The sequence below is a fragment of the Sorex araneus genome, chromosome 2 (assembly GCF_027595985.1).
Source record: "Sorex araneus isolate mSorAra2 chromosome 2, mSorAra2.pri, whole genome shotgun sequence".
Lineage (NCBI taxonomy): Eukaryota > Metazoa > Chordata > Mammalia > Eulipotyphla > Soricidae > Sorex > Sorex araneus.
In genome coordinates this window covers 297,573,105-297,717,283 of record NC_073303.1, presented here as the reverse complement: position 1 = coordinate 297,717,283, position 144,179 = coordinate 297,573,105, and the positions used below count along the sequence as shown (strand labels likewise).

At 38.7% G+C, this 144,179-nt stretch overlaps 2 protein-coding genes and 1 pseudogene across 3 annotated transcripts; 2 read left to right on the top strand and 1 right to left on the bottom strand.

Moving 5' to 3' along the window:
- The first annotated feature begins 59,188 nt into the window (after positions 1-59,188).
- TTC14 (tetratricopeptide repeat domain 14) lies at positions 59,189-72,617 on the top strand. 2 transcript variants are annotated; one of them, XM_055126470.1, is made up of 12 exons: positions 59,189-59,497; positions 60,189-60,313; positions 60,402-60,601; positions 61,999-62,083; positions 62,226-62,355; positions 62,640-62,795; positions 63,334-63,405; positions 63,740-63,859; positions 63,953-64,075; positions 65,604-65,721; positions 66,695-66,804; positions 67,765-72,617. In XM_055126470.1, the coding sequence occupies exons 1-12, from the start codon at positions 59,331-59,333 to the stop codon at positions 68,675-68,677; spliced, it is 2,319 nt and encodes a 772-aa protein (XP_054982445.1). In that variant the 5' UTR covers positions 59,189-59,330; the 3' UTR covers positions 68,678-72,617. The 2 variants fall into 2 exon arrangements, with proteins under 2 accessions (XP_054982445.1, XP_054982446.1); XM_055126471.1 differs by lacking the exon at positions 59,189-59,497 and adding an exon at positions 59,719-59,848.
- A 115-nt stretch (positions 72,618-72,732) lies between these two features.
- CCDC39 (coiled-coil domain containing 39) lies at positions 72,733-131,474 on the bottom strand. Its single transcript, XM_055126469.1, has 20 exons — positions 131,274-131,474; positions 124,180-124,299; positions 115,220-115,366; positions 111,842-112,000; positions 111,058-111,150; positions 110,838-110,966; positions 106,295-106,486; positions 102,733-102,836; positions 102,424-102,556; positions 98,900-99,094; positions 96,375-96,539; positions 92,196-92,333; positions 88,446-88,654; positions 80,142-80,265; positions 78,665-78,824; positions 78,167-78,273; positions 76,944-77,084; positions 76,650-76,826; positions 76,175-76,260; positions 72,733-73,747 (listed from the first exon to the last, which is right to left on the bottom strand). The coding sequence occupies exons 1-20, from the start codon at positions 131,361-131,363 to the stop codon at positions 73,594-73,596; spliced, it is 2,823 nt and encodes a 940-aa protein (XP_054982444.1). The 5' UTR covers positions 131,364-131,474; the 3' UTR covers positions 72,733-73,593.
- On the top strand, positions 96,763-96,885 carry LOC129402742 (small nucleolar RNA U3; annotated as a pseudogene).
- Positions 131,475-144,179: the final 12,705 nt, after the last annotated feature.

Sequence of the window (144,179 nt, the reverse complement as noted above, 5' to 3'; positions counted from 1 at the left end):
ATTAGTGATGCAGAGCACTTTTTCATGTGCCTTTTGGCCATTCGTATTTCTTCCTTGGTAAAGTTTCTGTTCATTTCTTCGCCCCATTTTTTGATGGGGTTGGATGTTTTCTTCTTGTAGAGTTCAACCAGTGCTTTATATACCATTGATATCAACCCCTTATCTGATGGGTATTGTGTAAATATCCTTTCCCATTCTGTGGATAGTCTTTGGATTCTGGTCACTGTATCTCTTGCGGTGCAGAAGCTTTTTAGTTTAATGTAGTCCCATTTGTTGATCTCTGTTTTTACTAGATTGCTTAGTTCCGTGTCACCTTTGAAGATACCTTTATCTTCAATATCGTGGAGGGTTTCGCCAACCTTGTCTTCAATGTACCTTATGGTTTGTGGTCTAATGTTGAGGTCTTTAATCCATTTTGATCTGACTTTTGTGCATGGTGTCAGGTCAAGGTCTAAACCCATTTTTTTGCATGTGGTTGTCCAGTTGTGCCAGCACCATTTGTTAAAGAGGCTTTCCTTGCTCCACTTCACATCTCTTGCTCCCTTATCAAAGATTAGATGGTCACACATTTGGGGTTGTGTGTAGGGATATTCCACCCTGTTCCATTGGTCTACGGCTCTGCCTTTGTTCCAGTACCATGTTGTTTTAATTGTTACTGCTTTGTAGTAAAGCTTGAGGTTGGGGAGGGTGATGCCTCCCATCATCTTTTTCCCAAGAATTGTTTTAGCTATCCTTGGACGTTTGTTATTCCATATGAATTTTAGGATTGCTTGATCCATTTCTTTGAAGAGTGTCATGGGTATATTTATAGGGATCGCATTGAATCTGTATAATGCTTTAGGGAGTATTGCCATTTTGACAACATTGATTCTCCCTATCCACGAGCAGGGTATATGTTTCCATTTCCTCATGTCCTCTTTGATTTCATGGAGTAGCGTTTTGTAGTTTTCTTTGTAAAGGTCTTTTACTTCCTTGGTTAAGCTGATTCCGAGGTACTTGATTTTCTGGGGCACGATTGTGAATGGGATTGCTTTTTTCATGTCCCTTTCCTCTGCCTCATTGTTTGCATATATGAAGGCCATGGATTTTTGGGTATTGATTTTGTAGCCTGCAACTTTACTGTATAAGTCTATTGTTTCTAAGAGTTTCTTAGTAGAGGTTTTAGGCTTCTCTAGATATAGTATCATGTCGTCTGCAAATAGTGAGAGTTTGATTTCTTCCCTTCCTATCTGGATGCCCTTAATCTCTTTTTCTTGTCTAATAGCTATCTCAAGTACTTCCAGGACTATATTGAAGAGGAGTGGTGAGAGTGGGCATCCTTGTCTTGTGCCTGATCTCAGAGGAAAGGCCCTTAGTTTTTCCCCGTTGAGGATAATGCTTGCTGTAGGCTTGTGATAGATGGCTTCGACTATCTTGAGGAAAGTTCCTCCAAACCCCATTTTGGCGAGGGTTTTCATCATGAAAGGATGTTGGATCTTGTCAAATGCTTTCTCTGCATCTATTGATATGATCATATGGTTTTTATCTTTACTTTTGTTGATATGCTGGATTATGTTGTTTGATTTCCGAATGTTAAACCATCCTTGCATCCCTGGGATGAATCCCACTTGGTCGTGATGTATGATCTTTTTGATGAGTTGTTGGATCCTATTTGCTAGTATTTTGTTGAGGATCTTCACATCGGTGTTCATCAGGGAAATTGGTCTGTAATTTTCTTTCTTAGTGGTGTCTTTGTTTGCTTTTGGTATTAGGGAGATATGTGCTTCATAGAAACTGTTTGGGAGAGTTCCTGTTTTTTCAATTTCCTGGAAAAGTTTGAGGAAAACAGGCAATAGGTCTTCTTTAAATGTTTGGAAGAATTCGCCAGTGAAACCATCTGGGCCTGGGCTTTTGTTTTGGGGGAGGTTTTTGATTACAGTTTCAATTTCCTTAACATTGATGGGTCTATTCAGGTATTCCAGGTCTTCTTTCTTCAGTGTCGGGAGATTGTAGGAATCAAGGAATCCATCCATTTCTTTTAGGTTCTCCTTTTTTGTGGCGTAAAGACCTTCAAAGTAGTCTCTAATGATCTTTTGAATCTCACTGGTTTCGGTTATGATGTCCCCCTTTTCATTTCTGATTCGATTTATTAGAGTTTTCTCTCTTTCTTTCTTTGTGAGTCTTGCTAGCGGTTTATCAATCTTATTTATTTTCTCAAAGAACCAACTCTTTGTTTCATTGATCTTTCGGATTGTTTTTTTGGTTTCGATGTCATTAATTTCTGCTCTAATTTTTATTATTTCTTTCCTTCGGTCTGGTTTGGAGTCCTTTTTCTGGTCGTTTTCTAGGGTCTTGAGTTGTGAAGTCAAGCTATCTATGTGGGTCCTTTCTTCCTTCCTGAGGAATGCTTGGAGAGCTATAAATTTTCCCCTTAACACGGCTTTAGCTGCGTCCCATAGGTTTTGGTAGCTCGTGTCTTCATTCTCATTTGTTTCTAAGTATCTTTTGATTTCTTCCTTGATTTCCTTCTTGACCCACTCATTGTTCAACATGGAATTGTTTAATTTCCAGGTGTTTGATTTGATTTTCCGTATTTGTGGGTGGTTAGCTTCTATCTTCAGCGCATCGTGGTCTGAAAAGATGGTTGATACAATTTCTATTTTTCCGATTCTATTGAGGTATGTTCTGGGGCCCAGTACATGGTCTATTTTTGAAAATGTTCCATGTGCACTGGAAAAGAATGTGTATTCTTTCTTTTTGGGGTGTAAGGCCTTGTATAAGTCTATTAGGCCTCTCTCTTCCATTTCTTCATTCAGAGTCAGTGTTTCCTTGTTGAGTTTTGTTCTTGTGGATCTATCTAGAGGCGATAAGGCCGTATTGAAGTCTCCGACTACAATTGTGCTGTTAGTGATGTCCTCTTTGAAGTCTGTTAGGAGTTGTTTTAAATATTTAGCCGGTTGTTCATTAGGAGCATATACGTTTAAGAGTGTGATTTCTTCCTGTTGTACATATCCCTTGATAAACAGAAAATGACCTTCGCTGTCCCTTTTGATCTTTTTCATCCTGAAATCTATGTTGTCGGATACCAGGATGGCCACTCCAGCTTTTTTAAGGGGGTTGTTTGCTTGGAGGATTGTTTTCCATCCTTTGACTTTGAGTCTATGTTTACTCTGTTTGTTCAGGTGTGTTTCTTGCAGGCAACAGAATGTTGGGTTTAATTTCCGGATCCATTTAGCCACTCTGTGTCTCTTGATAGGTGCATTTAGGCCATTGACATTGAGAGAGATTATTGTGATGTGGTTTTGTGTCATCTTTCTGTGGGATTTGTTGTTCTTATGGGGCTCCTCCTTGTCTTACAGTAGCCCCTTTAGACCTTCTTTCAAGATTGGTTTTGAGTCTATGAACTTCCTGAGCTGTTGTTTATCCGAGAAATAGTGTATGGTTCCTTCGAGTTTGAGTGAGAGTTTAGCTGGATAAAGTATTCTTGGTGAGGCATTCATTTCGTTGAGTTTTTTCACTATGTCCCACCATTGTCTTCGGGCTCGGAGGGTTTCTTCTGACAGATCGGCCGTAAATCTGAGGGGTGCTCCTTTGTATGTGATTTCCTTCCTTGCCCTTGCTGCTTGCAGAATTGTGTCTCTATCCATGGTATCCGTCATTCTGACTATGATATGCCTTGGGGGTCTTTTTATTCGGGTCTCTTTTTGCTGGTACTCTTCGGACTCCTTGTATCTGGATGCCTGCCTTCTCCAGCTCTGGGAATTTCTTAGCAATGATATCTTTGACTGTGTTTTTTTCATTGGGGTTGCTTCCCTGCGGTTCTGGTACTCCAATGATTCTTATGTTGTTCCTCTTGAAGTCATCCCCCAGGGCTCTGATTCGCTCTATAGCCATTTTGAGGTCTTTGGCCATGATTTGTTGCTGTCTATAAGCTTTCTGCAGCTCATCTTCCAGATCACTGATTCTGTCTTCGGCTGTAGTCATTCTACTGTTGAGGGCATCTAGTGAGATTTTTATTTCATCTACCGATTCCTTTATTTGTGAGACTTCCGTTCGAAGGTTTGAAATTTCTGCTCTCATTTCTGCTCTCATTTCTTCCTGTATTTTCTTGGTAGACCGTTCCAGCGCTTCATTCATCTCCTCCCTTAATTTATTGGATGTCTGTTCCATATTTGCTTGGAGTAGGTCGACTCTCCTCCAGATTTCCTCTCTGAATTGTTTATCTGAGAGGTCGTAGATGTGAGAAGCCCCTGTTGAGGTTTCTGGTATCTCTTCTTCCCCCTCTCTTCGCGGGGGGGATTTTCGTTGCTTCTTCATATTGTCACGGAAGTGTAGAGTTGGAACCTTGTAGTTATTTATTCCTCTTCCTTTTTGTGGGAAGAAGGGGCTCCGATTGTGCTAAACTTCCCTTATTCACTGATAGCTTTTATACTGTCAGCCTAAGCTAATGGCTATTTTGTTTACGTGTTTGAGATCGCAAAAGTGAGTTTTCAAAGGAATACACAGTACCGATTGAGCTGAGGTAGCAAAGAATAACTGCGGCCGCGTTAGCGTTGGCCGCTCTGAGAAGAAGCCACGCCCACTTTAGACCACGCCCACTAAGACACAGGCCACGCCCCCAGTGTCTTCCTGTTGATGGGGGGGACCGGAGGGCGTGGCCGAGGGATGGTCCTCGTACCTGATGGATGTGCGCAGTTACAAGCCGGTTCGGGAGATGGGGTGCGCAGGGCGAGCAGGGAGTGATTTCAGAAACTCGGGGGACGCAGACGGCAGCGGGAAGTGGGGGAAAGGGAGGGCGTGGCCGAGGGATGGTCCTCGTACCTGATGGACGTGCGCAGTTACAAGCCGGTTCGGGAGACGGGGTGCGCAGGGCGAGCAGGGAGTGACTTCAGAAACTCGGGGGACGCAGACGGCAGTGGGAAGTGGGGGAAAGAATGCTCATAATTGAGCCCAAGATTTAGGGTTTCTTGTTAAATGTTTTTTCTTTAGTGTCAGAACAGTAAATGACTGATAAATATTAAACCAAATTAATTAACTCCTCAAAGCTTCATTGTGTTATGTTATGATACAAGATCTTCAAAATGCAGTTACATGTTGATTCTGCGGATTCCAAATTGACTGATAATTTTACTACTATTTATATTAGGACAGCCAATCTGATTGGCATCAGTCTTCCAAATAAAAGTAGATGCTTCACTTTTGCTTTTGTTTGGGGGCCACACCAGGCAATGCTCAAAGATTCCTCCTGGTCCTATACTCAGGGATTCACTCCTGGTCCCTCAGCACCATATGTGATGGCAGGGATAGAACCTGGGTGGGCAAAGCAAGAACCTTTCCTGCTAGACTAACTCTTCCATACTGACGGTCCTCCTTTGATGCCATTCCTCTTTTCTGCAGTGATGATCAGAGGTGGATTTTGTTGCATTCTTTTTGTGGGTATGGTCACCCTTCCTCATAGAAAGGTTCATTTCTCTTTTATATGGAATAGATTTTTCTCTTTGAAAAAAACTTTCTGAAGTTTTTAGACTTCTGCTGTGATATTCTTTGATTTTTCCTACCAAAATAAAATCACTATTATTTGCTGGATGAGAGCTAACTCATTAGCATTAAACAGTAAGATAATTGCTGCATTAAAATTCCATGCCATGTGGCGATGTAGAAATGAAAAATACCCCCTGCTTCCTTTACTCATCATAATCTCTGGAAACTTTCTAGGCTTCCCTGGAGTTTTTTTTCTTTTAAAGTGAAAAGAATAACACTCAGTAGCTTTATACTCTAGGTGATGATTATTCATCATTAAAATGGCAAGTTGTTGGATAAGACTAGTATTTGTCAGCTCAGATGAAAACTCTAGAATAATTAATACTATTGCTTAATTTTTAAATATGTGGTAAATTAGGTAGCATGCACAGATATGTGTAAAGGACAGGCTACTGCTTCCTAGAACTTAACTTTCTCATTATGGGAGAGCAAATATGTTGAACTTAGCTGAGTTTCTAAAGTTGAGAAAGAAACTCTTGTTTTCACTGGTTGTTTATGGAAATGTCTAGAAGCTCCCATTTTCATTTTCTATAAGTATTACTTGCTCACCTAAAAAACTGAAATAAATACTATCAGTAACATAAAGATTATAGACTAATATAGTCCATTTTCTCTCATTAAGTATCACACTGCAACATCAATAATTTGACTTTCATATGTAATGGCAACAGAAAAAAATTTCTATTGGATGATTTCTCAGTTCAACCAAAGACATTCAAAATAACTTAGCTTTCAATTTCAAAGATAGCACAGCAGGTAGGGAGTTTGCCTTGCACTTGGCTAACCTGGGTTTGATTCCTCTGTCCCTCTCGGAGAGCCCGGCAAGCTATTGAGAGTATCCCACCCTCAGAACAGAGCCTGCCAAGCTGCTTGTGGGCCCACTTGAGCAAATAGATGAACAACAGAAACGATAGTACAACAGTATTAAGAGCAACCATTTTTATGTGAAAACTAAAATTGTTCATTTATTTCTCTAGAAACAGATTTGAAACTGCCCTATAAATAACCTATTACTGAGATTAGATTTATACATTTCAAGCTCTCGTTATCACTGTATCACTGCCATCCCATTGCTCATCGATTTACTTGAGTGAGCACCAGTAATGTCTCTATTCCTCTCAGCTCTGAGATTTTTAGCAGCCTCTTATTATTCATCTTTCCCAACAATTGAAGGCTCTTTCAGGATCAGGGGAATGATACCTATCATTACTTTTTGGCATATAGAATATGCCATGGGTAGCTTGCCAGGCTCTGCCTGTGTGGGCGGGATACTCTCGATAGCTTGCTGGACTCTGCGAGAGGTATGTATATATCACTGTATCACTGTCATCCCATTGATCAATGATTTGCTTGAGCAGGCCCAGTAACGTCTCCATTCATCCTAGCCCTGAGATTTTAGCAGCCTCTCTTTACTTGTCCTTCCCAATAGTGCCACATTAGAGGTTCTTCAGGGCCAGGGAAATGAGACTCATTGTTACTGCATTTGGCATATGAATATGCCATGGAGAGCTTGCCAGGCTCTCCCGTTCAGGCAGCAAACTCTCGGCAGCCTGTCAGGTTCTCCAAAAGGGAGAACTAGGCTATCAGATGTCTTCTGGGAGCTTGGTTTTATAGTCTCTGGATGTTGGCCTTTGATGAGATTACACAGTACCAGAGACAGTTTCTGGATGTGACTGCCTAGCTACTGGAAAATGGGGAATCTGGGTGGAAGAGGCCCAGACTTGATCTGAGCAGGCTTGGAGCAGCTAAGCAGTCAAGCTCTCATTAGGGGATATAAATAGTTTCTTTGCCTCTGTCATTAAAATAAACAGGCCACCGAGATGTGATCCTGGGGGCCGCATGTATGCAGCCTCTCTGCAGCTGCACAAGCATGACTCCAGAGGCCAGCTAAACTACTTTTAGCATGGGAAGCTCCTTGCAGAATGTTTCCAGACTGAGAACTAAGCCTCAGCCCCATGCCTGCCCAGGAGGGGAAAGGTATTTCTCTCTCTCACCTTTTTCCTTGCCGGGGGTGAAGGGCGTGGCAACCGCCATATTATGAGGACCACAGATGAGAGTTAGAAGCTTGCAATGATCCAATATCTGGAAGAAATTTCCCTGGACTTAGTTGCTAAAATACAGAAATTCAAAACCTCATATCTCTTCACAACAGGTCTGACTCTAGTGGGGAACTCCTAACAATAATAGTGAGGTTTTTGTTGAAATATTGAATGTAACCAAAGTAAAGAGAAAGTAAAGTGAAATTTATCAGTTTGGGATGGGGGGTGGGATGGGAGGTATACTGGGTTTTCGGTGTTTTAATTTTTTTTTTTGATGGTGGAATATGGACACTGGTGAAGGGATGGTTGTTTCAGCATTATATAACTGAGACTTTAACCTGAAAGCATTGTAATTTTCCACATGGTCTTTCAGTAAAATAAAAAAAAAAATTAATTAAATAAATAAAATAAACAATCTTAGGGCCATAGTAGAGTGTGTAAGGAGTTTTCCTTGCCTGCAGAGGACCTGGGTTCAATTCCCAGCCCCTTATATGGTAACCCAAACCTGCCAGGAAGAATCCCTGAACACAGAACCAGGAGAAATCCCTGAACACAGCTAGGTGTGTTCAAAAACAAAAAAGAATTTTTAAAAAATTCTAAAGTAAAATATAATCACAACAAACCAAGGAATTAAAATGAAAGTTTATATAATATATCCAAAGAAGTACATATAGCTTCTGTTACTAGTTTCAAATGTTGCTATAAACTAAAAGCATATTGGAAAGAAAACATTCTAGATTAATTCATGTTTTGTTCTTTTGCATATCGTTCCCAGGAAATAGAAGGCTAAGCTCTGAATATCAAATATGATATTTAAAATATTTTTAATCATGAATGATATTTTAAAATATTTTTACAATCAATATTGTACCAGCATTAGTTTAGTAGAATAGACTCAAGTATTCCAGATATTTGGACTCCTTTGGGGGCAAGAATTTGGGATAAGTATTATGAGTTCCCTAAAAGCAGGTTTAGAATAGCTGAGGCAGTTAAGAGCATAGAGATGCACTGAAAAAATCTAGAGTATAATTTCTCTTTTCTTTTTCACAAAAGGAAAAATAAAGTATTTATAAAACTGCAAATTATTTATTTTAAAACATTCAATGTTCCAACTCCAAATTCACCACCGATGACCCAAAATTCCCTCCTTTTCACCACCTTCACCTCCTTAGCAAACTTTTTTTTTTAATTACTTATATAGGGGCCAGAGTGACACTACGCAGATAGGTCATCTGCCTTTCATGTGGCCAACCCAGGTTTGATCCCCAGCATCCCATATGGTCCCTCAAGAACCACCAATAGTTATTTCTGAGCACAGATCCAGGAGTAACCCCTAAGCATCGTTGCTTGTGACCCCAAAAATTACTTATTATAGCTTGTCTCACATGCTTACACTACCATTGACTTCTACGGTTTTGATGTACATAGCTAGTTATCTTACTTCTGAAATATCCAAGACCCTTAGCCAGTACCATTGTTATCTCTAGTCTGCACCTCTTCTCCCTCCCCTCCTTAGCATTCTCATTTCGGATATTCCAGGGCCAAGGATTTGCAATCATTTGATACTCTCCAGTTCCTTCTTTTGTTACTCTATATACCATACATAAGTGAGACTATCCTTCTTCTTATTTTACTTTACATGATGTCTTCCAGTTCCACTAAGGTTGCAGTAAACTATGTGACTTCATTTTTTTCCTATGGCTGCATAGCATCCCACTATATATGTATTAGAATAGGCACTCAAAACTAACCTTTAGAGAGTAATTAACTTCCTGTAAAAACAATATGATGCATGCAAAATACTACCCTTCGCAGTACTATAAGCTTTGAATAACTGAGAAAAAAAGAAAGGAAGAGAAAGAAAGAAAACAAAGATCTTATTAGTCCCCATAAAATACATTTTTAAAACTTTAATCTGTTCTCTTAGTGAGACTACTTACCCATTAGAAATACTTCAAATGTTACTTATGAGGTCAAATTCCTAACTTTTAGCACAAATCCCCCACCCTCTTCTTTCACTGTAATTATACGTATACTCGTATATGTGAACAAGAACTGTCTGATGCGTCTCAAATTAAACCTTGTCCTTCCCTTTAATCCCAAATTTTATACTATTAATGCATCGTGAATTATAAAGCTATTCATAGTTGGGATTTTGACATACATTGTTACAGTACTTAGCCTGCCACCAGTGTCAACTTCAACTTCCCCCCATCAGTGTTCCCACATTCCCTCTCCTAATCCATCCGCCCCAACCCCAGCCCCATCCTGCAAATCTTGACAAGCACCTGTATAGTTCAGTTATTAAAATTTGGGTCTCCTGATTTCAGTACTGCTGACTCTGTGGTTTGGATAATTAACTTTCTTGTATCTTAACAAGATCTTGTATCTTTCTTGTTTCTTAACACCAGTGATGCACCTGAATCCCCTTGACCCCTGTTCCCATTATTGCTCATCTATCTCTTCTCCTTTTCCCCTTCGCTCTCCTTCTTTCTCTTCGATATACTCCTGGGTTAAAGGTGATCTAGGCATCTCCCCTTTAAACCACTGTATTTCCTTAACCAGTTAGTCTAAATACCACATTTAAGTGGTATCAACCTAGTCTTTTGACTCACCCTTTTTTCTAGCAATTAAAAAAATACTTAATGAACATTAGATATATTTTACATAAATGAATGGAGAAGTTAGATCAATTTTTGTTTGTTTTTTTTTTGGGGGGGGCGGGCACCATACCTGGTAATACTCAGGGATTATTCATAGCTCTTCAACTAGTTGAAGACCTCTGGAACCCAGCCATGCTTAACACATTCAGACAAGCCTCACACATGAAAAAACTGGCATAGGAACTCAGGTGTGTGGGACCTGGGGCCAAGATCCCCAAGGCTGCTCCGATCCGGAATGTGCCTCTTCTACCCAGATTCCCCATTTCCCAGTAGCTAGGCAGTCACACCAAGAAATTGCCCCGGCACCGTGTAATTTCATCAACAGCCAATATCCAGAGACTATAAAACCAAGCTCCCAGAAGACATCTGATAGCCTAGTTCTCCCTCTTGGAGAACCAGCAAGCTACTGAGAGTTTACTACCCGCATAAGAGAGCCTGGCAAGCTCCCTGTAGTGTATTCATGTGCCAAATACAGTAACAATGATGTGTCCCATTCCCCTGACCCTGAAGAGCATCTAATGTGGCACTATTGAGAAGGGCAAGTAAAGAGAGGCTGCTAAAATCTCAGGGCTAGGATGAATGGAGACATTACTAGGCCCACTTGAGCAAATCATTGATCAATGGGATGAGAGTGATACAGTGATATATACATACCTCTCGCAGAGCCCAGCAAGCTATTGAGAGTATCCTGCCCACATGGGCAGAGCCTGGCAAGCTACCCATGGCATATTTGATATGCCAAAAGTAGTAACGATAGGTCTCATTCCTCTGACCCTGAAAGAGCCTCCAATCATTGGGAAAGACAAGTAAGAAGAGGCTGCTAAAATCTCAGGGCTGAGAGGAATAGAGACATTACTGGTGCCCGCTCAAGTAAATTGACGAACAACAGGATGACAGTGATACAGTGATACAGTGATTCCTAGCTTTGTGATTTAGGGGGATAGTTTAATTGTGCTCAAGAGACATGGTTTCAGGAATAAAACCCAGTCTTTTTATAAGCACTTATCCCATTAAATGATCTCTCTGGACCAAGTTCAATTTTTAAATGTTATTAAGTATTTAATGCAGAAAGAAAAAGCAAATAACATAGTCTACTCACAGTAAGGGAAAATGTCATGCAGGTAAAACTGAAAAAAATAGGGGAAAATGCTTTTAAAAATTTAACATTTATTGAATTCTTACTGTGAGATTCCCACGGTGCTGTTTCAAATACAAACTTATTTAATTTAATTTTGCCCAAAGCGTAAGTTCATAGTTTCTCATTGCCCCCATTTTTCAAATGAAGAAGTCAAAGTAAGCACATTTCATTTTGTAGATGAGAGAAAAGGGTGGCTTAGAGAAGAAAAGAAAATTGCTAAAATTCCTGCTCTAGTAATGTGTAGACTAGAGATTTAAAACGAAGCCTGTCAAACATCAGAGGCTGACCTCTTAATCTCCACACATTTTCTTCCCCTTGCTAAATCCATCTTACATATGCTCCCTTCCTTTGGGGTAGACAAGCTAGCTGGCAGATATTTTGTGCTTCTATAGAGGATTGGATTAAGTATGCATAAGAACCAAAGTAATGCTTTGTAAGAGAGAGATAACTTGACAAGTAAACCTACTGCAGACATATTCTAGTATCTATTCGCTGAGCAGATGGTGTGCTTCTGAGAAATATCAGGATATATGAAAGAAAACATTTAGGCAACTGATGTTTATGTGGGTGCAGATTTCTGGCTATAGCAGATGCCTATTGCTTCCTGAAATCTGCCATATTCCATTCTAAGTACTAGGCCAAAAAAAAAAAAAAACCCAACAACAACAACAAAATATACAGCTGACAAAGATGGTGGATTTACATGTGAGTAAGCTGTACTGACAGATCCTGTAAGACATCATCTCACCAGAAACTCAAATGCTGAAGCTGATTCTCAGGTATTATAGCTCAATTTTTTAAATTGGAATCTACAACACTGAGTTCATAATCCTGAAAACTGGGTGATCATGAACATTGGTTTCTTTACAGGTAAAACATAACTTAAGTTTCCTTATCAGTAAAACTATACAATAATAAACTCCTGATTGATGTACAATTCAAATAGGAATAAGATGCCTGACAAAGAATAACTATAAAAAACAAATAATTAAACCAAACCAAATTTTGATACAGTTAGTATCATTTAATGTCATTAATATCAATTTAATGAGTCAATATGGAGAGTGTTTCCAGGTGACATTTAACATTCAAATCAGTTAATTTTGAGTAAACAGATTATTAGGTGGGCAATCAGCTGAAGTCCTGAATAGAAGAAAAAGATCAATCTTCCTGAGCAAAAGGGAAAATTCTCTAGGAGTCAATCTTCAGATTTTGTCTGTCCTGTTGTCTCTCCTGGATGTCTAAGTTTCTAACCTACATTGCAGGTTTTAGACCCAACAACCTCCGCAATTACATAAATTATACACACCCTGAGGACATGTGTGTATATGTGTGTACATGTGCACATATATATACATATATTATTGCAACTGTTTCTCTAGACTCCTGACTAATATACTTAATATTTTAATTGTCTAACGCAATAGAACAATATTAATTTTGGATGTAGGGAACTGAAAGGTAAGATTAGACCTACTGAGTAAACTTGAAACAGAGCTAGTGCTGAAATAGTCATAGACCTAAGATTTAGAGAAATCACTTAGAAGACGACTCAGAGGAAGAGGATAAACATGTAGAAAGAGAAGATGAAACTTAAGTGACTTCAAGCGACAGGTCATGGATCAATCTATTGACTGCTCTTTTCTTACTATAAAATTTCCAATACTTCATGGGAAGAGAGGAAAGTTCAAACTAACAAGATTGAAGGAGAAAAAAAATAATGGGTAATTTCACTCTTACATGGAGACAGAGAAGCCAAACAAGGGAAGAGACAAAACCAAAGAAAACCAATCGCTTGACTCAGACTGCACAACTGAGGTGACCTGAGGTTAATGGACTGTGGTAGAAGGTGAGTGATACATTGTTGCTGGGTTGTTGCACTTATATACTTTGAAGGTGTGTGAATATGGACCCCAAAATATGTACAGTTAGTGTAAACCAAAATGACTTCATAAAGCAAGGTAATTTTTTCACAAAAACAGTTTTTATGTCTTAATTTATATTTGTTAATTACAGCTCAGATGAAAAAGAGAATGCTCTCAGACAACAGGTCACTGAGTGGTAAGATCAAGGGAATAACTTCAGGAAAGTTTATTTTAACTAGAAACTATTGCTCTCCTTCACCACCACCTGTCCCACCCCGATTTTTCTTTTTGTTTGCTTTGGGGTTACATTCAGCTATGTTCAGGCTCTGGACTCACGGCTGAGGGAACCATCAAGGGTGCCGAAGATAAAAACCCAGGTTGGCCATGTGCAAAGCAAGCATCTTACCCACTATGCTAAATCTCCAGCCTCTGGAAGCCCCTTTCAAAGGACATCTCAGAAAAAGTGTAGGACCGCAAAAAGCTGACACCACCACATGTGCAGAGACTCATGCAGCTGATGATCATAGGCTCTGAGGATGCATAGAAGGAGGGAGAAAATTTTCAACTTCAGCTGGATGAACAAAGCCTAAGAGATGGTTCATCATGTCATGAGTTGTTGGATATCATTGGTTTGTCCTTGCCCCCTTGCCACTAGGAGCTTAGGTTTATCAGTCACACCCATCAAAGTGCTCCCGAGTCACTCCCATTCCTTTGTTTATCTGTAACCACTTCTACCAGTTTATCTGCTCTTCCTCTAATCAAACTCTGTTAATTGGTAAGGTGGAGAACTTCCTAGGACACTGAATATTATAACATTGCCTTTCTCTCCTCTTTATGCCTTTTGAATAATTTACTTTAAAGCTATGTCTTTTTTGTATAGACACAAGAAGACAATATTATATTTTTATAACTTAAGACTTAATTGGCCTCGAATATTATTCCCTCCCGGGCATCTGCTTTCTCCACTTAAGCCTCAGTTGCCCTCAGTTCCTAGCACCCCAAAGTAGGGTCCCCGATGTGGGACGGGAAGGATCCAGGGCAAGCGGTGAGTTATGTGCTACCCTGGCATCGAGATGGGCCTGGCCAAAGTGCCTAATTCTTAACTATAAGTTAAGAGCTTGATCATAGACAAATGCTGTCATGATCCAATAGTAATTATGAGACTGGGGCCCTGCCAGGGATAGGAAAGACTGATCTGGCCTGAGCACTGTAGTCTGAGATTGAGATGGCCCCAGGAGAGCAATTCTATAAGCTTTAATGCATCTCTTATTGTGTCCATACAAAATGATTAATATTATGAATTCTTATATGTTTGCTGGCTGAGGAGAAGAGAAACACATTCATGGGACTCTGCCCTTGGGTGGATCCTCCTGTTGAAAGAGAGATTCTGTCCTAGTGAAGGCATTCCCCTAAGGGATAGAACTATATCCCCTATGGATTGTAACCACACCTTTGCATAAGCCCCAGGCTGCTGGGGGACGGGGAGATTTAAGGTAGCTGTATGAGGGGGCAGGGAGAGAGTTCCAGAGGAGAGTGTATAGAGGGAAGATTGGAATAAACTGCAAGTGAGACCAACCATCTTGGCTCCGTTCCTTCCTTCGCCTGCCACATCATCGCCATCAACCTCCCCGGGGTGGGGAAGCAGCCGAAGACAACCGAACTCGGGTGGCGGGAGAGACAGCGCTGCTGCCCTAGGCCCTGTGCCTGGCAAGGTGCGGTGAGGTGTCCCTTCCCTCGCCCGCGCCTCTCTTTTTTTTTTTTTTATTTTTATACAACTGGCGTTCCTGGGTGGGCCCGAACCACCAACCTTTCAGTTAACACCCAGGGACGCCAGTTGTATAAAACACAAAAGTAAAAAGAAAGGTGCGGGCAGCGAGGCAGGCGAAGGAACGGACGGAGGCCAAACTGGTTGCTCGATCCGTTTATTTCATTCTCTCTCCCTGCCTCTCTCCCGCTCTCGGTCTCTCTCTCGATCTGTGGATCTGGCCCCTGTGGATCTGGCCCCCAACCCACTCTTACAGCCTAGTTCAATCTCCACAGCATGAGGGGGTTGGGGCATACACATAGGTGTGGTCAGCAATAGGGTAAGGTTCCTTTCCCTCAAGGGATGCTTCTCCTAGGACTTAATTCTCTTTCAGCAGGAGGATCCACCCAAGGGCAGAGTCCCATGAATGTGTTTCTCTTCTCCTCAGCCAGCAAACATATAAGAATTCATAATATTAATCATTTTGTATGGACACAATAAGAGATGCATTAAAGCTTATAGAATTGCTCTCCTGGGGCCATCTCAATCTCAGACTACAGTGCTCAGGCCAGATCAGTCTTTCCTATCTCTGGCAGGGTTCCAGTCTCATAATTACTATTGGATCATGACAGCATTTGTCTATGATCAAGCTCTTAACTTATAGTTAAGAATTAGGCACTTTGGCCAGGCCCATCTCGATGCCAGGGTAGCACATAACTCACCGCTTGCCCTGGATCCTTCCCGTCCCACATCGGGGACCCTACTTTGGGGTGCTAGGAACTGAGGGCAACTGAGGCTTAAGTGGAGAAAGCAGATGCCCGGGAGGGAATAATATTCGAGGCCAATTAAGTCTTAAGTTATAAAAACATAATATTGTCTTCTTGTGTCTATACAAAAAAGACATAGCTTTAAGGTAAATTATTCAAAAGGCATAAAGAGGAGAGAAAGGCAATGTTATAATATTCAGTGTCCTAGGAAGTTCTGACCTTACCAATTAACAGAGTTTGATTAGAGGAAGAGCAGATAAACTGGTAGAAGTGGTTACAGATAAACAAAGGAATGGGAGTGACTCGGGAGCACTTTGATGGGTGTGACTGATAAACCTAAGCTCCTAGTGGCAAGGGGGAAAGGACAAACCAATGATATCCAACAATGAGTAAAGTCCATTTTCACCTTTTCTCCTGAATTCTAGGGAAAAACTAGACCACTTGGGAATTTGGAATGGAAATTCAGACCAGTGAGATAATGCCTCTGCCAAGGTCTTTGATCAGGAACCAAATGTTTGGTGGCAACTGACTGTATATTTGTAAAGCACACATTTATATTAAATTGTATATATTGGTGCCCAGCTACCAGAACCAGGGAACCTGAAGAGCCCCTTTTCGGCTGAGGTGCCCTCTGAGCACCTAGCCAAAGGGGAACCCCACAAGTATTAGGAGAGTGCCAGATGTGAACTGCTAGCTCTGCACAGGCACCGGAGCGGCCCCTCCCCCACAGCACCTTGGACTCACACCTCCATTACCTAATTCTCATGAGGACAGCCTGGCTATCCCATCCACATTAGGCCGATAATCCACTAGCCTATTCCAATCAAAATACTCCCAAAATTCAGCAAAATAACAGCGAACACAAGAATGTGGACAGGCCTAATGTAAAAGAACACATCCCCTGAAGCTGCACTGGAGGCCTCACATAAGTCACAGAAGAGCACCACAGAGCTCATGTAGAATCTTCCCTCGCAGCGAGAGGGAGTCACTAATAATGAACTGGAGGGTCCCACCTCCATACTACCACAGCAGCACGAAGAAACAGCACAGATCCCCACCACGAGGAGTAGATGAAGAAAAGAGCCCTGAAGCCTCAACAGGGAATACCCACAAATACAATCTTTCCAATAAAGAATTCAGAGATGAAATATTGAGGATGTTCAATGAGTTCAAAGAAATGGTGGAACAGATGTCCAATAAACTAAAGGAGGGCATGAAAGAAACAGCAAAATGGACAGGAAGAAATATAGGAAGAAGTGAGAGCAGAAATAAGAAAGCAACAAATAGAAGCGTCATTAATAAAGGATTCAGTAGATAAAATTAAAAACTCAGTGGGTGCCCTCAAGAGTAGAATGACAACAGCCAAAGACAGAATCAGTGAGTTTGAAGATGAGCTGCAGAAAACATACAGGGAAAAGCATACAATGGAAAAAAGACCTCAAAATAGCACTAGGGTAAATAAGAGACCTAAGGGATGAATTCAAGAAGAACAATATAAGAATAATGAGAGGATCAGAGGAACAAGGAGGCAATGCCAATGAACTCTTTGGTGCTCCTCTGTGACTTACGTAGCAACAGTTAAAGATATCATTGCTGAACCGCTGTTGGAGAGGATGTGGGGAGAAAGGGACCCTTCTTCACTGCTGGTGGGAATGCCGACTGGTTCAGCCCTTCTGGAAAACAATTTGGACGACTCTCAAAAAATTAGATATTGAATTCCCATTTGACCCAGCAATACCACTGCTGGGAATATATCCCAGAGAGGCAAAAAAGTACAATCGAAACAACATCTGCACATGTATGTTCATCGCAGCACTGTTTACAATAGCCAGAATCTGGAAAAAACCCGAATGCCCCAGAACGGAGGACTGGTTGAGGAAACTTTGGTACATCTATACAATGGAATACTATGCAGCTGTTAGAAAAAAGGAGGTCAAGAATTTTGTAGTTAAGTGGATGGGCATGAAAAGTTTCATGCTGAGTGAAATGAGTCAGAAAGAGAGAGACAGACATAGAAAGATTGCACTCATCTATGGTATATAGAATAACAGAGTGGGAGACTAACACCCAAGAACTGTAGAAATAAGTACCAGGAGGTTGACTCCATGGCTTCGAGGCTGGCCTCACGTTCCGGGGAAAGGTCAACTCAGAGAAGCGATCACCAACTACATTGTAGTCGAAGACCATGTGGGGGAAGGGAGTTGCGGGCTGAATGAGGGCTAGAGACTGAGCACAGCGGCCACTCAACACCTTTATTGCAAACCACAACAGCTAATTAGAGAGAGAAAACAGAAGGGAATGCCTTGCCACGGTTGCAGGGTGGGGTGGGGGGGAGATGGGATTGGGGAGGGTGGGAGGGACGCTGGGTTTGCGGGTGGTGGAGAATGGGCACTGGTGAAGGGATGGGTTCCCAAACTTTGTATGAGGGAAGTATAAGCACAAAAGTGTATAAATCTGTAACTGTACCCTCACGGTGATTCTCTAATTAAAAATAAATAAATTAAAATAAAATAAAATAAAATAAAATAAAATAAAATAAAATGTATGATAAAATAAACCAAAAAACTAAAACCAATGAAACATTTGTATGTTGAATTTATACATAAATTAAAAGACCCATGAAAGAAAAAAAAAATGAAAAAAAAAAAAAGATATCATTGCTGAGAAGTTTCCAGAGCTGGAAAATGCAGACATCCAGATCCAAGAAGCCCAAATGATACCAGTTAAAAGAGACCCTAATAAAAAAAATCCAAAAAAATATCATAATCAGAACAATGAACATCACAGATAGAGACACAATACTGTAAGTAGCAAGGTGAAAGAAGGAAATCACATACAAAGGAGCATCTCTTAAGTTTACAGCAGACTTATCAAGGGAAACCGTCCGAGCCCAAAGACCATGGTGGAATATAGCGAAAAAAGTCAATGAAATGAATGCCTCACCAAGAATATTTATCCAGCTAGACTCTCACTCAGACATGAAGGAAAAATTATCCACTATTTGATGGATAAACAACAGCTTAGGCATTTCATAGACTCAAAACCAATTTTAAAAGAAGGACTAAAAGGGCTACTGTAAGACTAGACAAACTCCTACAAGCACAACAAACTTCTAAGCAAAGATGACACAAAACCCCATGACAGCAATCTCTCTCAATGTCAATGGACTAAATGCACCAATTAAGAGATACAGAATGGCAAAATGGGTTAAAAAAAAAAAACACCTGAACCCAACATTCTGCTGCCTACAAGAAACACATCTGAAGAGTCAGAGCAAACAGACTCAAAGTCAAAGGATGGAAAACAATCCTTTAAGCAAACAAATCTCTCAACAAAGCTGGGGTGGCCATATTAGTATCCAATAACATATATTTGTGGCTGAAAAGCATTAGAAGGGACAGTGAATGCCATATTTAATAATCAAAAGGATATGTAAATCAGGAAGAAATTACACTCCTAATCATACACACACCAAATAAGGGGCCAGGAAAATACTTAAAACAACTACTTGGGGCAGGGTTAATTTAAGGTCAGTGGGGAGGGCATTTGTTTTGCACACGGCATACATGGGTTTGATCCCAGGCATCCTATAAGATCCCCTGAGTATCTCCAGGAGTGATTTGTACGAGCATAACCAGGAGTGACTCCTGAGCATTGCCAGGTGTGACCCAAAAAAGCCAAAAAGTAAATAAATAAACATTAAAAAAGCGCTAATAGAATACAAGAAGGACATTGGTAGCAATACAATAGTAGTTGGAGACTTCAATACCACCTTATCACTACTTGATAGATCAACAAAACTAAAACTCAGCAATAAAGTACTGGTTCTGAAGGAAGAAATGGAAAAGAGAGGGCTAATAGATGTATACAGGGATTTTTGTCCCCAAACACTAAATACACATTATTTTCTAGTGCACATGTAACATTTTCCAAAATAGACAATGTGCTGTGAAAAAATATTACCTCAATAGAATCAGGAAGATAGAAATTGTATCAACTATCTTCTCAGACCATGATGCACTGAAGATAGAAGTTAATCACATACAGAAACGGATAATCAAATCAAACACCTGGAAATTAACCAGCTCAATGTTGAACAACAGTGGGTCAGAGGGAAATCAAGGAAGAAATGAAAAAATTCCTAGAAACAAATGAGAATGAAAACATGAGTTACCAGAACTTGTGGGACACAGCTAAAGCAGTGTTACATTACAACCAAAAATTATAGCTCTGCAAGTGTTTCTCAGGAAGGAAAAAAGGGCCCACATAAATAATGACTTCACAGTTTAAGATCTTAGAAAATACCAAAAAAAAGAGCCCAAACCAGGCAGAAGGAAAGAAATAATAAAACTTAGAACAGAAATCAATGAGCTGGATTCTCAAAAATCAATCCAAAAGATCAACAAAACCAAAAGCTGGTTCTTTGAAAAAATAAACAAGATTGATAAACCACAAGACTCACAAAGAAAGAGAGAGAGTAAGAGAGAACCTTAAAAAATCGAATCAGAAATGAAAAGGGAGACATCACAACAGAAACCAAAACAATTCAAAAGATCATCAGAGATTACCTTGAAAGTCTGTATTCCATGAAACAAAAGAACCTGGAAGAAACGGATAAATTCCCAGATTCCTATAACCTCACAAGGCTTAATCAGGAAGATTTGGAATACCTAAATAGACCTATCACTATCAAAGAAATTGAAACAGTAATCAAAAGCTTTCCCAAAATCAAAAGCCGAGGTTCAGATGGATTCACTAGTGAATTCTTCCAAACATTTAAAGAGGATATATTGCCAGTCCTTTTCAAGCTTTTCCAGGAAATTAAAGAAATAGAAACATTCCCAAACAGTTTCTATGATGCACATATCACCCTAATACCAAAAGCAGACAGAGATACCACACAAAAAAAGAAAATTACAGGCCTATATCCTTGATGAATATAGATGCAAAGATTCTCAACAAAATATTAGCAAATAGAATCCAACGACTCATCAAAAATATCATATACCATGATCAAGTGGGATTCATCCCAGAAATACGATGATGATTTAACATTTGCAAGTCAATCAACATAATCCATCATATCAATAAAAGAAAAGATAAAAACCATATGATCATATCAATAGACACCAAGAAAGCATTTGACAAGATCGAGCACCAATTTATGATGAAAACTCTCACCAAAATGGGAATTGAAGGAACTTTCCTCAGTGTAATCAAAGCCATCTAACACAAGCTCACAGCAAGCATTATTCTCAATGGGGAAAAACTGAAAGTGTTCCCTCTAAGATCAGGAACAAAACAAGGATGCCCACTCTCATCACTTCTATTCAATACTGGAAGTACTTGCAATAGCGGTTAGGCAAGAGAAAGATATTAAGGCTATCCAGACAGGAAAGGAAGAAATCAAGCTCTCACTATTTGCAGATGATATACTATATTTAGAGAACCCTAAAGCCTCTACTAACAAGATCCGAGAAACCATAGACTTGTATAGTAAAGTTACAGGTTATAAAATCAATACCCAAAAGTCCATGGCTTTCCTATATGCAAATAATGAGAGAGACGAAAGTATATGAAAAAAAAACAATACTGTTCACAATCATGTCTCAGAAAATCAAGTACCTTGGAATCAGCTTAACTAAGGAGGTAAAGGACCTATTCAAACAAAACTACAAAATGCTGCTTCAATAAATAAAAGAGGACATGAGGAAATGGAAACACACCTCCTGCTCATGGATTGGGTGAATAAGCATTGTCAAAATGGCAATACTCCCCAAAGCACTATACAGATTCAATGTGATCCCTATAAGGATACCCATGACATTCTTCAAAAAAAAAAGATCAAACACTCCTGAAATTCATATGGAACAATAAGTCCCCACAAATAGCTAAGGCAATTCTTGGGGGGAAAAAGATGAGAGGCATCACCTTCCCCAACCTCTAATTGTACTACAAAGTAGTAATAATTAAAATAGCATGGTATTGGAACAAAGACAGATAAGCAGACCAGTGAACTAGGATTGAATATTCTTACACACACTCAAATATATGAACATCTAATCTTTGATAAGGGAGAAAAAATATGAAGTGGAGCAAGGAAAGCCTTTTTAACAAGTGGTGCTGGCAAAACAGGAGAGCTACATGCAAAAAAAATTGGGCTCAGATATCTACATAACACCATGCAAAAAGTCAGATCAAAATGGATTGAAGACCTCAACATCAGACCAGAATCCATAAGGTACATTGAAGAAAAGGTCAGAAAAACCATCCACGACATTGAAGCTAAAGGTATCTTCAAAGATGAAATGTCACTAACCAAGCTACTGGAAGCAGAGATAAGCACATGGAACTGTCTTAAACTTAGAAGCTTCTGCACCACGAAAGAAACAGTGACCAGAACACAAAGACAGTCGACAGAATGGGAAAAGATATTCACCCAGTATCCTTCTGATAAGAGGTTACTATCAAGGATATACAAGGGACTGGTTGAATTCTACAAGAAAAATAACGTCCAATTCCATCAGAAAATGGGGCAATGAAATGAACAGAAACTTTCTCAGAGAAGAAATTTGAATGGCCAAAAGACACATGAAAAAATGCTCTTCATCACTAATAATCAGAGAGATGCAGATCAAAAGGACAATGAGATATCATCTTACACTGCAGAGATGGCACACATCCAAAAGAACAAAAGCAACCAGTGTTGGTGTAGATGTGGGGAAGAGAGGGACTCACTTTGACTGTTGGTGGGAATTCCAACTGGTCCAGCCTTTATGGAAAACAATATGGACGTTTCTCATAAAGCTAGTAATTGAGCTCCTATTTGACCCAGCAATACCACTTCTGGGAATATACCCTGGGTGCCCCAAAACACACAGCAAAAATACCAAATGCACCTCGATGTTCATTGCAGCACTATTCACTGTAGCCAGAATCTGGAAGCAACCTGAGTGCCCCAAAACAGATGAATTTGGATAAAGAAGCTATAGCACATCTACACAGTAGAATACTATGCAGCTATCAGGAAAACTTAAGTCATGAAATTTGTCCATAAATTAATGGATATGGAGAGTCAGAAGGAAAGAGACAGATATAGAATGACTGTATTCATTTGTGGTAAATAAAAAATATAGTTATAGCAGAATAATATCAATGGCTAGAGCAAACAGGGTTCCGGAGGGCTGGTCAATTGCTGGAACTAACCAGTCAATTGCTGGAACTAACCACAAGTGTGTGTTGAGTTGAGGGTGGGTAAGATAGAGAAGAGACCATTATGATAACAATAGCTGGGAATGATCACGCTGGACAAGATCTGAGGTTTAAAAGTAGGTAGGCAATATTCTGGATAACCTTTCAGTATGAATATTACAAACCACAATTCCCAAAAGCAGAGAGAGAGAAAGAGAGAAAGAGAGAGAGAGAGAGAGAGAGAGAGAGAGAGAGAGGAAAAGCACCTTCCAAAGAGGCAGGCAAGGGATGGGGGGTTGGGGGTGATAGGAGAGAACCTGAAGCTACTGGTACTGGGAATTGAACATTGGATGGATGTTGGGATACTGTATGACTAAAATTCAATTGTGAATGGCTTTGTAATACTCTAAAAAATAATAATAATTTTTTTTAAAAAAAGAAAGGATGTTACCTGTTGCTAGCCAATAAAAGCTTCTTGTGAACTGTTTGAAGTTCAGCCCATTTTAGGAGTCACCAGGTGGAGTCTTCATGCATCATTAATGTCAATTCTCCCTCCAAAAAAAATTAAATTAAATTAATTGTACATTTTATATATTTAAATTACAATTAAAATATCATCACTGAATATATAATATTTGATATATAAATACAGAATAGAAACTATAATTTATAATATAATGTTAACACAGATATTAGGTATAGAACTCATATGTATTCTGTCTTTTGCATGTACATATGCAGGGAGAGAAACAGTTACAAAGAGACAGAGGGAAAGGCAATTATAAAGAAAAACAGAAAGAGGGAGACTTATTTACTATGAAGAATTGGCTCATCTGATTAAAGACTGAAAAATTGCACCGTATCCAATACTCAAGTTCAAGGAGAGTTTATGGTATAATTCAGCCCAAGTTCAAAGGCCTAAGAACTAGGAAAGTCAGTGATCTTATTCCAACAGCAACAGACTTAGAGTCTAGTTCTAAGCAGTCAGCACAAAGAGAAAATTCTGTCTTCATTTTGTTCTAGCTAGGTCCTCTCTGTACTGTACGACACTAGAGAGATAATCTGATTGATTAAATCTACCCATTTAAATGCTAATCTAAAGCTCCAAGAAGAGAGCAACACAGATTCCCCAGACTCTGAGCCAGGCTCTTTTCAGTGGGGCAAATTGGAGGGGTTTGGGCGAGTTTCCCTCCCCACCTCAACAGAGCCCTGGAAGCCTAAAACCTCCAGAACTCAATCACGGCCATGCTCGCAGCTGCTCTCCACAGGCTCCAAAAAGCCTCACCCAAGAATGTATATGCAGAAAAACCCAGTTATTCAGAAGCTGTGACTGAAATATACAAGTTCCCTTGGAGCACAAATGGGCCTCCTCCCCCCATATCCCAAGTTTACCAGTAGCTTGGCAGTTACACCCACAAACTGTCCCTGGTGCCATATAATCTCATCAACGGCCATGACTCAGAGACTCAGAAATAAAACTCCTAAAAGAGAATAACATTGACCTCACCAGTGAGTGAATCTGCTGTATAGTTTTCTAAATTTTAGAATTCCTCTCATACTCTACACCACTGATGTACCAAAAGTAGTACACAACATTTGATGGGGTTTAACAAACATGTTAGCAATATCTTATACAAGGGCTTAATGGCTCCAGGATGAAATACAACAATCTTCACACACTTTTCTCTAAGGAAATTTTATTGGACCATTTTTAGTAGATTATTCATAACAAGTCATACAAAATTAATTGTTATGGTTTTGCTTTGTGGGGCATGGTTTGGGATTTGGGATGGAAACATTCAAAATATGGTGGTGGAAAGGTATAATAATGGTAGGATTGGTGTTTGAATATTAAATGTAATGAATTACTGTGAATAACTTTATAAAAATAAAATAAATTTAATGAAAAAAACGCTAATCTATTGCAGAAATATCCTCACAAATATCACTGCATCACTGTCATCCCGTTGCTGATTGATTTGCTCAAGCAGGCACTAGTAATGTCTCCATTGTGAGACTGTTGTTACTGTTTTTGGCATACCGAATATGCCATGGGTAGCTGGCCAGGCTCTGCCATGCGGGCAAGATACTCTCAGTAGCTTGCTGGGCTCTCCAAGAGGGAGGAGGAATCAAACCTGGATTGGCCGTGTGCAAGGCAAATGCCCTACACGCTGTTCTATTGTTCCAGCCTCAGTTTAATCAAATATCTGGACACCATATAACCCAATCAAATTGGCACACAAAATTAACCTTCACAAAGAGATATGGGGTCAAAAAAGTATAGCTGGTAAGGTGCTTACACTGCTAACCTAGTTTCAAACCCTTGAGTACCACCACAAATGACCCCAGAGATCAGATCAGGAGTAAGCCTTGAGCACAATGAGTGACCTCCAAAACTGAAATAAATACATACATAAATAAATAAAAGTTACAGAGAGATACGATCCTTTTTCTGAAGATCTTCTTTTCAAGGATCATTAAGTTGTAAAATTGAGAATTTGTGATGTTACTGAAGGAAGGCATTTAAATGGTTACAGCACGGGTCCTGGTCAGCATAGGGAGGGAATCTGTCTCTGTTATTCAACTCTGTCTTTGAGGCACAAAAAAAAAACAAAACAGGGTGATACGACAGTGGGTAGTGTGCTTGCCATGTATTTAGCAGACCCAGGTTCCATCCCCAGCACCTGATATAGTCCTCCAGGCCTGCCAGAAGTGATCCCTGAGTGCAGAGTCAGGATTCAGGCCAAAGCACTGTAGAGTGTGGCCAAAAGCCAAAAGCAACAAAAAAATTAAAACAGGTCCATTATGAGAATTTTTACCTCTCTCTTAGCCTTTTCAGCTTTAACCGAAGTTACAGGCTAAATCCTGCAAATAACCTCACAGACATCATGTACCATCAAACCCCAAACATACTGAACTTTTATTCCATTCCCTTTTACCACAATTTTAATTAACTAATCTGTTTAACATCTGTTACTCTCACTAGACTATAAAATGGGTGACCACGTCTTATTTTTTTATCAGCCTATAGTATAGTGAGCATTTGTGGTTTTAAGAATAAACAAATAAATGAATTGCTAGTGGTCATTATTAACTGCTTCAACTCTTTATTCTTTTCATTATCAGGAATGCTTCATTTATCTCTAATATTATTTCTCCCATTTGCTGGGAGAAAATAGTAATTACTCTACTTTTGTGATAATATGTTTGTATCAGAGGACTTTAGGTCTGTAATTTTTTACTGGTGGTTATTTAATGTAGGTATGAAATGTGATTCTAACATGAGTCATTCATATGTCTACTGATAAAATCATTATATAAAATCTTGGAGTGTGGTAAGAAGAAGAGAAGAGAAAGGTTAGCAGGAATGCTTTATTATTATCTCCAGGTCTGTATTCTACCGGAAAAAGATTATGTGAGTCATTGTATTTGTGAAAGATGTACTTTATTAAGAGTAAAAAAATCTGTTTAAATTTACACCTTTTGGCTCAGAGATCAGAGACATTAATGTCTAGAAGTTCTTGTCTCTTTTCTAGCAAAAGGCTAGACTTTCCAAATATGTCTTTTCTAGCAAAAGGCTAGACTTTCCAAATATGTCTTCTAAGACTCAGCTCCACTTAAAGTAGGGCAACTTTTACAAACTATGTCTAAGGCAAGATGTGAGAAGGAAGGTGTCTTCCTAAGATAACAGTTTCAACTTACTATTCTTTTGTGTGTTTTGTGTTTACAAATATGCAAGTATAAAATGGAGTTCAAGGGATAATGATGGAGAACTTCATGTCTTAAAACCCAGGCCTCAGTGAGACTTCCATGGAAAATATCAGGACCACTGATCTGTACTCAACAGCTTCAGACGCTGTTTTGGTCTAATTAACCTCACTACTTATAGCACTATATCAAGAAAAATCTAATTCCAATGACTATTTCACTAAGGGCAGCATTAAGGTAATTTAGGTAAAACCAAAATTTAAAACAAAACAAGGAAAAGGAATGCTAATTACTTTAGGGAAATGTGTAAGTTCCCTCTTCATTGAATGCTCAATGGTTATTTGTTCTAATTGCTCTTTAGTGAGTATTTATTGTGCACATTTGCAAGCTGCTACTTAGAATTGCTGATTCATTGATAAGAAGAAGACTACAAATCTATAAGTTTACCAAATTTAGAAAATTCTCAAGATTTGTTCTTTGACAGTCTCTGCACAGTTATCAATGAATCCAAAGATTCAATTCTGCCAACCCCTAACCTATACTCTAACGTGTATTAGAAATTTAGCCTGCAACTTTTACATAGACTGGCCCAATTTACTGAAAGAGGTAGAAAATTGTTCCTGACAAAATATCAAGTCTTGAGAAAAGATCATCTTTTTAAGCTGTAGTGTCTAGTTATCAAAAAAAATTATTTAAGGAAAAGAAGCTTTTCTTAATGTTAAAAGTGATGAACTGTTTATAAAGAGCTGCTTGGAATTAAAGTGTTTTTTTGTCTTAGTTTTGGGTTTTTGTTTGTTTGTTGGATTTTTGTTTTTGTTTCTTTTTTGAGAATGAATATTCTACTAGAAAAAAATGTCTACCCAAAATTTGCCTTTCATCTTTGGTCTAGGTTATATAAATCAAACGTCATTCAGAAAGTCCCCTCTCTTTTCCACTCTCCCAAGTCTTTTCATTGAAAGAATTATAACTGAAATCCTACCCCTCCCGTGTTCTTCCTGAATGAGCTTCTAAATTCATCAGTCTACACTGATTCCCTTTTCTCCAGGGTATCATTGTCTGTACCAATCAGATCTCAATTCGTGGTTGCTTCGCTTTTGTTAAACAATTCCTTTTCTTTATAATTACAGGATAAACCCCAGAGTAGCTGGGAAAGTACATTATTTCCTTTCAAAGTACAAGAATTCAGGTACTTATTACTTGTAAGGTGCAATGAGAATACCAACACAGACAGGGCATTTGGGATTCCTGGAAGAAATAATGCAAAGCTACATTCTTTCATTTCTAGACTTCTACTTAACGTAATAAATATTTAAGACCCTAATTTCCTTTGTACTCTTCTTATCTCTATCTTCTGTTCTGAAAGTACTTATACTCAGTCATTTTTGCTCTTGCATTACCTGACTTCTTTAAATTCTTTTTTGTAAGGGTATAATAACTAAGCAAAGAATAAGTCTGTTACTGGTTTAATGGGTTCTCTACATCTTTTTAATTCTTATTTTTCTGTATTATGTATGCCGTAGTCCTACTGCCTATGGGTTGATTCCAGATCACTGATTGGTAAACCTGTACTCCAGATCTGGAATGTTTTTTCACTTGCAGACTTTACTGTCTGCTGAGCAAGTCACTTATTTGGGGCAGAACAGGAGATAAATAAATAATAAAGCATCTAACCTTCCACCCAGGGATTCTTGTGTTATGCAAGTCGGGGAAAATTATATTCATGGTATGAATAGGTGGCTAAGAAAGGCAAAACTTTGTGCATTAAAAAACACAGAAATTAGCTTCTATTTTTGTTTTTCTAACTAGGAAAATAGCTACTCATTCAACAGATATTTGTATATCCATGATCAGAGACAACTTTTTTTTTGGAATAGACAAATTTATATGCGCATCATTTGTTTGCATATTTGACAGTTCAAATTAAAACTCCACAGAAATATCACCTTCCACGTACTAGTAATAGTCAGATTTTTCTGAGCTAGAAAATTAGGTACAAACACAAATAGGTATACACATAGGTCGGGAATATTTGAAACATTTTAGAATAACAGAACTATGAATTTGTTCATCATTCATCTTGTTACTGTACATTACAAACTGAATTTTATAAAGAGTGTTGTATTCCACAGTTACAGAAGTTTTAGAGAATCAAATATAAATTTAGTCCCAACAGAATGCCGACTGGTTCAGCCCTTCTGGAAAACAATTTGGACGACTCTCAAAAAATTAGATATTGAATTCCCATTTGACCCAGCAATACCACTGCTGGGAATATATCCCAGAGAGGCAAAAAAGTACAATCGAAACAACATCTGCACATGTATGTTCATCGCAGCACTGTTTACAATAGCCAGAATCTGGAAAAAACCCGAATGCCCCAGAACGGATGACTGGTTGAGCAAACTTTGGTACATCTATACAATGGAATACTATGCAGCTGTTAGAAAAAAGGAGGTCAAGAATTTTGTAGTCAAGTGGATGGGCATGAAAAGTTTCATGCTGAGTGAAATGAGTCAGAAAGAGAGAGACAGACATAGAAAGATTGCACTCATCTATGGTATATAGAATAACAGAGTGGGAGACTAACACTCAAGAACTGTAGAAATAAGTACCAGGAGGTTGACTCCATGGCTTCGAGGCTGGCCTCACGTTCCGGGGAAAGGTCAACTCAGAGAAGCGATCACCAACTACATTGTAGTCGAAGGCCATGTGGGGGAAGGGAGTTGCGGGCTGAATGAGGGCTAGAGACTGAGCACAGCGGCCACTCAACACCTTTATTGCAAACCACAACAGCTAATTAGAGAGAGAAAACAGAAGGGAATGCCTTGCCACAGTGGCAGGGTGGGGTGGGGGGGAGATGGGATTGGGGAGGGTGGGAGGGACACTGGGTTTACGGGTGGTGGAGAATGGGCACTGGTGAAGGGATGGGTTCCAAACTTTGTATGAGGGAAGTATAAGCACAAAAGTGTATAAATCTGTAACTGTACCCTCACGGTGATTCTCTAATTAAAAATAAATAAATTTAAAAAAAAAAAATAATAGCTGTAATTTCAAGCAAAGGTTTGGAATTCTGAAATCACTGTGTATCAAATAAAATACACAGTTCCTTAATATTCACTGCAATAATTTATATATATTAAAAATAAGCTATGTGAAAGTAGTATCTGAACTTCCAGTCTCTGTTACATGAGGTTATGTATTTTAAATTACATTAGATTATAAATATGTAGAATATAAAAAAATCTACAAAGTGCAAATTTGTAGTATTGCTTAAAATAAACTATTTTACCCAAAAAAAAAAAAAAAAAAAAATTTAGTCCCAACAGAATTTTTCTGTGAATATGCGACACAGAGATATGCACTTGGATAATATTGGCATACTGCAATTTTAATGAAGTTATTTGGTCTGATGTTGGTCATAGATGGTTGCATTTGCACAAGTACTATGTGTAGGAAGCATAACAAAGTAAGAGATAACAAATCTCAACTTTTTTTTATTTAATTAATTTATTTATTTTTAATTAGTGAATCACCATGAGGGCACATTTACAGATTTATACACTTTTGTGCTTATGCTTCCCTCATACAAAGTTCGGGAACCCATCCCTTCACCAGTGCCCATTCTCCACCACCAGTAAACCCAGCATCACTCCCACCCTCCCCAATCCCATCTCCTCCCACCCCACCCTGCCACTGTGGCAGGGCATTCCCTTCTGTTCTCTCTCTCTAATTAGCTGTTGTGGTTTGCAATAAAGGTGTTGAGTGGCCACTGTGCTCAGCAGAGACAACTTTTAGAAGAGTCAAAAGATGAAAGCCATCCAAATGTTTATCAAAGGATATTTAAAACAAAATCTTTTATGCATAGAATTAAATATTCATTCAATCTTATCAAAGTAAATTCTCACATAAGCTACAACATGGATGAATCTTAAAGATAGTGTGATAAGAGAAGAAAGCCAGCATAAAAGGACAAATATTATATGGTTATATTTATATATGAGGTACCTACTGGAGATAGAAAGTATAATGATTGTTTCCAGGGGTGCTGGAGAAGGAAGAATAGGAGCTTAGTATCTAATGGATATATCATTTCAGTTGGAGAAGACAAACAAGTTCTGTAGATGGGTGGCTATCAATTACACAATATTGTAAAGATATAAAAGTTATAGGACTATATACTTAAAGTTAAGTAGAGTTATAGTTAAGACAATAAGTTCAGGGCCAGAGAGATAGAACCAGAGGTAAGGCATTTCATTTGGGTTGGATATGGTATCCAGCACCACAGATGGTCTCCTGAACACCACTAGGAGTCATCCCTAAGCACAGAGCCAGGACCGGAGTGAGCCTTGTTCACAGCCCGGTGTGGCCAAATCGTAAAAACAAAAAATGGCGGGGAGCGGGGGTGGCAGTAACTGGAGATATAAAACAGTGGGAATGGGATGTGGCTAACCTGGATTTGATCCCTGGCACCCCATATGGTCCCCCAACCCTACCAGGAGTGATCCCTGGGCACAGAGCCAGGAGTAAGCCCTGAGCATCCTGAGCTGGGATTTTTTTGACCCCAAACAAACAAACAAGAACAAAGAAAGATGGTGAATTATATGTTATACATGTTTAACTACAATTAAAAGGGAGATCTTAAACTTAAAAAACGTCTCTTCCTCAGTAATAACAAAAATACCAAAGACTGAAAATGGGATCCCACCAATTTCTTCCCTTGGCTAACTAGAACTCCAGACTGGCTGATCTACTGTTGACTTAAGACAAATGAGACTAAATCATGAGCATTTTCTATCTAAGATATTTTTAAAATAAGCTACCTAGAATACATATTTCAAAAAACATGTAAAACTTTTCTTAAATACTATAATCTCAATATGCCTGTGTATTTTCACTTATTCAGTCCCTAAGTACTTCCCACAATTAACTTGCTTCCCACATTAGAAAAGAAGAATACAGCCATATCTTGGCAAAGAGGACACATTTTCTTAAATTTACTGTCAGGGTTATTCATTCATTGATCTTACAACATCCTGCATCCCAACTAGAAAACTATTAAATTTTTTCTCCTAAATCTACTAAATCAATGTCTTTGAGAGCACGGAATTACAATAGGCATTTTAAATTCACTCTTTAAGTTATATTTAAGAACATTAAAGTTTGAAATTCAGCAAACTAAAATAGAAGTAAATTACATTAATATTATGAGCACGGGCTGGAGCGATAGCATTGCCTTTCACGCAGCAGACCCGTGTTCAATTCTCCACCCCTCTCAGAGAGGCCGGCAAGCTACCGAGAGTATGGAGCCCACACGGCAGAGCCTGGCAAGCTACACGTGGCGTACTTGATATGCCAAAAACAGTAACAATAAGTCTGATATTATGTCAATAACAATGTCAGATAGCAATGACAGATGTTACTGGTGCCTGCTCGAACAAATCGATAAACAATGGAATGACAGTGACAGTGATTATGAGCACTCTCCATAAAAGAGTAGTACTGGGGCCGGAGCTACAGCATAGCGGGTAGGGCGTTTTCCTTGCACGCGGCCAACCCAAGTTCGATCCCCGGCATCCCATATGGTCCCCCAAGCACCACCAGGAGTAATTCCTGAACGCAAAGCTAGGAATAACCCCTGAGCATCGTTGGGTGTGACCCAAAAAGCAAAAAAAAAAAAAAAAGAGTAGTACTATATGGGAATCTGATCATGAGATTGGACACTCAAAATCAAAATGATAAACATGTCTTTGTCAAACCCGGGTCTATATTCACTGACCCTTTAAGGCAGACATCATTGAAATGATGTCACAAATTGAGGTGAAAAACAATAAAGAGCCAAAATCTTTTTTGAGGAGACATGCCAAAGAAAGTAATCCGCCTTAGAAACTTTTTTGTAAACTTAAAGAAAAAGGCATGGTGTATTATCTGTCAGTGGCTGGAACATAGTCCCTTGGGCATATTTCATCTTTGTCCAGATTTTCCAAACTCAGATATAACCTTGTATTATATAATGTTTAGATATTATTTAAACTGCCTTGATGACTTCTACTCAGAGCCACTCAAAGATCTTTATGCTTTCCTTCCTTGCAGTTTTCTCTCTCACATTTTGAAATATGCGTAGTATATTTCTATGCTTTAAAAAATAGCATATAGAAGGTGTCAAAACAATAATAAGAATGCATAAAATGTTTTGTCTTTCTAAAACTGGCTTTTCTATTTTAAAAATAGGAAAATGTTTAAAACCCAAAGCAGAAAAAAATATTAGTTAAAAACATTGCCAATGATGCAAAGGCCTTGGTAATTAGCCTTTTTCACAGTACCTGTATGATAAAAAAAAAGAAAAAGATTTCAGAACATAGAACTGCAATATATTTTATACTCAATGTGAGAAGTTTCATTGTCTGTTCTGTTCTTTAGCTCTTCTAATGTACATATTGTCCTTTTATTCTGTCTTTTCTATCTATAGGTCTACATTTGATTATTTAACTCCAATTAACAACAGCTGCTTCTAGCTGTAACTTAATGAAAATAGTTTCATTTTTAATCCTACTTTTAGTCACAAGATAAAATGTTATAGCTTAGCAATAAAAAGCATATTGAATAAATAACTTGAAAGAATTAGCAAACAAATAGTGGCCATCACTTCTCATCCTATCTCTTGAAGTTTTATATCCTTGTCATACTTCTAGATTCTGTGAGTTCAGATATAAGCAATTAGGCAAGCAGTGTGTGAGAGTGTGTTCCATTTGGGACACAAGAAAGAAGATGAATGGATAAGAGGAACATTAGAAAGGAAGAACCTTCAGATCTTCATGACATAATCGATTGGAAAGGAGAGCCCAGCTTAAAGCAGAAGTTTCAAACTGGCTGGCAGAATTATGTTGCCAGAGGCAGGAACCGAAAAGAACTGGCTTTGAGAAGAAGAATGATGCATCTCAGAGACAAGGAAGGGGGGTGAGGAATGATTCATCTCATTAGAGACAGATATTGGACAGAAACAACAGAAGTAGACAGTAGCTTGAAAAGAAATGAATGGCACACCAGAGACCTACTGGATGAGTTCAAGAAGAACAATATAGAATCATTGGAGTCCTTGAAAAAACAGGATGGAAAATTTGAAGAAACAATAGTTAAAGAAATCATCGATAAGAATTTCCCAGAGTTGGATAATATAGACCCTGAGATCCAAGAAGTCCAAAGGGTCCCAGTGAAAACAGACACAACTAGGAACAAATCTAAAGAGACAGACAGAATAGAGAAAGAATCAAGGTAAAACAAGGAACTCAAATAAAATGGAAAGTCTATTATAAGATTCATAGCAGATTTATCAAATGGACTCTTTGAACCAGAAAAGAATGGAGAGATACAGTACAAAAACTCAATGAAATGAATGCCTCATCAAAATACGCTATCAGCTAGATTATCAGTTATACTTGAAGACTGGAGTAATAGCACAGTGCGTAGGGCATTTGCCTTGTATGTGGCCAACCTGGGCTTGATTCCTCTGTCCCTCTCGGAGAGTCCAGCAAGCTACCTAGAGTATCCCACCTGCACGGCAGAGCCTGGCAAGCTACCCGTGGTGTATTCGATATTCCAAAAATAGTAACAACAAGTCTCACAATGGAGAAGTTACTGGTGCCCGCTCGAGCAAATCAATGAACAACAGGATGACAGTGCCACAGTGCTACTGTATTGAAGAAACAATACAGAGCACTCAGGAACAGGCAATAGATTGAGAATTCAAGGCCTTAAAACCAATTTTTTTTAAAGCATTAAAAGAGCTTCTAGGACTGCACTCATTTGTGGAGAATAAAATAACATAACACAAGACAGACACCCAAAGACAGTAGATATATAAGGGTCAGGAAGATTGCTCCATATTTGGAAGCCTGCCTCATGAGCGGGTGGGGAGAGGACAGATGGAATAGAGAAGGGATCACTAAGAAAATGATGGTTGGAGGAATCGGTCGGGTGGGAGATGTGTGCCAAAAGTAGACAAAAGACCAAACATGATAACCTCTCAGTATATGCATTGCAAACCATAATGCCCAAAAGTAGAGAGTATGGGAATATTGTCTGCCATGGAGGCAGTGGGAGGGTAGGAAAAGTGGGGGTATACTGAAAAAAGTGAGAGATATTGGTGGTGGGGAATGTGCACTGGTGGAGGGATGGGTGTTTGATCATTATGTGATTGTGACTCAAACATGAAAGCTTGTAACTATATCTCATGGTGAATCAATAAAATTTAAAAATATAATTTAAAAATATTAAAGTTTCTATAAAAATTGCTCTGTACCATTACTGTTCAGGAAAAATGCAAATCAGAACAATGATGAAATATAATCCCACACCACAGAGACTAACACACATCAAAAAGAACAGGAACAACCAGTCTTGTTATGGATGCAAGGTAAAAAGGGACTTTCATTCACTGCTGGCCAGAATGTCACTGGACCAGCCTTTCTGGAAAACAATATGGACATTCTTCAAAAAACTAGGAAATAAGATGCCATTTGACCCAGCAATTCCACTTATTGGTATATGCCCCACAAGCACCCAAAAACAAATGAAAAAAAAAAAAAGACATTTGCAACCTTTGCAACCTTATGTTCCTTGCAGCACTCTTCACAATAGCCAAAATCTGGAAACAACCCAATCCGAGTGTCCAAGAACAGATGACAGGATTATGGGAACTGGTCCTCAGTAGGAAACATATCTCTTGGGGGAGAGGGGTCTAGGATAGGGACGAGACTACAAAAGCAGTAGAGGGAAGTGTTCAGGCAGAAGGAGGAAGGGGAGTGAAATGTAATGTTATTCATAAAACCCTACATAGCAACAGGACTGCAAACCACAGTGCCAAAAGTTATTTTAAAAATTTTCATTTTTATTTTTATTTTTAAATATTGTTTGTTTTTGTTTTTATAAGTGTTAAGATTTTTTTTATTAGTGAATCACCGTGAAGGTGCAGTTACAGATTATGTATTTTTGTGCTTGTGTTTCAGTCATACAATGCTCAAGAACCCATCCCTCCACCAGTGCCCATTCTCCACCACCCATGATCCCAGTATCCCTCCCACCCCCCCCCAGTCCCTTTCCCCCCCACCCCACCCCACTTCTGTGGCAGGGCATTCCCTCTTGTTCTCTCTCTCCTTTTGGGTGCTGTGGTTTGCAATATAGGACACTGTTGAAGTGATTGATGTTGAAACATTGTATGCCTGAAACACAATCATGAATAACTAATTCATAGTCACTAAAGTAATTTTTTAAAAAATAAAGACAAATTTCTCAGCACTCACTCACAGTGAATCTGGTTACCCTTCATTAGATTAAAAGGTATATTTACTTCTAACTTGCTAAGGGATTTTATACACTGTAAACAATGAATTAGTGTCTCATTTATATTGAATGTTGTATGTCTTATCAGTGTTTTTTATATCCACAGAGATTTTTATTGGAATATTTTACCTATAAATGTAGTGTCTAAAGCAGCATCTGAAATATAATATTTTCTAATATAATAACAATATTTTCTTTCTTAGGATAAAACACTGTACTTTTTATTGGCATATTCAAATTTTGCTCTTTAAATTTTTTAATTCTCTTCGCTCCTACTAAATGTTACATTTGTATGCTTTACCTAATCCATGTAAACTCCAAAATATATTAGCAAAGAAGTTTATTTTGTTTTATTAATGACAGGGAAGATATAATGAGATTTGAGTATAAAATAAAATTTAATATAATATATTGTAGATGCCATAGTTGAAAACATGTTTATGTAAATGAGAATAAGTATTGTATTGTATCCAATGATTTATATTTTTTTATTTGCAGAAGTTTAAATCATATAGCAATTAATAATCATAAATTGACGGTTATTACTTAGTTTTTTATAATTCCATGGGGAAGAAAAACCTTACCAAATAAATGTAAGAACAAATTCTTTCAGATTACACTGAAAAGGTAGATGGGGTTATTTTTTTAAGTTACAGCTGCATATTTGCTGAGAATACAAAGTGAAGAATGCAAGTACTTAATCATAACATCTCCAAAATGATACAGAAGATCATCTATTTTTAGATGTCTTCTGTGCCTTTTACCTTTCTTCTCAATAGTGACATACATATTGGTTTTTCAAATGCTTACATACACAAAGTGTGTTAGTTCCTCACGGGTTTGCGGGCTGCCTTCACGTTCATTCCTCAACCAAAAATGGGGATATCTCTAAAATTACATGCCATGAATCTAAAACTAGATGCTTTAAAAAAAGCAAACTGGGGAGCAGAAAATCATTTTCTTTTATAAGAAACAAACTGAGCCATACCGAAATGAAAACTTGGTACTATTTAAAATTATTTTCCCTTTGTCCTTTTCCTACTCCCTGGGGATAGTTAAAGTGAGGGGTTCATATAAATAGAAATACAACATCCAGGTAGAGAAGTTGTGCATTTTGGACTTTAATTAGTCTCACTTTCGGAAGTTGACATCCTTAGAGATGGTCTCCTCTCTCTGTTGATATTCCATGGAGATGTGGCAGTATCTGTTTCTGTTATTTCCCCCTTTTCCCTTGGGGATCAATCACCCAAACTAAGACTTATAAATCTCCTGCAAATCTACTGACTCTTTCATACTTATATTTTGGGACCTTCATTGCGGACACACAGAAATGTTCACATCTTTTGTGATACACTTGGTGGATCACAAAAGATGCGAACATTCTCAGTCGGCACTCATTTTGTTGTTCCATTGCTTTTCAGGTGTGGTAGCATAGTGAATTTTAGCAAGCCTATCAGAGTCCCAGAGAGAAAAAATGATTCACAGAGAATAAATCCCTAAGAGAAAGAAAGGGAAAAGGGATATACTATTCTCTCCTTTCCCTATACTTGCCCCAGAATTCATTCTAAGGAAGACATCCACCTTTAAAACCCTTGTAATTGTTTCTTGCCTTTATCACCATATCCATTACAAATGTTTACACATATATACAGTAGAAGCTTATAATAGTAGTTAATTCCATTATCTGTCATTTTCCTTTTTGTTTTTGTTTGGGGGCCACACCCAGTGTTGCTCAGGGCTTAACTCTGGCTCTGCTCTCGGGCATCTCTCCCACTCTGGCTCCAGGGACGTATGGGGTGCTAGGGATGAAATCCAGGTTGACTGCGTGCAAGGCAAGAGCCCTACTCTCTGTCACTCCAGTCTCCATCACCTGTTATCTCTTTGTCTATGTCTTTTCATGGAATTTTCACCTGGGGATGACTCACCTTTTCCTGTTCAAAAGAATTCTTTCACTGTCCTTTGGTTCTCTAGCCTGTAAGTTAAGCACTCTTACACTTCTTTGGACACTGATTAACTGTCCACTCTGCTCAGTGAAGTTGCCATACCCTGACCAAGTTACACCTCTATGTATCACTGTCTGGGAAGTATCTCCAGCCAGAAAATTCAGCAATTGCAGGGATACCTAGTATGATTTCCACCTTTGATAGTACAGTCCTGTATTGCCTGTTTCACAATCTCTATAAACAATTATTTAATATATTTTCAACTCTTTAATATATTTTATCCAGTTATTTTCATTGTTTATTGTACTAGGGCTAGTCTAGCACCTTTTAAACAATTATAAATACAAGTAAAAGTTGAATTTTTATTTTGTCCATTAATGCCACTATTAGCAACCCCTAAAACAATGAAAATCCTATGGTAGGTGCCCAACTGAGAAAATAACATTATACATTTGTGCGAGAAAAAAAAGCAATTAAAAATTCACAAATAGCACTGTGTCACTTTCCCTAATACTAATGTAAACTAGATTGTATGGTCAATTTTTATCACTATGATAATGACTATATATGATATAGAGGACTAGATTAATTAACAAAATAGTACAAAAGGGAACTTACTAGATGAGGAAAAGATAGGTGTTACATATGATTTCTTGAAGAACAAAAGGAGTCACTGACCTAAACAAATGTCTTCATTTTTATTAGTAAAAACTTTGGGAGAGAAATAAAATGTGACCATAGAAATTGATGTGAGTTGGTTAACAGTAAAACACTGAGCAGCTATAATTAGGAATGATGTTTTATAGCTTAATATGGTAGTCACTTGGAGTAAATATTTCAAGCAAAATATAACTAAGACTTTTATTCAGAGTTTCAACAGGAAAGTCATTTTTCAGAAATCACCATGGTGAATAAAGAAACTCTTTAAGTTCTAAATCTTGTAAATAGCAAATAAAGGCATTATAAGATTTTACTAAAGGTCCTTAACTAGAATTAATGCAATTTTAAACCAAAAGATAGTGAAATACACACAATTAATATACAACTCTGATAATAAATAAGATGTAATCATTCAATTCAGACACCAAGTATAAAAAACTGTAAAAACCGGAAGATTGAATGGTGTAGAATTTCTAGACATTCCCATTCCCTTCAACTATTTTTTTTTTTTTTGCTTTTTGGGTCACTCCCAGCAATGCACAGGGGTCACTCCTGGCTCATGCACTCAGGAATCACCCCTGGCGGTGCTCAGGGGACCATATGGGATGCTGGGATTTGAACCCGGGTCGGCCGCGTGCAAGGCAAATGCCCTACCCGCAGTGCTATCACTGCAGCCCCTCCCTTCAACTAATTTTAATTAAATGCATTTCCAACTGCTTCATACTGCCAATGCCTTGTACTAATTGAGAATGGCTTTGTTGTTTTAAAATATGGTATTTAAGTAAAACATAACTGCCATGGTTAATTTTATGTATCAACTTAGCTTCCCCACAGAGCCTAGGTATGTGGTGAAACATTATTCTAAGGGTTGGAGAGATAGTACAATGCTCGCCTTTTATGAGGCTGACATACGTTTGATCCCTGGCAGCATATATGGTGCCCTAAGCACTGCTGGGAATGACCCCTGAGCATAGACCCAGGAGTAAGCCAGGAACGACTCCGAAGCACCTTGAGTGTGGCCCCTGGCAGCCCCCAAACAAATATTCTAAATATTTTTGAGAGGGAATGTTGGGAAAACATTAACATTAAAATCTACAGACCAAATAAAGCAGAATACCCTCCATAATGTGGTTAGACCTTGTCCAATCAGTTGAAGGTCTCAATAGAAAAAAAAGACTAACCTCTGCCGAGAAAAGGAAAATTCTGCTAGTGTACGGTCTTCATATTTGACTGTAAGATCACTTTTCCCTGGGTCTCCAGCTTAATGACTTTCGACTTGAATTGCAATTTCTCTCTTATATCTTTATAAATATACTTATATATACACAAATACACACATACACACACACCTATCCTACTGGTGCTGTGACTGAATCATAGACTTTCAAACTTATTTGACCAACCATGTCCCTTTCAGAAAAAAATGTACTTAGTGCCTCCTGGAATGTACCTTCTTTAAACTTACAAATAACTTCACCTGAGGCTAACTGTCCCCCTGAATCATTCCAGCTTTCCTGACCACCACGGAAAATCACCCACTTTGGTAAACCATGCTCTGGAGAAGCTTTACCAATATAACAAATACACAAATATGTTTCCTATATGCACAGAATTCTGTCTCTAAGTCACACACCAGAGAAAACAACCTTATTCAGAGGTAAAATGAAGGGAACAATAATTAGTACAAAATAAAAATAAAAACCAAATATAAGCAAAGAGAAATAAAAATGATAGAGAAAATTGCATTCTTTTTTTTAACTATACCACTTTTATTTGAGTTTAAAAAGGGGCGTAAAATGCACTCTGAATTAAAAACAAACAAACAAACAAAGAAACCTTCCAGATAATGCAATTATCCTTAAGGTAAAATTCCTTAAAGAAACACACACACACACACACACACACAAGCACACACAAGCACACAGACAAATAAACACACACATACACACACACACTAAGCACTCAGGTCACACATACACATTTTTATTACAAGTTGAAACTATGGTTATTCTTTTTGGTCCCACACTCTTTTGTGGGGCCAGAGGAATAGCAGGGAGCTTCCTTGTATGCGGCCAACGCAAATTTTAGCGCCAGCACTCTACACAGTGCCCCGAAACCTGCCAGGAGTGATCCCTGCAGAGGCACTTAAGCATTGCTGGATGTGGCCCCAATTTTTTTTTTAAATCAGCCTTTTGTCTGCAGATATAATTTTTAAAACACTTGTTTTGTTTGCCTTAATTACTGTCCATGCCAAAAGATAACCCCAAAGTCCAGAACCAGAATCTGGACTTTTACCAGATTTTGGTACAATTTGAGTACCAACACTCAAATATTCTGGTACTAAAAGGGTACTATTACCAGGTGCCATTCCACCCAACTTGCTTAATTAAGTCTTGCTCAGTCATCTCTTTGACATTTGTGGCATTTTATGTCCCATCCCTTACTGAGTGTGATATCAAAAGCTAAACATTTGTACACTGTCATTCATCCATAGTTATATAGTAATTGTAAGGTGTCAAACACTGAGTTAACTGTTGAGCAAAGATTCATTAAAAATTACATATGATCCTGCTGTTATAAATGTATTTCAGTGGAAAAGACAGAAAATCAGTAAAAAGTATATTGTAACTGCTATTATGTGAATAAATGGAGTGTTATGAAAGGGTAAAGGTAACATTTAAATTGGAACATAAAAGTCAAGTGAGAGAATAATTCACGAAATAAAAAAATGTGGAGTACAAATATAAGGGAAACTAAGAAGTTTTTAGAAGATACCAGAAAAACCATGTGGTTGAAGCCTGATGATGGAATGGTTCAAAATGAGGTAGGAAAGATATGCAGACATCCTAAGAATTTTATAGAGAAGTTATTAAGATAAAGAATGTAGTACTCCTGAACTTGGAAATACAATTTCCTTCTGAGAAAGTGAAACCAAGAAAGTGTAATGAACAAGAATTATTATCTGTGAAAATGTCGATAAGTAGAAAATGTGTGTATGTAGCCAGAGAGTTTAAGAAATAGACAATTCCAGAGTGACTACAGTACAGCCATAGAGAAGAATGATTAGAGCATACTTATAAATTTAGCTGAAACATTATCAATGATATGGAACCCTGCCCAAAGAGTAATCGATTAACAAAGTCGAGAAATTCTTTAAAAATACTGCTCCATGTGGCTCACCTTGGTTCTATCCCCAGCACCCCTTATGTAATCTCTACCAGGAGTCATCTCAGATCAAAGAGTCAGGAATAAGCTCTGAGCACCAATGGGTGTTCCCCACCTCAAACAAAAAATAGCAAAACAAAAACTATTTCACAGTGATTCAATAGTAAATAACTAAACAAAATAAAACAAAAACTGCTCCAGAGCAGAGCAATAGTCAGCTAATAGGGCACTTGACTTACACGTGGCCAACACAAGTTCAATAGAGGGCATACCATATAATCCTCAAACCCCACCAGGAATGATTCCTGAGCACAAAGCTAGGAGTAAGCCCTGGACACTGCCAAGTGTAGCCCCAAAACAAAAATAAATAAATAAAATAAATAAATAAATAAAAAGAAACAATATTACTCCAGGCATCATTTAGTATTTATGTGAAGGACAAAAAAAAAGTCATACTGTTGTTTTGTTTAATTAGGCTTCCAAGAATCTGGAAATAACCCAAGTGCCTGAGTACAGATGAGTATATAAAGAAACTATGGTACATCTACACAATGGAATACTATGCAGACATTAGGAAAAATGAAGTCATGAAATTTGCTTATCATGGATGGGCATGGAGAGTACCATGCTGAGTGAAATGAGTCAGAGTGAGAGGGACAGACATAGAAAGATTGCACTCATATATATTACATATATATATATATATACACACATACATATATAAAAGTATGAGAATTACACCCAGAGACAGTTAAAAATTGGTTCACGGTTATGGAGAGTATCATACTGACTGAAATGAGTCAGGAGAAGGACAGGTACAGAATGAATGTATTCATTTGTGGTATATAAAACATGTATAGTAGAAGACTAGACTAATATCCAAGGCCAGGGAAAACAGGGGCTAGGAGGACGGGTCGGTGGTTGGAATCTACCACAAGTATGTGTGAGGCGGAGGGTAGGTAAAATAGAGAAGGGACCAGTATTACAATACAATTACAATTCAATTACACACAGTTTTGTAACAGTGTGTCTCATGGTGATTCAACTAAAAAAATTAGTAATTAGGCTTTCATTTTACAAAAGATTTTTTAGACTCTAAAAATGTACTTAAAAATAGCATTATCATCCCACGTGTATATAGTATGTAAAAGAGATGGTGATTTATATACACAACAGAATACTATTCACTCCTAACAAGATTAAGGGGTCAGTAAAGGGTCAGAGATATGACTCAAAAGTCAGGGCCACATGCTTTGCACATGTGTACCTCCCCTCCCCTTCCATCTGGCCCTTCATGGCCACTGTGTATAGCTCTGGAGGCCTTCTGAACACTTTCCTGGTGTTCCCCAGCACCCTAGAGCCTTAGTATCTCTGAATCCTTGGGGCTCTAGCACTGAACCACAGAGCTGGCTAGCCAACAATTGTAGGAGTGGCTCCAGATCTCTTGAGCACTGCATGGGAGCTCCCCCTCCTCAAAAAAAAAAATGAAATCCTGCATTTTATCGCAATTTGAATGGGACTATAAAGTATCATGTTAAGCAAAATAAAGTCCGCAGGAGAAAAACAAACACTAGATTTCACCTCTGTATGAAATATACAGAAACAAAGTCAAGAACACACAGTGTCTATGAAAACACTTAAGACTCTGCCCGCAGCATACAGTTTACCAAGGTGGGAGAGGGCGTAGGTAAGAAGAAATCTGGGAATAGTGGTGGTAAGGATATTGTAATTTTGCTTTTTAATTTTTGAGTTTGGGGACCACATCCAGCAGTGAGGCTTACTAGTCTCCATTCTGGAGAAGACCCTGTTCTCTCTTGAGCACATTTTTCTCTCTTTCTGCCCCCTTTCCTCCAAATTCCCAAATACAATCTGTTTTAACTTCAAAAATATAAAACAAGCTTTATTTATAATGGAAGATACATCAATATTCAATATGGGTTTCTAGTTCACTGGTACTAAAACTTCACCATTAATATATTTTTCAAGGTAGTTACTATGTTAGTGTCTAGCTAGTTTGGATAGCATTATCAATCTGCCAACCCTATACTGAATTTCTGCTTTTGAAAAACTAAGAATCCCAACTGCAATGACCATGTTATGGAACTGCCACACTGAGACTTTCTGAGAAGTAACCAACCAATTTTCTCTCTATGACTTCTGTGACACATCTCATTTCTAATCAAAACCAACTAGAAGAACTGGAAATAGAGTTGCATTCAAAGGAACTCATAGCAAAAACTTGAGTTTTTGTAGTGCAGAAACATAGGAAAATAATTTTACAATGATTTCATAAAGAAGTAGCGTAGTGCTTACAGAGATACATGTATTTACATCTGAACTGGTTTATCATAGAACAGAGAATCTAGGTGTTAGATCTCAAAGTTGATTCTATCCAATCCTTATTTTTAATATTTTGTTTTTACTACTATTTTATTTTTACTAATATTATTATATTTTATTTTTACTATATAAAAATGTTTTTGAGCCACACTCTAGGGTGCTCTAGGCTTTCTTGGCTTTGCACTGAGGCAGCATTCCTGGCTGGCTCTGGGCTCCAGATAGCGTGCAGGAGATCAAATCTGAGTCAGCCCCTTGCAAGGCAAACATCCTATTCACTGTAACATCTCTCTATCTCCTACTTTTTTATTTTGTTAGGTACTATTGTAACTTAACCATGTTGTTCATAATAGAGTTTCAGGCATACACTGAAAAAAAACAAATCCCACCACCTGTCAACTTTCGTCTACCAATACCGGGTTCTCTCTGACCATCCACCCCCCAGGGCTGCCTCCTTAACAGGAACATTTTTAACTTTGGTTATTTTCATTTGGGTCTCATGCCAACAGTGTTTTGGGCTCTGTGGTTCATATACATACACCATACCTCCACACCCCAATGTGACCGAGGCATCTAACGACTATCCCTGTAACCTCCAGTCCACCTCTTAATGCCCATCCTTGATTTCTTCCTGTCTCTGTCCTTATTTTTATAACCTAGGCTTAAGAGTAATCTAGGTATGTCCAGTCTAATACCTCTCACTCCCTTATCTTGTAATTCTATGTACCACTGATAAGTGAGAATATCCAGTATTTGTCCTATTTGTCCTTCTGACTCATGACATCCTCCAGTTCTATCCAACTTGCAGCAAATTGGATTTCATCCTTCCTTGCAGCTGCACAGTATTCTATTGTGTATATAAAACACCACGAACCTTCATTTTCTACTCATCTGATTCCATATCCTAGTTAGTATTCTAAGTGCTACAATCTGTAATTGTAAGCAAGTGTACTTTTGAACGTCTTTCTTTATCTGGGGAGCAGATACCAAGAAATGAAATTGTTGGAACACATGGCAACTCTATTTTTTCTGAGGTATCACCATACTGTTTTTCATAGGGATTGAATCAAACAACATTCCCACCAACAGTGAATGAGAGTTCTGTTTTCACCCTAGCCCCACCAATACAGATTGTTTCCAGTTTCTTTGATATGTGTCATTCTCACTCAGTCCCTTCTTTTTAAAGATGACAACAGGCTTGAGATATTAGATAATTTGCAACACCCCCCAGTCCCAAATGCAGCCAAAACTCTGACCTAAATCCTTTCCTCTGTGCAACTCTCTGCCTCATGGTAATAATTGTTCATATACTTAATCGTCTTGTAATCACTAAAACTTCATATACTCATGATATGAACTGATGGTAAATTTCTTTTTAGGGAAATGGTGGAGGTTTCTGAAATAGTGCTCTGCAGGCCTGTGGGCCCCTCCCAATGATTATTAACCAAGAGGCCAATGCAAAGGAGGCTCCATGCAAAAATACCAAGGAAATGGTATTATGTGATATGGACAGCCTCAGCCATGAGTGAATCTGCTGAAAAAAACCGAGGTATGCAGGATTTGTGACTGAAATCTTCCAGCTCGCAGAATCAGGAATGGGCAACCTTCCCCCATCTCCCTGTGCTTCCAGTAGCCTAGCAGTCACACCCAGGAGTTGCCTGGCGCTATCTAAGCTCACTAATGACCATGATTCAGAAACACAAATAAAGCTCTCGGAAGAGAGCAACTCAGAACAATATGCTATAGAGATGCCTCCAGACCCCGTGCCAGGCTATCTCATCCAGGATAATCTGGAGGGGGATGAGTGAGTTCTCCTCCACCCCCCCAACTGTGCGCCAGCAGTTGAAAACCTCCAGAACTCAAGCACAACCTTGCTCAAGGCTGCTGTCCACAGGTTCAGACAGCCTCATCCATGAGTGAATCTACCAAAAAAACCCCAGGTATTCAGGACTTGTGATGGAAATCTCCAGGCTCATATGAAGTCAGGAATGGGTGACCTTTGCCCATATTCCTAGGTAGGCTGGAAATTATGCCCAGGAACTGTCTCTGGCACCACTTAGGTTCATTAAAAGCCATGATCCAGAGACTCACAAACGGGGATTGGAGTGATAGCACAGCCGGTAGGTCATTTGCCTTGCATGCGGCCGACCTGGGTTTGATTCCCAGCATCCCATATGGTCCCCTGAGCACGGCCAGGGGTAATTCCTGAGTGCAGAGCCAGGAGTGACCCCTGAGCATCGCTGGGTGTGACCCAAAAAAAAGGAGACTCACAAACAAAGCTCTTGGCAGAGAGCAACATAAAACCATATGCCGCAGAGATGACTCCAGACCCCATAGTCATCATCCAGCTAAAAAAGTAATAAATAAATTACCCTCAGCTGTATAATCATTTTTAAAATTTTACCATTCCTGGATCACATGGCCACACTCACAACCACGCAACAATTTATATGTCGGTAATCTCTTATACAAGGGTGAGATACAACAATCTTCACACACTTTCCTCAAAGGAAACTTTTTTTGGATCATTTTTAGCGGATTATTCATAACAAGCAATACAAACTAAATTATTTAGGTCCTGTTTCTGGGGCAGGGTTTGGGAGTTGTAGTGGAAACATTTAAAATATGTTTAAATTTGTAAACATATGTGTAATGGGTAGGTGTAATGGTGGTGGGATTGATGTTTAGCACTGTTGTCCCATTGTTCATCGATTTGCTCGAGGGGGCACCAGTAACGCCTCCATTGTGAGACTTGTTGTTACTGTTTTTGGCATGCCGAATACGCCACAGGAAGCTTGCCAGGCTCTGCCGTGTGGGAGGGATACTCTTGGTAGCTTGCTGGGCTTTCCAAGAGGGGCAGAGGAATCGAACCTGGGTCAGTCACATGCAAGGCAAACACCCTACCTGCTGTGCTATTGCTCCAGTCCACTGGGATATTAAATATAAATTATTGTCAACAACTTTTAAAAATAAAAAATAAAATTAATTAATTAATTAATTAAAACACATGGTATTGTGCTATTCAAATCACCTGCAGTGCTCGGAGGCCTTTGAAAATACCCCAGTGATTTTCAAAGGACCACATGAAATGGAGTTGGCCACATACACATTCACCTTAATACCGTCTTTCTGTCCCTGATGGGTAATTTCTAAAATAAAATTGCTTCCTAAAAATAGATACTTTTCCAAAGAGACAGTACACAGTTGACCCCTGTTTGAATCCTGCCCTCACCAAAATTTAAAAAAAAAAAAAAGATATTTAGGGTTTCTTGAAACATTTTCTTGTCTCTTCTGAACAATAGGTATATATCCAGTCTACTCAGGGTCCAGTGACATCCTATTGTAATGAAAGTCATAACATGTTCTTCTGAATTAAAAGTCTGAAATGATTCATTCCACTGAAAGTCAAATTCTTCTTAGAGAACACAACACTGTGCCTCTTGCACTTACTCTATCCCTCCTATATTGTCTTCCTTGATGCTCCTTAGTATACTAAGAATCTTCCTGACTTTTGTATTGCATGGGCCTTTTTATTTGTGTGTGGGTAGGGTGTTGGGGTTTGGGGCCATGTTCAGCAGTGCTCTGGGCTTACTTCTGGCTCTGTACTCAGAGATCAGTCCTGATGGTACTTGGGCTTTTTTTTTGTTGTTTTCTTCTGCTTGGGCTTTTTCTTTTGAAATAGGCTGAATGAGTTCTTTAAATCTTTGCTCAAATGTCATCTTCTCAATGATCCTACTCTGACCATTCTATTTAAAATTACTATGATCCAGGGTATTAGCTCAGTGACTTAGAAGCAAACACTACATGGCAGTTGTATAGTATAGTGAATTCAATCCATGATGTCACCATATCTCAAACACAATTGTGGCAGCTCTACTATTTAAGATTGAAAGCTCTGTTGTCTGTGATCCCTGGTGTCACAAATGATTTCAGGTCTCATTACCGTCAGGTATGTCTGAGCCCTTTATCCTAATTTACTTTATTATCTATAATGTATCAACTTATATTATATCACTAGCTTATTGTGTTTATCCCTCATTTTCTCTCTTCGCACTAAAATTTAAATATAACGAATGCAAGGTGCACTTGACGCACCTTTTCACTTTAACATGCCTAAATCTGAAATAGTAACTAATCCTCAACAAATATTTGCTGAAAAAACCAATCCACTCATTTAATTAATTGCACTATGCAATTTATCTACTCTATATTTGCCAACAATCACATGGTAATTCTAAAGAAGCTAAGATCAGGTTCAGAGAGATAGTGAAGGAGATAAGGCACTTGCTTTGCATGCGAGCTGTGGCTGCTACTCTATCAATCCCCAGAACTACATATGATCCCCTGCGCACCAGCAGAGGGTCACTCCTGAGTAGGCAGGCAGGAAAAGTCCCCCTGAGCAGAGTCTGGAGTGGCCCAACCCCACTCTCCCCCAAACAACAAAGCAATAAAGTGGCTAGGATCAAATGTAAAGGTTTACCCATAGAAAATCATGCTAGGGCTTCCAGTGACGTCATTAGGAGAGCAATGCACTATGCCAATAATACATTTCTAGTCCCTGAAACTGTCCTTTGGTGCTACCATCAATAAAACTTAAGAAGTTATTCGCTGTTTTATAATGGAAACATAATCAATAGTTACTCTTTTTCAAAGAAACATTCAAATTACACTAAAATTGTGCATCCAACCAATTCAGAATGAACTTACAAGTTTTTCTTTGTTTCTTTTAGAGTCACACCCTGGTGTGCTCAGGCATTACTCCTGGCTCTGCACTCAAGCTATCACTCCTGGTTGGCTCAGGACACCATATGTGATGTTAGAATCAAACCCAGGTTACCTAGATGCAAAGAAAACACCCACTTACTGTACTATCTCTCCAGCCCCTAAAATCTGATTGTTTAGTATCAATTAAACTGCTAGGGTTTTTTTTTTTTTTGGTTCGGTTATAATCCTAACCTATTCTCTTGTATAGAATTCTGAGAAACTGCCACAAAATGAAAATTGATGTGTCTGTATGTCTGTATGTCCCTAAAAGCAGTCACAACAAAGCACCTACAGCATATGGACCTATTCCATGATAGTATCACATGTCTATTTCAACAGTTTTTTTTCCATAATCATGACAGACATGTTCTGAAATATCATTATTATAATCATCTCCCTTTTACAACAAAGTATGATGTGGAAAAAAATTACTGAGAAGAATACTTACAGATGGCCACTTAGAATGGTCACTGTATATCTCTGAAGTACCACAAAAATAATAATATGGATTAGAATATAAAAATAACACCACTACTTGCCCTGGAACTGTGAAATCTTTACTCTAGGTTCTGCTTAGAACTAACTGATCCAGATTGGAACTGAAAAGAGTGAGCTTTCTTGGAAAAAGCAATTCAAAATGGCTGAGCTAATCATCCTACACAATGACAAACTGATTTACAGGTAAGTAATATCTCAAATTATTTATCAGAAACTAAGAAAAGCAAAAAAGCAAAAGAGCAATCAAGACACAAATACCTTTAAATGGGTCTGTGATAGGTCACAGTTCCCCATCCCAAAACCCCTTTTTTAGTTAGCAGTAGGTTTTCTGGCAATGAGTAGAAACTAAGATAGCTACAATGATCTTAGAGCACCCTCAGGTGGTTAGATAATAGGCTGGCAATGTTTATATTCTTGAGATGCATTGGCCTATTATAGAGGGGAGGAAAAAGAATGAAATGGAATCTTTTTAAACAGGGGTAGTTAGCAAATTAAAATCTATCAACCCTTAGTAGAATTAATCATAATTAAGGAATGTTTGTATTACTCATGATTGGGAGTGGGTATTGATGATTATGGGGACGGGTGTTGATGATTATTCGGGTGGGTACTAATAATTATGGGGATGGATATTAATGATTATTGGGGTGGGCATTGGTGATTACGAGGGCAGGTATTTGATGGTTATGAGGTGGGTATTAATGATTAATTTATCATAATTATGGGTGGGCATTAATCATATTATTGTGCTGTGACTTTCCAAAGCAAAACTTTAAAATGAAGGAAAAATATGTAGTTAGATGGCTATTTCACACATTCACTTCTCAATAAGTCCAGAGCAGAGCACAAATATCAAAGTTTCCTATTTCGTTTAGCCCTGGCTGAAAATTTATCAGTTTTTTTAAAATTTTATTTTCATAAGGTTGTTCACATTGATTACATTCATTATTTCAACACCCATCCCGCCACCATTACACCTTCCTACCACCATTATTTTGAATTTTCCCACCACCCTTCAAGCCTGCCTGCCACGGGTAGATTCTAGATAATTTATTTTCTATTGTGCGTGGCCATGACACATCATCATAAAGGGAAAAATATATATATATATATGTATATAAATATATGCCTCTTGGAGAGTGTGGCAAACTACCAAGAGTATTCTACAGGCATGGAAGATTCTGGCAAGCTCCCCATGGCGTATTTGATATGCTAAATACAGTAACAATAACAGTCTCATTCCCCTTGATGTAGGCAGGTATGATGTAGGCAGGTAGATAGGGAAAGGCCCTTGGCAATGAAACAGATTAACGAAGTCTCTAGGAAGGAGAATCCTGAGACTGACCCACCTTGTGGATACAGAAAATAAACCTGATAAGACCTTCAGCAGACCCTGAGGAGGTTGGACCCCTCCCCATGAAGTTCCTCAAATTCCCTCGACCTCTCCCTTAATCTGATTAAAATGTGATCCAGCCTAAAGAAGACCATCACCACTCCCAACCTCCCTGGCAACCTCCTTAGCAACGGACTTTTACCTGGGAAGCAGGTTGGAGAAACCCTATAAAGGCCACCTTGAACAAAGGAAGTGCGCGCATATGCTGCCTGAGCCCATGTGCTGCTTGTGCCCACGTGGCCGAGCACATGTGGTGCCCAAGCACATGTGTCGCCCGCATCTCCCCCCTTGAGATGTGTACTTTCATGCTTTCGTGTCCAGTGCTAGGATGTGTGTAGAGCTTCCTCCACCCTTGAAGAAGCCCGAGTTCTCTCTTGAGCGCGTTATTCCTACTGTTTTTTCCTTTCTACTTATCCCTTCCTCCTTCCCTCGGAAACCTCTAAATAAAATCTGTTACTTCACTGCTTGTCTACTCCTGAAATTCTTTTCCGCGAGCGAAGACAAGAACCCAGTAACTCTGGGTCCCGGGTGATAGAGGCGGCTGGGGAGAAAGTGACGTCTTTCTCCTCCCTGCTTCACGGAAGTCACCCGTGGGGCCCACCGACAACACCCTGACCCTGAAAAGAGCCTCCAACTGTTGGGAAAATGAGTGAGGAGAGTCTGCTAAAATCTCAGGACTGGGATGAATGGAGACATTACTGGCTCCTGCTCGAGTAAATCAATGAACAACGGTTCATCGTTGACAATGATGACAATGATGACATCGTTGACAATGTTTAATGATGACAGTGATACAGTGATCAACCCTTAGCAGGTTTTCCATCTGAATTAGTTCTTGAATAATGAAGATATACTTTGGGCTGATGAGACTATGTTTTCCATTTAGTATTCCTCATTCTTTCTTGAACCAACTCAGGGTGACTTTGAAAAAAATTCCATCTAGAACAAAGCTAACTATCTTAAATAGTAGCAGGAATGTAATAAAAAAAATAATCTCTTGCGCCAAGCACTCATGATAGTTCAAATATTTCAAGGGTACTTTCAGATGTTAACAACATAATAAATACTTCTAAAAAAAATAGGTGCCATACTTAAATGTTTGCTTGTCATGGACTAGAGCGATAACACAGCTGGTAGGGAGTTTGCCTTGCACACGGCTGACCCGTGTTCAATTCTTCCCTCTATCTCCAACAGCTCGGCAAGCTACTGAGAGTATCCCGCCTGCACGGCAGAGCCTGGCAAGCTGCCTGTGGCATATTCTATATGCGAAAAACAGGAACTACAAGTCTCACAATGGAGACATTACTCGTGCCCTCTCCAGCAAATCAAAAAACAACGGGACAACAGTGCTACAGTGCTACTTAAATGATTACAAACTATATCATTAATTTTTCTTTTCTTTTTTTTCTTTTTTGCTTTTCGGATCACACCCAGCAATACACAGGGGTTACTCCTGGTGGTGCTGGGGGACCATATGTGATGCTGGGAATCAAACCTGGGTCGGCCCGTGTGCAAGGCAAATGCTCTACCAGCTGTGCTATCACCCCAGCCCCTACAAACTATATCATTAAGGAGTATGGTTTAAGTTAACCTTCTAAATTACATAGAGTAGAGAAATAATACTCTACAAATAGTAAGAAAGAATGAATTTGTATTCATTTGTTTTACCCACACCTGGTGGTACTGAGGGCTACTCCAAGTTCTATATTTTGGAGTTGCTCCCGGTAGCTCTCAGGGGACCATATGGTATCAGGAAGTGAATCCAGGCTTCCCACATGCAAATCATGCTTTCAGAAATTTGAACTAATCTCTCTGGCTCAAATAGCATGGGTTGTCAAGTTAGTATTTGAGCAGATTATTAACTTTTTCATATGTGTTTATTTGTATTTTAAACAACAGAGTATAAAAATAGAAGCTATTGTTTCCTTTTAATACACTAGGAAGTGTGTTAAAAGTTGGTGATTTAGTATATTGGGCTGGAGCGATAGCACAGTGGGTAGGGCGTTGCTCATTGATTCGCTCCAGCGGCATCAGTAGCATCTCCATTGTTAGACTTGTTGTTACTGTCTCACATATTCGATATTCTCATATATCAAATATGCCACGGGCAGCATGCCAGACTCTGCCGTGTGGGCGAGATACTCTCAGTAGCTTGCCGGGATCTCCAAGATGGACGGAGGAATAAAACCTGGGTTGGCCGCGTGCAAGGCAAATGGTCTACTCCCCGTGCTTTATTCTAAAGCTCACACCAGTTTTTTTAAAGAGCAATTAAATGAGAAAAAAGTGATTTATTTTTGGGTCCAACTTGATATAAGTTCCCTTTGAATGCTTGTTTTCTCAAAATGAAAGCAAAATGCTTTCCCTTACCACCTTCTCACTTTCCCTAGTTCTACATCCAAGAGCCAGTGTTCTGAACCTTTTAATGTTGAAGGGGATTTTCTCCAGCAGACAATGAATTCAAATACATCTGCAGTTATAAACGGCCTAAGGATCTGCTATGAGAGTAACATATGAAAAGTAGTAAGTTGCCCTTCGATGCTTCACTACAGTGACTCCCTCCACAAAGCAAGCACTAGCCAAAGAAACTCCAGCCTAAGTTTTGATTATGCATGCTTTAAATTTACCTTTTCTGTACTGCTATATATAATAAATGCCACTCTTGATAAACACTTCACAGCCTTTAAAAGCAGAGATTTTATCAGAATTTGTTGGCATGGATGTGGGGACAAAGGGACCCTTCTACACTGCTGGTGGGAATGCCGACTGGTTCATCCCTTTTGGAAAACAATATGGATGCTTCTCAAAAAAAATAGAAATTGAGCTCCCATTTGACCCAGCAATACCACTTCTGGGAATATATCCTGGAGAGATTAAAAAAAAAAGTATAGTTAAAATGACATCTGCACTTATATGTTCATCGCAGCACTGTTTACAATATCCAGAATCTGGAAAAAAAATCTGAGTCTTCAAGAACAGATAACTGGTTAAAGAAACATTGGTATATATATACAATGGAATACTATGCAACTGTTAGAAAAGATAAAGTCATGAACTTTGCATATAAGTGGATCAACATGGAAAGTATCATGCTAAGTGAAATGAGCCAGAAAGAGAGAGACAGACATAGAAAGACTGCACTCATCTGTGGAATATAAAAGAACAGAATAAAGACTAACACCTAAGAATAGTAGAGATAAGTACCAGGAGGTTGACTTCAAGGCTTGGAAACTGGCCCCACACGCTGGAGGAAGGGGCAGCTCGCATAGTGAAGGGAACACCAAGTAAAGTGTAGTTTGAGGACCCGCTTGGGATGGGAGATGCATGCTGAAAGTAGACTATAGATTGAACACGATGGCCACTCAATACCTCTATTGCATACCACAACACCCTAAAGGAGAGAGAGAACAAAAGGGAATACCCTGTCACAGGGACGGGGTGGGGTGGGGGAGAAAGGGATTGGGGGGTGGGAAGGATGCTGGGATCATCAGTGGTTGAGAATGGGCACTGGTGGAGGGATGGGTACTCAAGCATTGTATGACTGAAACACAAGCATGAAAATATGTAAATCTGTAACTGTACCCTCATGGTGATTCACTAATTAAAAAAATAATAAATTTTAAAAAAAATAAAATGAGGGACCAGAGAGAGTGCAGCAAATAAGGCATTTGCCCTGTATGCAACTAACCAGATTCAATGTCTATACTCCATATTGAGTCCGCCCACCCCCTGGCATGCACTGACGCGCGCGCACACACACACACACACACACACACTCACACACTGGCACTACCAGGAAAAAGCCCTGAGCAAAGAACCAGGAGGAAGCCCTGAACACCAACCAGCATAGCCCCAAAAAGTAAAATAGTAATAATAATAAACATTAGAAAAACTAGTATGATACCCTAGTAATGAAGGCTTATGCCAATCATAAATGTCTCATAAGGTGTGATTTTTCAACCAAAGGCTTCTGTCTGGCATCTGGTTCTCCAGCCCAGGGAGGATAAGATTTTTAACAAATCAACTCAAATGTATCATATTTTATTTACTAGGACATTTTATCATTGCTTTTTCAGGGACCAGCTTCCCATTATAAAAGCAGCGATCTTTTTTCCTATTAAAAGCTGTTCTCTAGAGTTAAAGGTTAACACGTCAATCACTGATTAGTCAAATCATTGATTACACTTCTGAGTGGGCCCATAGTGGTTTGAAATTTAATCTTTTAAACTAACAGCCTTTTTCTGAATCTGTCTTGCATCCCACACTGCACTTTTCCTCAAATCTTGGTTTCTTGTGGATTTTTCACAAAATAGTGTAGGACATACACTATAGTCTAGCTGGGTTTTTGGTCCAGATGATGCCAGAGTGAAGGACAGATTGATATCAAAGAAACTCAGTGATGAAGGAAGCAAAAACCTACTAAGTTACTTTTGGTTCAAGACGTTCATACTAAATGGCCCATATTTAAGGTAGCACTGCACTGTAACACTGTCATCCCATTGTTCATTTATTTGTTCATTTATTTGCGCTAGTGTCTCCATTGTGAGACTTGTTACTGTTTTTGGCACATCAAATATGCCATTGGACGCTCAGGGGGGATACTCTCAGTAGCTTGCCGGGATCTCTGAGAGAGACAGAGGAATCTAACCCAGCTCAGCCGTGTGCAAGGCAAACGCCCTGCCCGCTGTGCTATCCCTCCAGCTGCCATGCACAGAGCAAGGGAAGAGGCTGGAGGGAAAGGCTGGTGGCCCCCTTATATTTAAGATATAAATCATCATCATCATCATCATCCTATTGATCATCAATTTTCTCGAGTGGTCTCAGTAATGTCTCCATTCGTCCTAGCCCTGAGATTTTAGCAGCCTCTCTTTACCCGTCCTTTCCAATGGTGCCACATTGGAGGCTCTTTCAGGGTCAGGGGACTTGAGACCCATCATTGTTACTGGTTTTGGCATATGAATATGCTACAGGGAGCTTGCCAGGTTCTCCCATATGGGCAAGAAACTCTCCGTAGTTTCCTAACTAAATGTACACCAGGTATATGCCAGCTTGTGATTATTTTATCTCTAATACATTAATGCAATAATGAAGGCAAAATCCTGAAAAGATGAAATAAGAAAACTGACAATACTCTCTAGAATGCTTTCTGAGACTGAAGAAGGGGGCAGAGAGGATAGAGAGTGGGGGACAAAGGTAACAGGAGAGATTTTCAAGGCAAATGAAATGCTATAGTTGCCATAGTTGCCAAGAAAAGAAGAAATGAGGACAAAGTACTGAGAGAGAGACAGAGACAGAGGAAGAGGAAGAGAGATAGAGAGAGGTAAAGAAAGGGGAAAAGAGAGCAGACAAGAGAGAAGAGACAAGAAATGGTAAAGTTTCCAAAACAGATCGAATAGAAGGGTTAGTAATCTTAGAAGGCAGGTATGAATGAAATGGAAACATGAAAGTGAATAAGTTTGTAACTGTACCTCATGGTGATTCACCAAGTTTTTTTTTAAATTCCTTGTTTAGGACAGTAAATATGAGGGTCAGGAAGATTCTCCATAGCTGAGGGGAGAAGGAGGCTGGAATAGAGAAGGGATCACTCAGAATATGATGGCTGGAGGAATCGGTTAGGATGGGAGATATGTGCCGAGAGTAGATAATTGACCAAACATGATGACCTCTCAGTATCTGTGCTGCCAGCCATAATGCCTTTTTGAAGGTAAAGGCAAACAAAACAAGGGGCAGGAGTGTGTGAATGAGTTTCTGGTGTTCTTTTTATTTTATTTTATTCTATTTTATTTTACTGGCTAGGGAAAGGAGGGTTGTACCAGGTGGTGCTGGAGTTGCACTGGGGATGGGTGGGGGGAGGGGGCTGTGCAGGGCCAGGGATTAAACCTGGAACTTCTGCATGCAAAGCTTGTTCTCCCTCTGTTTGAGTCACTTCCCTGCCCTATGCATTGTTGTGCTTTCCTGCCAAAACAGTTGTAAAATATCTACTGCTTCTGCGAATTAACTTCTGCATAAGTGAGTATGAGAGCATTACTAGCTGATGTCTAAATCAGTTTTTGAGATCGCCTCGTCCCTTTGGGACCATATCCTGTAAACCCATTTCTCTAAAGCCACAGTTTCATTTTCAGGCAGGTTGCCTCACTAGTGCTGATCCGAAAACGCTACAGTGATAGGTTTAAATTTCTACTCTTCTAACAACAGTTCATTTAGGTATTAAATTTTGGTTAAGTTTGGTGTGAAAGACTTCATTTGGGGCCTAAAATTATTTTAGGGGGCCAGAATGTTAGTAGAGCAGATAGGACCTTTGCCTTGCACGCAGCCAACCTGGGCTTGTTCCCTGGCACCCCATATGGTTTCCTGAGTACCACAAGAAGTGATTCCTCAGCCAGGAGTACCCCTGAGTAGCACCAGATGTGATCCCCCCCCACCTAAAAACAAATACAAGAAATTTTTTCATTATTTTTTTTTAATTTTATTGAATCATCGTGAGATAGTTACAAGCTTTCATGTTTGGGTTACAATCACATAATGATCAAGCACCCATCCCTCCACCAGTGCACATTCCCCACAACCAATATCCCAGGTATACCCCCCTTTCCCACCCTCCCCCTGCCTCTAAGGCAGACAATATTCCCCATACACTCTCTACTTTTGGGCCTTAAGATATAAATATCAATATAAAATTTAAGTTCAATTTTTACATTGAAACAAATCTGCATCATTGCAAATTTAGAATTGGACTTATAATATTCCTCAACAATTTTGCCTATAAAGAGCTATTAAGACCAGTGCCAGAGTGATAGAACGTGTTTGTCTTGTACCAGGCCCACCGGGGTTCTACTCCAGCCATCTCATACGGTCCTGACCACCGCCAGGAGTAATCTCTGAGTGCAGAAGCATGAATAAGCCCTGAGCATCCTTGGATGTGAACCCACCCCCCCAAAAAAAGCTATTGAGACCTAAACTAGAACTTTTTTTTTTTGAATCACCGTGAGATAGTTACAAGCTTTCATGCTTGGGTTACAATCACACAATGATCAAACACCCATCCCTTCACCAGTGCACATTCCTCACCACCAATATCCCCTGTATACCCCCCCTTTTCACCCTCCCCCTGCCTCCATGGTAGATAATATTCCCTATACTCTTTCTCTGCTTTGGGGCATTATGGCTTGCAACACAGACACTGAGAGGTCATCATGTTCAGTCCATTATCCACTTTCAGCACACATCTCCCATCCCAAATGATTCCTCCAGCCATCATTTTCTTAGTGACCCCTTCTCTATTCCATCTGCCTTCTCCCTACCGCTTATGAAGCAGGCTTCTAGCTATGGGCAATCCTCCTGTCCCTTGTATCTACTGTCCTTGGGTGCCAGCCTCATGTGTTGTTATTCTATACTCCACAAATGAGTGCAGTCCTTCTATGTCTGTCCCTCTCTTTCTGACTCATTTCACTTAGCATGATAATCCCAATGTCTATCCACTTATAAGCAAATTTCATAACTTCATGTCTCCTAACAGCTACATAGAATTCAATTATTCAACTTAGACCATCTGAGTAACAAGGGACAACTAGGAACAACTTACTGAGATCCTATGGGTTTATTTGACTCAATCTCTAAAATGAGATTTTAATAAGACACTACACTTAAGCCCTCAAGTTAATAAGATGGGATAGAAATGCAGGTCACAATTTCCTTGAAAATACAGTACCCAGGCCCAGGGCCAGAGAGAGAGTACAGCGGACAGGGTGCTCGCCGTGCATTCAGCCAACCCGGATTGGATCCCGGTAGAAATAACTCTTGAGCGCATGGGTAGACCACTGTATGAGTGAAATGCAAACACAAAAGTTCAGAAGTTTGTAACTGCACATCACAGTGATTCTCCAATAAAAAATTAAAAAAAAAAAAAGAACTCTTGAGTGCAGAGCCAGGAGTAACACCTGAACATCTCCGGATGTGACACAAAAAAATAATAATGAAAGAAAAAGAGTACCCAGAGCATATTGTCTTAAGTGTACAAAGCCTGATGGACACTACGCTTTGAGACACTAGAGAAATGAACAAAAGTTCTTTAAAAAGATATAAAGGACATATGCATATACATATAGAGTGGGTCTAGGTGTGGATGTGTTAACATGTTTTCATCATCATCATCATCATCATCATCATCATCCCCTTGATCCTCTAATTTCTCGAGGGGTCTCAGTAACGTCTCCATTCGTCCTAGCCCTGAGATGCATGCTTTAAAGCAACCATAAACCCAGGACCCGTGAAGGGGAAAAGACACATTGGGCAAAGCCAGCTTCCTGCACACTTCCCTAGCCCCGGAGATCTGTTGGCCGCTCAAACTCAGGCCGCACATCCCGCTCAAGCGCGGGGCTTCCGTAGTCTCGCGAACTCAGTCTCGCGAGACCCGAGGGGGCCGAGCGCAGCCCGGGGCGCACTTCCGGGGCCGTGTTGGGTCCCGGAGCGCGAGCGCGGCTTCTTCCGGCTGCTCCCGGGCGGCGGCGCTGCCTGGTCCCGGGCGGCCGCGCGGAGGGCGGGCGGCGAGGCCGGAGGGAGAGGCTGGCGGGCCCCGGGCCTGCGGCGCCGCCGCGCTCGCGCCATGGACCGAGACCTTCTCCGCCAGTCCCTGAGTTACCACGGGCCGCCTTTGCTCGCGCTGCTGCGCAGCGAGCAGCAGGACAACCCGCACTTCCGGAGCCTGCTGGGCGCCGTGGACGCCGCCCGGGGCCCGCCGCCGCCGCCGCCGCCCGAGCAGCTGCCCGGCAGGTACCGGACTCGCCCCCGGGGGCCGGGCCCGGGCCGGGGCGCCGCGGCTCGGGGCCGAACTTTCCCCCTTCGCTGCTGCCCAGGGCGCGCGCGGATTGCGGAGCTTAGACCCCTGGGGCTTAACCTCGGGAGTCTTTGGTCAACTTTGTAAAGTCACCGTTGTTTGGGTTTTGTTGGTGGTGTTCTTCTTAGTTAAAAAACAAGACAGAACAAACAAAAAAAAACCTTTCTTTTAGTTCTTTAAGCGTGCGTTTTTGGAGCTGCAAGCTTTCACTCTTTAAAAAAGTTAGATCGGGGCTGCAGCGATTGCACAGCGGGAAGGGCGTTTGTCTTGGCACACAGCGGACTCAGGTTCGGATTCCCAGCATCCCATATGGTCCCCCCGAGCACCGCCAGGGGTAATTCCTGAGTGCAAAGCTAGGAGTAACCCCTGTGTCTCGCCGGGTGTGACCCAAAAAAAACAAAACAAAAGACTATTTTTAAAAAAGTTAGATTGCACTCCCTCCCCGCCCCTGGAGTCGCTGATTAAAACTCCTCGCTAGGACCCCTTGGAGCATTGAAAACCGACCAGGAGAATCTTGGCCCGACGCCCCGAGCATCGCGGGATGTGGTCCCCGCCACCCCCGCAAAAATAAGCATCTTGATCTTATTCTGTCAGCTAGATCTCACCCGTTTTGTTTCTTTTTTGAAGAAAGGAGAAGAGAGTTGAGAACACCGAGATACAGACGTTCATTTCCAAAAAAGCAGACCTGCTCTTCGCCCTTTCCTGGAAATCAGACGCACCTGCAACTTCTGAAATCAGCGAGGACAGCGAAGGTGAGCTTAGCCTTGAAATCACCCTAAAGCCGTCTGGCTTAACGGTTCGGCAGACGCCGTGAATTCGTTTGTTTTTGCTCCTTTGCAGATCACTATGCAGTCATGCCACCTTTGGAGCAGTTCATGGAGATTCCGAGTATGGATCGGAGAGAGCTGTTTTTTCGAGATATCGAGCGTGGTGATATAGTGATTGGAAGGATTACTTCTATCCGGGAGTTTGGGTTTTTCATGGTGTTGATTTGTTTAGGCAGTGGCATCGTGAGAGACATATCCCACTTAGAAATCACAGTAAGTTTCTTAATTGCTCTGGTATCTCAGCGCAAGGATTGGGTGCTGGAGCGATAGTACAGTGGGGAGGGAGTTGGCCTTGCACGGGGCCAACCCTGGTTGGATTCCCAGCATCCCATATGGTCCCCCAAGCACCGCCAGGAGTAATTGCTGAATGCAAAGCCAGGAGTAACCCCTGTGCACCGCTGTGTGTGACCCAAAAAGCAAAAAAAAAAAAAAAAAAGAATTGTCTGCATCCAGTTGTGTATAAATATGCAGTTAGATAGAAGTGAAATATAAAAGTATGGTTTGAAAGGATTATTAAAAGTAAAAGAGTTGCATACTTTTCTCCTATATTTCTAGGTTTTGTGTGTCCGAGGGGATGGGGTCCTTTTTTAAATGCTCAAAAGGGAAATCAGCGGATATAGAGAAATTGATATTCTAGGCTTATTTTCTATATTAAATGTGTTCTTGGACTGCTTAGTACTTGTTGTTAAATATTTGATTGAATAATTTAGAAACAAATTAGTCCTCTTTATGTACATTATGTACATTAATGTGATTTGTACATCATAATAAAATATCTTGCCCAAGGTATATTGTTCTGAAATACAATGTATCACCGTAAAAGGTCTGGTAGATTTAAGGCAGATAGACTGAAAGAAAGGAAAATGAAAAGATGTAGATATATAGAGAGAGAGATAGATATAGATATAGATATAAACTGGGTAACATGTTTTGGGAAATTTATATTTCATATTTATTGTTGGTCATACTCTGAACAAATCTAACGTTTTAACAAGTATAAGACGTCTTTTTTGTTTCATATCCCTTAGTTTCATTTGGTTTCTCAGACTAGTTGCTTATTTCAGGAGAGTGCAGTTTTTGAACTGAACCAGAAGACTTGATTTATTGAGCTTTGGGCCCAGAAATGATCATTTAAATCCTTATATTTACACTTCAGAGTGATAGTTCTGATTTTTTGTTTGGTTGGTTTGGGAGCCGCACCCTGAGGTGCTAGGGCGTACTTTTGGCTCTGTGCTTACGGCTCATTCCTACCTGTGCTTGTGGACCGTATTCAGGAATTTAATGGGGTGTGTCTGTCCCATACAAGGCAAGCACCGTAACCCCTTTACTGTCCCAACCTACTAGTTGTATTTTTGATATTTGTGTTAACTATTAGATGTTGACACTGAGCAACTAGGATAAAAGCAGTTCTCACCATAGGTTGGAATTTCTTGTTATATATATTAAGTTTTGAGGTCACACCCAGCTCTGCTCTGGGACTCCTGCACTGCTCAGGAAACCATGTGCAGTGCCTGGGATTAAATTGGGGTTTAGCTACACGCAGGCAAACACCGTAACCCCTGTATTGTCACATCCCAATTTCTTGTGTTTTAAAGTGCTTCTCGTTTCAGGCTCTTTGCCCATTAAGAGATGTGCCTTCTCACAGTAAGCATGGGGATCCTTTATCATATTACCAGACTGGCGACATCATTCGAGGTGATCAGTTTCATAGTACATACTATATAGAAGCAATAGCTGTCATTTTAAAAATTAATTTTTAAAATATAATCTATTACATAGTGTTTGGAAGGCCTATTTACATTTTCTTGTCAATTCGTTTCTCTTGTTTTTCTTTAAGCTGGAATCAAGGATATTGACAGATACCATGAAAAGCTTGCAGTCTCCCTGTATAATTCATCTCTTCCACCTCATCTATCCTCTATTAAATTAGGTGTGATTAGTTCTGAAGAACTTCCTTTGCACTACAGGTAACTTGTCCACAGTCTTGCCTGCTTAGCACTAAAAAAGAAATAATAATAATGGATTTTGCTCAGCTTCTTGCAGCAAAGTGGAATTTTAGTTTATATTATTTCAAAACTTTTTCTTAATTATTCCTAAATTTCTTCAGATTTGGTAAAGGGAACAATCATGGTGTCACACGTTTATATACAAAAAATGTATATTTAAACCCACAGTAATAATGTTGCTTCAGTATGATAAATGAACATATTTAATTATGGTAATCATATTTATGTACTGTTTTGTTTTTAAGGAGGAGTGTTGAATTAAATAGCAATTCTTTGGAGTCTTATGAAAACATGATGGAGAGTTCCTTGGGATTTGTTAACCCAGGAGTAGTGGAATTCCTTCTGGAAAAACTAGGAATAGATGAATCTAATCCACCATCTTTAATGAGAGGTCTGCAAAGGTATAGTAAGTCAATGTTATTCTATTAGTTAATTGCATAAATGATACTGGGTTCAAACACTGCGTCACTGAAGGATTTATTTGACCATCCTGCTGTTGAGACAACCATGTGCCAAAAAATTAATACAAAATGACCTGATGTTCTGGAATGTGGTGTCTCATGTTAGTGACTCAAATTGGATGTGTAGTATGTTACCATGTAGAGAAAGTACGGGGTCCAGTGAGATAGCACAGTGGGTAGGATACTTATCCTGCACAAAGCGGGCTTGAGTTTGATCCTTGGCACCCCAGGTAATTCCCCAGGTACTACCAAGGTACTACTCTCCCTGCGTACAGAGCAAGGAGTAAACCCTGAGCACCACCGGGTATGGCCCAAAAAACTTACAAGAAACATGCAAAAGTATAAAAGAACTTTGTGTGTGTACTTAAGGAAAATTGTAAACAGAACACAGTTTCTTGACTGCAGAACACTCAGTATTAAGTTTTTGTCAGTGAAATGTTACACAAAAGGTATTTACATTTTGAGTTTTTCTTAATAGCAAAAATTTCTCTGAAGATGATTTTGCTTCTGCATTAAGGAAGAAACAGTCTGCATCTTGGGCTTTGAAATGGTATGAAGACTTTGTTTAATAATTACATTATTTAGTTTAAAAGATTAAAAGCATTCTTATATGTTGAGACCAATTTTCTGTAAAATTAATTAACATGCATTTGTTTGGTATTAGTTTTTTAGTAAGTGTAAATAATGTTATTTGCAAGTTTAAATTTAGTAAATTTAAATTTTAGTCTTCATTTTCAAAAGTGATAATCGCAAATATAGATTTTATAAATATTATGAAACTTATGTTGAAATATTACAAACTAAACAGATTTGCTTTTTTAAAGATATGCTTATATTTTTTATATACTGTAAAATATTTGTAATACTAAAAAATGTCTTTTCAGCGTGAAAATTGGAGTTGATTATTTTAAGGTGGGACGCCATGTGGATGCCATGAATGAATACAATAAGGCTCTGGAAATAGACAAGCAGAATGTGGAAGCTTTAGTAGCTCGAGGAGCATTGTGAGTCCTATGTTTTGAGCAGTTTTTACAAAGTAAATATGTGCAAGATTTATTAATAGCTCAAAATAAATACTTCAATTTCCATATCTTCAGATATGCAACAAAAGGAAGTCTGAACAAAGCAATAGAAGATTTTGAGCTTGCACTGGAAACCTGTCCAACTCACAGGAATGCAAGAAAATACCTCTGCCAGACACTTGTAGAAAGAGGAGGGCAGTAAGTGTTGGATTTTGCCTTATCATAGTTAAGCTTTTAGTACTCAACTAGCTACTGTAAAACTTTTAATATGTTTTTATTTCTGAACACTCCATTTCAGTTTTGGTTGAAAATATAGTCCTCTTTAAAAACTGGGCATACAGCACCTCTTGCTGTGTGGCCCACGAAGGTTCTATCTCAGCACTACAGTTGGGCCCCTTACCATTACCAAAAACGATTCCCCAGTACCAAGCCAGGAGTGGTCTCTTAAGCACCACCAAGCATAGCCAAAAAATAGATGAATAAATAAATGTTATGATTTTCTGGTCTTTTTTTTTTTCTGCCTTATCACTGATACTTTTATTCATTAGAGATATTGCAAGTTCATGTTTTTGCAAATCTATTCTCAGTACATAAAAATATAAATTTAATGATAGAAGAAAGTAGATGAGTATTCTTTTCCTGGACATATAATAGAAGTTTTTGCATTAATGGAAATCTAATTTTCTAATTCACGTTGTTTATGCCATAAATATCTATTGGGTATTTTTTGAGTAATATTCTGTTATTCAGTTTATTGTACTGTCCAGTAAAATCCACAAATTCAAATTAAGTGACAGAGCAAATTATTTAGAACAAAGCCTGTAACTGACATCACTATCCAAAAAACTCACATAAGCCTTAGCATAGTAGTAACTCTAATTTATGACAGATTTGTTTGGGTTTTTAAATAAATTATCTTTCTTAAAAAAGATTTTTTGAAAAACTACTTAAAGCTAAAAAATAAAAATATTGCTTCACTTATTATTTGGTAAGTCTACTTTTTAATAGTATCTTCTGCTATTTAATGTTTTATTTGTTGTCATCTCTCTTCTGCATCATGAATTTGCCTAATGATTCCAATTTGTGTGGTAATTCTAGAATCCCAGGTTAATAAATTTAGCAGTGTTTGTTTTATTTTTGTTTGTTTGGGTGGTTTTGTTTTGGGGCCACACCTGGCGGTGCTCAGAACTTAATCCTGGCACTGTGCACAGGGATCACTCCTGGCAGAGCTCAGGGAACCTATATTGGATACCAGGGATTGCCCCAGATTGACCACATATAAGGCAAGCACCCTATCCACTGGACTTTCTCGTTGGAACCTGCAGTGTTTGTTTTGAACTCAAGAACTTCTGCACGGACCCCATTAATTAGAGAAACTTTTACCTTTTCATCAGGGGAACACCTATACCTAGTTAGATGTATATCTGATGGTCCATGAATTAATGTCTTTTGTTTTGTTTTGGGGCACACCTGGGCTATGTCAACTTTTTCTTTTTCTTTCTTTCTTTTTTTTTTTTCTTTATGCGTCACACCTGGCAATGCAGAGGGGTTACTCCTGGCTTTGCACTCAGGAATGACCCCTGACGGTGCTCAGAGGACTATATGGGATGCTGGGAATCGAACCCGGATCGGCTGCATGCAAGGCAAACGCCCTACCCGCTGTGCTATTGCTCCAGCCCCCAACTTCTTATTTTTCAAAAATGCTGAATTTTCCTTTCAAATTTAGGTTAGAAGAAGAAGAAAAATTTTTAAATGCTGAAAGTTACTATAAGAAAGCTCTGGCATTGGATGAGACTTTTAAAGAAGCAGACGATGCTTTGCAGAAGCTTCATAAATACATGCAGGTGATTCTTTATTTCCTCTTAGAAATTTGTTCACACTTGAAATTAATGCCAGAACTTACCAAGGAAAAACTAATCACTTAGGGCATTGTGCGGGGGGGGGGGGGGGGGGGGTTTCCTAATTGGATTTGACTTGGCTTCATAATGCTTATTTTATGTTAATAATTTTAAAATAGTCCTGTGATAAGATTTCTACTGCCTTAAAAACTATATCTGAAATAAATTCTTCTGTTAGTTACAAGATTCAGGATTCAGTTTTATTACTGTATTTGAGCTAATTGTGAAATCATTGTTGAGAAGTCTTTCACACTGTCTTTTCCTGTAATACTGATGATGATGTTTTTTCATGTATTTTCTTCTGAATTGGACCGTTGCTGCTGTGTCTCTGACATCTGGTGCTGCTCTTACCCATCCTCAAACTGGAAAATGATTTCTTATGTAATCATGCATCCAACTGGGCTGTGCTATTTTTTTAAATGGTTTGTATTTGAACATGGTGATTCCCTCTCCCCACCTCCCGCCCCGCCCCAATTCACCATACTGGAATTTCTCTCTTGGTTTGTATTGAACACGGTGATTTCCACCCAAAAATCACCTTGCTGGGATTTCTGTATTTGAATTTTATTTATAAAATTCTGTGCTGCTTTAATTTTTCTATTTTTAAAAATAATTTTTCACGAATTTAAATTTTTCCCTTTCCTGCACTGTGGGTCATGGGTACGAATGCAATGACGTCTCCTTTTTTTAATGGAATACCAACTGCAATATGGTCCTCAATACTGTTCTGGGTATTCCAATGATTCATGCCGAACACTATATGATTAATTTTCATATGTTAAAAATACTTAATACTTGGAAACATGGTGATTTGGGTATACTACCTTTGCTTCCTGGTTGTGGGTGGCTTTTGAAAACTGGGTTTATATGTTCTGCTATTTTTAACGTGTGGTTTTTTCTGATATCTGGGTTCTAAAAGAAATCTTTGGAATTAAGAGAGAAACAAGCTGAAAAGGAAGAAAAACAGAAAACAAAGAAAATAGAAACAAGTGCAGAAAAGTTGCGTAAGCTCTTAAAAGAGGAGAAAAGGTAAACTATAATGTTCAGTATTTTTTAACTTAAAACAACTATGAAGTTGAACCAAAAGTTACCATATGGAAGTAAAGTAAGTAAAAAAATAAAACTTTAAATCATAAGTTATGACTGGTAAGAATCCTTAACGTATAAGAATCCTTAACATAGATTACAAGAATATAATAATTTGTATTCCACAAATAATTGCTTGAGAATAAGCAAAGCTAAACTTAGAATTTTTCAGACTAAAAAGAATTTACCTTAGAATTAAAATGTTACATTTTTATTTTAGAAAGAACTGTCTCAGAATTAGAGCATTGGTTCTGAATTGGTGGGGTAGGGAGGGTTGTTGATTTTATCATCAGGGACATTTTTAGTTGTCACAACTTGGGGCATGGTACTGGTGTCTAATGCATAGAGTATGGGAGATGCCAGATAGTTTATGGTATTCAGACTACCACCACCACTCTTCTTTCCCCCAACAAAAATTACTACCTCATAATGTCATTAGTGCTGAGGTAAAGAAACTATAATCTAGAGATAACAAATAGGAGATTTTAATTCTTTATGTGTTCAGAGTGTCTTTAGTTTTGAAAATAATTTTTAAGTGCTGTTTTGTTCAGGACTGATGGCTTTGCCTAGTGGTAAAATTGAAGCTTAGAAACTAGGATTATTATTGTTTAAGATTAGGATCACAATTGTGATCACAATAGAATATGGGAAAAATGTAACACACTGCAACACAATGAGCTTACTGAACTTAGAGTGAGCAGAAATTCAAATTCAAACACAAAAAGAATCCAAGGTGTTTCTGGCAGCACTCACCCATTCTTCATCGTTAGGAGGAAAAGGGGGACTAACAAATGGGAGAAAAAGATTTTTAGAAAGCTCTGACTTGCCATAGCTTTTATGAAGTCTTTAAAGAGAACAAATAGTAAAATCTAACATATCTGATGAGTTCACTACAATTTTTAGGCTAAAGAAGAAAAGAAGAAAATCTTCTTCTTCCAGCGGTTCTTCTTCTGGGGATGAATCAGTTTCTTCCTCATCATCTACTTCCTCTTCTGATCACAAAAGGCATAAGAAACATAAGAAGAACCGTTCAGAGTCTTCTCGAAGCTCCAAGAAGCATTCGGTTAAGGCACTCTCAAATCAGGTAGATCAGAACAGGAAAGATGATTCCTTCCCAGTTCCACCCAATACTTCAGCCTCTTTTCTTACCCAAAAACATGAAGTGGAAAAACTGCTGGAAAAACAGGATAGGTTACCATATCAAAAGAAACAGGTAAAAGAGAAAGATAGATGTTCTCTGTCTTCATCTTCAGTAGAAATTCTGGAGGATATTGGAGGTAGGTCTGAAGATCCAAGAGATTTTTCTAATAGTTACAAAACTCAGGCAAGTAGTAGCAAATCTGAAAAGTCTTATAAATCAGAAAGACCTTTTTCTTACAGAAGAGATTCCTCAGACTCCTGCTACAGGAATTCAGAGGAAAAGATGAAAATACAGGGTTATAAAAGATTTGAGAAAGATGTGGAGGGACGAAAAGAGCAGTATAGGAGGTGGGAGCCAGGCTCCATGAGGCACCCTACCTCCCCCGCAAACTCAGACTACTCATGGAAGTCAGCTGAAAAGTACAAAAAATGTAATTACCCTGGATCACGTGATTTTAGTAGACAGGAGCAGAGATACCAGTTAAGTAAAAATCAAGGAGAGTATGAAAAAGAGGATAATTATGAGGAGGATGTTAAAACAGAGCTTCCAGAAGAAGCAAGTGGTAAAGACCAGTCAGAAAGTGGAACTAAAAAAAATTTGCCTCAGAATTTACTCAATATATTTAATCAAATAGCTGCATTTGAGCGAGAAAAGGGAAATAAACCTAAAAACTAATGTCAAACAAATTAGCATCACTGGACTAAAGACTGTTAATAAAGGTTTTGAACTTTTTTTAGGCTTAACAGCCTATGCAGACATACGTACTTGAAGTTATTTGTAGATGTTGCAGAAAGCTAAGGCTTTTTAATTTCTTTTAGTTAGTTTATTGCTGTTATAGAACCCTCCCAAAACTTGATTTTTAGTGTTTCATGTATGTATATGTGTAGTATTCCTTGTTTTGACAGTTTGATTTTTTTTTTAATACAAAGATACTTCTCAAAGTATTTTTAATTGTACATGAGAATAGCCATGTCCATCAGTCCTTATTACCTTGTTTGATAAAAAATTTAAATTTGTGCTTTGAACACTTGTACTGTTTATCGTAAAAAGTCATTTCATTTTATTTTCTGTTAAATTAAAAGTCCACGGTCTACAAAAGAATACTTAAATTTGAGTGTTCCTTATGTGCTTAAAATTAAAGTGCTCCTTAAATTTATTCATAATTTGCTTAGTTTGAGGGATTTTTGGTATAACTTCTTTTAAAATGGTAGATTACATGTCTGTTTGACTTCTTAATAAGCCTGATTTAATTCAGTATAATCTGTATAGAGAAATTAAGGCTTCTACTTAGCTTAACAACTATTAGGATTAAAGTCATAAAACTGGGCTTTTTCTCTGTATTTTTAAGCTTTATATACTGCTAGTAGCATAACCAGTATATTTTAACTTGGAGACCAGAGCAGTAACACAGTGGGTTGGGCATTTGCCTTGCATGCAGCTGACCCAAGTTTCATCCTTGGCACCCCATATGGTCCCCCAAGTCCCACCAGAACTGATCCCTGAGTGCAGGGCCAGGAATCAACTCTGAGCATCACTGGGTGTGGCCCAAGATTAAAAAAAAAAAAGACTAATATATTTTCACTTTAATTCTTGACAAGACCCTTGAAACCATTTCTACAATAGAGCAAAATAAAAATAGAATGAACAATACTGGCAATGCAAAGAGAAGCATATTACTATAATCTTTTTCTCCTCAAAGGAAGAAACTTTGATAATTGCTCAGGTGTTGGAAATCTCCAATTGGGAAAGTATTAGCTATGCCTTTAAATAGCCTAGTGTTGACTAGAGCTTTATACTTCATATATGTATATTTTAGAGAGGTTTTTTTTCCCCTTTTAACCAGTTTTGAGGTAACTTTTGACATATAACACCATGTATAAGATTAACATAAAACATAATTTGACATATGATGGCACCATTACTGGTGCCCGCTTGAGCAAATTGGTAAGCAACAGGATGACAGTGACACTGATAATGAAATAATTAGTATAATATGCTTTGTGTACGTTTCATAGGTAAGGGAAAAATACCTTGCGATAAAAAAATTTAGAAATTAACGCTGAACTTTCAAATGCCACATAATTATGGTCATTATGTTGTATGTTATCTCTATAACTAGAAATTAGACCTGTCTCCAGTTTCCTCTTCTCACTTCTCTCTGCTGACCACAAATTCTGAATTTGGTTTTGTTTCAGGTTGCTTGACAAAAGTGTGAAAAAAATTCATACTTTGATTTTGTCACAAATAGCAGGTTTACCTGTGTGCATACAAACGCCACAACTCATGCCGTAACAGATGGGGAAGTGCAGATAGCTCTTGAGTGTAATGTTTCAGTGTATTTGGAAATACACCAGGAGAGAAATTGCTGAACCATGTGACAGGATGTGATTTAAATTCTAACCTAACTGCTCTCCACAGTGCCTGTGCCAGCTGACAGTCCCCATCACAGGTTCCGCGTCCGCACTTGCACTTACTGCAAGTCTTTTGGATACAAACCATTCTTACAGCCATGATTTGTTTAGTCATTGTGGTTTAATCTGCATTTCCCATATGGTTAATTGACACTGGTATTTTTTCCTGTTTGCTATTTGTATGACTAGTTTAGGAAAAAAATGTTCAGATCACTTGCCCATTTTCAGTTGCGTTATTTGGGGGTTTGCTACTTTAGCACCATCTCTCTCTTGATGTTACCTTTCTCCTGTGTGGCTAAGCCAACAGCCTGTTTTTTTTTTTTTTCCCCAATAAATTCCAGCAACCAGGACTTAAGGATAGTACATGGATCAGAAGTCTCCTTTCTAATTAAGATACAGAAATGAGTCATGAATGTGAATTTAAAATGATCTTACAGAATTTTCCACGTTAAGATTCTAGACACAATAAATGACAAAGGCCCTTATTGTCATCACAGTAACAGTAGACTTGGGAGTGGGAAGTACGCATCTGCTTATCCATCTACAGAGGTGAGAGTGAATGATAAAGAAGTTTTATTCTTTGTTCTGTCCTACAGCTCCTCTAACTATAAGATATTAAAACTCTCAACGTCAGTGATGGGAGCTTAATGAAAAAGCTAAACTTTACTTTGCAACAGACTGAAAGAAATCTAGTCAAAAACAATTAGGTAATGGTAGAAATAGGACTCCTACTCCGGGATTTTTCTTTGCATCAAGAAACTTACACGAAGGGATTCCTAATAAAGTTGGGATTTTAAAGTGTGAAAGCAATCTCTTGATTTAGCCTTTGACCTTTTAAGGATTCCTAGTAAAGTCAAATCTTACAGCATCTTTAGTATCATTGTCAACACTTTGGCTTAATGTTACACCTACATTTAAGGCAATTAGGACAAAAACTTAGGTAGCGCCTGATTCAATTCACAGATTTCTTCAACTTACAAAGTTGTTTCTCAAGAACTGCTTTCCTGGGGTATATGATACTTTTGAATATCTTGGCCATTTAACTAAGGATGTCTTCAGGAAATCTCCCATTGTTTCTTATAAAGACTCAGCAATTTTTTTTCTTAACGTATCTACTAATATTGTGTGCCTTGGTTTCCATTTGTATATGGAAACTTTCTAATGCTATAGGTGGATGTTAAGCTAACTCTAGATAAGGAAGTTAATAGGGTATATCTCTTATCTCGATATTTAGAATAATTACACCAAAGATAAAACTTTTAAGAATTAAAGACTTACACTTGCCTGAGAATCTAACCACTACGCAAAGACTGTTTTGTTGTAAGGTTTGTAATGCTTCGAAAAGGTCCTTTGTAGTTTCTGTCTTGGTTTTTTTTGTTGGTTGGTTGACTGGTTGGCTTTTGGGCCACTCTGCACTGCTCCAGGATTACTCTTGGCTCTGTACTCCAGAATTCTGCCTGCGGGTGCTCTGGTGACTATATGGATGCTGGCGATTGAACCCAGTTGGCTGCAGCAAAGCAAGCACCCTACACACTGTACTATGTCTCTACCCCTCAAACTTGGTACATGTTATCTATGTCTAATTATTTCAAAACTCTTGTGATTAACTCTTACTGTGTGTGACAAATGGTAAAAAGCATGAAAGAATTAACGTTCAAGGCCAGGAAGATCCAAGGGCAGAAGCATATGCCTTCCTTCCATGCTTAAGGCCTGAGCTGGATCCCCCGGTACCACATTGCTCCGCCAAGCTCTTTGGGATGTGACCCCCAGCATTGCTGGGTCTGAGCATCACAGCACCAGCACTGAACGTTCAGGTCTGTGGCTGGGTACTGCCCAGTGTGCTGCCCAGTTCCCTGGAGCACTCTGGGAGGCCCCTCCCCAAAAGATAACTTGCCCAAGGTTACAGGACTAATAAGCCAATTTTTATTTTTTCAATAAAAAATATTGAGGTTTTATTCAATTCAGTTTTATTTTTTCAAATTCCATTCATTTTTATAATGCCATGTGGCATCTTACATGCTTCACACTGTAAGTCATAAGGTTTGTCACAGGTTATGATGGTTCTGAGTAATTTACAAGAAATCACAGAGAATAAGAAATCTGGTGAATATTCACAGGGTGTAAGATTAATCAATTTTTAGATCTTATGTACCTCATGCAATAAAGCAATGTTTTAGCCAAAATAAATAAAATGATCTTTTTCAGCTCTTTCACCCATTTATTCATCGACCCAAGGTTGCCTTTTGCTGTATGTTACTAAAGATAGTAAAATATTCAAATGATTTTAGGAGAAACATGTTTACTTCCACTCTTCTGCTTTTCAAAGGGAAATGCGAAATGACAGCTGTAAACAAGCAGAGTTGTGAGAGGAATAGTTTCCCCAAGGTTTATATTTTCACGTACTATATAACACACCAATTTGAAAACCAGCTTTACAACAGTTGTACTCCATGCTCTTCCAAGAGTTCAGAGTTGAGCATGTTTTACAGCCTAGGAAAATACATTCTAAAATAGCTAATCTACCTCCCACTGTAGATGTATAAGATTACTATTATAAATCAGAGTGTACCGAGCTTTACTTAAATCATGTTTCATGCAAAGAAATTCCTGAAGAAACCTTATTTATGTGTGCAAATCTTGAGCAATAGCTCAATTTCCTTCAAGATAAGAATGGAGCAATTTCTAGAAACTGAAGCTTTAGTTGTATTTATCCAGTGTTCTCTTTCCCATCAGTTTTCAGGGGATAAAGGAGGAACTAATGTTGTTTCAGAGGAAAGGGCAGGGCTGGGGGGGAGAGGAGTAAAAAAATATACCAGGGAAGAAACTACCTCTAGTAGATTTTTCCACCAAAAGTCCAGTAAATTTTTTTTCTTGGAATAAAGAAAACCTAATTTCAGGATTTTGTGGGGTAAGTGAGAATTCTAGTAGTGTTGCAAATTCTTGATAGGACAGTGAATCTTTACAAATTTTTTTCCTAAAAGATTGTCGCGGTAGAAGTGAATGCAGTTTTTGACTGAGTTTTAACATTTTCCACCATATAAAACTTTAGTCATTTGATGTTTCTGGCACAATTTCAATATTATATCAAAAGACATCAAAAACCTAAAAGTGGGATTTCCTATTTTAACATTGAGATTTTTGGATTTGTGTTTACAGCTTGTTCAAGAGACATGAAAATACTTATTTGCTCTTTCTTTTGCCTTTAGCAGAACTAGAGGAGGTGCTGGTAGCACTGGCTGGCCTGGGACTGCTTAACTGGGAGTGGGAGGCCGGGAAGGTCAGCTCTAACGTCTTCACTGACACCTGAGAATTAGTGCTTGAGCTCCTAGATGATCTAGAAGAAAAACAATGTAAAATTAATTTTAAATTTCTGTTTTCATAGATTCTATCATTAATGACAAAAGAGAAACATAATTTCACAAGTAAATCTGAGACCCAGAACTACATACTATTAGTAGTTCTAATACAAACAATTTTAAAATGTACAGAAATTCTTGTTTAAAAAGGAAGAGAAAGGAACAATTTCAATAGGGAAGTTCTTCAACAAATGTGTTTATAAGAAAAGTGCTTTTTGAGGTGGAATCATTAAACATTTGCAAAGGCCATTAACCATTAAAAGTGTTTTTTTTTTAATGAAGCATGAGATTTGGATACGGGCAAAAGTTATCATTGAAAGATGAGAAGAAAGCGAGAGGCCTGCTAATAGAGTTAAACGGTGGGGTTAATTACAAAGCAAACATAGCCATGTAATTCTGAAATGTTTTGATTTTTTGTTGTTGTTGTTTGGGGGCCACACTCTGCAGTGCTCAGGGCTTATTCCTGGCTCGGCACTCAGAAATTACTCCTGTTGGTGCTCATGGGCCCCTAGGAGATGCCAGTGATCAAACCCATATTGACCATGTGTAAGGCAAGTGCCCTATGTGCTATATTCTCTCCAGCCCCAGAAATGTTTTGATTTTTTTTTTTAATGACATAACAAAGATAAGTGGGTAAGGTACTTGCCTTTGCCTTGTATCCGGCTGACCTTGGCTCAGGACCCAGCACAGGGGCTGGAGTAATAGTACAGCAGTTAGGACACTTGTATGTGGCCAGCCCGGGGTTCATTCCGGATCCACATATGGTCACCCAAGCCCTGCCAGTAGTGATTCCTGAGTTCCACCGAGTGTGGTTCCCAAACCAGACCCCCCTGAAAAAAAGTACTCCAGCACCACCAGTAGTAACCCTTGACTATTAACTGGGTGTGGCCCAACCCCCACCCCTCCTTTCCCCCCTCCCTGCACAGAAACACCAAGAAAAGTACAAAGATGTTGGAAGGGTTGCTCCTCATGTTGACATCCAGAACATTTTGTTCTGTTTTTTTCTCACTTTTTTCTTTTTCTTTTTTTGCTTTTTGGGTCAGACCCAGCATTGCACAGGGGTTACTCCTGGCTCATGCACTCAGGAATTACTCCTGTCGGTGCTCAGGGGACCATATGGGATGCTGGGGATCGAACCTGGGTTGGCTGTGTGCAAGGCAAACGCCCTACCCGCTGTGCTATCACTCCAGCCCTCTCTCAGACACTTTTAAGATGTCCCCCTTTGATATTTCTACTCTAGACTAATGAAAAGTAATTAAGTGGCTGCTAATGTAAGAGACTGGGAATTTTTAAGTTTTGTCAGCAAAGCATGAGTGTTGGTTAAACATAACTGATGATAGAATTCTAGATAAAATTCTAACTTCCTTTGGGACCAGCCAGTATAGTGGGCAGGGCATTTGCCTTGCACATGGCCAACCCAGGTTCAATCCCTAGCACTCCTATGGTCCCTGAGCACTGCCAAGAGTGATCCCTACCACAGAGCTAGGAGTAAGCTCTGAGCACCATTGGGTTTGGCCCCAAATCAAAGGAGAACAGAAGTATGACTTCCCTTTTAACAAAATCACTGTAGCACTGTTGCACTGTCATCCCATTGTTCATTGATTTGCTCGAGTGGGTGCCAGTAACGTCTCCATTGTTACTGTTTTTGGCATATTGGATACGCCACAGATAGCTTACCAGGCTCTGCCGTGCGGGCAGGATACTCTCGGTAGCTTGCCAGGCTCTCTGAGAGGAATCGAACCCAGATTGGACACATGCAAGGCAAACACTACCCGCTATAAAAAATCCTGACTTTTTTTAAAGTTTTATGATGTGATTTTATTCATAAAAACCATATTTCATGGTGAGGAGGTAGCAGGGGAGGGTGTGGTGTTAGCACATTTTAAGCATAAAGCTTAACAATTGCATTATTTGTGCTGTTTAATCATGATGCCTAAAATTTTTAAATCTTGATAAAATCACTGGTAGCTCACCACCCCCCCCACAATATTCCATATGTGTATACACCTAAATTACCCTTTCATGATTTAAATTTTTCCCTTTAGGACAGAGATGGTGCAAGGGGTAAGTGAGGTTAAGGTGCTTGCCTTCCACTGAGCTGTCCACAATTCAGTACGCACCGCATGTAGTCCCCCAAGCACTGCCAGATGTGACCTAACCCAACAGACCCCTGTGTCCTCCAAAAATGTCCCCTTCATCAGGATTGGCTATGCTAGATTTAACCTCAAAACTGCACCCAATAACTGGCAGTTAAAAAGCACTCTGTCACAAGGGAACACAATAACACCAAAAATCCAAAGTATAAACAAGGAGGGCGAATACTCAAATCCAATAGCTTTGTGATATAGAAGTTCCTCGGAGAGTAACATTTGTGACATTTAGAGATAAGTTTTCAACCAACTTACCTTCCTGATAACAGGGAGGTCTGTGAAGGAGATGTAGAACTTGTTCGGTTACGTTTAGAGCTAGCTACAGGTAGTTCTAACTCATTCTTAAAAAAAGAAAAAAAGCAATTGTTAGTACTGCATTTTAGATGAATTTGTATTAGATTTGGTTTTATCATTAATAGGTTAATATAAGTTTCTGAAATTTTTCATTTATGAGGCTGGACTAATAGTATAAGCAGTTAGGTTGCTTGCCTGGCATGTGGCCAACTGGCTTCAATCTCCGACATCCCGTATGTTCCCTGAGCCCCACCAGGAATGATTCCTGAGCACAGAGCCAGGAGTAAGCCCTGAACACTCAGGAGTGTGGTACAAAAACAAAAATGAATATTCAAGTAATGGATGTGTGGCTCAGCGGAAGAGCATTTATTTGCTTTATATTGTGAGGCTCCAAGTTTGATTCCCAAAAATACAATATTTTTTAACTAGAAAGTACCTGTTGAAAGAGGGTTTGAAGGATAGTACGGATCTCAGCATTTTCAGTGACATCTATTAGCATGTCATCAATGTTCCTGTCGAACTCTTTGAGTTCACGGAGCTGGATGTCTTGTTCTTCCAGTGTTTCATCTTTTGTATCTTTCATAATACGGATTTCCTTGATGAGTTTTGCACACTGTTGTCAATAACAATTGCTATTTAATATTCTTAATGGATGAAGGAAGACTCTGGTGTACAACTTGGAATAAACTAAAAAATATGACAGGTCCTTTTTTAGAAAGAGACCATTTACCTGTTTAGCTGCTCTGTCCAACTTTGGCTTCTGCTCCTCGGTTTCTTTATTTAGTTGAAACGAGGAATCCTCCTTTTCTGTTAATGTTGCTTTGGCTTTTCTTGTTAGATGTTCTAGAACATCCAGAGTGTTTTCCATGCTCTGCAGAAAATGGCGTATTAGAACAGCAACGTATAAGTGTAACTTGCCATCTCTAAAATAATTTATTTTTTTAAGCATTGACTCTGGAAAGGCACCAGCCCTGTTCAGCTGAATATCCCTGTATAAGATATAACTTATAGTCAAGTCCTTTCTCGATGGGGTCTACAGTACTGATCTCCACAGTAGGTCAAATCTATGAATGCTGAGCCCACAGATAGAAAAATAACCACAGTCCACATTTAAGTGGGTCCATGTAGCTCAAACCCATGTTTCTCATGGGTCAACTATAATATATAATTCTACTGATAATAATTATAGTGGTATTATGTTTTATATATAATCCCACTAGGAAGTATTTTATAGTATTTAGGGGGAAATAATTTAAATAATAACTCTAGAAAAAATGCAATTAAAAAAACATGAAATTTTCAAGATTCACAATCCATATCATCTGATACTTCAACATTATCAAAGAAAAACCTAAATATTTATAGAGGGCCTCCTTACCAAGCACACAATTTTCTCCTATAGTGATGTGCTTTAGTAGCAACTTAAATTATCTTTCAAACATTTCTTGAATTAACTGAAATTAAAAGTTCATAAAGACTAGTGAATAGATCATAATTATGATTCATTAACAAATAAAACTGCATAAAATAAAGGTTAGTGAGTAGATAGTAAGTGGCTATGATTCATCACTTAGTAAGAAATTGTCAGAGGTCCATCCTGTGCTCATCAGCACTGGAATCTTGACCATTTTTTTTTAATTTAAATGAGATAAAAGTTCTCTTACTGTCAACTTCTCTAAGAAAGTTTCTCCATACACAGTAACAAGAAAGGAGCCGGAGTGACAGTAGAGCAGGTAGGGCGTTTGTTTGCCTTGCACGCAGCAGACCGGGGTTTGATCCCGGGCATTCCATGTAGTCCCCCAACCACCGCCAGAAGTAATTCCTGAGCGCAGAGCCAGGAGTAACCCCTAAACACTGCCAGGTGTGATCCAAGAAGCAAACAACAACAAAAAGATAACAAGGAAATGGAAATAACAATGATAGCGGTCTTTTACTAAGGGCTTAGTACTCTACCTGAGTATCTTCCTGGAGTTCTCTGATTTGTCTTTGCTGATATCTGTACTTTTCATCAGCAGCTCTTTTTTGTTCTTCTAGTTGGATTTTTACTTCATACTCCTCACCTGAAATTTTAGGAAAATTTTCAATTTTTAACATGCGCTGTATAAAGCAATCTTAAATCTTACATTTATTAAAGCTCAAACATTTTTATTATAAAACGCTCAATTTCCTAGCGTAACTTGTTGAAAGAGTCTGGGCATGTGTTGGCCATTCTTGTTCTATTAACAAAGTAGCCAGTCTGGGGCTCTTTCCTTGAGATTTGAAGTCAATTCTCTAGAGAAGTGATTAGGCTTGTCACTAGAATTAATAATGGAAATAGCGTAGCCTTATTTCAAAAGGAGGTGCTGATTGATTAGCTGTTCGGGCCCTGTAAAACAGGACATGTTTTTATTTGCCATGTCTCACAGATTTCTCTGTGTAGTTTCACAAAGACAAATTCAATTTTCTACTCACTAGCCGGAGTCACTTTTGCAAAAGATTTTTTGTAATTATAGTTGCAGCTGTTCAGCACTTGCAAGGTGTTCTCTAGAGCTCTGATCTCTTTTTCAGCTTTGCTTATCTTAGCATCCAAACTGTCTCCTTCCCTTTGGAGCTCTTCTTTTTCCTGAGCAGCCTATGAAATAGAGAATAAAACTAATTATGTGCAACTGTTTTTCATGGGGGAAATGTGTTTTCCAGGTAAGAAATACATAACTTGCAACAATACCAATTTCTCTTAGAACCTACATGCAATATCAAGTGTTTCATTATTTTGCACTTGCTTTAGGAGATCAAAAGCTCAAGACCCTCAAATTTAAAATTTAAAATTTGTAAAGCATCCCGTGGTTTTCATAGAAACAATACTACATGACTGTGCTCTGAAGTACCCACAGTAATTAAACTCACGGAGAAAAAAAGTAGAATGATAGCTGCCAAGTGTTACTGTTTAATCAGCACTTTCAGTTTGGAATAGAAGTTTGAAAATGGTTGGTATTGTTGGCTGCACAACATGAATGTAACTTGTTTGGAAATAGATGCCGTCAAGTTACGAAAGGTCATCGATGTTGGCCTTGAAACCAATATGGCTGGTGTCCTAGTTACATGACAAATTGGATGCTGCCACAGACATCCATAGAGGAGACACATGCCTTGTGATAAGACAGACATGTTGATACTTCCATAAACCTAGGAACACTAAAATCTGACACAAAATCACCAGAAATTAGGAGAGACTGATTCTCTCACACAATTCTTAGAAATCACCAACCCTGCTGATACTGGCATCTCGAAATCCTAGTCTCCATCACCAAGTTAAAAAAAAAAATCTGCAATTTATTTTACTTATTTATTTTTTTCATTAGTGAATCACCATGAGTTACAGTTACAAATTTATGAACTTTCATGTTTGCATTCTGTTTGTTTACATCCCTCCACCAGTGCCCAGTCACATATATGCAGCCATAGACAACGCATATATGAGTGCCTGTGGCTCATTTACAAAACCAGTAGTGGATAGCATTTAGCCTAGAGCCCTATTTCCTCATACCTAAACACAGAAAATAGTTAACACTGACACCAAATTCCTCTTCCCCTCAGTTATCCAGATCCATACCTGTGCCTGATAAGGAAAGTCCCCTTTGAGGAGAGTGTCGAGATGTAAGGAAGAGTAAGTCTAGTGTTTCAGCATCCTCATCTAGCAAGTTTTGTGAGCCTAATTAAATGCAGTCGTTACTAGAATGCTATGAAATCTGAAATTTTATGTCCAAAAAATATTTGCCAGCTTGGCTGCTAAGTAGCTAGGAGAGAGAATACTTTATTCCATTCCAGCTATAATTGAGATTTACAAATAAATACACAACCTTTATTTTGTAGTATTGGGGATCAATCCCTGGTCTTCACTCATGTGAGCCCATGCTCCACCACTGAGCCAGATCAGAGCCAATCTTCTTACCTTTATTACATAATAGGCCTGGGTTTTCTCCTCTTCTCCTTCAGGAGGCAACATAACAACGGTAATAATTTCATATCTGTTCTTCAGCTTCTCAATTTTACTTAGTCGGTCGTGAAATTCAATACTAATATGAAAATAAAAGGAAACATTAAACTGACAATACACTTTAGAAAATAATTACAAGCCTAGAAGACATTTATATTGTGTTATTACTGAAATCTAGACAGGTTAAAAAATGTTCTCTTTTACAAACTGGAATGCCCTGCCACAGAGGCGGGGTGGGGGGTGGGGTGGGGGATGGGATTGGGGGGGTGGGAGGGATACTGGGATCATTGGTGGTAGAGAATGGACACTGGTGGAGGGATGGGCTCTCGAACATTGCATGAGGGAAAAACAAGCACGAAAATGTGTGAATCTGTAACTGTACCCTCACTGTGACTCACTAATTAAAAATAAATAAATTTTTAAAAATGTTCTCTTTTCTTTTTTTCAGTTTTGTAACTCAGAGTGACTTTTGATCTCAGATTTCTCTGTAGTTGAAAGCTAACAGTTCTGTGGATGCTGGCAAAAGACAAGAAGAGTCAGGGCCAGAGAGAAGGGCCTTATCATTCATGGCTTATCAAGTAGCATCGGGCTTCTTGCTTGCCCGGGGTCCTCAGAGGGCAAACAAAGTCCCACGGAGGTGAGGAAGAGCTCAAAAGAATGTGGCACACTGAGGAGGTTTACATCACAGCTGAGGGACCCCAAACTTAACCATCCACATGGAAATAAGCAAAGATGCCCAATGTCTGCAGAGGGGCAGTGACACAGCCCAGTTTCTCAGGCTGTTCAATAAACACTTTTTTTTTTGCTTTTTGGGTTACACCTGGCAATGCACAGGGGTTTCTCCTGGCTCTGCACCCAGGAATCACCCCTGGTGGTGCTCAGGGGACCATATGGGATGCTGGGAATCGAGCCCGGGTCGGCCACATGCAAGGCAAACGCCCTACCCGCTGTGCTATTGCTCCAGCCCCATAACCACTTTTTCCTTGTTCCTGGAGAACTATCTTTAATTTCTATGTAAATGATGAAAATGACAACAGTATTTCACTTCCCATCCACTAAGATGTCTACTATTAAAAAAAAACAGGTATTAACAGCGATGTGGAAAATTGGAACCACTATGCACTGCTAGTAGAAAAATAAATAGTGCAGCTTCTATGGGAAACAGCAGAGTAGTCCATAAAGAGAAGCAAAAATATAAGCTAAACTGAAAATAGAATGATTTCTCAGTCTCACATAACTAACCAAAAGAATTGAAAGCAGGTTCTTGAAGAATTAACTGCTTACCAATGTTTACTTTCATGAATATATATATATATATATATATATATATGCATCTGTGTGTATACATATGTGTGTACATATATGAGAATGGAGTGACAGCACAGCAGAGAGGGCGTTTGGCCTTGCACTCGGCCAACCCAGGTTCAATTCCTTCATCCCTCTCGGAGAGCCCGGCAAGCTACTGAGAGTATCCCGCCCACACGGCAGAGCCTGGCAAGCTACCCGTGGCGTATTCACTATGTCAAAAACAGTAACAATAAGTCTCACAATGGAGACATTACTGATGCCCGCTTGAGCAAATCGATGAGCAATGGGATGACAGTGACAGTGACAGTGTACATATATGTATACATATGTGTATGTGTGTGTATATATGTACCTATATTACTGGTAGTGGGACTGGTGATGAAACATAGTAAGTCTAAAACTCAACTACAAATAACTTTGTAAATCATGGTGTCTTAGTAAAAGTAAAAGTTGGGAAATATGAGAAAGTATATGTGGTACATATAAACAACAGCATATTATTCAGGTTTCTTTAATGGAATAACTTCCTGCCGCATGCTACATGACTGAGCCTTGAGAACAATTTTACAAGGTGAAAATGTTCTAGAGCTCTGTTGCACAACAATGTGAATTGACGTAACAGCTGAACTGTACACTTCAGCAAGGTCAAGAAGGTAACATTTTTAATAGCTTAGCACTTATTCTTCATTAATATTATGACCTATGACTATCTCACTAAGCTTTAGAATAATGCAATAAAATACAGCGATTATCATCCTCCATCACAAATTGGAAATCAATCTTTGCAACTTGCTTCTCTTCGGGTAATCTTATATTGTCAACATCCACTGACTTGTCTTTTTTGTTTTGTCTGATCATCCATTGTGTATCCCCTATATTTCACACAAAGGTGAAATTATTCAGTACAATTTACCATTGTAAATAAGATTTCTGTCTTGAGTTCTCGCAATTTATATATAGGATGCAACAGATTTTTATATATTGATTTTGCAACTAGTAACTCTGATGTGCTCTATTATCCTTTTTCATGAGTGAAGGTTTTTTATATATGTTACCTGCAAATCATGCTGGTTCCATTTTTTTTCAGTCTTCATTTCGTTAAGTTCTTGCTGTCAAATTGTTTTAATATTTCCAATACTAACATAAATTGATGCAGTGACTGTGAACAGTTGTCTTTCTGTTTTTAACGAAAACAGCTTTCAGTTTTTCACTTCTGAGTACGCTATCAACCTGTGGGTTTATAGAATTTTGTCTACGGTTTTCTTTCTTAATGCTGCTCATTTTCTGTTTTGGTGGTCAAAGTAATTAATATTGGCCTCATAAAATGTATCTGAGGATCTCACCACTAATTTTTTTGGATAATTTCAAGTAGCATTGACACTGGATCTTTCTTTCAAAGATTGGTAGAATCCATTAGTGACATCAGACAGTCCTGGGCATTTCTTCTTAGAAAGACTTTTTTTAAAAAATTATTTAATTTACTTTTTTTTTTACAAAGCTGTTAATGATTGGATTTCAATCATACAGTATTGCAACACCCATCCCTCCACCAGTGTACATTTCCCAGCGCCAGTGTTCCTAGATTCTCTCCCATCACCCCCGCCCTTACCCCCCTGAAAAGACTTTACATTTTTAAATCTTTTGGTTTCAATCATATTTGTGATTCGTTCGTTATTATTTCATGGTTCAATCTTGCAGTTTTTCAGCCTGAAAAATTTATTCATTTCTTTTAGAATTACTAGGATAATTATAAACATAAACATTTCTAGTTGTCTCTAATAATTTTCTTTGTATTTCTTTAGTGTCCCTCTTTCATTTATAGTTCATTTATCATGATTTTCTCTTTTTCTTGGAGTGTTATCAATTCTGTTAATCCTTTCAAAGGACCAACTCTTTGGTTTCATTGTTTGTATCATCTTCTTCGTTTCTACTTCTGATTATGTTGATTTCTCTTTTTCTGGATCCATCAGGTGAAAGGCTAGATATTTCTCTCTTAATCCTATTTTAGTAGCACCCTTAGTAGCATTCTCAGAATATAGGGTCTGAGAATCCATTCACCTTATTTTTGTTTTTCTCTAGGTATTTATCTTTTAATTTCTTCACTGTGACCCAAGAAATTTTCAAAAGTTTATTTTCTGCATATTTGAGTTTTTTCCATTTTCTGTTTCTAATTCCTAGCAAGATATCATTGACTCATAAAAGACACATGAAATTAGTCTTCTTATATCTAAGACTACTTTTATATCCCAACATTTCCATCCTGAGAAGGGCCTATGTGCACCTGAGGAGAATATGTATTCATCTATCTGAGGGATAAAATTATCTATATATATAAAGTCTACCTTATTAATTATTTAATGGCATTCTTAGTTTTTGTTTTATATTTTTAGATTTTAATGATCTTCTTAGTGTGAGAAGTTATGAATTTAGTTTCCCTACTATCTGTGGTTTTTGTCAGTGTATCCCTTGAGGTCTGTTAATAATTGCTTTTGTATGATTAGGTGTACCTGTGATGGTGAGCAAATGTTGCTGACATTGCATCTTCTTGATTCATTGACCTTGGATCTTTATGTAGTAATATCTGTCTCTATCTCTATTTTTGGCAGAAAATGTATTTTTTCAGATATACTAATGAATCCCCATCCATGCAAAAAGCATGTATTTAAGTTTCTGCATCCATATTTTCATGAGAGTCTGTAGTGGGAAGTGCAGGGATGAAGATACACAAAAAAAACTACTGCAAAAACAGGCCATTTTCCATCAAAGAAATCAGTAGAAAATCCAGCCTTAGGAATAAGAAGTAAAAGGTAATCACTGAGCCTGTGAGCAAGGTAATAAATAATAGGAATGACCACAGAACGTCAGAGTTTCATGCCTCAACTGTTCAAAGTGAACAAAGATGGGCCGGAGCGATAGCACAGCGGGTAGGGCGTTTGCCTTGCATTCGGCCGACCCAGGTTCGATCCCCCGCATCCCATATGGTCCCCCAAGCACCGCCAGGAGTAATTCCTGAGTGCAAAGCCAGGAGTAACCCCTGAGCATCGCTGGGTGTGACCCAAAAAGCAAAAAAAAAAAAAAAACAAAGTGAACAAAGATAATGGTAGAAATCATGATGGTCTAGTGATAATCTCCCAAACTACCAATTTTATCATTTTTTGATAATTTTTATCAATTTACGTTGAAATGAAAAGTAAAGTAAAATAGAGCTTTGTAAAGTAAAATTGATTTAATTCCAATTTTCCCAGCAAAAAAAAAAAAATGAAGAAAGGCAGTTTCATATAGAAATGAAAATTTCATTGCCCATAATAAAATTCTTTAAAGTACAGACTACTTACGTCCCTTATGGGATAGATTAACTCATAGGCTACAGTCAGCCTTTCCCATTGTATTGAGAAAACTGGGCCAAATTTAAACTGAAGAGATAGCACAATGGGTTGAAGGTATGTTTTGATGCTAGGTTCAACCCCCAGCATCTCATATTCTTCCAAGCACCACCAGGAGTGACCCCTCAACACAAATGTAGGAGTAGACCTTAAGTACCTGTGGGAATAATTCCAAAACCTCCCCACCCAAAAAAGTAATTTCAAAAGAAATGCATATCAATTAGTATACTAGTAATTACAAATTATTAATTATTTAATAATATAACAAAAAAAATGGAAAGCTAGCAACATGAATGCTGATTGGTCCATATTGTTTTTGGAAAACAATATGGACACCAAAAACTAGAAATTGATCTTCCATATGACCCAGCAATACCACTCCTGGGAATATATCCCAGAGATGTAAAAAAAAAACAAACAGTAGAAATGATATCTGCACTTGTATGTTTATTGCAGCAGAGTTTACAATAGCCAGAGTCTGGAAAACAGCCAAGTGCCGAGAACAGATGACTGGTTGAAGAAACTCTGATACATCTACACAATGGAATACTATGCAGCTGTTAGGAGAGATGAAGTCATGAAATTTGCATATTAAGTGGCTGGACATGGACAGTATCATGCTAAGTGAAATTAGTCAGAAAGACAGGGACAGACATAGAGTTACTGCATTCATTTGTGGAATATCATGTAGCATAATATGAGACTAACACTTAAGGACAATAGAGATAAGGGTCAGGAGATCACATCATGGTTTAGAAGCTGGCCCCACATGTGGGGGTGGGGAGGAGGAAAATTCAGTTGGGATGGAGAAGGAACCACTAAGTAAATGATGATTGGAGGAATTTCCCAGGATGGGATATGAGTGCTGAAAGTAGACCAAGGATCAAACATGGTGACCTCTTAGTATCTGTATTGCAAGTCATAATGCCCAAAATTAGAGAGTTAGAAGGATTGTACCTGCCACAGAGGCAGGGAGTGGGAGGGGGAGAGGGAGTGGGTGGGACACGGGGAACAATGGTGGTGGAAAATGTGCAATGGTGGAGGGATGGGTGCTCAAGCATTGTTTGATTGAAACGTAATCATGCAAGTTTGTAACTGTATCTCACAGTGATCCAATAAACTTCTTTAAAAAACAAAATAAAACAAAAGCCACTGCCCAAAACTTCCAGAAAGGAAACAAACAAAAAAAAGTACCTACAAAATAAAATAAATGAAACTGGACTCAAAAATTTCAATTCTGTGACCTAGAATAATATCAAACAGTGCTCTCAAAATTCAAGTGTAATTCAAACAGAGGCCAGAAGAAAACATTTTAAACAATCAAGGTTTAAAAACTTTCAGAAAACATCATCTCCTGAAAAAATATTAAACCATATTCCATAGAAATTAAATAGGATTCCAAGAGAACAGACAGACAAAGCATATACAAGATGATAAAACCAATGATGAATCAATTAAAACAGCTAGGGTGAAATAATTTCTGGAAATTGGCTATACAGTTTAATACAAGTTAATAAGTTTTAAGTTTTAGGTTTTCAAATATAGAGATGCAATATTAAAACTAATAACAAGACTACTTGGGGAAGGAAATTGACTTTTGAGCTATACCCAATGTTGTTCAAACACCTCATTCAGTGAACTGTGCACTGATCAAACACAGGCCTCTTGCCTACAAAAGCCCTTTTCTGGGCCATGTGCCATAGCCCTTCAAACTATCTCCCCAGCCCCAACTTAAAAATATCAATCAGAGATTTCTACACAATATGAAAGCAGTGAAGAGAAACTACTGAAGTAAAATTCTATCCCTTTTAGTAAAGAAATAATTATAGAAACTAATCTTACTTACTATTTTTTAATTACTAATCTTACTCTCCACACGTTCAGACAAGCCTCATGCATGAAGGAACTGGCAGAGGAACCCAGGTGTGTGAGACCCAGGGCTGAGATCTCCAAGCCTGCTCGGATTGGGACTCGGCCTTCTCCACCCAGATCCCCATTTTCCAGTAGCTCGGCAGCCACACCCACAAACTACCCCTGGTGCCGTGTAATCCCATCAATGGCCAAGATCCAGAGACTATAAAACAAAGCTCCTGGAACCTCTTATAGTCTACTTCTCTCTCTCGGAGAACCTGGCAAGGTACCAAGAGCATCCTGCCCATACAGCAGAGCCCTGGCAAGCTCTCCATGGCGTATTCGATATGCCATGTACAGTAACAATGATGGCTCTCACATATGTGAGAAAAGAACTCAGAAATCCATATCAAGAATGCATATATTATAGCAGCTAAATCCGTAATACTCCCAAACTGTAAAAAAATATTAGTCAACAGGTAACATATAAGCAAATTGAGATAAACGCATACAATGGAATTTGACAACTCAAAGAGCAAGGGTCAGTACATTTGAAAAATGAGAGATACAGTTCATGGGTAAAGTGCTTCCTAGTATGCCATTGACCTCAGTTCAATTCCCAGCACTCAGATGTTTCCCCCAAACTCCACTGGAAGTGACCTATGAGCACAGAACCAGGAGTAGTTCATGAACACCACTGGAGTGGCCCAAGAACAAACAAACAGATAAATAAATATTATCCTTTGGCCAGGAATAAATCTTATAAAAGATGTGCAAAACCTCTAGGGGAAACTTGCTTCCAAAAATGCAGCTATTTGTGGGCCAACTCTGCGGACAGGTTTGAGGGGTGGTTAGGGAGACAATGGTGGAGAAATTGATAGTGGTGGTGGGATTGTATTGGAATATTAAATGCCTGTGACAAATCATCGTGAACAACTTTGTAAACCACAGTAAACAAAGTGTGCGAGCGTGTGTGTGTATGTGTGTGTGTGAAGGGGGGATATTTACCAAAAATGCAGCTACTTATCTTATTTATAAGATACTGTTTATTTGGATACTGTTAAGTATCCAAATATGCTATTGGACCCTTACCCAAAACCATGCACAAAAATATAGTCCAAGGAAATTAATAATCTGACACAAAAAAGAGAACAGAGAGAATGAGGAGTTAGCCAATGGACAGGCAGGGTATTAGGGGAAGAGGGAAACTAGGCATTTGCCTACAATGTCCTACACATCAATTTTTTTTTTCAGATGAACGAAAGAATAGCCAAGGTTATTTTCAGAAAATCAAGGTGATGGGGAAAGTTTTTCTAACTTCAACCTTACAAGTTTTCAAAATGTTTTAGCAATAGTTTTTTTTTTACATTCAACTTACTTATTTTTATTCAAAATTTTATTTCACTAATAGTTTCACCTTTACATAACTTGCCACTTCTTTTTTTAGATATTTTATTTATTTTTTTGAACCACCATGAGATAAAGCATTACAAAGCTGTTCATGATTGGGTTTCAGTCATGCAATGTTCAAACACCCGTCCCTCCACCAGTGTAATTTCTCAGCTCCAGTGTCCCCAGTTTCTCTCCCACCCCTCCAAGACACCCTGACCCCCACCTGTATCTATTGTAGCACTTCTCTTCTCTCTTTTTCTCTTTCATTTTAGATATTATGGTTTGCAATATAGATTTAGAAATATTTTAAGATTCTAATTATCACCTTATGTTTTGCCGCTCTTGATCCACTAATCGTATTTGAGATTGAAGCATTGCTTTGTGAACCTTAATTTCTTCTAGCCGTTCTTCCATAACTGTTCTTAACTGCTGTTTTCTTTTTTCCAGAGAAAGAACTTCCTCTGCCTTACTGTGAAGCATCTCTCGAGTGCGTTTAACTTCAAGTTTCAAAAGATTGTCTTCTATCATCAAATCCTATCAAAACAATACCAACAAGTATTGAAATAATTATTTTTAAAGCAAAATCTAAAAGTTAATTATGTATTGCTACAAAAGTCAAACTCGGGGCTGGAGAAACTGTACAGCACAGAGTTTGCCTTGCAAACATCAGTCCCCCACTGCATATAGTATGCCCAGAGTACTGCCAAGATGACCCTTGAACACAGAGTCAGAAGGACATCCCGAGCACCACCAGGCATGGCCCGAAAACAAAACAAAAAAAGTCAAATTTGAAAATACAACTTTTTCTTTCCTTCCAAGGTAATACCAGTTAACACTTAGCTTGATATTACCTGTAACCCTGGTTTTTATTTTCATTTTAAGAAATGTGTTTATGGCTATTCCAAGTCTTTTATTATAAGTCAATTTAAAGTTTCACAGTAAAAATTTTATTTTAAAAGTTTATTGCAATATTTGAAATTCACTAGATCCAGAAAGTACATCAAGTATGATGGATGACCACTCGGTGCCAACACAAGTTTACTTGACAGAGTACAAAACAGATCAATGTGCCGAATAGAAAGCTTAAAAACAAACACTCCAAAACACACTGCATCACTGTCATCCCGTTCTTTGTCTATTTACTCAAGGGGGCACCAGTAACGTCTCTATTACACTCAGCCCTGAGATTTTAGCAGCGTTATAGATCCTATAGCCTAATTCTCCCCTTTGGAGAACCTGACAAGCTACCGAGTCTATTGCCCACTTGGGAGAGCCTGGCAAGCTCCCTGTGGCATATTCACATCCAAAATACAGATATATACAGATATATACATACCTCTCGGAGAGCCCGGCAAGCTACCGAGTATCCTGCCTGCACGGTAGAGCCTGGCAAGCTACCCGTGGCGTATTCGATATGCCAAAAACAGTAACAATAGGTCTCATCCCCCTGACCCTGAAAGAGCCTCCAATCGTTGGGAAAGACGAGTAAGGAGAGGCTGCTAAAATCTCAACTCCAGAACACAAGGTTTTACTGCTTCAGAAAATATCTTTGTAACCAGAGAAAATTATATACTTGTGAGGAAAAAGAAAAGATTATATGCCTGGGGGCCAGAGATAGTATGGCAGATAGGGTACTTGCTGGCACATGCCAGACCCAGGCTCAATCCCTTGCACCTCATAAGGTCCCCTGAGCCCACCAGGAGGGATCCCTGATCACAGAGCTAGAATTAAACCCTGAGCACAGCTGGATGTGTCCCCTCCCCAACAGAAAGGATTGTATACCTAACCTTGTATGTAGCAAAATATATATTCCAGGTGAATGAAGTAAGCAGTGTAAGAGATTAAACCAGTAAGGCTACTAGAAATAATATGTTTGTCTGATTCTCAAGATGACCAAGAAGTTTGTACATATAAAAATACATGAGGATGGGTACAAACATTTCTGCTAAAAATTATTTTACATCAAAACTGAATTAAAATTTAATAACATGAAAAATACTGACAATATATGTGACATATATTGTGACAAATATAATATATGTGATAAATATATGTGACAAATACAACATATGTATTTTTACATATGGAGATCTTTATTAATTTAAAAGCAACTTAAAAATATAAGTGCTGGAGAAATAGTACAATGGGAAACGGGAAGAGTTTTTGCCTTGTACTTGGTTTTTGCCTTGTATTTAATTCCTGACACCCCACATTGTCCCTCAAGTTCTAGCAAGAGTTTCCTTGATATCCAGGAGTAAGCCCTAATCGGAGCTGGGTGTGGCCCCTATATATATACATATATATGTCTGTATATATGTATATAATCACTGTATCAGTGTTATCCTGTTGCTCATCGATTTGCTCGAGTAGGCACAAGTAGCGTCTCCATTGTGAGGCTTGTTGTTACTGTTTATAATAACATATATTCATACATATATACATATATCATATATACATATATATAATGTCTCCAATGGAAGAATGGTCCAAAGAGAAACCAGAAATCCAAAAACAAGAAAAAGAAAAATTACAGAACATAATAGAAAAAATGTTATACACACTTTAATTTAGATATATTTAAATTTCGTGCTTAAATGTCTTTAAATATCAGCAATTTTAGAAACTCAAATGAAAACAATGGGAGCCTATGTTTTCCCACCAAACTGGCAACCTTTTAAAATTATAATATTTAGCCTTAGCAGTAAAATAGAAAGAATGCTTACATCTGGCTCGTGGGGTTATTTATTAAACCGTATAGAGGGAAACCTATTTTAAAAAGAATTTCAAGAAACTGAAAATATTCTGTCTTTGGGGGTCGTTTGGTGGAGGGGACCATACCCAGGAGTGCTGAGGGGCTACTCCTGGTTCCGCTGTTCCGTGTAGTGCCTGGAACCAAAGCTGGACCTCCTGCATGCAGAGCATGTTTGCACACACTAGCTCTCCGGACTCTTCGTTCTTTTTGAAATATAATTTTACAGCTAGAAATTTATTCTAGGAATTAATTGAGCAACTGTACTATGACACACATGCACTGTATATGACAACACTGCCTAAAAGAGAGCAGAAGTTAAGGTGCTTGCAGTGCATGCAAGCAGGACAGTTCATCCTGGCACCACCTGTGGTCCCTTACGCACTGGGGTCACTCTTGAGCACAGACCAGGAGTAAGCTCTGAGCACCTCCATAAACAAAAACAAGCAAACAAACAAACAAACAAAAAACTGGAGATAAACACACCCAAAAAGCAAGCCATGTTTAAATTGTAATTTCATGAAGTGAATCATAGGAGACCTTTAATATGTATTCACATGACACACACATGCTTCTATCTTTATAGGACCGCCCTGTGGTATTCAGGAGCTACTGCCAATCAGGCGTTTGGAGGAACATGTGTTGCCAGGAATCAAACATGCAGGGCAAGTGCTCCACCACTGAGCACATCCCCATCCCTGAAAACAACAGTTTAGGGATACAGAATTTTTGAGAAAAAAAAATGTTGAAAATATTTTAAGATTTACTAACTACTAAAACTAAGATTTAGTTTTTTTTCAGGGCACACACAATGGTGCTCTGGGCTTGCTCCTGGTTTTGTGCTCAGGGCAAGGCTCAGGGAACCGTATGAGGTGCTAGGGCCAGAACACAGGTTGGATGCATGAAGGAAAGCACCTTCAGTTACTGCACTACCTCTCCAGCTCATAAAATATTTAAATTCACCTGTCAGTTTTCTTTGAAAGACATGAAGGAAATAATGTACACTGATACTTTCTCTTGCATGCAGAGCTGACAATGACTTATTTTCTTGTCAACTCCCTATTTTGAGGGACCGGAGCAATAGTACAGTAGGGAGGGCACTCACCTTGCATACGACCAAGCTGGGTTTCATCCCTGGCACCTCCGAGGGTCCCCCAAGCAGCTCCAAGAGTGACTCCCGATTGCAGAGCCAGGAGTTAAGGCTAAGCACCACCAGGTGAGCCCCCATGCCCTGACAACCCCCCCCAAATTCCCTAATTTTTCTATTTTCTGCATTATCAAAAGCATGCAGGTTTTATATTATGTACGTATGTGATTTCATCATACCTGTTTCAAAGTCTTTACTTTTTTAAGTTCCTTCTCTGATGTGTCATTGAAAAGGTTTAGTTCATTTATTTTGGTCAAGAGGGACTGTTTTTCATCAAAATTTTTAGCATTTGACTTCTTGATAAAGTAAAGATCATTCTGTAAATATAGGAAAAGTATATAAACATAAAATGTTAAATGCATGTCACTAAGTATATTTCATAGAAATTAACACTCATTACATATTCATAATCAAACTTTTTAAATCTCACTCTTTTTTTTTTTTTTTTTGGTTTTTGGGTCACACCCGGCAATGCACAGGGGTTACTCCTGGCTCTTCACTCAGGAATTACCCCTGGCGGTGCTCAGGGGACCATATGGGATGCTGGGATTAGAACTCGGGTCAGCCGCATGCAAGACAAACGCCCTACCCGCTGTGCTATCGCTCCAGCCCCTAAATCTCACTCTTAATGCTATAATATTTCTCATACACATGAATACATGAAAACTTCACTTTGAGCTTCTAATGATATTTTTAAATTTAATCTGAGTTCAACAGGAAATATTATGTATTGCTTATAGATCAACCTGAAATTATTCAGGTGATTATTATTTATGGGGAGAAATAGGAAGAAGGAGCCTAATTCACTGTTCATCACTCTGGAGGTTCATTTTTTGATTCAATTCAAGTTCCAGAAGGGTAAAGGCATCAGCAATCTGAGAAAGCATAAGGTCCTCATGACCAGTACAAGCTCTGGAATCAGAGAGCTTTAATTATATATTAGCCAATCACAGTGGGCACCCAACTCATCCTGTTTTCTCATTTCTAAAACTGAGATGGTAACAGGCCCTACCTGCCTTGTTCATGGGGAAATTTAAAGAAGTTTTAATCGGAGTACTAACAAATTTTAGTTAGGTATTTATTATACGTGCTTATGTATTATTGTTATGGTTATGATTATGTACATAATTACAAATTGCTAGAGATGACTATGTCAGAAAGTAGTTAGTTCCATTACATCTATAAGTGGGTCATACTTATATGCCAGTCTTCTAGCTTTTATACCACTTTGTATCCCTTCTCCTTCCCAGAACCCAGAATAAGATTTATGCTTAGTCCCCTCTGGGTACCTAAACCAAAGTATTCTAACTCTAAGAGCTCTTCCCCTCCCCCCTCTCCCTGTCATTCTCTCTGTGTGCCTCCTCTTCTTTTCCAACTGCCTTAATTTCTTTTCAGCATCAGTAGGGCAGTAAGGACAACAAGAGGACTGTGATTTCTGAAAATGAACTGTTTTGTTTGTTTTGGGCCACACCCAGCGGTGCTCAGGGCTTACTCCTGGCTTTGCGTGCAGGAATCACTTCTAGGAGTACTCAGGACCCTATGCAGTGCTATGGGGGTTGAACCTTGGTCCGCTGTGTGCAAGGGAAGCACCCTATCGATCTCTTGGGCCCTGAAAATGACATTTTTGAAGAACAACAAAAATTATGTAACATTTAACCAGAAAAAAAATAGTTCTCTTGGGGGTCAGAGTGATAGTACAGCAGGTAGGGTGTTTGCCTTGCACGTGGCCAAATCGGATTCGATCCCTGGTATCCCATATGGTCCCTGGAGCACTGCCAGGAGTGATTCCTGAGTGCAGAGCCAGGAGCAACCCCTGAGCATCACCAGGTATGACCTAAAAAGCCAAAAAAAAAAAAAAAAAGAGAGAGAGAGAGAGAGAGAGAAAGAAACTAGTTCCCATTATGCAAAGTAAGAAGTCACTTGGGAAAAGGAATACATAACGAACGATTTAACAATCTGATGCTCTAAGAAGGTTCATTAAAAGGTTAACAAAATAGAGGCTTACCTCACACGCAAGTCGACCAAGACCCAAATACCCTATATAGTTCCCCAAGAACCACCAGCACTTATCCCTGAGCACAGAGCCAAGAGTAAGCCTTGAGCACAGCTGGGTATGACCCAACCACCACCACCCCAAAAGTTAGCAAAATACTTTTAGTGTCTTTAATATCTTTATATTTTTACTCACTTCCATTGTATATTCTTCTCTTAAAAACAGTTAAGTATGCATATTAAACAGCAACATTAACAGAGAGAACCCTGTTGTAGTTAAAAGGGGTTACTTAGAACCATCCCCACACAGCAAAAACTGACACAAATCCGCTCAGAATCAAGAGAGACATTCTGAAACAGAAGCTATACTCCTATTGTCCTAATAATCTCATGTTCCACATAACTGAAAGCAACACTGTGCTCAGATATATTTCTATTTTCCCTTTGCTCTAAAATAATGTTAAGGGAGATAGAGTGGTGGGGGCCCGAGGGCTAGGCCCAGCCCTGGCAAGGGGTGTGTTTGGGGGGGAGAGGTAATACTGTGGGCAGGGCACTTGCCTTGTTACTTGGCCAACTTGGACACCACATATGGTCCCCAAGCACTGCCAAGAGTAATTCCTGAGTGCCAAGCCAGGGGTAACCTCTGAGCATTGCTGGGTGTGGCCCCCAAACCAAAAACCAAATAAGCAAAAAAATAAATAAATAAAACTTCAAGTGCTTTTATATTTAATAGATAAAAAAACTAGGAGTCAGAAAAATTGAAATTGTGGTAGTTAAAATAGTACTTAAGACCTGGTCTTTCTGATTCAAAAATGTGTTGTTTTCTACTAAGCCAAGAAAACAGTTTTTAAAAAAATCTTTTCACGGGGCTATAAACTACTCAAGACTAAAATTATGTCATATTAAAAATTTAAAACATTTGAATAATTAAAATTAACAATTCCAAGAGCAAATTAGTTATAAAGTAAATTAGCAATAAGTAATTACAAGTAATAAATTTACTTGAATAGCTCCAGATAAAGAATTCAGAGCAATTCTCCTTTAAACCACTAGAGGACACTCATCACCAGACTTATCACTGGTTTCAAAAATATTCAAAGCCTTTAGGGCTCCTATTCAAACCTTTAAAAGTTCCCCTTGGTCACAGAGTTCCCATGCTCTCACATCTTCCGTTTTGCTTTTCAGTTAAATCCTAGCATGAGATTTGTATTAGATAGTTTCATCAACATAGCTTTTACATTACCATAAGCATAATATACCTGAAGACCAATTTATAATAACAGTTCCCTTAACAAAATTCAGTCCTCAACCCGTAACAACATGTTAGTAATCTCTTATACAAGGGCTTAATGGTTCCAGGGTAAGATACAAGAATCTTCACACACTATGGCAATTTTTTTGGATCATTCTTAGCAGATTACTCATAACAAGCAATACAAAATAAATTATTTAGGTTCCGCTTTGGGTGTTTGGTGGAACAATTCTAAATATGGTGCTGGGAAGGCATAATGGTGGTGAATTGGTGTTGGAATACTGAATGTAATAAATTATTGTGAGCAACTATAAAAATAAATTTTTTAAACAAAATTTAAAAAATTAAAAAAGAAACAAAATTTAGTCATTTGAAATATTGTCACTAAATATTTAAAATAACAATGGAAATGCTCTGAGAGCAGCTTCCTTTAGAAATAATTTTAGTGATAAAGGCAATCAAATTATGGTAGATACATAGGACTGGAGACATAGCACAGCAGGTAGGGCGTTTGCCTTGCACTCGGCCAACCCGGGTTAGATTCCTCCATCCCTCTCAGAGAGTCTGGCAAGCTACCGAGAGCATCGAGTCCACACAGCAGAGCCTGGCAAGCTACCCATGGCATATCCGATATGCCAAAAACGGTAACAAGTCTCACAATGGAGACATTACTGGTGGCTGCTCAAGCAAATCTATGAACAACAGGACAACAGTGCTACAGTGCTATATAGTAGAAAATTAGAAACTATCTAATTTTTAAGTCATGTACCATATAGGAGTTCTTAAAGTCACATGGACCATGGATCCTAATTTTCTCTGTATTAGCTGTGTAATTATGGGTAAATTACTCTTACCATCATCCCAAAATAACAGCATCTGAAGACATTTATAATGAGTGAAAAGAAATACTAAAAGCATGTAATATATTGGCATATGGTAAGTATATAATAAATAATGAAGTTATATTCTCATAGAAAAGAATAGGAATATGTATTTGTTATATACATAGCTTGGAAATTAGCCTATTCAGAGTAAAACCTTAGGGAAATGTAAACATAAAACAGAACAACAAATGACTGGAGTATTTGTAGCATAAAGTAGTTTGGCAAGTTACATGAAGCTTCCCGATCTGTGTTTCCAAAAGGTCAAATGTAGATTTTTTCTCCTCCAACACTTTTTTGAGTTCAACAATCTTTGTTTCAAGGGCAAGTTTTTCTTCAGAATTTATTTCTCCCTTTAACCGTGACATTCTACGTTCCAGTTGTTGAATGTAAAAATCCTGTGAGAATTTTTTTTATTAGCAAGAAGAATCAAAATCATTTCTATAAGTTAAAAACACAATAAATAATTAGTAAGCTTATCCTAATTTACTAAAGTCACTTTAATCCTTCATTAATTTGTAGCATACAATTCTTCTACTCAAAGGGGAGAAAACACAAACTATAACTATTCTTCAACCACCAGTGGAGATGACAGTGACATAGAAGTATATGACAGTGACAGAGACAGTGACATTCCAGGGATCATTTCTATTGTTCCTTACTAGAGAAGTATCTCTGATCATGTATTGTGTAGAGCACCGGAAACCAGGAGGAGGGGGGAGGGGTCAGAGAGGTCTGAGTGGTTTCAGTACATATATATGTGTGTGTATATATATATATATATATATATATATATATATATATATATATGTGGGGGGGGTGTATGTACATAGCTGTGGTTGGGTTCCGGATATATATATATGTGTGTATATATATATATATATATATATATATAGCCATGCTCAAGGCCACTCTCCACACGTTTGGATGAGCCTCACACATGAAGGAACCGGCAGAGGAACCCAGATGTGTAGGACCCAGGGCTGAGATCTCCAAGGCTGCTTGGATGGGGACTGGGCCTCTTCCACCCAGATTCCCCATTTTCCAGTAGCTAGGCAGTCACACCCAGAAACTGCCCCCGGCACCCTGTAATCCCATCAATGGCCAACATCCAGAGACCAAACTCCCGGAAGTGACATCTTATAGCCTACTTCTCTCTCTTGGAGAACCTGACAAGCTACCGAGATTCTAGTGCCCGCTCAGGAGAGCCTGGCAAGCTCCCCGTGGCATATTCATATCCCAAATACAGCAACAGATATATACATACCTCGTGGAGAACGTGGGAAGCTACCGTGAGTATCTCATCCACACGGCAGAGCCTGGCAAGCTCCCCGTGGCATATTCGATATGCCAAAAACAGCAATGATAGGTCTCATTCCCCTGACCCTGAAAGAGTCTCCAACCGTCTGGGAAAGACGGGTAAGGAGAGGCTGCCAAAATCTCAGGGCTGAGTGTAATAGAGACGTTACTGGTGCCTGCTCGAATAAATCGATGAACAACGGGATGACAGTGATACAGTGATATGTATATATATATGTATAAAAATATATATGTGTGTATGTATATATATATGTATATATACACATATATGTATAATTTTCATATATAACATCTTATCTGATTCTAAATATATATATAAAACAAAGTCAACTAGAGAAGGTACTTATGATACTATGATGATAAGGGATTATTCCCAGCAGGGCTTGAAGGACCATTTGTGATGCTTGAGATCAAACCTGAGGAGGCCATGTGGAAGGCAAGCACCCTGCCCACTGTACTATCACTCTGATCCCAATATTTTTAAAATTGTATTTAGCATCCAGTGATTTTGAGAAACTAAAGACTAATAAATGGGGAAGGAGTAGGAGTAAAAGAGTAAAAGACTGGAGGGATAGCACAGTGGGTAGGACATTTGCCTTGCACGCGGTCGACTCAGGTTCAATTCCTCTGCCCCTCTCAGAGAGCCCAACAAGCTACCGAGAATCCCGCCCGTGTGGCAGAGCCTGGCAAGCTACCCGTGGTGTTTTCGATATGCCAAAAACAGTAACAAGTCTCACAATGGAGACGTTACTGGTGCACGCTCAAGCAAATCGATGAACAACGGGATGACAGTACTACAGTGCTATGTTTATATAACTAAGAATTAAATTCAGTCTCTTGATTTTAGATGTTCCAATGGCTTTATTCCTTTAAAGCATGATTCCCCCTTCACTAGAATTCTTTATCCTCTTATTTGTTTCAATTTAAACAAACTAAAAACATGTTTTTGAGAGGTGGGGCAAAATCGCAGAGAAGGTTGTTGTGTGATTTGCAGTGGGTACAACAAAACTTATAGAAGCCACAGAAAGACTTCGGCAAGCAGCCCCACACAGGAAGTGTACGGTGATGAGTTTTGCCTGGGGATCTTTCAAACATTCAGCAGTTCTAGAGGAACATGCCCAGGATTGGTCACACTATCTACAGGACTCAGTTTGCTAAGAGAGGAAAGGGGTGGAAGGGCTTGAGGGGACCTAGAAAAAAGGTCTCCTAGTAGTAATGTGGTGTAATATTACATCCCTGAAACATTACTGTAAACAGCATTGTAGATCACATTGCTAAATTATAAAAAATAATTAATGGTTTCTAAGAATCCCTCATTCTATTACTGACACATAGAGTGCTTAGAGATGTTTTCTTAAGACACGCAGAACACAGGACAGTGTTTCAACTATAGCGACTATAGCCAATCAACATGAAGATTATTTAGAGAAGCACCTACCTGGTTGTACATAATTTCTTGCTGCATCAAGGTGTCAAAATCCAGTTTACGTAACTGATTATTTAAGTTCCTAAGAAGAGACCGTGTTCCTTTAATTTCTGAGACAGTAGCTTTTTCTTTCATTTTCTCAGTCTGCAATTCCTGAGATTTCTTATATAGCACAGCTTTCAATATGTTCAATTGGTCTTGCACTTCCTGATGACAAGAAAAACTGTGATTAATGGAATTATAAAACACTGAGAAGTCTTATTATTTAAACATAATTTAAAAGCTCATAAGTGAATGCCCTTTCCACAATTTCAACAAATCGCCAACATTTGGGGTATTCTATTCTAGTAGAGTAGAACAATAGTTTTCTATTCTTGTGTTATCATCTTGCTCTGTCATCTCAACTCTATACCATGTGATCCAACCCTGAGAAATTGGACCATTACACTGATTTACTTGGAAAATAAAATACCAAAGACACAGAACTTACAAATTTGTATTCACTTAAGTCTTGAGGGTTCATATCATCCAGACTCCCAGTCTCTTTGGGACACTATCCATCAGTGATCAAGTGACTGTATAACCACCAGATTTCTAGTAAGTGAGAGACTAGGGGACAGAGGCCATTTCCCATGATAAAATCACTGGAGAAACTTAAAATTGGCCATATTGAAAGTAACCTTTAAGCAAACTGACATGACTGAATGAAATGCAGAGCTAGGAAAAGAATCTCAGCAGCAGACCATTATGCAGTATTTTCTCTATACAGGTATAATAGATACAAGCACTGTCACTGTCATCCCATTGCTCATCGATTTTTTCGAGCAGGCACCAGTAACGTCTCCATCATGAGACTTGCTGTTACTGTTTCTGGCATATGGAATACGCCATGGGTAGCTTGCCAGGCTCTGCCATGCGGGCGAGATACTCTCGGTATCTTGCCGCGCTCTCCGATTCCTCAGCCCCTCTCGGAGAGCCCGGCAAGCTACTGAAACTATCTCGCCCTCACGGCAAAGCCTGGCAAGCTACCCGTGGCGTATTCCATATGCCAAAAATAGCAACTACAAGTCTCAAAATGGAGACGTTACTGGTGCCCGCTCAAGCAAATCGATGAGCAATGGAATGACAGTGACAGTCATAGAAAATCAAGATACAAGCAATCTTAAGGAAATTTGAGAGCATAAGTTGCACTAGAAATATTATAAAATATAACCATGATCTTATAAAGCTGAGTACTATACATTTGCTTTTAGTATATTTGTAATATTTGTAGCTTAATTTTTAATACTAGTTATGTTTCACAGTCAACTCAAAAAATTATGAAAAATTTAACAATCAGATCTTTTGAGCTGGTAGGCGCTGACCCCAGCACAAGATTGGCACTACCCTCCATGTCTTCATCGCTTGCCCTCAGTTGGCCTCCTACAGATAGAATCCCTCAGAATACATAAAGGTTCTCCTACTCCCGCTGCTCCTTTCTCAGAAGGCATCTGTTCTGACCTCAAGGTTTCTAAGATTTATTGAAAATTGTCATCTAAAAATGTTAAATTAATTTCCCTATACTCTCCTCACTGAGATACACTTTTATTTTCTTTATAACCAATGAACCACAGATGAAACCAGGGACTAATACTTTGTAGCACATTAAAATTTTCCCATATCAAAATCTATAATCTTAAAAATGAATAATCTTTTATTATAGTGGACCATTTTTGCTGGATTTTTGAGATGCTCTCAAAATTTCTGGGCAACAACTATAATAATAAATGTTATGCAATGGCTTAAGAGGGGGTTGGGCGCATATGCTGCCTGAGCCCATGTGCTGCTTGCGCCCACATGGCCGAGCACATGTGGTGCCCGAGCACATGTGTCGCCTGCATCTTCCCCCTTGAGATGTGTACTTTCATGCTTTCTTGTCCAGTGCTAGGATGTGTGTAGAGCTCCCTCCACCCTTGGAGAAGCCTGCATTCTCTCTTGAGTGCGTTATTCTTACTATTCTCTCTCCCACTTATCCCATCCTCCTTCCCTCAGAAACCTCTAAATAAAATCTGTTAACTTCAAAAAACAAAAAAACAAAGAGGGGGTTAGAAGCCTGCCTCAGGGGATGAGGGAGAAGGTAGCTGGGATAGAGGAGGGACCACTATGCAATAATGGTTGCAAGGGATTGCTCTGGATTGGAGATGTGTAATGAAAATGGGCAAATGACCAAACATGATGGTCTCTCAGTACCTATAATGCAAACAATAATGCCCAGAAATGGGGGGAGGGGTGAAGGGAGGAGAGGGGAGAGAGAGGAAGGAAGAGAGAGAGAGAGAAAGAGAAAGTGCCTGTAATAGAGGTAGGCTGGTGGGGTGGCAGGAGGGATATGGCGATATTGGTGGTGGGAAACTGGGAAATATCCACTGGTAGAGAGATGGGTGTTGGAACATTATATGACCGAAACTCAATCATGAAATCTTTGTAACTGTATCTCACGGTGACATGGTGATTCAATAATAAAAATTAATTAATTAATTAATTAAAACATACACATTAATATTAAAAAAAATAGGTGCCAGTCAGGATAGAAGTCTGGGGCTGGGGTGGGGGTTGAGAAGTAATCTGGGAACAAAATGACACTGGTGGAGGGATTGGTGATGGAATGTTGTATGTCAAAAACCCAACTCTGAATAGTTTTGTAATTCATGATGCTTAATAAAAATAACATTTTGAAGGGAGTGATAGCACAGCGGTTGGGCATTCGCCTTTCACGTGGCCGACCTGTGTTTGATTCCTCCGCCCCTCTCGGAGAGCCCGGCAAGCTACCGAGAGTATCGAGCCCGAGCAGCAGAGCCTGGCAAGCTACCCATGGCATATTGGATATACCAAAAACAGTAACAATAAGTCTCTCAATGAGAGATGTTACTGGTGCCCGCTCGAACAAATCAATGAGCAACGGGATGACAGTGACAGTGAAAAAAATAAAAATAATAAAATAACATTTTGAAAACAAAATAAGTGGATTACAGAAAGCAAAACTGCTATTTTTTTCCAGTGCCAGGGACAAAACCCAGAGTCTTACACATTCAAGGCAAGTTCTGTAACACTTAGGTACATCCTTGGCCCTAACAAATTATTTTTAATTGTTGAGCCATGGCCATGAATGTTTCCTGCATTTTTCTGGGACTATATGGCACTAGAGATCAAATCTAAACTTCCTTCATGCAAACATAGACTCATTTCATTGAGCTATCTCTCTGGCCAAACAGCAGAACCTCTGGAAAGGTCTGTTGCTCCTCATATATTTATTTTCGTTTCTCTGGGCCCACACCCAACTGTGCTCAGGACTTAGTGCTGGCTCTGTGCTCAGGGCTCTCTCCTGGCAGACTTGGGAGATGATGTTTGGTGTCAGAGGGGTTGAACTCGGGTCAGCTGCATAAAATGCAAGTGCCCTACCTACTGTCTATCTCTCCAACCCTGCTCCTCTAATATTAAGAGTTCAATTCACTATTGCTAAACTTTTATTTATGATTTCTTATAAAATAAAGCCAACTGACCTTGACTGTCTTTTCATCCTTCTTTACTATATCTTCCAAATTGGTTGCTTTCTCTTCTACAGACATAGTTCTCTCAGTAATTTCATGTAACTTTTTCTTTATAGCTTCATTATGATTTTTAATATTTTCTAACCTAGAAAGATTTACAAGAAAAAAAAGAGCCTGTCCAAAACATATTTAAACCAAGAAAAAGTTTAACCTGAAATCTGTTAGTAAAAATCAAGGATTTTTTATTATAATAAGTCATTTTCTTACCTACATATATATGTAATATATCATGAAATACATATTTAAATATTTTTTTCTTACTTTGCTCTCTCATCTTCAGTGACACGCTTAATTCTGGAAATATTTTTCCTCAGAGCTTCCAAATCACTGGAACTTCTATTCACAGTGGCTTTTAAACAGTCCAGCTATTAGTTAACAGACAGAAATTATATATTTACTCTGCATCTTATGATTTCATTTCTGAGTTCTATTTTGAACATTGTTTACCTAAATCACTCAGAAATAGATGCTATTGTATACATTAACGGTTTTGCTTTATGATCTGATATTATACATATATGTACTAAAAATAAGTAGAGAAAAAGCTTTACATTAAATTTCTTGATTTTGGATTTTCACAACAATGATTTCTTGATTGGACCCAAGATAGAGGTAAAAGAAAAAGCAGTCAAGTTGAACTTTGTCATAATTTAAAACTTTTGTACCTCAAAGACTTTTTTGAATGAGTACAAAATTACACATAAGAAGAAATTATTTGTGAATTCCTGATAAAAATTAATATTCAAAATATATAAATGCATATAATATACAAATATATACTATAATATATACATTATAGTATAAATACATATATATAAAGACTCAAATTTCCACAAGACAGTAGCTCTCAGTTAATTGTTCACCCATGTTCATGGAAGCATAAGGCAAACACCCTACCCACTGTGCTATCACTCCAGCTCCATATAAACATACATATATAATTATATATTATAAATATATAACATATTATAATAATATACAAAATTATTATTATATACAAAATATATTATTATATGTTGTATTGTATTATATATTATATAGTGTATATAATATACTATATGTATTATATATTATATATAATATATTACAAAACTATTTTTTGGTGAGGCAAGGTAGTTTTTATTAAAACTTACTTAGAAATATGTGAGGGGGGAGAAAGAGAGAGAGAGGAATCACATGTTCAAGAGAAAAGACAGGCTTCTCCAGAGAACAAAAAGCAGAGACATAGAGACGAGCAAGTGAGATATGTATTCAAGGGAGAACACAGGCTTGAAGAGTAAGCTGTTTTTTAAAAACTGAAAACTCAGTCACAATATCTGACTCAAAAATAGGGGAGGGGGGAAAAGCTTGAAAAGACATTTTTCCAAAGAAAGTATACAGAGATGGGGAAATGGCTCAGTGGACAGCATATGTCTTATATAGGTGAGGCCCTGAGTTCAATCCCTGGAACTTCCAAAGAGCAAAAAAACAGAAATACAAATGGCTAAGAAGCACATGAAAAAGATGTTCAGCAATGTTCCCTACTCATTACTAATTAAAGGGGAATCAAATTTGTAATGAAATAATACCTCCTACCAATTAACAAAGGTTACTATCAAAACAAAACAGGAGAAGAACAAATATTAGCGAGATTGTACAGACATTGGAATCCTTGCACAAAGGTGGAAGGGGCGCAAAATGATGTGGTTACTATGGAAAACAGTATGAGAATTCCTTGAAAAATTAAAGCTCAAAATGCCACAAGATAGTAGTTCTGTGTTAACTACACACCCATGTTCATGGAAGCATTATTAATAGCTAAACATGGAAACAACCCATGTCCCTGGGCAAGTGAATGGACAAGCAAAAACATGGTATATTGGTATGCAATGGAGTCATTTCAGCCTTAATAAGACTATTTATGATGTAACAATAATGCCCTTTGAGAACATTGTGCTTAGTAGAATAAGGCAGTCCAAAAAAAGACAATGACCATATCAACCCACTTACATGATGTTCTCAATATAGTCAAAATCAGGCAGCCAATGTAGAGGAGTAGTAGTAGAGGCTTCGGGATGGGATCGGGGAGCAAGGAATGAGAGTGACTATTTAATGAATAAGGTTGCAGAAAACAAGAAAAGATTTAAAAAGAAAAGTTGCAGTCGTACAATGTCAGTAAAATACTTAATACCACTCAATTGTACAGGTTAAAAAAATGTTCAAATGGTAAATTTTTTTTTTTTTGCTCTTTTTGGGTCACACCTGGCGGTGCACGAGGGTTACTCCTGGCTCTGCACTCAGGAATCGCCCCTGGCGGTGCTCAGGGGACCATATGGGATGCTGGGAATCGAACTCAGTTTGGCCGCGTGCAAGGCAAAATGCCCTACCCACTGTGCTATCACTCCAGCCCCTGGTAAATTATTTTTACCATAATATTATAATTAATTTTTAAACAAAAAATGAAATATTGATTTGTTCCAATATGTAAGGTAATACTATCTCTATAGCCCCTGATATGTTACAATATAAATGGGCCTTAAAAACACTTTATAAATGTAAGAATCCAGCTGCAAAAAGTCCCATATTATATTATTTAATTTATATAAAATGTTCAAAATAGGCAAGTTTATAGATACAAAAATTAGTAAACTGACATGAAGGGAAAGGAAAGATTTCTAATGAGTATAGGATTTCTTTTTGATGTGACAAAAATACTCTAAAATCAAGTAGGGGTAACAGGTAAAATTAGTAATATTCACAGATAGCTGCACAATCCTGTGAATATACTTTAATAGGACGAATTGTGGTGTGTGAGTTGTATCTTGATAAGCCAAAAAAAAGTGTTCTGCAATTTTTTAAAACTTGTTTGGGGGCCATTCCTGGGTGCTCAGGGCTTACTTCCGCATTCGAAGGACCATACGAGGTGGCAGAAACCCAATGAAGGTCTATCACATACAAGGAAAGTGTTTAGCTCACTACTCTCTCTCCAGGCCTAAACTTAAAGATTTATAAGAAAAGACTACTAGCAATGACATTTTATCAGGAAAAAAATACTGATATGAACTCTATAGCAAAATACAATACCTCAACAAAAAAATCAGTGAGTTTACTTTTTTTAGGCTCTTAAGTAATTGTTTTGGAAGGAAAAAATCATTCCATCTTTACCAGAATTAAAATATATGACAATATGTAGACTAAAATGCTCAAAAATATTCTAATCTGGTTACCTCAGATGCTATGACTTCATGAAGATCTCTTTATTGCTAAGGGAATTCAAAATAATCAAATCTTTTTCATGAATACTACAAAAGAAGTAAAAAAAAAAGCAGAAATTTTGTTCTTCCTCAGTCTGTTTCCAGGTATTTTAAGTTCACTAACTTATCTCATTACCAGAGTGAAGTATAACTCCCTAGCAAGGCAAGGAACTGAATCCGCTCGAGCACTACCATCTAGAATTTGAGAGTCAAAACCACCGGGCACCTGTAGCTATTAAAAAGGTTCTTTGCAGAATCACTCATAGCATCTTCATGTTTGCTGTCTGCTGGTTATCCCGTAACTGTGATTTCCAGTTTGATTTCTACCCTCCCGGAGCCTGCCCTCTGAGACACAGGCAGGCTGGGCACTGGGCAGATCCAGGAGGAAACCTTCCCATTCCTTGGGGTGTGAATGGGACCCACCTGCTGCTTTCAGGAACCACAGGCTCAGCTGGAGGTCTGAAGTTCCACTAAATGAAGGGATGCAACAAAAGGACCTAGCAAGCAGTTCCGTAATAAAAGGAAAGCCTTCATGTTTATCTTATAGCAATTTTATTTAACATACAAACTAATCTTTCCAGTTGACATACCTCATCCTTCAGCTGAACTCGACTATTTTCATGACTCTGGTATTCCATTCTACATTTTGAAACTTTACGATCAGCAGCTGCAATTTTTCTCTCGAACTCAGTGTTATTCCCAATCTCGTTTTCCAGAAATTTGATCTTCTCTTTAACCAAAATTTCTTTTTCTCTTAATTCCTGCTTTATATTTGACAATTGCTGGAATTAAAAGAACAATTAAATATGGTTAGATGACCAATAAAAGAAAAAGAGACAAAACTCAAAGGTATTTAGATTTTAGTTATATATTCAGAATTTATTTCACCAAATAAGAATATATTTTTTCACTTTTTGTTTATAAATTTCATTTCGGCATCGTGATTTACAAAGTCTATCATAACAGAGTTTTAGGAAGCCAATGTTCCAAATACATGATCAGTGTCAGTATCCTCCAAAAATGACCAAGGTCCTAAGAGAATATTTAAAGACTATATTTACATGGGAAAAAATCAGTACAGTACATCTCCACATCTGTAAACTCATATTTTTAAAGATCTCAATATTTTCTTTCATCTATCTATACATTGCTAGTGATAAAAGTATTTTTATAAACAAAAGACGATATCTGAAAAATGTGTCAAATATCATGTTTCATATTGGATTTCAATAATATTTTTCAAAATATTTCACAGGCAGTTCCCTTTGCTGTTTAGGAGAATACAAAATAAATGGAATATATAAAATATATAACAGATATTAACAGATATGGACAAAGTACTATGGAAACAAAGATATTATTAAATATCACCTAAAAGAGAAATTGAAATCATTAACCAAGAGTCTGCGAATCAAGCCTGAAAAATGTGGAGATACAAAATACTCAGTGTTAAAGTGCTGGGTGGGGAGGTAGAAATGGGATGGAGATTAATATTAAAGGGCAGGACTCTTGAAAAGGGTGAGGCTAGAAGGGTAGAGTTTAGGTTCCAATGGTGAAGAAATTCACATACCACGGAAAGATACACATACACTCTCAAATAATGTGGCGTAGGATTTTAAAGCTGGAGAATAAAAAGAGCATGTGTGGATTGAGCAAATGATTCTGGCAACAATAAGTTAAATAAACTGGAGAAAGAAAATAGTTTTGGTTGGGAGAGTGCTGAGGGGATTGGGGACTACAGCAGATGCTGGTGGGGGCCTGGGGGGTTACTTGGCTTTGCTGTGCTTGAGAGTGATCTCTGGAGGTGCTTGAGGGGTCACATACAGTGCCATGAGGGATCCCATACAGTGCTGGGGACAGAAAAGAAATCTGATATATTCCAGTCAAGCATCTTAACACCCTGTACTATCTGGCCCTACAGTTAAATATTTTTCCAGTTCTTCAAAATAGAGTTCCACTAACTAATTCCAAAAGGGAGAGTACAATATCACTAAGCTTTAGAGTGCTTCATGTATTATACATATTAGCATATCAAATATACACCTGAGATGCTCTACATTTTAAATTGTTTTAATTTTTCACCTAGTATTCCGATGTTTCTAGAACAAAAGTAACCGCTGTTGGAGAGGATGTGGGGAGAAAGGGACCCTTCTACACTGCTGGTGGGAATGCCGACTGGTTCAGCCCATTTGGAAAATAATATGATGCTTCTCAAAAAATTAGAAATTGAGCTCCCATTTGACCCAACAATACCACTTCTGGGAATATATCCCAGAGAAGCAAAAAAGTATAGTCGAAATGACATCTGCACTTATATGTTCATCGCAGCACTGTTTACAATAGCCAAAATCTGGAAAAAACCCGAGTGCCTAAGAACAGATGACTGGCTAAAGAAACTTTGGTACATCTACACAATGGAATCCTATGCAGTTGTTAGAAAAGATGAAGTCATGAAGTTTGCATATAAGTGAATCAACATGGAAAGTATCATGCTAAGTGAAATGAGTCAGAAAGAGAGAGATAGACACAGAAAGATTGCGCTCATCTGTGGAATATAAAATAACAGAGTAGGAGACTAACACCCAAGAATAGTAGGAATAAGTACCAATCGGTTGGCTCCATGGATTGGAAGCCGGCCTCACATGCTGGGGGAAAAGGCAGTTCAGATAGAAAAGGGAACACCAAGCAAAATGTGATTAGAAGACCCACTCGGGAAGGGAGATGCGTGCTGAAAGTAGACTATAGATTGAACACGATGGCCACTCAGTACCCCTATTGGGAACCACAACACCCAAAAGGAAAGAGAACAAAAGGGAATGCCCTGCCACAGAGAAGGGGTGGAGTAGGGAGGGGGGATGGGATTGGAGGGTGGGAGGGATACTGGGTTCATTTGTGGTGGAGAATGGACACTGGTGGAGGGATGGGTGCTCGGACATTGTATGAGGGAAACACAAGCACAAAAATGTGTAAATCTGTAACTGTACCCTCACGGTGACTTACTAATTAATAAATTAATTAATTTAATTTAAAAATAACATTATATAATTGTTGTATTCTTTCTAATTATTAGACTTAATCAAAGGGTATGTCAAATTTTTCTAGGTGGATATTTCAAATGGTTATTCTAGAACTGTTCCATCTTAAAGTGAGTTATCTATATGAAATTGATATTTAAACATCTACTTCAACATTTGCATTTTATTTCTTTACTTATTTTAATTGAATCACCATGAGATACAGTTACAAAGCTGTTCATGATTGGGTTTAAGTCATACAAACACTTACATTTTTACGTGCTATCAATTCACATTTAAATTTTTATAGGGTGACAGTTAAAAGTAAAATCCAAAAATTCCTCCCTAGGAATAAAAGCATAATTGAAAAATATATTTTTATCTAAATATTTTGTTTCTTGTAGGGTACAATTTTAGGATTGTATGGCCAGAGTCTTGCCAGAACAGAGGAACAAAACCTGTTTTGTAGAAAGAAGACAATCAAAGAGACAAATCTCAGATTAAATTCTTTAATGGTATGAGCTGGCTCTTACGGCTCACCAAACTCTACTTATACTTACACATCCCAACTCTGTGTTCAGTGACTCATGTTTGGAGAGAAGTAGCTGCACCATAGAAATCAGAAATGCTATAAATCTAGAGAAGGGGCAGGGGAAGAGGGTGTAATGGTTCAGTTTTGTTTTGTTCTCAGAGACTGGACTGTTAAACACTTTGAAGTCATTACCCAGTGAAACACCCTCCCTAGCCTCTTACAATACAAACTTCAGCTAGGACATGTCAACTGGGAAATATGGAGCCACTATGAGTATGGCCAAGCTGCTGCTAGGAGAACTTTGCCAAATCAGCAGGTCAGGCCAATTTAGCAATGGCAGTGGACGGCAATGTATTACGGATCTGCAGTCCTGAACCTGGCATGTTTGATTAACACAGAAGAGATAGTCAGGACTTGATGTGTGAAAATATTGGAGACCAACATCAGCTTTAAGAATTAAGATATCTGGGGGCTGGAGCGGTAGCACAGTGGGTGGGGCATTTGCCTTGCACGCGGCCGACCTGGGTTCGAATCCCGGCATCCTATATGGTCCCCTGAGCACCGCCAGGAGTGATTCCTGAGTGCAGAGCCAGGGGTGGCCCCTGTGCATCACTGGGTGTGACCCAAAAAGAAAAAAAAATTAAGATGTCTACTTATATATATTTAAAATAAAAGAATCATAAGTAAGCCACATGTAGACATCAGAATTCCAAATTCCGAGGGACCTGAGCTGCTTGCTTGCCAATTTCTTTCTTTTCTCTCTTTTTTTTGGGGGGGAACGATAGGAAGTGAGGGTGGAGGTGTGGATGAAGACAGAGGATGAGACCACATCCAGCAGTGCTCAGGATTTAGTCCTAGCTCTGTGCTCAAGGATCACTCCTGGCATTGTTGGGGGATTCATGTGCAGTGCCAAGAGATTAAACCCGGGTTCACCAAATGCTACACACGTGTCCTACCCACAGCGCTATTTCTCAAGTTCCCACAGATGGGGTTTTGAGGACAAAAAAATATCCACCATATTTTCAGGTTGCTAGCACCCAAATAAATTTTTCCCCCACATCAACCCCTGTTTTTGAGTAACTGGCTTTCAAGTGGCCAGCATCTGAACTTGGATTCAGTAATCCCGTTGCTCATTGATTTATTCGAGCGGGCACCAGTAATGTCTCTCATTGAGAGACTTATTGTTACTGTTTTTGGCATATCCAATACGCACGGGTAGCTTGCCAGGCTCTGCCGAGCGGGCTCGATACTCTCGGTAGCTTGCCGGGCTCTCCGAGAGGGGCAGAGGAATAGAACTCGGGTCGGCCCCTGGGTTCAGTAATAATAACATTATCTTTTGACTTTCTCTCTTGTTCCACCTTTCAGAAATGACAGAATCCAGATTCTGACATTTAAAAAAACTATTGAGTATCTTCATAAAATCACATTTCTAAATGAAGGTAGAGACATCTTTCAACAGCACTTCCAAACATCTTGAATTCTACTACCAAAAGTAATTTTCAAATAACAGTCTGATTAACACTTGGAAACAGATTAGTTGAATAGAAAAGAGGTAGATCAAGCTGAACACTGCAAGAACAACTTTACCAAGGCACACTGGTCTATGTCCTGATCTCTCTTCTGCATCTGATCTATTGTGTTCTCCCACTGTTTAATGAGTTCTTGTCTTTCATCGTGAATTTTACGAAAATCTTGTGCTGCTTTATCCAATTCTAACTGTCAAATAAAGAACAAATAACATTTCTGTGAATTTAAGTGCCTGTGTAACATTACCTGACAATGAAGAATTCAAGATCTCTAAACCAACCTGTGCACTTAGAGTCTCTGTAAGTTCATCATTGAGTAGCTTTCTCTTCTGACCAAATTCTGAATTCAGTCTTTCTAACTGTAGTGTCAGCGCCTGCGATATAATCACAAAAAATTATATTTATAATAACGATTTTATTAATACTTAGTGTAACATATCCCACAGTATTGTTACACTATAAAATACATGTATTTGATATGTCAATTTTCATTATCTTTAAACACCAAAAGGTTAATCTATTGAGTCTACATATAATCACAATAAACACTCACTTTTTATTGAAAAAACATATTTTAATGTTGGAAAAAGGTTAAGCAGTAACTACTGTTTAGAATTATTTAATGCATTCTGTATTACATATACTGAAAATAGCATAGTAATAATATATGTTCATAATATAGTGTTACCAGATTTAATTATGGATAGATTTTAAATAATGGTTATTTATAATGATATGTTAAACAATCAATAACATTACAATCTTGAATCAGGAAAAAACCACATATAACACTCAAAGTATTACTGAACACCCCCCAAATTAAAATATTTATACATTGTATTAGAATAAAACATGCTTTTTGAGAGACAAGAACTTTTAGGCTTTCAAGAAAATTCTGTTTGTATTTCAGTAAAGTCAATTTTCTAGTGAAAGGATACTTTATTGGGCCCTAAAAGAAGTCCCTGACTCAGAATAGTTTATGATATATCATTTAAAATTCTGAGTCCAATTTTGGTAAAAATTTTGACATACTACAGAGTAATGAAAAAACTCATAATCTCTCACCCTAATTTTGTTGTCATCCTGTTGAGCATACTTCTGAATAGTAAAGGCATCACTATCTTTATGAGCTGATTCTTCTAACCAAGCATCCAACGCTTGCTGGTCCCAATTCATCTGACACTTCAAGTTATCCAACTTTTGAGTAGCTTTAAATATTGCATTCTAATTTCCCAAGAGAGAGGGAAATAAGAGAAGACAAAACCGCATTTACGATACACTATAATCAAATATGCAACACACCTTATAAAAAATAAACAAGAACTTCTGCTCCTGTCCTAACCCTCCTGCTGTATATAACATATTTAATTGCATAACTAACATTTAAAGCATACTAAGTACTTGAGCTGTGAAATAGAAAGGATATGATTATATAAAGTAGAGAACAACAGTTAAAGCAAGTTGCTTAAAGAAAGCTTTTCTTTATTAAGGGTAGCTATCCCAGAGAAATCTCCTTAGTCACTCCACCCAGAACATATGTTAATCTTAACAAAAATAATGTGCTTGGCAAGCTAACTTAAGACAAAGACAAGACTCTTCTTTTTTAAAAAATGTTTTTATTTTTATAAAGTAGTTCACAATGTTTGATTATATTTAATATTTAAACACCAACTCCACCACCATTTCACCTTCCCACCACTATATTTAGGATAGTTCCATCTGATTTCCAACCCCTGCCCCAAAGCAGAACCGAAATTCATTTTGTATTGTTTGTTATAAATAAATGCTGAAAGTGACCAAAAAAAGTTTCCTTAGAGGAAAGTGAGTGAAGATGGTTGCATTTCACACAGGGGCCATTAAGCCCTTCTATAAGATATTAATAAGATGTTGTTGAAGATTGAATCTTGTGTGCTTACATATTATATATGTGTGTGTAAATATATTTCCATCCAAGATTGGTTGCCTTCTCCTTTAAACCCCACCAAATATGGTATCCTACTCTTGGAATATTAGCAGTGTGAGGTATGAGATATCATGTGATCCAAGAGAAAGTTCACTTGTGGGTGAGCTTGGGCAGAGGACGTGGAGAGCGGCCATGAGCATGGCAGCGGTTGGGTTCTAGAGGGTTTTAGCTGCTGGGGCTGGGTCCCTTGGGGTGGGGAGGGGCCTCACCTGCCCTCCTCTGGGGTACCCCAAATGAAACAGCCTGGCGTGGGATCCATGACAGGGCTATAACATGTGTCGTTTTATGCTTTCTTCCGGACAAGTCTCTTTCAACTCTACTTCTGATCATACTGCTGCCTTTTATATAGAAATACCCACCTACTCGTACTTCTGGAACACACGGCAGCCACACCCAATGTCCAACTGACTACCACTGCCATGTAAACTCATTTACCAGTCCAGTTTCAGAGACTCATAATCAAATCTCAAAAGAGATCAGCTGAGTGCAACTATTTCTCAGATACATGGGTCCCTGGCTGAAACCTCTGGGACAATCTCAGGAGGTGGGCAGGCAGGCCGAGTAGGAGCACAGCAGATTGAATGGGAATGTAGCATAGAAGTCAGCTAACCTTGACTAACAAAAACATTAACACAGGAAGGCTCAAGGAGCAACAACACCCTGGTAAACCCTCAGACAAGGACTTAAATGTCCCCATGGTAAGATACAACAATTTTCACAAATTTTCTTTTACAGAAGTATTTTTTTTAATTTATTCTTTTATTGAATCACCATGTGGAAAGTTACAAAGATTTCAGGTTTAAGTCTCAGTTATATAATGCTCAAACACCCATCCCTTCACCAGTGCACATATTCCACCACCGAGAATCACAGTATACCTCTCCCCTTCCCCCCCACTCCCCCAGTCCCCACCCCACATGTGTAACTGGTAAATTTCACTTTACTTTCACTTTACTTTGATTACATTCAATATTTCAACAAAAAACTCACTATTATTGATTTGGAGTTTCTCCCCCCTAAAGTCGACCTGCTGAAAAGAAAGCATTTGATAATTTGTTTTCCATTGCTGAGAATGAAGAGATAAGAGGTCGAGAGGCCACACTAGCAGCCACAGGGTTTTGGATTTCTGTATTTTAGTATTTTAGTAACTAAGTCCAGAGAAATATCTGTCAGAAATTGCAACATTGTAAGCTTGTACCTCTCAGCTACTTTATATTCCACATATGAGTGCAATCTTTCTGTGTCTGTCTCTTTCTTTCGGACTCATTTCACTCAACATGATACTTTCCATGTTTATCCACTTACATGCAAATTTCATGACTTCATGTTTTCTGACAGCTACGTAGTATTCCATTGTGTAGATATACCAGAGTTTCTTTAGCCAGTCATCTTACAGAAGTATTTTTTAAATCATTCAAATAGCCACTTAGTGGTACCAAGCAATATAAAACAAATTATTGTGGACCTGCTGCAGGGGCATATTTGAGGGGTGGTTGAGAAAATGGAGACAGTGGTGGAGCGAAGGTGACAGTGGTGGTGGAATTGGTGTTGGAATATTGAGTGCCTCTAACAAATCATCATGAATAACTCTGCAAATCACAGATCTTAAATAAAGTGAGAAAAAATATTAAAAATAATTCCATTTTAAATACAATAGTTAAAGATATAAAAATATTTTTGCAGATGCATTTTTTGTCATTTTAGATTTCATCTTGTTGTGCTCAGGCCTTAGTTTGAGTCCTGTGGTTGGAGATCATTCCTAGTGGTGTTCTGGGGACCATATGTGGTACCAGAGATCAAACTGAAGTTGGCCGCAAGAAAGACAAGTGTCTTAATCTGTCTACTATTTTTCCAGCCCCCATAAATGTATCTTTTTTAACAAATATAGATTCACAACAGAAAAGAGATCAGTATGCTAAAACAGATTAATGTATATATGTATATGTATATATGCTATATATGTATATATTATACATATAGATTTGTATATTTATATAGGATAAATACATAATTAAATGTAGATATCATATATAGATTTCCTTATATATGGAAAGAAAAGAATTAGAATATGAAAAGAGTTTCAAATACATAACTGAAAATTAAGGCAGAGAAAAATAAGGTACAGCAATCATTAGAATCACATGTGGATAAATATGAAAGAAAAATTATAAATGGTTTTCAAAATTAAGAGTGATTTTAATGTCTTTTAAAATTTAGGACTTATAAATGAATTATGACAAGTACTTCATAACAGGCAGCTGAATGAGTATTTGATAAATGAATACTAGAAAAATAAAAGTAATAGTCAATCCTTATTTTGTTCCATTCATAGCTTAATGTACCTTTTATTGTCCCAAACACAATATAAGTAAATTTTAGGAAACCGACAAATACCTTTTCTATTTAGGAACTAATAATGCATATTTGGTGAGAGAAGACCACCAATGGCACAAAATTCTAAGCAACATTCCAGAACATACCTCCTTATCAGTTTTCTTTTCCCTTATCGAAGCAGTCTCATTTTCCAGGCGTTGGATTTCCTCCTTCACTCGTCCCAGTTCTCTCTCAGCAATGGCCTTAAAATGTTCTTCACTTTTAATCTCATTCTCCCTGGCTTTACAGAGACACTACAGGATACAAAATAGAAATACTTTTCAAATTTTACTCGTCATAAAATACTTTAAAGAAGCCATTACCCAAAAAGCAACAGTGTTCCACCAAATATTCATATTGAGTCCTACTCATTCCACTACTCTGAGAGTTATACCACATTAGACTATGATTCGGTGTCTTGTAGGAATTCTTAGCCACGGGCCCACGAACTCGGCACCCCTCACCCCCACAGGCCCGTGAGATTGCTCACAAGCATCCTCAGGCCACTGCCAACCCCATGCCAATCCAGACTGTACAGCCACAGGGGCAGCTTCACTCCTCACGCCACCCACCCCTCTCGTGCTGCAGTCACTGACTGGAAATGACAGAAGGCGACAAAAGGCAGAATAGTGCACAGAGATCACCTTACATCTCAAATTCTATTCTTACCACCCACAAAATGCAAAAATAAAAAAAAAAAATCCATGGAAATGAGTTTCTAAAACACAGGATCAGGGAGGCCTCAGGCTCACCAAGAACCTTGATGTCATTCAAGAAGAAGCTCAGGGGCCGGAGCGATAGCACAGCGGGTAGGGCGTTTGCCTTGCACGCGGCCGACCCGGGTTCGATCCCCGGCATCCCATATGGTCCCCCAAGCACCGCCAGGAGTAGTTCCTGAGTGCAAAGCCAGGAGTAACCCCTGAGCATCGCTGGGTGTGACCCAAAAAGCAAAAAAAAAAAAAAAAAAAAAAAGAAGAAGCTCAGAACACCAAAGGATAGGAAATGAGAGAATCTCTGCAAGGAAATTCAATCAACAAGGGGAAGTGTATGTGAAATGTAAAAGCATTTTCATTGCAATGGAATCGAAAGAGGTATTTTACAACAGTAAAGGCATAGCAACAGAACTCAGGATGTCAAAACCTGTATCAGAGGTTCTAAAGACCAAACACAAGCCAGAATCAGAAAGAGGAAATTAGAAAAGCAACTTTTAGAAATAGAAGAAAATATAAACTATTTAATGGATAACTGCAGAAGGAATAATCTCTGAATTATAAGAACGTTTGAAAGAGAGAGAAAAAGTGAAATGAGAAATGGAAGACTATAGCTCAAAAATCCCCCCAATCATTGGGGGGAGTCTTATGAACAGATCCAGTAGGTGCAAAGACCACCTTAAAAATATATTCAAATAGGGGGCTGGAGCAATAGCACAGCGGGTAGGGCGTTTTCCTTGCATGCAGTTGACCCGGGTTCGATTCTCAGAATCCCATATGGTCCCCTGAGCATCGCCACGAGTTAATTCCTGAGTGCAAAGTCAGGAGTAACCCCTGTGCATCGCCGGGTGTGACCCAAAAAGCCAAAAATAAAATACATATATATATATATATTCAAATAGAATGACACCAAGACACAGTATAATCAGAATGGCAAGAACCAGAGAGAGAGAGAGAGAGAGAGAGAGAGAGAGAGAGAGTTGACATAAAGCAGCAAGAGAAAAATCTAAAATATAAGGGAAACAACAAAAAGCTCACAACAGATTTCTCATATGAAATCACACAAGCAAGAAAAGAATGGAATGTTATATTTACAGCACAGCATAAGAAAGATCTTAATTAAACCTAGGACTCTTTACTCAGAACACAGAATGAGAAAAATCTTGACCCTCAGATCCTCTGCCCGAAAGTCTATCATCCAGATTTGAGGAAGGGATAAAAACATTCTCAGACAAACAAGAACTCATCTAATTCATCTGATGATGAATACTAAATTATTCCCCACAAAAAAAATTAATGTCTCAGGACAAAATAACCAAAAAAATCTCCACAGGAAAATGGAGATAAATTCATTTGTGTCAATAATTTTTCTGAATACTCATGACTAAATTCTCCATGAAAATGTTCAGAGTGAAAGGATGAAAACAATCATAGAAGACAATAATAGACCAAAAAGAAAAAAAAAGAGCCCGGGACAGCTATACTTATACCATGCCAAATAATAATCAATCTAAAGAAGGTAAATAGATTAAAGTGACTGAATAAAAAAGGAATCAAGAAAAAGTTAAAGGATTTTTCCGAACAAAGAAGAATGAAGAAATTGTCTACAGTCACAGCAAAAACAGCACTGAAAGAGTTTGGTAGCAAAATAGGTATACATCAGGAAAGAAGAACAAGCACAAATCTACAACCTAAACACACACCTTAACTACCTAGAAAGGATCAACAAATGAACTCCAGAATTAGGAGATGGAAGGAATAAAATCTTTTTTAAAAAAATAGAATAGAAATCAATGAAAAAGAAATCAAGAAAAAAAATAGAGCCAATAAAATCAGAGCTGAGTCTTCAAATGAATAAGATAAACAAACTCTTTCTTGGTGATACTCACAAGGAAAACAATTTAAACTTCCCAAATAAATCAGATCAGAGATGAAAGGAGAGAAATTACAACAGATCCCTCAGAAATTCAAAATATTATAAGAGGTTACAATAAGCAACTTTATGCTGTTAAACGGGAGAAATGAGAAAAAATGGAGAGACTCTTAGAATCATGTAATCTTTAAAACTGAACAAGGGGGAAATAGAAAGTCTGAAGAGGTTAACTACAAAGCAAGGAATTGAAACAGTAATCAAAACTCTCCCCAAGAACAAAAGCCCTGGTCTAGATGGATTCATTGATAAGGTCTATCAAAATTCCAAAGATATACTACTTCTACTATAAAGCACTTCCAAAATATACAAGAAATAAGAATGCTTCCTAATAGCTTCTATGAAACCAACATTACAAGAATACTCAAAGCAGGTAAACGAAAAAAAAAAGAAACTTTAGACCAATTTCCCTGATAAACACTGACACAAAAAATCCTTAGCAAAATCTTAGGGAGTCAATTCAAAAAACATATCAAAAAGATCATAATCAAATGGGATTCACCCCAGGATTCAAGGGTGGGTCAACATATGCAAACAAATGAATGTAATATACAATATTAGTAAAAGGAAAGAAAAGATCATAATAAATAAATCAATGCAGAGAAAGCTGTTGACAAGTCCAAAATCCATGTATGATAAAAAAACAAAATAGAGATAGAAGAATTCTTTAAGATAGTAATGGTAGGGTTGGAGAGATATTACAATGGGTAGGGCACTTGCCTTGAACATGGCCAACCATCAAAATTCTGATGAGATTCTTTAAGGACTTCAAATGGACATAAAGTTTGTATGGAATCATGAAACACCTCAAACAGTCAAAGCCTTAGTAATAAATAAGAAATGGGGAGATACCACGCTACCTAACTTGAAACTATACTATAAACAATAGTATTCAAAACAACATAGAACTAGTAGAAAAAGAGATTCTGACCAATGAATTAGAATTGAAATCCTAAAGACAACCCCCCAGGTCTATGGAAAACTGATTTTCAACAAGGGAGCTGAGTAAGTTAAGACAGCTTCCTCCACAAATGGCATCGGGAAAACTGGATTATCACAAGAAAAAAGTGAAGCTGGAGTCATTTCTTACACCTTACACAAAAGTAAATTCAAAGTTGAGATAGAAATAATATATGTTGGGACTGGAGAGCAAATACAGCTAGCAGGGCTTGCAGACACCTTGCAGATGGTTGATTCAGACTTAATATGGCCTCTGAATACGGCCAGGAGTAATTCCTGAGTGCAGAGCCAGGAGTAAGCTCTGAGCACCCACCAAGTGTGGCTCAAAAACAGACAAAAAGAATATACTGCAGCACAATGGCAAGCACAACTAAAGTGAAAACTAAAAACTTTTTCTTAAGATCTGGAACAAGGCAATGTTCACTTTTTTTTTTTTTTTTTTTTTGCTTTTGGGTCACACCCGGCAATGCACAGGGGTTACTCCTGGCTCTGCACTCAGGAATCACCCCTGGCGGTGCTCAGGGGACCATATGGGATGCTAGGAATCGAACCCGGGTGGGCCGCGTGCAAGGCAAACGCCCTACCCGCTGTGCTATTGCTCCAGCCCCGGCAATGTTCACTTTTGACACTGCTTTTCAACTTAGATGTCCTGCCAGCATAATAAAACAGGGAAAACATATCAATGGAATACAGATTAGAAAAAAAGAGTAAAACTATCACTACGTTCAAATGACAGAATACACATATAAAACTCTAAAGACTACACAAAAAAACTATAGAAATAATTAACAAGTCTAGTAAAGCAGCAAGCTACAAAACCAATTCACATAAATCTGCTACGTTTCCATATACAACTATAATATGGAAAAACAGGAAGTAAAGAAAATAATACTTAAAAAAGAAAATAATACTATTTACAATTATATCAAAAACCTTATAAATAAAAACATAAAATATCAAAAAATACTAGAAAGTGAGCCTAAAAGTGTAGGTGAAAGAACTATGCATTGAAAACTATATGGTATTATTAAAAGAAATAGGAAAAGAAACAAAAAAAATTCTATGGTCATAAACTGGAACAAAAACATTATTTAAAAATCAATCTGCCATGGAGGCAGGGGAAGGGTGAGAAAGAGGGAGTATACCAGGGATATTGGTGGGGGAAGAATGTGCACTGATGGAGAGATGGGTGTTTGATCATTGTGTGATTGTAACCCAAACATGAAAGCTTGTAACTATCTCAGTGATTCAATAAAATTTAAAAAACAAAATCAATCTTACCTAAATCAAACACATATTCAAAGCAATTATATCAATAAACTAATAACATTCTTTAAGGAAACAAACCAAACAACTCTAAAATTTGTATGCAGCCATTGAAGACCAGAATAATCAAAATAATTAAACAAAATAAAGAAAAATGTAAAGCATCATAAGCCCTGATTTCAAAGTATACTACAAAGAAATAGTGCTTGAATGATATGTGTAGGATATCATTGGTTTGTCCTTTCTCCCTTGCCACAAAAAGCTTAGGTTTATCAGGTCACACCCATCACAGTGCTCATGAGTCACTCCTATTCCTTTGTTTATCTGTAACCACTTCTCTATGCTCTCTTCTCAAGCAATTAACCAGCTTTTTCCCCTAATCAGACTTTGTTAATTTGTAAGGTCAGATCTTTATAGGACACTGGACTTGTAAGTTAATATTGCCTTTTTCCTCTCCTTGTGTCTTTTTAATAGTTTACTTTAAAGCAATGTCCTTTTTGTATGGACAAAGGAAGGCAGTTAAATTATGGTTTTGTAACTTGGGATTTAATTGACTTTGAATATTATTTATTTCTGGGCATCTGCTTTCTCGACTCAAGCCTCAGTTGCCCTTAGTTCCTAGTACCCCAAAAGCAGGGTCCCGATGAGGAACTGAAGGGACCCAGGGCAAGCTGTGAGCTACCCTGGCATCGATATGGGCCAGGCCAAAGTGTCATGATTCTTAACTATAAGTTAAGAGCTTGATCATAGACAAATGCTGCCATGATCCAAAAGCAACAATGAGACTAGGACCCTGCTAGGAATAGGAAAGACTAATCTGGCCTGAGCACTGTAGTCTGAGATCGAGATGACCCCAGGAAAGCAATTCTATAAGCTTAATGCATCTCTTACTGTGTCCATACAAAATGATTAATATTATGAATGCTTATATGTTAGTTGGACAAGGAGAGGAGAAACACACCCATGGGATTCCGCTCTTGGGTGGGTCGTCCTGCTGAAAGAGAATCTGTCCTAGAAGAAGCATCCCATGAGGGAAAAGAACTTTAATCCTACTGATTGTGACCACACCTATGTGTAAACCCCAACCCCCTCATGCTGGGGGAATTTAACTAGGCTGAAAGAGTGGGCTGGGGGAATCCAGATCCAGATCCAGATCAGAGCGAGAAGGAGAATGAAGTAGCATGGGGGAGGGAGAAGCAGGAGGAGAATCAGAGGAGAATGGAGATGGGAATGGAATAAACTGTAACTGAGACCAACCAGCCTGGCCCTTGTTTCTTTCATCACCTGCCCATCGCCATCGACCTTCCCAGGGTGGGGGAAGCGGCGTGAGACTATCGAACGCTGGCAGTGGGAGAGATAGAGTGCCACTGTCCCCTTTTTGTGATTACACAGATATGGTACTGGAACAAAATCAGGCTCATAGACCAATAGACTTAAATTAAGGTCCAGAAATGAACCCACACATATACAAATTTGTAATTTAGGACAAAGGAACAAGACCAATGGAGACAAAATGTTCCTTTGTTTTCAAAAAATGTTGTGAAGACTTGACAACCACATGGAAAAAAATAAAAGTGAATCCCTATGTAACAATCATACACAAAAAGGTAATGCAAAATAGACTTGGATATTGGACTCCAAACTGTAAGATACATTGAAGAAAACATTAAAGACATACTCCAGGATCTCAAAATCTGAGAGGCATTTGGAAATTCAACCCCACTGACAAGGGAATCAAACCAAGAATATGTAAATGAGATTATAGGGGGGGGGGGATAGAGAGCTAGTACAGCAGGTAAGCTGCTAGCCTTGCACGTGACCTACCCAGATTTGATCCCCAGCACCCAATATAGTTCCCCAAGCTCCATCAGGAGTGATCTCTGAGGGCAGACACAGGAGTAAGCCCTGAGCACCAACAAGTGTGGCCCCCAAACAAACAAACAAAAACAGAAAAAGAAAAGATATAACTTCATTAATCACCAAGGAAAAGGGCATATACCCAAAAAACAGAAGTGCTGGGACTGTAAATTGGTGCAACTTCTTTTTGTGTGTGTTTTTTGTTTGTGTTTTGGGCCACACCTGGCAGTGCTCAAGGCTTACTCCTGGCTCTGCACTCAGGAATTACTTCAGTGGGCTCCAGGAACCATATTGGATGCCAGGGGTCAAACATGGGTTAGCCGCATGAAAACAAACGCCCTACCTGCTGTACTATTGCTCCAGCCCCCTTGTGCAACTTCTATGCAAAATGATACGAAGATTCCTAATTCAGCAATACTATTCTAAGTCAGTATATACAGATGAGAAAATATTACTTAGAAATGCTATTTGCACATATATATATTTATAGAAGCATTATTCATAATAGACATTGGAACTCTGGTTAAGTATGATCACATATACAAAAACAGTGAAGATAATCCCTTAAAACAACAGAAGATTGTAAATCAATAAAATCTATTAAAAAGAAAATTAATCACATACTCATTACCTATTTCATAAAAATAAATACATTTTAAAAATTCATTTGATATAAAGTTTGTAAAATCTCCATTCTGATTGGTGAAGCTTTCTGTGCATCATCATGAATGAGGATCTACACACAAACAGATTTTCTATAAAAATGGATGCTTCCTTAGTGACTGTAACTTTTAAATTTTTACTGTTACTATTCTAAAATACCCTAGATGTTCCCTAGATATCTATAAAAGAATTCTGAATACTATTTACAAGAATTATCTTTGTATATTTCAATTCTTTTTATTTTCCCTTGGTCACAACTCAGCAGTGCTCAGGGCTTACTTCTGGCACTGTGAGAAGGATCACTGGTTGTGTTGCCTGGGACACCATATATGGTGCCAGGGATTGAACCCAGTTGGCCACATAAAAGACAAACATTTCATTTCCTGAGAGAGACAGACATAGAAAGATTGCCTCATCTGTGGAATATAAAATAACAGAATAGGAGACTAACACCCAAGAATAGTAGAAATAAGTACCAGGAGGTTTGTTCCATGGCTTGGATGCCGGCCTCACATTCTGGGGGAACAGGCAGTTCAGAGAAGAGAACACCAAGTAAAGTGTGGTTGGAGGACCCGCTCGGGATGGGAGAGGCGTGCTGAAAGTAGACTATAGATTGAACACGAGGGCCACTCAATACCTCTATTGCAAATCACAACACCCAAAAGGAGAGAAAGAACAAAAGAGAATGCCCTGCCACAGAGGCAGGGGAGGGTGGGGGGGATGGGACTGGGAGGTGGGAGGGATACTGGGATCATCGGTGGTGGAAAATGGTCACTGGTGGAGGGATGGGTATTTGAGCATTGTATGTCTGAAACACAAGCACGAAAATAAGTAAATCTGTAACTGTACCCTCACAGTGATTCACTAATAAAAAATTAAAAATTAAAATAAGATAGAAGACTCAAAGATAAAATAACTTAAAAAATAAAATAACTATAGTTAAACATCAAAAAAATTAAAAAAGAGACAAACATTTCATTTCTTAAAGTAAATGTTAAAATACCATGATACCCCACAGGGCCAGTTAAATGTATGGAAAATTTTCCTCCATTCAAAATTGCCTTAGTGGGTTGTTTATTGAAAAATTAAAAAGTAGAACAAAAATTCAAATGTATATTATATTATATACTTTTCTACTAAATGCCATCATTCTCACAACCATCATTATTTTTGTCTCATATTATCTGCTTAATGTTACACTTAACTGAATGGTGATTAACATTTTTTTCAAATGAATTACTATTTGTGCTGGAGCGATAGCACAGTGGGTAGGGCGTTTGCCTTGCATGAGGCCAACCCAGGTTCAATTCCATTGTCCCTCTCGGAGAGCCTGGCAAGCTACCAAGGGTATCTCGTCCACATGGCAGAGCCTGGCAAGCTACCCATGGCACATTCTATATGTCAAAAACAGTAACAACAAGTCTCACAATGGAGATGTTACTGGTGCCTGCTCGAGCAAATGGATGAACAACGCAACGACAGTGCTACAGTGCAGTGCTAGCTGGAAGCAGTAGTGAGTTTCTCAGTCTTTCTTTCTACCTATTTTCAGGATTAAGTCGACATTTACAATTCTTATTGTTAATGCTAAAGACTCATATCTAAAAATCAAAGAGAAAAATGTAATTTAAATGTTCCATGGCCACATTTGATATAATAAACATAAATTTCAACATTTTCATACCTGAGTAAATTTGAATTCTTGCTTAACATTTTTGAAGTGAGAAGACATTGCTTTAATTCGATCTTCATAGTCTTGTAACTGATGTTGAAGGTTTGATTTTTCATTTTGCAGCTTGGATAACTGTAAATAAATAAATGATTAATGTTAAATTTATTGATAAAATTCACTGTCACTGTCACTGCCATCCCGTTGTTCATTGATTTGTTCGAGCGGGTACCAGTAATGGCTCTCATTGTGAGACTTATTGTTACTGTTTTTGGCATATCCAATACGCCTCGGGTAGCTTGCCAGGTTCTGCTGTGCGGGCACGATACTCTCAGTAGCTTGCCGGGCTCTCTGAGGGGGGTGGAGGAATTGAACACGGGTCGGCCACGTGAAAGGCAAACGCCCTACCGCTGTGCTATCGCTCCAGCCCATTGATAAAATTATCAAATAAATTAATTGATACAATTAATATGATAAATTCATTAAATTATTTATCAAGCTTCAGTAATCAGTAATGAAGATTTTACAAACTTTATATCAAACTAATTTTTTAAATGCATTTACTTTTTTAAAAAAGTATGTGATTTTATTTTTAAAATATATTTTATAAATTTACAATATTCTGGAGTGTTAAGGGTTTATTTTTAAACTTATTTATAAATAATAAATAATAAATGCTAAGATTAAGGTCCTGCTAAGTATTTGTCAAGTTAATAGACCATAAACCAATCCAAAATTAAGTCCTCAATTACTCTGCATCTTTATTCATGGGAAACTCTAAAAAATGACTGATTTTTAAAGCACTGTTAAAGAGTGCTAAAATTAATGTAAGATTACTGTGAGAAAATTAGCATCATGGGGTTGAGAGATAACTCAGTAGCTGAAACACACATTTTGTATGCAGATGGCCTGGGTTTAATTCCTGGTACACATAGTTCCCTAAACACCACCTTAAGCAATCCCCAAGCACCGACTCAGTAGTACCTCTGAGCACTGCCAGGGATGCCCTCCAAAGAGCAAAACATAAATTAGCACAATATTATAAAATAGCACTGCACTGCAGCACTGTTGTCCCATTGTTCATCTATTTGCTGGAGCCGGCACCAGTAATATCTCCATTGTGAGACTTGTCGTTACTGTTTTTTGCATATTGAATGCACCACGAGTAGCTTGCCAGGCTCTGCTGTGTAGGCGGGATACTCTCGGTAGCTTGCCGGGCTCTCCGAGAGGGACGGAGGAATCGAACCGGGGTCGGCCGCATGCAGGGCAAACACCCTACCCACTCAATAAAACTGTCACACTTGCAGCATTAATAGAATACACTATGAAAGTATTTTTTCTACAGCAAAACTATATTATGAAAGGAAAAATGAGTATATTTCATAATTAAATCACAAAATCTTGGGGCTGGAGTGATAGCACAGCAGGTAGGGCATTTGCCTTGCATGTGGCCAACCTGGGTTCGATTCCCAGCATCCCATATAGTCCCCCAAGCACTGCCAGGAGTAATTCCAGAGTGCATGAGCCAGAAGTAACCCCTGTGCATCACCAGGTATGACCCAAAAAGGAAAAAAAAATCTCTAAGTCCAAGAAAAACATACAAAAGGTATAACAAAAACACAAAGCCTGAGCTATTTGACTTGCAGCTGGACTGAAGGAATCCCTGAATTCCTATTCAAAATCAGTAGTTTTGGGCTAAGCTTATCAGAATGGAGAGCTAACTTTTATGTGCTTAGAACTTGATTCTTAACATTCTGAGGTGCATTTATTTGTGTTAGAATCTGAAATCAACGCCAAGTTACGTAAATGAAAAGCACAACACTGTGGGAAGTTATAGATTCTTAGGAACATTAGAATAAATCAACCTTCAAAGTAATGTGAAAGTGCAACATAACTGGACAGTGCCTCCCTGAAATCTTGAGCTGTGGCCCTCAATGGGGCTACAACTGAGAACGTGCCAGCACAGTACACATTTAAGAGCAAAGAAAGAAAAACAAAAATGCAAATTTTCAGCTAAGGAAAAAAGGAAATAACTTATTTGTCATGTCCTATGCTCTAAGTTAATTAATAACAACAATAATACATATATTCTTACATTGATTTTATACCATTTAGTGTGCATCATTAATTTGTGCTTATATCAGGTTTTTTTAATTTGCTGGGGGGCTGGGGGCTCCATTCCCAGATCTATGCTGGACTCACTCCTGGCGGTGTTCAGGAACCCAGGAGGCACCATGGGGGAACACACCCAGGCTTCCTACACTCAAAGTATATATTTCAACCCTTTGAGCTGTTTCTCCATCTCATAATTTATTGGGAGTTTGGGGGGAGGTGTTAATTGTTAGAAGAATAGGAGACAAGAAATAGTAAAGAAATTATGATGCACGATGCATAGGAGGCAAATGCTCTACCAAGTTTGATCCCTGGCAACACAAAGCCTCCCAAGCAGCCCTGTGTATAGCCCTGAAGGCCCTTAGCACTACCAGATGGCAAGAGTAATCCCCTGGCACTGCGAGGCAACCCACCTCGAATGTCCGAGTTAGCTGAGACTCACAAGTGAAGCCCTGAGCCTCCTAAGCACTACTCGGAGCTCTTTATTTTATTTTATTTTATTTTATTTTATTTTATTTTATTTTATTTTATTTTATTTTATTTATTTTTGCTTTTTGGGTCACACCCTGCAATGCACAGGGGTTACTCCTGGCTCTTCACTCAGAAATTACTCCTGGCAGTGCTCAGGAGACCAAATGGGATGCTGGGAATCAAACCCAGGGCAGCTGCATGCAAGGCAAATGCCCTACCCGCTGTGCTCCAGCCCTGGAGCTCTTTATTTTTTGACTGGTTGTTTTAAACTAAACATTTTCAAATCCCTAAATGCTGAATTCCTTAATCCCCAGTGAAATGATGGGGAGGGGGATCCTCTTGGAGGTAAATTAGGTTTAAATTAGGATATGAGGGTAGAAACCTCTCCGATTGGTATTACTTCACATCAGCAGAGGAAGAGAAAAAGACAAGAGCTCCCTCCCTCCCTCCCTTCCTCCCTCATCTCTCTCTCTTTCTCTCTCTCTCTCTCTCTCTCTCTCTCTCTCTCTCTCCCACTCCCTCCCTACCTCTCTCCATCTCTCCCTCCCTCCCTCTCAGGTCAGGCAATTCAAGGAATCAGACTACCTAGGATGAAAAAAATTAAAAACACAGTTATGTGAACCTGTAATAACACAGACATTTGAGGAAAAAAAAAACTAAAATGTCTACATTTAAGTACAACTAAAATATTAAATATTTAAAAATTAATTAGAAAGTAAGGGTACTGAAAAGAATGAAAATGAAAGCAAACATTCACAATATGAAAATTATAAAATTACTACTTGCTAATGAGATAAAAGAAGGTGGAAGTTGAAGTGACCTTTTCTCTATTTTCTTTTAAAGATGAAAGGGCAGGGAATGCACGGATACAGAAGACTATCACTGTCATCCCATTGCTCATTGATTTGTCTGAGCGGGCACCAGTAACGTCTCTCATTGAGAGACTTATTGTTACTGTTTTGGGCATATCGAATACACACGGGTAGCTTGCCAGGCTCTGCCGAGTGGACTCGATACTCTCGGTAGCTTGCCGGGCTCTCCGAGAGGGGCGGAGGAATCGAACTCAGGTCGGCCTCGTGAAAGGCAAACGCCCAACCGCTGTGCTATCACTCCAGCCCATACAGAAGACAACAGACACAAATAGCTTTTAAAACATTTTAAACCTTTCTTTTTTATCTTTTATATACAGGTTACATTATTTATTTATATATATATATTTATATATATATATATATATATATATTATCTCCAACGACCTGGGGGTCACACCTATAAGCCACCTCCTACCGGCTCCAGATAATCTCCTCACCCGCCACCCTCCAGAACTCATGGCTGCTTCTCCTGGAAAAGAGCATAAAAATGAGGCCCCAATAACCATGCCACTGGACTCTGCGCCAGGCTGTTTTCACTTGGGGCACCCCAGAGGGGGGGCGGGTAAAAGCCCTCCCTGCCCCAAGGGACCCAGCCCCGGCAGAGGACCTCCACTATCCAACCACCACCATGCTCCAGGCCACTTTCCATACTTTCCACCCGAGCCTCATACACGAGTGAACATATTCCTGGACCACGCGGCTGCAAAGCAACCGGAGAGACACATCATCATAGAGGGAAATAAATATATATGCCTCTCGGAGAGCTCAACAAGCTACCAAGAGCATCCCGCCCGAAGAAGAGCCTGGCAAGCTCCCCATGGCGTATTTGATATGCAAAAAACAGTTACAATAACATGTCTCATTCCCCTGACCCTGAAAGAGCCTCCAATCACTGGGAAATACGAGTAAGGAGAGGCTGCGAAAATCTCAGGGCTGGGATGAATGGAAACGTTACTGGTGCCCGCTCGAGTACATCGATGAAGAACGGGATGACAGTGATACAGTGATACAGGTTTTTAATGTTAGACAATTTCAGTAGTCAGTATCTCTTGTGATCAGGTCTGGAGCCATAGTACAATGAATAAAGAGTTTGCCTTGCTTACAGTCGACACAGGTTCAATCCCTGGTGTCCCATATGGTACATGAAGCATGGCCTGGGGTGATTCCTGAGTGCAGAGCCAGGAGTAAGCCCTGAGCATTGCCAGGTGTGACTCAAAAAAAAAAAACCAAAAATAAACTCAATTTTTTTTTTCTTTTGGGTCACACCCAGAGATGCGCAGGGGTTACTCCTGGCTCTGCACTCAGGAATTACTCCTGGTGGTGCTCGGTGGACTTTATGGGGTGCTGGGAATCGAACCCAGGTCAGCTGCATGAAGGCAAACGCCCTACCCGTTGTGCTATTGCTCCAGCCCCTCAAATTTATTTTTCTCTTTAAGTAAATTAGATTTTTGTTAAAAACAGCAGACAACAGATTTTCATTTTTATAGTAATTCTCTTTGAGTTTTGTATCTTCATAGCTACAGTCCTTTCTATCAATAACTTTTTAGTTATTGTCATTTTTCTCAATAGGCACCTTTTTTGGAGGGGAGAGGATAATATCTAATATTTTATTCCTTTATTAGGTTTGAATAGCTTAAACTTTCAAGAGTTGCTTTTTAATTATTTGCACTTAATCAGGTCAAGTGATAATGGACCTTATTATTCTTTTTAATTTTCTATAATTCCTTAAAGTAGTTAATACTGATAATACACACGAACATTTCTGTGAAAAAAAAAACATTTTAGCAAAAATACTAAAATCCAATGTGTGAGCGGAACATCAGCTTACCTTAGTGTTCTAATTACAACACAGTGAGATAGTCATTATATATCCCATTACAGGAAAAAATACAGGCTCAGGACTCCTAAGTAGAATCTGAACCCAAGTTTGGATATTCCTTCGCATCATTCCTCAGTACTCTGTACTAAATCTCCTGTACTTCCTAATGTTACTCCATTGAAAACACAAAACAGGCTCTCCGCCAAGATGTGACCCCGGGGGCTGCACGTGTGTGGCCTCGCCACAGCTGCACAAGCATGATTCCAGAGTCCAGCTAAACTACTTTTGGTACCGGCAGCTCCTTGCAGAATGTCTCCAGACTGAGAACTAAGCCGCAGCCCCATGTCTGCCCAGGAGGGGAAAGGTTTTTCTCTCTCATCTTTTCCTTGCTGGGGGGAAGGGCGTGGTGACTGCCATATTATGAGGACCACTAATGAGAGATACAAGCTTGCAATGATCCAATTTCTGGCAGAAATTTCCCTGGATTTAGTTGCTAAAATACAGAAATCCAAAACCCCACGGCCGCAATAGCAGCGGTGTGACCTCATTTCTCTTCACAGCAGGTCTGACTCTAGTGGGGGAACTCCTAACAATAATAGTGAGTTTTTTGTTGAAATATTGAATGTAACCAAAATAAATAGAAGGTAAAGTGAAATTTACCAGTTGGGGGGGGGGTGGAGGGATGGGAAGTATACTGGGGTTTTTTTTTGGTGGTGGAATATGGGCACTGGTGAAGGGATGGTTGTTTCAGCATTGTATAACTGAGACTTAAACCTGAAAGCATGTAATTTTCCACATGGTGGTTCAATGAAAAAAAAAAAGAAAAGAAAACACAAAACAGAAACTACAGCCTTGTGGCTAGAGATAGTGCTGACAGGAGAAATACTTGAGTGAAGATCCAGGAGTAACCCCTGAGCATCACCAGATGTGGCTCCAAAACAAAGACTAGGAAAAAAAGCAACTACAGCCTTGAGTAAATAAGGCAGGATTAAATAGACATGAGCAAATATTCTAGAAAAAAATATAGTAGTTTACATTTTTTAAAAAATAGTGGTTTTTTTTCCCTTTTAGAAGGGAAACAGTATCTTCCATCCTATAGCATAAACATTATCTGTTCTTGCACCCTCTTCCACACAACAAATTGCTATGTGTTGGGACTTTAAACTGACTTGTTAAGGTTTTCAAAAGTCTGCTGAGATGTTTACAATTTTATTTTTTAGAACTACTGTGCATTGGTTGCCAGTAGCTTTGCAAGAGTCTTTACAATGCCTCACAGTGTGAAAATACCCTGGGGCAATTTAATGCTCACTTGGAGAAGTTGCAAAGGTGCATTTTACTCTCTTAACAAAATATCGACCTTCAAACTTTTTCAAGTCGCCTTCAGCCTTAAACTGCGTGCGGAAACTCGCAGAGAAAAATTAACCAAAGCCTGTTTTCTTTCTAAAAACCCCCAAATAGCTTGCGACCCCCAGGTCCCTTAGCAAAACGCTGCCTTGCGACCAAGTGGGCTCTGGAACCAACCAGCCTCGTGTCCTGCCCGGAAGGCTGAAGGCGAGCAGGTGGGAAAGAGAAGAGAAATGAGAGTCTTTCTAAAGATTCCGCCTTCAGAATCCTGAATGTCGGAATTATCCGGTTCAATATATTTTACGTGTCAGTTCCGTTTCAACATCTTTTATACGAGAAGGCACCGAAACGGGTAGAGGGAGAAGAGTGGGGCGTAGCTCTAGACAAAGATGGGATTAAAGGAGGGAAACGAGGTAAAGGTTTTGGGGGAGCTGGGCAGCTAGAAAACGCCCCCCCCCCGAAACCTCCCCCCTCTCCCCTGTCTTCTTCACCTGATTTTCCAGTATCTTGTTTTCCTCGTTCGCCACGGGGATGGAGAGCCCATCGTCCCACTTCAGCTCCTCCAGGAACTCGCTGGTCATGTTGAAAAGGAGCTGGGAAACCTCGGACAGGCAGAACAAAGTAAAGAAGTAAGAATTTAAAAATTCCGCTTTCACCTATCACCTGCATAGAGCAGCGGAGCCGCCGGGAAAAGCGACTCAGCAGGCATCCACCGCGGCCCTAGCAACCGTCCGCGCCCTTAGTTACCAAACCGGAAGCGCCGGTCCAGAGCCCAAGCTTCCGGTTGAGAACTCCCGAGGAGTTGGGGATGCTTTTCCTTCGTCAGCAGGTGGAGAGGCAAATAATTTTTTTTCCTTCCCACCGGGCTTCCCAGGGGCTGCACCCGCCTGGCTGCCCGTCGGGCTCTGCCTCCGCGGGGTGGACAGTCTGTAGCGCCTGCAGGTGGCCGCGGGATGCGAGAGTCCCCGGGTAGCCGCGCGCTCCGCCACCTCCTGATCACTTTCGGAAGGGGAGCGAACCAAAAAATTAAACCGGTTTCTTTGTCAAGTGGTGTTTGCGGAGTTGTGTCGATGAACTCTCGTGTAGCTGAAGCAGACGCGTATTTGGAAGCACAAGTATGCCCTGGAAGCATGCTGAGTGTTCGAATAGCGTCTCATTTCCTCGCCTGGCTGTCCCTGCAGCGCTCCTAAACGGCCGCGCGCAGTTGAATGGGCCCTCCCGTTCTTTAAGTCAAGAAATGGTTCTCTGGTGTTTTGTTTTTTTAAAAAAGGCTTAATTTCCTTTACATTTTTATTCATTAACACTTAATTTCTTTTACTTTAATATGAAAGAAAAACTATTTCTACAGACTAAATATGAAGCTAAGAAACGCTGAGTCCACATCAAAAGGCATTCTTGGGCTGAAGATTCTCTCTATAGATAAAAAGATGATAGATAGATAGATAGATAGATAGATAGATAGATAGATAGATAGATAGATAGATAGATAGATAGATAGATAAGTAGATAGATAAGTAGATTGATGCATAGATAGGTAGATGCCTAGCTAGCTAGATGGATGGATGCAATGATAGGGACTTACTGCTGGCTCTGAGCTCAGGAATCACTCCTGGCGGAGTCTGGGAACCATAAGGGTACTGGGGAACAAGTAACCAAGCGCCTTGCCCTCTGTCCGATGCACTATCTCTTCAATTCTCCCCTTTTAAACTGAAAATTCATTTATTTAAATGACCTGCTTGGATATGGTAGTCATTTGAGGTTATAACTTTTTGCTGTACATCATTTCAGAACTGGAAAGGACAAAACAACTAATTCAATCCTTTCATTTTCCAGATAAACTGAGACTCACTGAGGACAAAAGAATAAAGTAGGCAGGTCCTCAATAGCCTTTCTCCCACCCCCCACCCTGCGAGTGGAAGAATCTCCTGTTCACCAGCTTGACTTGCCGTGCTTCTTCTTTTTCTTAGCTTTATTTATATCTTCTGCTGAAGGTTTTTTGGATTTAAGGGTGATTAGAGGAAAGGACTGGGGGGAGGGCTACACCCACAAGTGCTCACACTTACTCCTGGCTCTGTGTTCAGTAATCATACCTAGTGGTCCTGGGAATCACAGGGCATACTGGGGGTGGGGGCAAGCGCCCTGCCTACCATGCTATTGCTCCAGCCCCTGAAGCATTTTTTAAAAAATTACAGACATATTTCATTGAGACTTACCTGGACACACATTACTGTTTTAACATTTAATGTTAAATGTTTTGTAATCTGATATTATCACACCTAACAAAATTAATAATAATTCATTATCTAATTACTAGATATTATCTAATATCTAATAATTCATTAGATAATATCATTATCTAATATGCATTTATTATATATTCCTCAATGGTCCTGACTTGGATACTTTTTTAATATTCAAGCTTTTTAATTAATAAAAAGAAGAATTAAACAGGGTTTTAGCTCAGCAATCGGTCACTTGCCTAGCATTTGAGAGGCCCTGGGTTTATCTGGTCCCAGGCTCTCCAAAAACAAACAAGCAAACAACATAGATGACATGCATTTGACAAATTGACTTTGTTTGGGGCCACACTTGGGAGAGCTTAGGGCTTCCTCCTGATATGCTCAGAAATTACTCCTGGAGGTCTTGGGTGACCATATGGAATGCCGGTAGGTTGTGTGAAAGGCAAGCACCTGACCGATGTGACATCATTGCATGCCCCCCCAACCCACACACAGTAATTTCTAACTAAACAAAAACAAAGCATAAGCAGTGTCAGGAAGCAGGTCTCCTTCTTGAGACCTAATTTTACTACACCTTAGGAGCAAACTTTTTTTTTATGAGAACCACTGAAAAGGTCTAATGTATTATTTAAATGTAGAAAAAGCTTTGAACTTTTGCTTCAGACAAATCAGGCTATTATCACCATGTAAATGACTTGAATACTTTTGTGACATTCTCATTCAATGTGTCATTGTCTCTTTTGCATCTATCTGGTTTTCATATACATTTAACCTTATATACTTAGAAAATGTTTTCATAACTAGAATTAGCAAAGCATTCTATTTCCCCCTTCTTTTTTTTTGCTTTTGGGGTCACACCTGGCGATGCACAGGGGTTACTCCTGGCTTTGCACTCAGGAATTACTCCTGGTAGTGCTCAGGGATACTGAGAATCCAACCTGGGTCAGCAGCCTGCAAGGCAAACACCCTACCCGATGTGCTATCGCTCCAACCCCTCCCACTTCTTTGTAAAGGTTTTTTAAATTTCATTAAAGGACTGTGCTTTGCAAAGTTGTTGATAATTGAGGTTTAGCCATTAATGTCCTAGCACCAATTCGATGACCAGTGTCAATTTTCCTCCACTAGCGTTCCCAAGTTCCCCCCAGCCCGGTCCTCCTCTTTCCCTCAGCCTGCCACCTTGACAGTCACATTATAAAGTTTGGGAGTTCTAGTCTGAATATCACGTTTCCAATCTTGTTGGCTCTGTAGTTTGGATACGGAGCTAAATGACTCCCCATGTCACTATTGTATCAAAGCCTTCTACTCCGGCTCCCTCCATTATTTCCCTTCCTCATCTTCTTACTTCCTCGATTTCATTCCTTCTCGGCCCCACTTCTACAATGCCTCAATCTCCATGGTGGTAGAAGAGAAAGATTAAACTGGTAGAGGGAATTTTTGCCTGGATGAGAAAATGGAATTTTAGAGTTCAAAAATCTTATGGAAAAAAATCATCTTTTAATTAATAATTTTTGTCCTCCTTTCAATAGAAATGTGAGCACCAGTTTACATTAAAATAGCATATAGTTATTTGTATTGTACAGTTCACATGTTGTGGAAATGCTGCTTTTAAAGTTATTAGTGTTTTTACTGTCTACGTGCCTGAAATATTTCCATTTTATTTTCCACATCCCACCCTCTCGGATCCTAATGTGAAGACTGGGGCAGCTGCCTTGGCCCATCTACTTTCTGCTGCCCTCTGTATTGGCGGTAGCTGCCAAATGATTAGTGCAGAGATATCAGAAGTCTGGAAGGCAAAGCTCTGAAAAGTCTTATATACATATGGCAAGAATTCCGTTTGCTAAATTTTAGGGTGAAGACTATACAATGTTGAATTTTGGACAAAATAGCCATGCTTTCTCCAAAGTCTCCATGTCTGCCTTAAAATGATAGCAGTGCTTCCTCGCAACCCCATTGCCACAGTTTCCACTTCTATTATCCTTCAACTTCTAGCTAATAACTCCATGCCAACTTATTCAAATCTAGATTTTGAAGCAAAATCCCAAATCGGATAAGCCTTGTTACTGACCATGAAATACTCTATTTAATCTAAAAATGCTGATAAATGGTATCTTTTTACTATATCATTTCCAAGTAGACAACTGCATCTCGACCTGGTTGTTCAGGAAAAAGTAAAAAAAGAGATGTTTGGGGGTGGGGAGGGGGACAGAGTGATAGTACAGTGGGTAGGGCACTTGCCTTGCATGCAGGCTGACCTGGGTTCAATCCCCAGCATCCCCATGATCCCTTGAGCACCATCAGGAGTACAGAGCCAGGAGAAATGCCTAAGCATTGCCAGGTGTGACCCAAACTTCACCCCCCTGAAAAAAATACAAAGAGATATTTTTGTTTTGCCAAAATAATGTGGGGCAAAGGGAATGCTTAAGTGGTAACAGTATACGCCTAGCATATGTATACTGGCTCCAGCCCCTGACACTGCTCTCCACTCCCTCTCCTGGCCCAACACTCCAGCCAGTGGCAGTAGCCCCAGTGGCACCCAAGCACCAAACTATCAGACCCACATGCCCAGGAGTGACCCTTATTAAATAATGATGATGATGATAGTAATAACAATATGACGTTTACAAAAATGAATTAAAATATGTATATGTAGACAAGAAGATGAACTGGAGTGATAGTACAGCGGTAGGGCATTCGCCTTTCACACAGCTGACCCATGTTTGATTCCTCCACCCCTCTCGGAAAGCCCAGCAAGCTACCGAGAGTATCTAGCCCACACAGCAGAGCCTGGCAAGCTACCCGTAGAGTATTGAATATGCCAAAAACAGTAATAAATAAATTTCACAATGAGAGACGTTACTGGTGCCTGTTCGAACAAATCAATGAGCAACGGGATGACAGTGACAGTGACAGTGATAGACAAGAAGATATCTTCCTGCTCCATGCTAGTCTTAAGAGATTGTTACTAGATGATTTATTCTGCAATCATTTTAATGAAGCTGTATATTATAACATAAATACTATATATAAGTATACTTTATGTAGAAAAAATAATTTATAAATGTTCTGTAAATTTATCTTTTCATCTAATATTTGTGGTTATGTTTTCATATCAGTGCAGTAGATCTTTGGTCTTTTAAAGAAAATAAAATGTTGATTATCAATCATAATTTTTCATACAACACAGCAACAAGCTGTATTGGGCTGGAGCAATAGCACAGCAGGTAGGGTGTTTGCCTTGCATGTGGCCGACCCAGGTTCAATTCCTCCATCCCTCTCGGAGAGCCCAGAAATATACCGAGAGTATCCCGCCTGCACGGCAGAGCCTGGCAAGCGCCCTGTGGCGTATTTGATATGCCAAAAACAGTAACAACAAGTCTCACAGTGGAGACATTACTAGTACCCACTCGAGAAAATTGATGAACAACAGGACAACAGTGCTACAGTGCTATAGTGCTACAGCAATGAACATTTTTATAAGACTATATTTTATAAATCCTAAGGTGCACTTATTTTCACATTTTTATATCTCTGAAACTGGAATCCACCCTTTATTCCATGGAGTCTTAGATTTGGTGAATAAAATTTCTGTATAAGATATTCTTAGAGTCAAGGTAATGGAAAACAAGTAAAAGTAAATTTTGGCTTTTGTTACTAAATAATATTTCAAAATGGCTTAACAAATCAGCAGAATATGACCATATGCTTGTTTGCACTATCTAGAAATTATGGAGTATTAATTATTTTACAACTTTTGTTTATTGACTATGATTGTGGGTGATGTTGAGCATTAAATTTCTTTTGTGAAGAATGTATTATTCCATTAATCTATCACATTGAATTTTAGGAGTGTTTTGTATGTTATAACATTCCATTGCTCATCGATTTGTTCGAGCGGGCACCAGTAACATCTCTCATTGAGAGACTTATTGTTACTGTTTTTGGCATATCGAATATTGAATAGCATAGTCTTTATATATTTGGATTGTATAAGTAATATTTTCCTTCCCAAAGCTTTTAACTTTGTTTTTTAACTTTGTCTTTAGTGTATCTTGCCATAGCTTATTGCTATTATTGTCATTAGAAGGCTTCATAGTCCAATAAAGATAATTATCAACTTAACAAAATCTATATCAGCATTCAGCTCAGTTTTTCCTTCCCTACTAGAAGATTATCTTCTGTCTCTCTGTATCTCTCCCCCTCTCTCTGCTGCTTGTTAATTTTTCTTAATATCCCTTGTTTCATTATCTTATCCTGTTTGGCCTTTCCCTATTAGTATTCAAGACTCACCTAATATCCCTCTCTTCTTACATTTTCTTTATGAGATAAAAGCCTCTTTTTGGTGTTTTTCAATGCCTCCCATTAATATGTTTCCAGCCCAAATCTCCTTTTAAAACTTCAGTACATATGCAATTGTCTATGTGACAGTTCCAATAAGGATTTTCTTATTGAAATATATATTTTATATATTTAAAATGTGAAACACAAATCTAAAATAGAATCCTTGATTTTATTCTACACATATTCCAACCCTCTTTATTTGTCTCCCAACTGTAGAAGAATCACTACCATTATATATGGTTGTGCAAAGTCAAATTCTGGTTTCATTACTGTTTCCTTCCTTTTACTCCCTCTCACTTCCAATGCATCTCTATGACATCTCATTTCTCCCCAATCTATAATGATTCTACTTTTATTTATTCTTCCCTAAGGTCACTCCAGTTTGTATTTTCATCTCTTAATGAGACATTGCGATCCCTTCTTCAATAATCTCCAACTAAGATTATCTTTTACTTCCAGTACCTATAGCAACAACATGCATCCCATTGCTCATCGACTTGTTCGAGCGGGCACCAGTAATGTCTCTCGTTGAGAAACTTATTGCTACTGTTTTTGGCATATCGAATATGCACGGGTAGCCTGCCAGGCTCTACCGCGCGGGCTTGATACGATTGGTAGCTTGCCAGGCTCTCTGAGAGGTGCGGAGGAATCGAGCCCGGGTCAAGCCGAGTGAAAGGTGAACCGCCCAACCGCTGTGCTATCTATCCAGCCCTCCAGTATCTAGCTTTCAAATATTTCCCAAAACGGATTTGACAAAGGAGCAAGAAATGCAAAGTGGAACAAGGAAAGCCTCTTCAACAAGTGGTGCTGGGAAAAATGGATAGCTACCTACAAAAAAATGAACTCTGACCTCTATCTAATGCCAGGCACAAAAGTCAGATCTAAGTGGAGCAAAGACCTCAATATCAGACATGAATCTATAAGGTACATAGAGAAAAATGTAGGCAGAACTCTCCATGACATTGAAGCTAAAAGCATCTTTAAGGTGAAACAGCACTGACCATGCAAGTGGAAGCAAACATAAACAAATGGGACTACATCAAACTAAGAAGTTTCTGCACTTCAAAAGAAACAGTGACCAAAATACAAAAAGAGCCCAAAGAATGGGAAAGAATATTTACGCAATACCCATCTGATAAGGGATTAATATCCAGGATATACAAGACACTAGTAGAATTGTAGAAGAAATAAACCTCCAACCCCATCGAAAAATGGGGAGAAGAAATAAACAGATGTTTCCTCAAAAAACAAATACAAATGGCCAAAAGGCACATGAAAAAATGCTCCACATCACTTATCATCAGGGAGATGCAAATCAAAACAACAAGGAGATATCATCTCACACCACAGAGACTGGCACACATTCAAAAGAACAAAAGCAACCAGTGCTGGCATGGATGTGGGGGAAAAGGGAATCTCTTTCACTGTTAGTGGGAATGCCGACTGGTCCAGCCTTTCTGGAAAACAATAAGGACAATCCTTCAAAAACTAGAAATTGAGCTTCCATATGACCCTGCAATACCACTTCTGGGAATATATCCCGAGGATGCAAAAAAATCACCGTAGAAATGAAATCTGTACCTATATATTCATCGCAGCACTGTTCACAATAGTCAAAATCTGGAAACAACCAGAGTGCCCTAAAACAGATGACTAGTTAAAGAAACTTTGGTACATCTACACAATGGAATACTATACAGCTGTTAGGAAAGATGAAGTCATGAAATTTGCTTATAGATGGATAAGCATGGAGAGTATCATGCTAAGTGAAATGAGTCAGAAAGAGAGGGACAGACATAGAAGGACTGCACTCATTTGTGGAGTATAGAATACATCACATGAGGCGGACACCCAAGGACAAAAAGGATAAAAAGGCCAGGAGGATTGCCCCAGAGCTGGAAGCCTGCTTCATGAGTGGAGGGGTGAAGGCAGATTGAATAGAGAAGGGATCACTAAGAAAATGATGGCTGGAGGAACCAGTTGGCATGGGAGATGCATGCTGAAAGTAGATAATGGATCAAACATGATGACCTCTCAGTGTCTGTGTTGCAAGCTATAATGCCCCAAAGTAGAGAGAGCGTACGGGGAATATTGTCTGCCATGGAGGCGGGGGGGGGGCCCCGGGGGGCTGGGAAAGGGAGGGGTATACTGGGGATATTGGTGGTGGTGGGGAATATGCACTGGTGGAGGGATGGGTGTTTGATCATTGTGAGACTGTAACCCAAACACAGAAAGCTTGTTACTATCTCACAATGATTCAATAAAATTAGAAAAAAAAAAGATGAAAATTTTACAGTGTGTACCAATATGCCCTTGATTTGTGGTTCTAAGATTCTATCATTAACATTAGATTATTTTTTAATTAAAGCTTTGTAATTTATTAAGTTATTCATAGTTGAGTTTTAGACATACAATAGTCCAGGGCCAATTTCAGCACCAGTGTCAACTTCCCTCTTTCAGTGTACCCATTTTGCCTCCCAGCCAACCCAGTCTGCCACCTTGAGAGGTATATTTTAAAGTTTGGCTGTTGACATTTGGGTCTCATTATTTCAGTGCTGTTGTCTCTGTGGTTTGGATATAGCTATACAGCACCTCTGCACCAATAATATGCCAGAGTCCCCTTGACCTCTGCCCCCTATAGCTTCCCATCTGTCTCTTTTTGCATCTCCTCTTGGTTTCTTTATCTCACTGTCCTTCTCTCTATACTCTACTATCAAGGATGAGCTAAGCATTTCTTCCTTTAATACATTGCATCTCCTCATCCAATTATTCTATTTGCCACATGTGAGATCATACCGTGACAAGTCTTGTGATATCTGATAAATCTGTCATTAGTCTCTATTATTTACTGATACATTTCAAAGTAAATTGCAAGAACTAGTACACTTCTCTCCTAAATACTTCACCATGCCTTACTTTATTTTTATTTTTTTTTTACTTTATTTTTAAAAGTATTTTTCTTCTATAGGCAAACTTTGCTTACAGTTGCTAGGGCAATAGTACAGCAAGTAGAATGTGTGCATTGCACTCAGTCGACCTGGTTTCAATCTCGAAACCTCATATGGTCCCCTGAGCATACCAGAAGTGATCCCTGAGAACAGAGCCAGGAGTAAGCCTTGAGCACTGCCATGTGTGGGCCCCAAAAAAATTAAAAATTTGCTTACAAGAAAATACACAAATCTTGATTTTTGACAAATGTGTCCATCTGGATAACCTAAAAGTTCTTAAGATGTGGAACACCACTTCTCCAAAACGTTCCCCCTTTTCAATTTCCTGCCTCTCCTCAATACCAAAGTCCTCTGTTTGCATGCTTTCTCCATATTTAATTCTCTCTCTCTCTCCCTCTCTCTCCCTCTCTCTCTCTCCCTCTCTCTCCCTCTCTCTCCCTCCCTCTCTCTCTCTCTCTCTCTCTCTCTCTCTCTCTCTCTCTCTCTTTCTCTTAAAACTTCAAATTAAGTTGACCCATGCAGTTGTTCTGGGTTCTAACCCCAACACCACATGGTTCCCTGAGCACCACCAGGAGTGATATGTGAATGCAGAGTCATAAGTAAATCCTGAGCACAGATAGCCCCAAACCAAAATAATAATAATAATAATAATAATAACAACAATGAAACCAAAAAAACTTCAAATTAATGAAAAAGCATAACATTGTACCACTTTACTCTTTACTGCCTTTCAGCTCTGAATCTACCCTTTTTACTTGCTCTGTGAAAACAGACAGTGAGTGGGACGTTTGTATACTTCTCCTTGAAAGTTGGTACAAAATCAAGCTTTATCAATAGACAGCAGGGGAGGACATTGCAGAAGTCCTGATTCGAGTGGACTCACCTGGCAGGTACTGCAGTGTGTTCAGTTTTCTAGGCCTGCCTTCAGCTTCTCCAGCATCCGGTTCCTGCATCACAGGGAGGCAGCTGGACTCTCCCACCTCAAATATATCAGGTTCTTGTGGCCTCCCTAGCCCCACCTCCAGTTTCTGCAGTGCACAGCAGACAATTAATCCCATTAGCACGCACCTCCCTCCCCTCCCCGTACCCCCCCTACCTACCCACACATAAGCTTTGCAGTAAACTCTGTTTAGGGAGTCATCTCTCCCTTAATAGATTCCTCTGCATAACAGAAAAAGAAAATTCAACTGGTAGCAAAGGGGCTTCTTGGTCATTTGATGAGCCCTACAGCAGTTTTTGCTTGCACACTGTAACTCCGCACTAAGGATAGTGATCTTTTTATCTGTTATTTCTAGATTCTTTAGATATTTCTTTGCTTAACCGCTAATCCCTTGTTACCTCAATATTATAGTTAACGACTTTATATTTTAAATTATTGTTTATTTTCTTAATTGTACTCAATTTGTTGAGGCTGGAGCGACAGCACAGCGGTTGGGCGGTTGCCTTTCACGCGGCCGACCCGAGTTCGATTCCTCCGCCCCTCTCAGAGAGCCCGGCAAACTACCGAGAGTATGGAGCCCGCGTGGCAGAGCCTGGCAAGCTACCCATGCGTATTGGATATGCCAAAAACTAACAATAAGTCTCTCAAGTCTCTCAATGAGAGACGTTACTGGTGTCCACTCGAACAGATCGATGCAATGGGATGACAGTGACCCAATTTGTTATAAGTATATACTTTTGATGTTTCTTCTCTAAACAGTGTGATTTTTATATTCATCCACATATAACATGTATCAATACCATATTTGTTTTCATTTATTTTTGCTGAGACGTATTCTCATATAAGTACTACATAATTTATCCATTTTTTAAAAATGATTAGCATGAGGATTTGTTTACTTTGAGGTATTTGCGAATAAGACTACTATTAGCACTCTTGTACAAGGCTGCTTTTTATTTGTTGGCTTTGGATTTGGGGGCCACATCTGGCAGATGCCAGGGGCTACTCTGCTTGATTCTCAGGATTGATCCTAAAGGTGCTCAGGACTCCCAGATTCAAAGCTTATATTCATCCCATGATTGCCCTTTGCCCCCTGTTTTTGATTGTTTGCATTTTGATTTTTTGGGCTACACGTGTTGGTACCCAGGGATTACTCCTGCCTCTGTATTCAGGGATAACTCTTGGAGGGCTCGAGGGATCATATTGGGCAATGGGTATCAGACCCAGGTCACTTGCAAGGCAAAGTCCCTACCTGCTGCACGATGGCTCTGGTCCCTATACAAATCTTTTGAATGCACTGCTTACTTTAGAATAATTTTGGATTTTCAAAAAAAAAAACTGTTGCAGATATAACAGAGATTCCATATACCCCATCACTCAGTTTTAGTGCCCCTGTTTTTATAATTATACATAATCAGAGTCAATTTGGCTAAACAAGGATACCAACAATGTGCATCCTATTCATTGGTCCTTCTATCAACACTCTCTTTCCTTTCCCGGATCCAATCCAGCATGCATTTTATTGTCATGTCTTCTTACATTCATTGTCATATCTCCTTACTTTCCCTTTACTTGTGACAAACATCGATTTTCTTGTTTTTGTATTTTTTTTATGACCTGGACAGTATTAAGGTTAGTTATTTTGTAGAATGTCTCTTTTATTCTGATGATTTTTTCATAATTAGGATGAAATTATGTTAGGTTATAATTGAGTTAAAGTGCCTTTCTCATCCAGGGAGCATGTGATGTTCTCATCACTGGTGGTTGATCAAAATGACCTTGATCATTTTGTCATATTTTCCTTTCCGAATTTCTCCACTGTGCAATAACTATATTTCCCTTGCCATACTTTATTATTTGAAAATGATTCATCAAATGATGTTTGTAGGGAGCGCATTTATGGTCTTCTTCCTAAGGAATGTATTGTATTATACAATAGAATAATAAAAAGTTTTATTTTTTTCTCTAATATGGTCTCTGCTACATTTATTTATTGATATAATCATTTCTTCATATCACAATGGACTTACATATTTCATACTTTTGCTTATAATGCAAAATACACTATTTTGCTGCTATGTTCATTCCAGCTTTGGCGAACGGCTCTTGTATCTGTCTCACATGCCTTCCTCCTTTTGTTTTTACTCCAAGCTTATCTTGCATTTTTCACTGACCCAGCCTGAAAAAAGCCAATTCTCTAAGAATAAATGGTGCTTTTTATTAAAAAATTATACTTACATGACTTAGAGTGTGTGCATGTGTGTCTGTGCGCGCACACACACACACTCCTGTGCTTCTTCAATAAATTGCTCTAGGTGGGCAACTTTAAATAGCAACTAACAGTTTTTTTTTTTCTAAGACTATTTCCTAGATGCAAAGACAAAGGGGAAAAAAGGCTCCTTATATAAAAGTATTTTAATCTACAGTGCAATAGTTCTGAAACTCAAAACAATTGGCTAATTCAATACAACTGAAAGCTTTGTTGGTGTTATGTTTGTGAAAATACCTATTTTATATATTTTATTAATTTACTTTAATCCAGTAGATGGTGCTACATGTCTGTATATGTAAAGTAACTCAAATACCCTCCCCCCCTCCCTTTTTCTTCTTTATCTTTTTTCCTTTTTAGCCAGAACTCTCAAGGTCTACTATTATAATGAAGCTCATTATTCCAGACATCTGAGCCAAATCTCTGGGTGCAGCATTAAAGATGTACTTAGGAGAAAACCCCTCAGAAAATAATTGTGGACCAAATACCAACCTAACAATCTATTAACAGGTTTTTTTTTTTCCCTTAGCTCAGTCTCACTCCAAAATGACAAAATCTTCAGTTTCACACAGAAATCTGTATTGAATGCACTCAGATGCAAAATCATGGTGTTTCTCTCTTATAAATGCTGCTAGTTGCTATTATTGTGAAGCAATCATGAT

Excerpts from the sequence above, each read along its gene's own strand:
- TTC14 (XM_055126470.1), top strand. The coding sequence starts at position 59,331 with ATGGACCGAGACCTTCTCCGCCAGTCCCTGAGTTACCACGGGCCGCCT. Across the intron at positions 62,084-62,225 it reads GACTGGCGACATCATTCGAG|CTGGAATCAAGGATATTGAC; the intron begins GTGATCAGTTTC and ends TTTTTCTTTAAG. Across the intron at positions 65,722-66,694 it reads AGCTTCATAAATACATGCAG|AAATCTTTGGAATTAAGAGA; the intron begins GTGATTCTTTAT and ends GGGTTCTAAAAG.
- CCDC39 (XM_055126469.1), bottom strand. The coding sequence starts at position 131,363 with ATGACCAGCGAGTTCCTGGAGGAGCTGAAGTGGGACGATGGGCTCTCC. Across the intron at positions 111,151-111,841 it reads AGGATGACAACAAAATTAGG|GCGCTGACACTACAGTTAGA; the intron begins GTGAGAGATTAT and ends ATTATATCGCAG. Across the intron at positions 102,837-106,294 it reads GAGTTCAGCTGAAGGATGAG|CTGGACTGTTTAAAAGCCAC; the intron begins GTATGTCAACTG and ends GTTAACTAATAG.